Source organism: Solanum lycopersicum, chromosome 3 (genome assembly GCF_036512215.1).
Source record: "Solanum lycopersicum chromosome 3, SLM_r2.1".
Taxonomy (NCBI): domain Eukaryota; kingdom Viridiplantae; phylum Streptophyta; class Magnoliopsida; order Solanales; family Solanaceae; genus Solanum; species Solanum lycopersicum.
Genome location: NC_090802.1, coordinates 5,565,268 through 5,673,877, shown reverse-complemented (window position 1 = coordinate 5,673,877; position 108,610 = coordinate 5,565,268). Strand labels below are relative to the sequence as shown.

At 30.1% G+C, this 108,610-nt stretch overlaps 10 protein-coding genes, 1 long non-coding RNA gene and 3 other non-coding genes across 21 annotated transcripts; 9 read left to right on the top strand and 5 right to left on the bottom strand.

Annotated features, from left to right (window-relative positions):
- Positions 1–7,522: 7,522 nt before the first annotated feature.
- On the top strand, positions 7,523–10,963 carry LOC101259613 (2-methylpropanoate--CoA ligase CCL4). The gene is made up of 3 exons (XM_004234449.5): positions 7,523–8,664; positions 9,275–9,644; positions 10,195–10,963. Exons 1-3 carry the CDS (start codon positions 7,558–7,560, stop codon positions 10,641–10,643), a joined length of 1,926 nt encoding a protein of 641 aa, XP_004234497.2. The 5' UTR covers positions 7,523–7,557; the 3' UTR covers positions 10,644–10,963.
- Positions 10,964–29,795: 18,832 nt separating this feature from the next.
- On the top strand, positions 29,796–36,767 carry LOC101259125 (probable metal-nicotianamine transporter YSL7). Of its 2 annotated transcripts, none has more exons than XM_004234447.5 (6): positions 29,796–30,661; positions 33,944–34,107; positions 34,374–34,471; positions 34,538–34,672; positions 35,073–35,262; positions 35,365–36,767. In XM_004234447.5, exons 1-6 carry the CDS (start codon positions 30,277–30,279, stop codon positions 36,481–36,483), a joined length of 2,091 nt encoding a protein of 696 aa, XP_004234495.2. In that variant the 5' UTR covers positions 29,796–30,276; the 3' UTR covers positions 36,484–36,767. The 2 variants fall into 2 exon arrangements, with proteins under 2 accessions (XP_004234495.2, XP_069152364.1); XM_069296263.1 differs by lacking the exon at positions 29,796–30,661 and adding an exon at positions 33,528–33,816.
- A 1,384-nt stretch (positions 36,768–38,151) lies between these two features.
- LOC101258828 (uncharacterized) lies at positions 38,152–43,835 on the top strand. 2 transcript variants are annotated; one of them, XM_010319369.4, is made up of 11 exons: positions 38,152–38,614; positions 38,734–38,850; positions 39,306–39,887; positions 39,978–41,360; positions 41,449–41,773; positions 41,862–42,123; positions 42,202–42,418; positions 42,510–42,871; positions 42,996–43,142; positions 43,242–43,365; positions 43,503–43,835. In XM_010319369.4, exons 2-10 carry the CDS (start codon positions 38,740–38,742, stop codon positions 43,339–43,341), a joined length of 3,489 nt encoding a protein of 1,162 aa, XP_010317671.1. In that variant the 5' UTR covers positions 38,152–38,614; positions 38,734–38,739; the 3' UTR covers positions 43,342–43,365; positions 43,503–43,835. The 2 variants fall into 2 exon arrangements, with proteins under 2 accessions (XP_010317671.1, XP_025885590.1); XM_026029805.2 differs by having other exon boundaries at positions 38,255–38,614; positions 42,510–42,880.
- Positions 43,836–44,395: 560 nt separating this feature from the next.
- LOC101266197 (uncharacterized) lies at positions 44,396–48,922 on the top strand. Its single transcript, XM_026030264.2, has 6 exons — positions 44,396–44,582; positions 44,887–45,468; positions 45,623–46,981; positions 47,066–47,390; positions 47,477–47,934; positions 48,051–48,922. The coding sequence occupies exons 1-6, from the start codon at positions 44,454–44,456 to the stop codon at positions 48,429–48,431; spliced, it is 3,234 nt and encodes a 1,077-aa protein (XP_025886049.2). The 5' UTR covers positions 44,396–44,453; the 3' UTR covers positions 48,432–48,922.
- Positions 48,923–49,472: 550 nt separating this feature from the next.
- Positions 49,473–49,554, top strand: TRNAS-AGA (transfer RNA serine (anticodon AGA)). The gene has a single exon. It is a non-coding gene; the product is annotated as a tRNA-Ser (tRNA).
- Positions 49,555–58,198: 8,644 nt separating this feature from the next.
- Positions 58,199–58,280, bottom strand: TRNAS-AGA (transfer RNA serine (anticodon AGA)). Its single transcript has one exon. It is a non-coding gene; the product is annotated as a tRNA-Ser (tRNA).
- A 2,605-nt stretch (positions 58,281–60,885) lies between these two features.
- On the top strand, positions 60,886–63,328 carry LOC101258531 (protein OXIDATIVE STRESS 3). Its single transcript, XM_004234445.5, has 2 exons — positions 60,886–61,253; positions 62,732–63,328. The coding sequence occupies exons 1-2, from the start codon at positions 60,982–60,984 to the stop codon at positions 63,075–63,077; spliced, it is 618 nt and encodes a 205-aa protein (XP_004234493.1). The 5' UTR covers positions 60,886–60,981; the 3' UTR covers positions 63,078–63,328.
- Positions 63,329–65,763: 2,435 nt separating this feature from the next.
- On the top strand, positions 65,764–70,681 carry LOC101258232 (probable polyamine oxidase 4). The gene is made up of 10 exons (XM_004234444.5): positions 65,764–65,952; positions 67,041–67,135; positions 67,227–67,315; positions 67,393–67,506; positions 67,985–68,072; positions 68,169–68,254; positions 68,350–68,452; positions 68,825–68,922; positions 69,447–69,876; positions 70,129–70,681. Exons 1-10 carry the CDS (start codon positions 65,928–65,930, stop codon positions 70,435–70,437), a joined length of 1,437 nt encoding a protein of 478 aa, XP_004234492.1. The 5' UTR covers positions 65,764–65,927; the 3' UTR covers positions 70,438–70,681.
- A 4,943-nt stretch (positions 70,682–75,624) lies between these two features.
- LOC101257932 (trans-cinnamate:CoA ligase, peroxisomal-like) lies at positions 75,625–78,328 on the bottom strand. Its single transcript, XM_004234443.5, has 3 exons — positions 78,023–78,328; positions 77,377–77,752; positions 75,625–77,082 (listed from the first exon to the last, which is right to left on the bottom strand). The coding sequence occupies exons 1-3, from the start codon at positions 78,218–78,220 to the stop codon at positions 75,920–75,922; spliced, it is 1,737 nt and encodes a 578-aa protein (XP_004234491.1). The 5' UTR covers positions 78,221–78,328; the 3' UTR covers positions 75,625–75,919.
- A 4,368-nt stretch (positions 78,329–82,696) lies between these two features.
- Psy1 (phytoene synthase 1, chloroplastic) lies at positions 82,697–87,842 on the bottom strand. Of its 5 annotated transcripts, none has more exons than XM_069294841.1 (9): positions 87,768–87,842; positions 87,619–87,683; positions 87,489–87,530; positions 85,891–86,546; positions 85,720–85,770; positions 85,124–85,296; positions 84,575–84,810; positions 83,864–84,056; positions 82,722–83,174 (listed from the first exon to the last, which is right to left on the bottom strand). In XM_069294841.1, the coding sequence occupies exons 4-9, from the start codon at positions 86,300–86,302 to the stop codon at positions 83,001–83,003; spliced, it is 1,239 nt and encodes a 412-aa protein (XP_069150942.1). In that variant the 5' UTR covers positions 86,303–86,546; positions 87,489–87,530; positions 87,619–87,683; positions 87,768–87,842; the 3' UTR covers positions 82,722–83,000.
- An 8,960-nt stretch (positions 87,843–96,802) lies between these two features.
- Positions 96,803–99,108, top strand: LOC101257636 (protein ALTERED XYLOGLUCAN 9). Of its 2 annotated transcripts, none has more exons than XM_010319366.4 (2): positions 96,803–98,233; positions 98,763–99,108. In XM_010319366.4, exon 1 carries the CDS (start codon positions 97,086–97,088, stop codon positions 98,166–98,168), a length of 1,083 nt encoding a protein of 360 aa, XP_010317668.1. In that variant the 5' UTR covers positions 96,803–97,085; the 3' UTR covers positions 98,169–98,233; positions 98,763–99,108. The 2 variants fall into 2 exon arrangements, with proteins under 2 accessions (XP_010317668.1, XP_004234490.1); XM_004234442.5 differs by having other exon boundaries at positions 98,717–99,108.
- Positions 99,109–99,296: 188 nt separating this feature from the next.
- On the bottom strand, positions 99,297–101,957 carry EXPA3 (expansin A3). The gene is made up of 2 exons (NM_001247149.2): positions 101,413–101,957; positions 99,297–99,796 (listed from the first exon to the last, which is right to left on the bottom strand). Exons 1-2 carry the CDS (start codon positions 101,904–101,906, stop codon positions 99,487–99,489), a joined length of 804 nt encoding a protein of 267 aa, NP_001234078.1. The 5' UTR covers positions 101,907–101,957; the 3' UTR covers positions 99,297–99,486.
- A 2,283-nt stretch (positions 101,958–104,240) lies between these two features.
- On the top strand, positions 104,241–104,322 carry TRNAS-AGA (transfer RNA serine (anticodon AGA)). The gene has a single exon. It is a non-coding gene; the product is annotated as a tRNA-Ser (tRNA).
- Positions 104,323–105,196: 874 nt separating this feature from the next.
- LOC101265899 (uncharacterized) lies at positions 105,197–106,821 on the bottom strand. Its single transcript, XR_011220345.1, has 2 exons — positions 106,616–106,821; positions 105,197–106,087 (listed from the first exon to the last, which is right to left on the bottom strand). It is a non-coding gene; the product is annotated as an uncharacterized lncRNA (long non-coding RNA).
- Positions 106,822–108,610: the final 1,789 nt, after the last annotated feature.

Below are 108,610 nucleotides of genomic sequence, written 5' to 3'. Positions count from 1 at the left end.
AAAAGAAATTGTATTTTTTAAAATTTGAAAATCTCATTTATTCGATTCATAATAAAAATTTGATAATTCATTTATACTGAACTAAAAGGCGTAAGTATAATCATTTTTTTTTAGAAAATATAATGAAGACAAATGACAGAATTTTTTTCGAGTCACGAACAAAGTTATTTCAAAATTATAATTTTGTACCTGAAACTATTTTTATTTATTTCTCACGTGAGATAAAATAATATTAATTTTCTTATATATATTATTTTGAAATTATATGTATTTTCAATGAATTAAATGAAAGTAAAATATAATCATAAAATATTCCGAACCATCCCTTAATTGGGTTCAGTTTAATAAGTCATTAATGAGAATTATTAAATGAACAAACTTCCTGATTTTAATATATGTCACACCTCATTCAAAGTTAAATTATTTTTTTCTTTTCAAATTTTATTTTTTATTTCTAATTTATGTATTTTTAATCGTTATCGGTTTAACCGCTAAAATATTGACTATTGATTATTGATTTATCTGTTTTTGATCATTATCGATTTAACCGTTAAGATATTAATTATTGGTTATTGATTTACCGGTATTTGATCATTACCGGTTTAACCGTTAAGAGTTGACACAAAAAAACATTAAAAAACACTTAGAAACAAACTGACAAACCAAATGAACCATACAAATGAGTTCACAAGTTACATCTTGCTATAAGACAAACATTTTTACATTGTAAATAACCAAGTATTTGAGACCACGAGAAATAAAAATGTAGAAAATCAAACTCTAAGTCAAGGACTATATATAAAATGGTGTAAATATAATTATTTAATTTACTATTCGGTTATCGGTTAACCTATTAAGAAAAAATCTCAAACCGTTAATAATTGATAACCCGATAAGAAAAAAATCAAAACTGTTATCAAAACAACTAAACCAGTCTAATAACTTTTTTCGGTTCGATCTTGAACAACCCTAGATGAAATAGAATTATTTGATAGCAATATTTCAAAAAGCGAGGGCGTGAGGTGGGGCCAAGACACGGAGCGTAAGTCCCATGGATCTGCGTATGCTCATGTATATTCAATTTTATAATTTTATTACTATTAGAATAAATAAAAGTAAACCTTTCAATGATTTATGCTTTTTATTTGAGATAACTATTAATAATCAAAAATGGAAAAAAAATATTATCATTACTATTTAAGAAATATCATTACACCAATAGTAAAAATATAGTTTAAATTAAAAATGCCTTGGTGTACATTTTTTACGCCAAGGACTTACATTTTTATGCTTGACGCTTATGCCTCAAATTTTTGGACTTACGTCTTATGGATATACGTATTTCATTTACACGCCGGAGCGTTTTTAGTACATCCCACTCCAAGACTTTTCTTGGGACTCGCCCCAAAAACCTTTTTTAAAGCACTCTATGATAGTGTTTAATTATAACTTTGATGAGATTCTTTTTCGATTTTTGGTTTGTCGGAGCACACATTGGAGCTCCGACTAAACGCACACGGCTGGATTCATTTGAGGGTGATACTTCCAACATGATTTTCTCCATAACCATGACTTGAACTTGAAACCTTTAGTTAAGAGTAAAGTACTTCCATTAGAGCACCACAGCCCGCCCATGTTGGTGATAAGATTTAGTTAATTTTAGAGAAGTAATAGTCTGTCTAATTAATTTTGGAAAAATTTAAAGAAGAAAAAAATATTAAATATATCAAGTTACTCTATATGAGTTAAGAGTTCCATTCTAAGTCACAATTTTATAAAAGAAAGTTTCATGTTAATAACTTAATTTTCTTCTTAATATTTATATTTAATTATTTAAGTTTTTTTTTTAATTTTTAATATCATCATAAAATGTTGTGATGATCATTAAATGTCTAGTTCTCTTGTTCTATTATATTAATTATAAATATAAATAAAATGAAATATAAGGTTGTGTCTTGATTGCTAATTCTCCCCTCAAAAACCCAATCCCCCAAGTGAACTTGAACGGCCTTAACCATTAGATTATATATACCTTTTTACTTTATCAAGGATGTTTAATAATTAGTTTATATTCAAAATAATCGATATTTATTATATATATATATATTCACAAAAAATTTAGATAAAGGATATTTTTTTGATCATTTATAGCTAGGTGTAACTTCATCCCTAAATAATATGATATGATGTATTAAATTTTTGAACAAATAAGTAAATATTGCGATATTTTCTTGAATATGTTGATATTCACATAACTGTTGTTCCAAGTCTCTAATTAATTACTGTTTTTACTAATTCGTTCTATCTCAATTGATTTCCTCCAATTTCATCTCATCATTGAATACAAATTTTATAAATTTAATTATTTATAAGAATAACGGCCTAACTTAAATTGGAGGGTACCCCCACACCAATCCCATAGCCATATGGTGGTTAGAGTGTTTAATTTGATACTTTTGATAAAAAAAAATAATATATATGGTATGTACCAGTAGAATAATACATAATATGATTAAATAATATATTTTGAATATTCCTAACATATTAAGTAATTGTAACCGAATGACTTCACCTTAGTAGAATGAGGTAGTGCTTGTGTGCTCGAATTTCACTATGCCCCTTTGTTTTTTTTATATGTTTTCTTTTCACTTTGCACTTATATTAAGAAGTGATGTAACATTATCCTTATAGCCTTATTTAATTTTTTTGGAACTCAAGTTTTAATCAATGAATATGAATTAATTTATTTTGAGTAATCAATTTAATCGATGAACATGAATCATTTATCGAATTTTTCTAAGTTGGTCAAATATATATTTTCAAAGCTAATAACTTAAACGGTAAAAAAAGAACAATAGAGAAAATTGTATATAACAACAAACTGATAAATCAAATTAATTGCTATAATCACCCTTTGATTTAATTGTGTCCCGTAGCAAACTGTTTGTCAGTCACCACTCTCCCTCAAACTCTCGCTCGCCGCTCGCCACTCTCCTCTCTCGCTCCATCTCTCGCTCGCTTCCTCTCACTTTTATACAAACACGAGTTTCTATTTGTATAAAGTTGAGAAAATTGTATAAAACATATATTTTTGTTCCCCTCTCTCCCCTCTCCCAGACCTCGCTCACAACTCTCTCTAGTCTTGCTTGCCACCCTCGGCTCTCTCGCTTATACAGACAGAAGCGAAATGTATAAATTGTGTTTTTGTTTGTATAAAGCGAGAGAAAATTGTATATACACATGCAAGTACATTTATTTCCGTCCTATACACTTACAATTATACAATAAAAATACTCCTCTGTCCAGTTTCTTTTTCCTTTCTCTCTTTCTCGTTTTATACAAATTCAAATTGTATATAATATCTCTTTTTTTGTTTTATACAATTTGATTCAATTGTATATTCCCTGCCCAAGTCTCTTTTGCCTTTCTCTCTTTTCCATTTTATACAAATTCAAATTATATATAATCGTTCTATACACTTATAATTATACTGTTCGTTTTATACAATTCTCGGCCCAAGTCTCTTTCTCTTTCTCATTTTATATACTTCGTTTCATACAATTCGATTCAATTGTATATGTATAGTGAATTATAAATTTATATGTTTGTTATGGAATGCAATAATGTAAACTTTGCTATAACATACAAATATAAATTTTATATTTGCTACATGTGAGAGTTGCCCTTAATTTTATGAAATGACAGATATTATGAATCAATTATTTATAAAATGAGACAAAACGAAGGGAATTTTTTGATTTTTTTAAAAGAACTTTTATCATACTATTTTTAGATAACCTTTATGAAATTGTAAATTAATTGCTTCCACCAACTTAGGGTTTTGGAGCAACAAGTAGTTGTAGCATTAATTTCTATAATAAATAAATAAGCCAGCTAGGTGACATAGATTTAGCATGCATGCCCATCTCTGCATTGATTAGGATAGTAAATTGTACTTGAGTAGGTTCCTTTCTTTTGTTGAGAAATAGTTATTTCAAAAATTTAATAACGATATTATAATATAAAATAACATATTTAGCGTAATTTTTATAAAATAAAGTTCAAATAGAATAAAATATACGTAAATTTTATATTACCATTTCAGAATAGTAATATTATATAACATTAACTAATAATCGAATTGTGAATAGATTGGGGGGGGGGGGGTGGTTAAAGGGTATATATGTCATTTTGGATTGTCCCATATAAAGTATGATATATAATCAATCCCGAAATAATTTTTTAAATATATAAATAAAAGATAAAAATAATTTCACTAAGTTTTTTTGAGATATTAATCCCCTAATTTATTTATTTCTTGTTAATTATGTTATCTAATTTTACTCTTGCTATTACCAAAAGTCTACCCTTGATTTAAGTGAAATTTCAAACTACCTAAGATGGAATCATGATATAAAATTGCAGTTTTTGTTCATAAATATAAAATTTTCATAAGTTGTAGATTAAAATTAAAATTATCTTAATTTTTTAAATATAATTTTATCAAATAAGCAAAAAAAATCACAACAAAAGTATAATTTACTATCACAAAACTAAACTTTTTTCTAAAAAAACATTATTGATCAAATTACTCTTTAATAAATTGATAGTAACACATAACCCTTAATTTGATTTTAGTTGATAACTATGTCCGTTAACTTTGTCAATACTTTAATTATTTAAAATTAAAATAAATAAACACTCTAATTCTACCTAACAAATTCCGCGAAATACACCCAAATTACGTGTGCTAGAGGAAAAAAAAATTGGAGAAAAAATGTCTACTTGTGATGACAATGGGCCGTACAGGGTGAGGGTCGGATGGGTTTAAGGCTATGCAGGTCGGGGCAAGGTGGGTATAAGATTATATGGGGCAGAGGGTGGGTATATGCGATTTTTATATGTATTCAAGCTTAATTTTAACTATTTTGATGTTATAAGAGTGATAATATCATTTATAGAAAATCTCATCGAGCTACTAAAATTTTTAAAATAGTAAAAGAAAATAGTTCAATAAAAAATAAAATAATTTTTTACTTGTTTTTCAATTGACCTCTAATTTTATTTTTATTTTATGTTACTATCTATTATATTAATACAACTAAATAAAAAAATAAATTTATTTGTATAAATTTTATTTCTAGTATCAAATTTAACTAGAAAAAAAATATTATAAAAATTATGAAGACGGGTCTCATGCAGGGTGGGTTGAAAAGGAAAAAGGTTGTTATGCAGGGTGAGACATACTATAAATATTGTGGGTTAAGCTCAATTTGACCCGCCACGCACCGAAGCATTGCCTTCCTAGTTAAAGCTCTCATAAAATAAGTGTTTTTGTAGTGATTTTAATTAGACATTATGAGTGTGTTTGGTGTGAATGAAAATATTTTCTGAAAATTGTTTTTCAATTTTTTCTCATGTTTGATTGGAACAAAAGTTTTGGAAAATGTTTTCCAAATCAATTTATTTTTCTCAAAATAAGGAAAATGACTTGCCTTCAAAAATTAAGGAAAATATTTTCCAAAACTCTCCTCCAATTTTAAATTATATTTTTTTGGGAAAAACAAAAAAAAAATTATTTTATTTTTTTTACCCGATTCCTGACCCCCACCACGGGCCAGCTCCCCCTCCCCCCCCCCCCCAAAGAAAAAAATAATTTTACTTTTTAAAAATATTTTTAACTTCAAATTTTTATTTCTAAACTCCTACCTCCCTCCCCTGCCGGCCAGCCCCCCACCCACCCCCAACCTCCCAAAAAATAATTTTATTTTTTAAAAATAATATAAAGTTCAAATTTTTATTTTCACTCCTACCCCCTTCCCCACTCCACCTCCGCCCCACTCCCCACCACCACCCCAAATAAAAATTGTTTTTAAAAAATATTTTCAATTTCATAAATTATTTTCTGCTCTAGTAAAAATAAAAGATGTCTCTCAAAAATATTTTTGTTTCATAAATCAAACACTAAAAATTATTTCCTGAAAATATTCTTTACTCACCAACCAAACATGAGAAAATAAGTCCCAAATCTACTTGTTTTCTAGGAAAACATTTTCCTTCATACCAAACACACCCTATATCGAGTCTTTTCATTTGGCGTCAATTAATATCTATGCTCTTCAATTTTGATTTGTATAAGTAGACATTTTAATTTGTTACAAAATTGAACAAATATACGTATGCATTCTATGTGGCGTGCCACATTCCAATTTATGTTGTACATGGAATCTACGTAGGAGCGTTTGTATATCTCGCATATGACCTGCGATATTTGAGTGTTTATTTATTCATTTTTTGAATAATTAAAGTTTCTATTTGTGCATTGACAAAGTTAAATGTCATACTTGGTAACTGAAGTCAAGTTAAAGATTATGTTTACGTATTATTAATTTTATTAATTAAAGATGGTACACTATAGTTCATATTCAAAAATGGATTCGGATAGAGTCTCAACAAAACAAGGATCAAATTTAGTTTCTTCCGAAGGAGTAAAAAGAATTTGTGAGGTGATTTTTCTAATGAGAGAAGATATAAACGTGACCTAATTTGGTGTCAGTGAGTAACTATATGATCTTTAATTTTGAATATGTATTGATAGACATTTAAATTTATGTAAAATTAATCAAATAGACACATTCTTTTTGCAATGTCACCCTACATGACAATTTTGTGTCCTACCTGGAATCTTATGTATATTATATCATGTAGGACATGTGTGTCTACTTGTTCATTTTTATATAAATATAAGTGTCTACTTATGTACACTTAAAATTGGAGGGCATAGTTATCTGCTGAAATCAAGTTAAAGATCATATTTACATATTATTGAACTTATAATTTTAAAAATACTTTAAGTTGATTAGTAGATATTATTCTATTACGTAAGTATATTAGATATGATATATAAATTTGTATTTCAACTTTGCCTTATTTCATATTTATGCTCTTTTCATGAATTTGCAGAAGCATGCAATTAATTAGTACAAAAATAAATAAGTAAATATATGAATCTCATGTAGCATAATACATATAGAATATCATTTGAACATAAATTATCAAATAAAATATCACGTTTAATTAACTAGAAAGAAAAACATATTTTATTAAAAAAATTTATAATTCAAAATTCGAATCTAAGACACACATATTTACCCCTATCAGGTAATCTCATGATAATCATGAGTAATTATTTCACTCCAAACCAAATTAGAATAGAGGGTAGTCTCATGATAATCATGAAAAAAGAATATTTATTTCAGTGTAAAACAGAATAAAGGGACATATAAGAGAGTATTTATCTTACTCCAAATCAGAATAGACAAAAGGTAACCTCATGATAATCATGATGAGACATCACAAATAATCGTGATAAAATAATATGTATTTCTTTATTTTTTTAAAAAAAAGTTTTTAATTTAAATTTTTTAAAAATTTAATTACACTTCAATATAAAATCAGACATGATAGATTAAAAAAAGACATGTTGAAACATCTAATAAAGACAAATTCATAGTGGTACCTACAACATTTAATTTTGATATATGTCCCAACTTCCCCATGACTTGTTATATATATATATATCCATCCATACTAAGGAAGGAGAAAAATAAACAAATTAAGCATACCTACATTATGGATATTTTAACACCAACTAGCTCTACAAAAAACCCATCTCTTCATTCTTGTAACTTATCATCCCTTAGCATATCCAATCCATTAGGTTATCAACTCTTTAAATCAAGAATCCCTTTTGAAGTAAACAAGTTAAAGAAATGTACGATTCGATCTACGCTAGCCTTGAATTCTGTTATTGCTCCTCCTGAAATTTTTAAAGAAAGTGAGAGTGTGACCACTAAAATATCGAAGGGGCCTGCGAATACATGCCCGTTTTCGCCTTTGGACTTCTTAGAGAGGGCTTCTATTGTTTATGGAAATTGCACATCAATTGTTTACAATGACACAAGTTACACTTGGTCACAAACTTACACTAGGTGCAAAAAATTGGCTTCTTCGATTTCATCGCTAGGGATCAAGAAAGGCGATGTCGTTTCCGTGTTATCCCCAAATATTCCGGCGATGTACGAGCTCCAATTCGCCGTGCCAATGTCCGGTGCGATCCTCAACAACATAAATTTCCGCCTCGATCCACGTACCCTCTCCGTTTTGCTCCGGCATAGCGAATCAAAGCTTGTATTTGTGGACTATCAAGCGAGTTCTTTATTACTCGAGGCGATTTCTCTATTCCCTTCTAATTTACAACGTCCTAAATTAGTCCTCATCGAGGATAATTGTGGTGATACTCCTTTAGTATCGAGGAATGAGTTTTATAATAGTTATGAGAATGTTATTGATGAAGGGGACCAGCATTTCAAATGGATCGCTCCAGAGAGCGAATGGGAACCTATGACACTAAACTACACTTCTGGGACTACTTATGCACCGAAAGGTGTGCTTCATAGTCATAGAAGTGCGTTTACGATGAGTGTCATGGGCTTAATTGATTGGTCCGTCCCGAAGCAACCGGTGTTCTTGTGGACCCTACCAATTTTTCATGCCAATGGTTGGGGTTTTTGTTGGGCTATGGCTGCTGTTGGTGGAACCAATGTGTGTCTACGTCGGAGTCATGATGCTGCTTTAATATATGAAGCTATTCAACAACATAAGGTAACGTCTAAAACATTTCATTTAAAAGATTAAGTTTTTAAAAGAATTTTTTTTTAATTACTTAATAATAATAATATCTTCAATATTCCTTACCTATTGTGGGTCCGATTCTACTTTATGAATCTGACACGTGACTTTTTTTATTTATTGTATACATGTGACTCCTTATTTTTTGTCAGCTACTATTCATAATGTTGAATTTTGTGACCGTATTATCTACCAACTTAATTTATTAGAGATAAATATTTATCTATCAAAATTTATATGAGCATCTTTTTTTTTTTGATTTGATACCATGATAAAAAATGTGATATCAAGTTAATTCTTTTATATTTATTCTAATTATTAATTATTATATTATTTATTAAGTGATTTGACTATATAAATATTATTTATTTTTTGTCAGCTACTATTTATAATGTTGAATTTTGTAACCCTATCATCTACCAACTTAATTTATTATGTCCAAATTTATGTGAGCATCTTTTCTTTTGATTTGATATCAGGATAAGAAAAATATAATATCAAGTTAATTCCTTTATATTTATTCAAATTATCAGTTATTTATTAAGTGATTTGATTATAAAAATATTATTTATTTTTGATATAGGTAACTCACATGTGTGGTGCACCAGTAGTACTTAACATGTTATCAACCTATACAAAAAGGAAACCCCTTGATTCCCCTGTCCAAATCCTAACGGCCGGGGCGCCACCCCCGGCCGCAGTTTTGGACAGGACAGAATCATTGGGATTCGTGATAAGTCACGGTTATGGATTGACAGAGACGGGTGGGCCCGCGGTGACATGTGCATGGAAACAAGAATGGAATTCATTGACAAATTCAGAAAGGGCAACACTAAAATCAAGACAAGGTGTGAAGATGGTAGGGTTTACTGATGTTGATGTAGTGGATCCTGAAACTGGCATTAGTATTGAGAGGAATGGAATGGCTGTTGGAGAAATTGTTTTGAAAGGAGGTACATATAATATTCTATTTTCGTTATAATTTAAGTGTCTTACTAAGATAATTATTTCGTTCGAGTATTATAATTTTTTTTGATCTGTTTTAATTGTCATGATTACTTGTTCACTTTGAAATTTTGATCTGTTATGAAATAATAAAAGCTATGCATATTTTAGCATAATAAGTAATATGTTTAGTATTAGGTCTTTAAAAAAAATTATTTAACGATTAAGTAATTAAATTTTAAAGGATAATACATGAGAATAAATTAACCTATTTTTTCTATATTAAAAATTATAAATAGTTTTTTTTTAGAATAATAAATAAATTAATTTATTAAAATTTTTTTATAAAATAATTGTCTTAAAGATGTTTGGACCAACTTAAAGTAGTCTATTAATGTAAAATAAAGATGGTCCCAAGAGTCCATAATAAATTGTAGCAATAATGGATCAAATCATAAATAAAGAAATTATGTTGTTTTACGGTACATTGTTCATTTTAGTTATTGCGTTTATTAAAAAATATATTTATTTTTGAATATTTAATTTTATTCTCAACAGGTAGTGTGATGCTAGGGTACCTTAAAGACCCTGAAGGAACATCAAAATGCATGAAGAATGATGGATGGTTTTACACGGGAGACGTTGGAGTAATGCATTCAGATGGATATTTAGAAGTTAAAGATCGATCGAAAGATGTCATAATTTGTGGTGGCGAGAACATAAGCAGTGTAGAAATTGAGTCGATTTTATACAAACACCCCGCGGTGAATGAAGCAGCTGTAGTTGCACGTCCAGATAATTATTGGGGCGAAACCCCTTGTGTGTTCGTTAGTTTAAAGAATGATGCGCGCAATGTGACCGAGAAGGAGTTGAGAGAATTTTGTAAAGAGAATTTACCTCTTTATATGGTACCAAGGACAGTTGTTATACAAGATGACCTTCCAAAGACTGCTACTGGGAAAATTCAAAAGTACTTACTCAGGGATAAAGCTAAATCACTTATATAAGCGTGAATTCAGATTAATCAGATAAAAGCGTGAGTAGAAAAGAATTACTAAATGCTTGTTTAGTAAATAATAAATCATGAGTTTGTAAGCATTTATTTCTATCAAAATGAAACGAATATGAGCTGTGGTTCTTAGCTATGGGTTTCAAACATAGCTAAGAATTAAAATATTAGTATTTTCTAATATGTGTGATTTCTATATATTTACATGTATAGGAAGAGGAGCCTGAGTTCACGTGTATTTATGCTTCCTTTATTACATGATGTATAATAATAATATTATATATTTAAATAGGTTTGTGTGTGCATTCAAACTCAAAAGAATCCTATGGTGTGATGGTTCATTTGTGCACCTCTACTTGATTGTCCTTTCAAAATCTTCAAATTTAATATATTGAAATTTTTATTCTTCGATTGCTATCGTATAGTTTTATATTAGTAAATTTATAGCAATAGAAGACGTAATGTGTTAAAATAGATAATAATATATTTAGCGTAAAGTAACAATACAAATATAGATATTTACCGAGAATTCAAATAATGAAACTCTCTAAATTTTCTAAAGTGTAAATTAATAGATCTAACAATAAATACATAAAGGCTAAACCTGTCAAATATATTTTAAATTTGCTTATTTATTGTAGTGTACTTATCATGTTAAAATTTTGAATATGTACCATTAGAAGATACGGTTGAACATGAAAAAAAAATAAAAAATGCTACCACATGGTTTCAAAGAAATATTTTGGTGTTATTAAAATTTGTCAGCTTGATAATTGATGCATAGTAGGAGATAGAGGAGTAAATGTAAATAATTATTTGCCAACTTTACATGGTGCCAAAACTAGTGATTATTGAAATTGAGCTTGGGACAAGAATTATGGTGTAATTTTTCATTTTTAAATCGAGCTATTTGATTCGAGTTTTTTAGATATACAATTGCTTTTGTTACGAAAATAATTTACTTTTTAATGTGAGATTTTTCATCATAAATTAACCAAAATTTTACTAAAAGAAAAAAAGTCGAATTCAAGTGATTTCAAATATCAGATAGTTTTGACTCTTAACTACGAGTTCAAAAGCCGCTAAGAACCTTAAATATTAATATTGCTAAGGTGTGGTTTCCATATTTATGTATAATATAAACATGATAAGATATATCTAGGTAAAAATAGAATGTATTTCTCTAACAATTTAAGTTTTTAAAATATATGATCATACATTTTTTAACATGATATCAAAATATATAAGATGTCATATCTTCGAACTTCATCACCATCTGCTATCTTTTCTTCACATGTTTATCTTATCAAAGGAAATCAAACTACCACAAATATAGTGACAAAATTAAAAATCCAATTGTGAATTTGGATACGTATAGACTAATTTCTGTCCATATATATCCTATATGTATACAAAAGAAATCTATTAAATAATTATATTTCATAAATTATAAATTCTGAATCTGTCTCCGTCTGATACGATAGAGAAAAGTGTCATCACATTTAACTCTAAGCACATGACAAAGTTTGTGCAAGTTTGAATTATTTTACTTTCTTAGCATGATGCATGGTGTGTCCCCCCTCCCCCCACCCAACCCATATATATATATATATATATATATATATATATAATGTCATCAATTATCTTACTTGGATCACATAAAGTGTATTGCACCAAATTCAATATTATTTGGATCACACACGCAATAAAGATTTTGCGGTTGGTCATAATATTTAAAGTGAATCATGCATATATTCCTATATATAATAAGAGGCTACAATATCAGTTTAGGATTGTTTTACTTGCTTTGTCCAGCTAATTTGCAGTATGATATTTTATGTAAAAGATCTAAAGATCAAATCTGGTCAATTTAATTTTTAATTCAGTCTTTTTATCATATATTTTCTTTTTTTATTTTTAATTGTTGTGATTTTTTTAAAAAAATTTAACTCCAATTAACATTTTATGATCTATTTTTAAATTATATTGATATGAAAAATTGTAATCGATAATATTTTTCGTGTCGGTTTTGAATATCTAATTTTTTTGTTCAAAATATCGAAATAATGTAAAATAGTAGTAACTGATACAATTACCGACTTCAATTAGTACATACGATCCTAAATGTTTCATATATCAATCTTGTGAATGTCAATCTTTATTTGCTAACAAAAATTTAGTTGTCTCTCCAAATTCTACTGTTCCTCATAAAATGAGACTAAAAAAGTAACATATATTATTTGAAAATGACCTAAAATTACTAAAAATCACAAAAATTACTAACTTAAAATATTTAGAAGACACAAAAAAACACGGTTGAACTCTTGAACACTAACATATGTTATTAAAAACTCAAATAAAAATACTATAAATTAAAATAATTGATATCTTAAAATTCCACTAACATATATTATTTGAAAATGACCTAAAATTACTAAAGATCACAAAAATTAACAATTTAAAATATTTAGAAGACAAAAAAACATGGTTGAACTCTTGAACACTAACATATGTTATTAAAAACTCAAATAAAAATACTATAAATTAAAATAATTGATATCTTAAAATTCCACTAACATATATTATTTGAAAATGACCTAAAATTACTAAAGATCACAAAAATTAACAATTTAAAATATTTAGAAGACAAAAAAAACATGGTTGAACTCTTGAACACTAACATATGTTATTAAAAACTCAAATAAAAATACTATTCATTAAAATAATTGATATCTTAAAATTCCACACAACAAAAAAAAAATGTACTACTTCTGTCACATAAATTAAGATTGAGATAGCTTTAAAATTTTAATTTTGATTATACATTATAAAATAACCGAATAAATTTATTTTTACTTAAATTTAAAAAAAATTATTTCATTTCTATCCTCAATTTCATCACTACCTTTACTTTCTATTTAGTAATAATATAATTTTTATTCATGTAGGGCTCGGACAACGCCATATATATATATAGAAAGTGAAAATCTTGTAAACATTCAACAAATACCGCCTAGATGCAATTAATGTTTCCAAGATTTAATTTTTATAATCATTTTGAAAAGATTAATATATTAGTATAGTAAAAATAATTGAATTTTGAAGTTATTATGTAATTTTGTTTTCCGTTATTAATGTAACACTTTGTTTACGTACTAACAATTCTTATCTTTGAACTAAGATTCACATGGCCTGTCGCCTTGCGATGGGGTAATTTAGTCAACCACATTAATTAATCTATTATTTATGGCCACTAATTAATGTCTTTTTTTAAAATATATTTTTGTGTGTATATATATATATATATATATATATATATATATAAAATGTGTATCTTTAAAATTATAGGTAAAGATAATAAATAAATCGATCCACGGACGGACAACTACATAGAGTCGGGCCCCTGGCATTACTATCTCGCACTTTCATCATATAAAAATTATTATTTATCTACGTCTAAATAATATATCTCTCGCATTTGTTAGGATCGAAAATAATAAGGTGTCATGTGAAAGTTAGCAAAGCAAACCTCGAAAGATCATGAGTAAGAAGACAAACGAGAAATATATCAAAAGAACACAAAAATTTAACGATTTTGCTTTTTCCGGTGGAATAAATCGTTGTTGTTCCAGCGATTTTTCCATTTTGGTTAATATAAAATTTTATATACCATTTTGAAATTTTTGTTAATATTTTATACCATTTAGCTCCGAACTCTTACATTATGAATGACTAAATGTTGATTTAGCCACAAGAAACATACATATATTTATAAAGTCCTAAACTTTTTCTAAAAAAAAAATTATTCAAACAAAAAAAGCCAACATTTTGGATCCTCTACATAATCAATATTCCTTAAACTCATATAATGTACGTATTTATAACTTAAAACTGTTTTTAAATCCTAGCTTTAAAATTGGAGGATACATATTTAGCTTATTAAGTCGATAATTTCACTTTGAAAAAATAAAAATTAATTATTAAAATATACTCATAAAATATACATAATTGCTATATTTATTGAAACTTAAAAGCTATAAGAACTAACTTTTGCTATAAATGGTGATCATCTAAAATATGGCTATCATTCAATTTTTTGCTTTATTAGGAAATTAGCTAACTTTTAAAATTATCCAAATTTGTTTCTTCTTCTTCTTCTTCCCTTTTAAGTCGTCATTAATGACTCGAAATGTTGATAGAATTTTGATATACATACTGTAAATGTGAATCGTTTCAATCGAATTTTATATATATATATATATATTAGAAAAAATATTAGATGTTGAAAGAATTTTATATATAAAATCGAGATTGTTTAAAGGTGATTTTGAGTTGACTGAGATTGAACAGTTTATGCACACTTCATGTATATAGTTATATTATATTAAGCTTTTTAAGTGTATCATAATATATGATCAGTGAATATCTCAATTCTCATGTATAGATAAGTTGTATTGTATAGACATTATATTATATACTTTCTTTTTATAACTATTGAGAAGCTATATTGTATAGTTAATATTTACTTTGATTGCTTTCTATGATTTTCGGCTTCTATTTTTTTTTAAAAAAAAATATGACTATATTTTATTGTATATAATTTCTTTCTCTAGGGATGACAAAATCAAACTCAATTCTCCCGATTCGTATAAATTTGAGCAAATAATTTATTCGCTCAACATTTCAACCCATTAAATTGTGGGTTGATATGTAACCCAAATTGACTCGAGAGACGTTTATCAAATTATTTTTAAAAAACTTTTGTGTTTTTGTATTTTATATATCATATATAGTCATAATAAAAAAAAATTCTCTTAGGTACTAAAAATTGTAAAAGAACAAATATAAGCAAATTTGAATTGGACTGGTATGTAACATGACTCGTTCTATAACCCAGTACCCAACCCGTTTTAATACAAGGATAATTGTATAGAATGACAAACTAATAATATAAAATAAATATAGTAACTACCGTTTGATTTATTTGTGTTCCATTGCAAACTGTTTGTCAGTCTTTCTCTCCCTCATATTCTCGGTCGCCACTCTACCTTTCTCGCTCGCTTCCTGTCGCTCGCCTTTCTCGCTTTAGACAATAGAACTGTATAAATTGTGTTTCTAATTGTATAAAGCGAGAGAAAATTGTATATACACATGCAAATATACACTTATAATTATACAATAAAAGTACTCCCCTGCCCAAGTCTCTTTTGCCTTTCTCTCTTTCTCGTTTTATACAAATTCAAATTATATATAATTTTTCTCTTTTTTGTTTTATACAATTCGATTCAATTGTATATTTCTTGCCCAAGTCTCTTTTGTCTTTCTCTCTTTCTCCTTTTATACAAATTCAAATTGTATATAATCGTCATATACACTTATAATTATACAATTCATTTTATACACTTCATTTTATACAATTTTCTGCTCAAGTCTATTTCTCTTTCTCGTTTTATACGCTTTGTTTTATACAATTCACTTCAATTGTATATGTATAGAGAATTATACATATCAACTTATTGGGCCTCAAAACCATTTTGATCTGAGCCCAAATTAATAATCCAAAAACGAAGTAGGATGTCTGCAAATGATACACTTGCTCTTTTTGAAATGAATTCATTTATGAATATACGTTGTATACAAAAGAAATAGGGCACAAATGAATAATAAATAACTATAACTTGGAATTTTTTTCTTTCTTACATGATTTAATAGCCACAAAAATATGATTACATATATTAAAGGCATAATACATAAACGTATTAACTTAGCATTATTAACATTTATATCCTCTAATTTTGGGTGTATACAAGTAGACAGCTAAGTTTATATGAGATTGATCAAATAATCACATTTGTCCTACATGACAATTTTGTGTTCTACGTGACGTCTCTGTCTACTTATTCAATTTTATACAAGTTTAAGTGTCTACTTGTATACACCTAATATTAAATGGCATAATATCAGCTAAAGCCGAATTAAACGATATATTTACGTATTATGCATATATTTAACTTATAAGTTTCGAAAATCCCTACTTTTTATACGTTCGCATAAAATGAAACATAAGAACAAAATGTCAAGAAAATAATTTGCTTACTTAATACACCATACTTGTGAAGTTGTCATTTATATGAAGTTACAATTTGTAAGTGGAATATTTCAAAGCCAATTCACACAAATAAATTCCACATAAAATAGGCAGTACTATAATTTTATTATATTATAAATTGAAATAAGAAAGAAAGTCTCCTCTTGTGAGACAAAATTTCTGTCATTTTGCTACATGTAGTTTTCGATAGCAAATTTGGCTTTTTGAGATCATAGATTCCAAGAAAATAGTTAACTAAGCAGTTTGAAAAAAACGACTTATAAATTGAATCGAAAGAATGTTATTTGATTTATTATTATTGGATTAATGATTTTATAAAAAAAGAATTATTAAGTTATTAATTTGATATTGATTTTAAATATTACGTATATCGATAATATATTAAGGCGGTAGTAATTTACTTTTTTTTTTATCTATGCATAAATATCAAATTATAATTTCAATATCTTACTAGTTACTATTTTTGCCCTTTAGCTTTTAATTCGTAATTCACAATGACTTTGAGTTCACTATTTCACATTATACAAAACGTCAAAACCTAAAGTAAAAAGTACACCTTGTAGTTCTTTTCATATTAGTTATGATTGTTTCTGTTTTATGACAATTTATAAAGTTACGTTATTGTCTTGTCTTGTCAAATTTGTTAGAAAAGTCATATATTTGTTTAATAAGCCTTTTTTATATGTTAAATTGAAAATCGAACTTTTAAGGACCAAAATCGATAAATCAAAAATCTATTCTGAATATTTCTTCCGTCTATCACTACTTCTCCTCAGATCCACCATATCTAACCTCTTACATTTTCTCACTTGACATCTGAGCATATCTTTTTCACATGATCAAATCACCTAAATCTCGCTTCTCTCATATTTTCTATCACAGAGGACACTCTCACTCAATCTCGAATATCTTCATTTCTAATCAAAACCCCTGTTAGCCTAAACCTCCGTTAATAAGCATTAATATACAACCTTGAAAATAGGTCATATACAACAAAAACTAAAGAAAGATCATAGCTAGTAACACAAAATATATTCTTTCGTTGCCTAATAGTGATTCATCATCATTATTAGTTTCTTTTCCCATTTTGTTGTTCTTCTTCTTTCAGGCCAATCATCTTAATCATAGATTTAGATATTTGCACTAATTTTCTAATTAAAGTAGAAATTTTGTGTGGATAGAAAAGTATATCCTTGAATTTTTGCAATTTGTGATCAACCCTTTCGAAATCACCATCGAAAAGATAAAGAAAATACGTTTTATTTTATAAGATGAATTTGACCGTTAAAAATATACTTGTACCGTATCATGTTTTTACAAGTTTTTTGTATGAACTGTCTGATATGTTTTTTTATCTACCTAAATTATCATCAAATCGCACTTCAGCTATCAGTTATTTCATTTACTATCTGAACGATGATGATTTTATACTTGAAAAATGAACGACTAAAATATATAGCGTATAAAAAATATTTGTTTTAAAATCCAATTATGTAATGACAGCTTTCAAAACGACACTATAATAAAAATAATTTTTAGAGGCATTAAATATTAACATTAATAAAGAGTGCTAAAGTTTTTATCAGCATTAGTTAAGTGTCATCAAAACTAATGTCGCTAAAGACTTTAGAGACATTTATAAAGAGTGATAATTATCGCTAAAAATATATATTCAGCGGTAATTAAAAATTAAATGACAATAATAATTAATTTTATTGTAGTGTGAATAACATGAAGAAGTGATTCATCATAATTGTTTGTAAGATTTTTCTTTTCCAATTTGTTTTTTTCTTTCAGACCATTCATTTCATAGATTTAGATGTTTGCACCATTTTTCCAATTAACGTAGAAATTTTGTGTGGATATGAAAAGGATAAAAAAGGAAGTCTTTATTTGGGTGGGTTAAGTATTAAAAATATTTTTCATTTATTTCTCTTTGATTAAAATATTTTAAAAATTATCTCTTGTGGAAATAATTTTTTTTAAATAAAAGAAAGCATAATATATAAGTATATCCTTTAAATTAACTTCATTTTATATTTAGATTATTTAATTTTGAGTGTGCACAAGTAGACACTTAGGATTTTAGTATTGAACAGTTAGACAGATGAGCCCTATATGACATCGTACATGTAAGATACCCTCATTTTTTGTTCCGTCTTGCCTTCATAATGTTTTGCTATCACATATAAATAATTTTGTAGAATTTTTTCTTAGTTACTTAACAAATACAATAATTTAAGTAAGAAACCTATTTATTTAATAAAAGTACATTTTTTAGGAAAATATTTTCCTTGATACCAAATACACCTTGATAAAGATAGAATTTATGATTAAAACATATTTGAAGTATCATATTTTGTGAGCTTTCCACATGAACTATCTGGTGTTTACTTTTCCTCGCCTAAGTTATCACCATCTATTTATCAAATTACATATCAACTATCATGAGTTGTACTCTTTTTTTTCTATTTGATCAATATTGATATTTTTAGATAAAATAAATAAATAACTGATACTGAATATATGATTTAATAAATAACGGATGATAAGTTCAAATAAAAAAATTAATAAAACATGATAAAATTTAAATATATTTTTAATCACTCAACTCATAAAAATATTATAAATGATATATGTATCCTTTGAAAACTACCATTGACTTGTAGAAGTCTCCGCTCATCAATGGATGATGCACCAATAGCACCATCATTCAAGTTTCAATCACAATAAGGTTGTCTAATTAGACTAGGACTTGTCATTCTATTTCTATCTAATGGTTATTAATTTCCATGTTCAATAATAATTATGTTTTATACTATTTTAAAATGTTTAATAAAATTTATTTATAGAGACAGAGCTAGTTGGGAGTTTATTTAATTTAGATGAACTCAATAACTTTTCCGTAAACCTTATGTATTTATACTAGAAAACTAAATATATGTATGTGTTATGAAACAATATAAATTAAGCAGAAGAACAAAGTACGGAGAAAAAAAAGACTACTTATTCATCTTGAAGTATATTCAGGATTCATAGATCTTCTTTACAATGAAGGAAAACTCTTTATTCATAGGGAAAACTTAACTTTGTCCCCAAGTAGGATTCCTAACCATATCCTAAAAGGACTCCACATAATTATACATTCACTGTAATACAAATTGTTTATAACACCCCCTTGAATGTCGGCAGATTATGTGCCTCGTTAAAAATCTTACTAGATAAAACTTAGGGGGGGAAAAATCTAGTGAAGGAAAAAGAGTACACATATCTAATAATACACATTATGGATGCCTCATTAAAAATCTTACAAGGAAACCCAATGGGAAAAAATCTTGTGAGGGAAAAAGCATACATCGCGTATTAACTCCCCTAATGAGAACATCAATCCACATACTTGAATCTTCGTTCTCCAAACTTGTGCACCATCTTCTTGAAAGTTGTAGTTGGTAGAGACTTAGTGGATAAATCAACTTTATTATTACTTGAACAAAAATGTTGCATGTTGATATCTCCATTCTTGAGAGCTCATGAGTGTAGATTGACGAAATATGCTTACTTCTATCTCCTCCATTCAGGATCAAAGATTTCTGTAAGTTACTTACTATAACATCTTTAAGCAAATAATCTATTGTCTTTTGAAAACTTTTCAAAAGTTTCAATTCTAGTCATTAACTTGCATAATAATACTTGTATATGCTCTATGCATTTTGAATCTATTTTGATCCTTATGAGGATGATAAACAAGTTTTTCAAAACCTTGTTGTAACGACCTGTTTAGTCGTTTTGAGCAGCAGATTTTATTCTGGAAAAACAGGCTGAGGCGACGGACCCAACGACGGACCGTCATGGGCACGACGGACCGTCGCAGGGTCTCGTTTCAAAACACTTAGAAAATCTGAAATTGGGTACTGAAAATCGACTCTCTGAACTTCGTGACGGAATGGCAGGAAGGACCGTCACGGGCGTGACGGACCGTCACGGAGACTTCAGTGAAAATCCACTCTCTGAACTTTGCGACGACCTGCAGGACGGACCGTCGCAAGCACGACGGCCCGTCACAGGTTGCGCAAATCCCAGGCAGAATCAGATTTCCTTACACGTTTTAAGGGACGTTTTTGGACTATTCTTTCCTTAATTATAGATTTCGTGGGTTTATATTAATAACTCAAATTCTTGGGGGTTAAAAGAGGTAACCCTAAGTTAATTAGTGGGGTATTATCGCCATCTTTTATTCTTAATTTTATACTAATTAGGGTAAAAGAAAGAGGGTTTGAATAAGAAAAATAAGAAAGAACAAAAAGAGACAGAAAAAGAAAGAGAACGAGTAGAAAGAGAGAGAAACGAAGAGGATAGCAAGGATTCTGAGAAGATAGCTTGTTGATTTCAATTCTTCGGTGGAGGTAGGTTATGGTTATTTCATGCTATTCGTAGTAAACTCTTAATAGTGAATGATATGTGTTAGTAGTATTGTAAACCCTTCTATACGCTTAATTGTATGCTTGCATGAATGATGTGATTATGTAATTATTAATAAATAAGCATGATGAAGCTATTGAATCCCAAATCTTGAAAAGAAACCCTAATCTACTTTGATAATGATGATGCCTTGGTATGAAAGAAGGCTCGATGAATGAAAGTAGTGAGATTAGGGGATCGGGTGCCACGTTCCGGTACCAGGATAGAATATGGATCGGGTGTCACGTTCCGACACCAGGATAGAATATGGATCGGGTGCCATGTTCCGGTACCAGGATAGAATATGGATCGGGTGTCACGTTCCGACACCAGGATAGAATATATATGGATCGGGTGCCACGTTCTGGTACCAGGATAGTATATGAGGATCGGAGTGTCACGTTCCGACACCAGGATAGAATATGGATCGGGTGCCACGTTTCGGTACCAGGATAGTATATTGAGGAGCGGAGTGTCACGTACCGACACGAGGGGAATAAAGATAATGAATCTTGAAATATGATAATATATCCAATCTAATGAACTAAATTCCCAAATGAGTATGATGAGGAGGTGTGAGTCCTCATTGATGTGCTTGGTGTTGTAACCAAGGGTTATGGTAACTATAAATGCTGCATGTTAAGGATATTAGTTGATTTTATGATATTGCTTAATACATACTGTTCCCTATTTTGAGTTGGCCGATGATATCTACTCAGTACCCGTGGTTTGTACTGACCCCTACTTTTATGTTTTTCTTCTTGTTATTTGTGGAGTGCAGCAAATGTGCCGTCATCTTCGACTCAACAGTAACTCAAGCCAGTCTTCGTCACACCGGATCTTCAGGGTGAGCTAACGCGTCTAGCTTGGACTGGATCTTCTCCTTCATATCTTGATGCCTTGAACCTCCGGCATGGACTAGCTTCTTATGTATTTTTAGCTTTTAGAAACTCTTAGAATTAGTAGTTTAAAGTAGATGTTCTTGTGATGATGACTTCCAGGTTTTGAGAATAATAGATGTTGAATATTGATAGTTATTGAATTGGTTTTTATTAATGAGTTTAAGTCTTCCGGATTTGGGTCGTGACACTTGTATATGCAAAATTTTGAACCAATTGGATATTTTGATATCAGTTTTCAATTGACCACATTCAATATCGGATGTATGACATCTTCTAGTACCTAGATTGCAAGTCAAATAAGCTTTACGCTTACCAAGATGCACCATTCCATTTTTCACTTGATAATTATTTCTACACCAGCATGCTTTAATAGTCTTAGAATTTATACCACTATAATCTTTTACAATATTGCACGCTATTGTATAAAAGATATCGTTAACGATATATCATTTTGTATCGATTCTCAATACGACGTAACTTATTGAGATCTCATCACTTCATTAGTTTTAGTTAGCTACCTCTCTCATGAGGTTTCATAAAGTGTTATGTCGTAGGCTCTCCAAGAGCACATTATCTCCTTATTATGATTATTTTGATTCTTTGATCCTCCCTTTTTTTCAAGGATTATTTTACTCAGATTCGATCAGTCTATCACGCTTCATGCATCTAATAGACTCTATCCTTAAGGATATTTAATTTGAGTATTTACAACACTTGTGTTGCTTCTAATCTCCGCCTTATGTTGGACAAACAAACATATATCTCAATTTTTTTGGAGAATCTATCTTGTGCATTATTGTGTATTCATCGATTATATACTTCATATCAAAACAATCAGATAAAACAATTTGATCCCTGATCATAAATCAATTAAAAGAAATTTGATCATAATTTATTGTTCTAATGCACAGAATTACTTTTGTATGATATCATATTTCAGATCAACACATGAAGCTTTACTTCCACAAGCAATGATTTCTTATTCAAAGTTGTGCTCTTAGCTCAATTAAATTGCACAAACAATTTTGTGAATGTCAAAACTGCAAGTTGACAACTCGCACATGTGATTATATTATAGATGCATCTCTTTATCATATCACATACTAGGTGAACGGGTCCCTATTCAGCTTCTATACTTTTCAGAATTTAGGGATTTAGTCCCAATTTTAGTTGATCCAATCAACTTATCATGAGAACAGGCAACATAAAGAATTCTTAGATAATCTTCTAGTTCTTCAATGTATTTCTATTATTCAGTATGCACATTTTTTAGATGATCAAGATATTCATGCTAACTAATAAAATTATTAGTATTAGTAAACTTCAAATTTACTATATCATGTGCCTTTTGCTTTAGTAAATTTCTTATTTATTACTATTATATGAGAAAATTTCAACTTTAATAATTTGGGAGTAAATTTCAGATTGATTTTTTCTCAATTACTCTACCTCTTCTAAAGGTGAGTCGTGATCCTATCACTGAATAGATTAATCTGATTATTAGAAAATTATGTTTGTAATCATATTATTTATGGCAATACTTTTACAAACATCAATTGCTAAATAACAATATGCACACATGAGACCATTTAGAAGAAATATCTATTAGGACCATAAGTATCTAAACAATCCACTAGGTGGATGAATAGGTCCACACATATCTATATACGTTCCTAGAACGCGGGATTTAATCTCAACTTTCATTTATGATGGTCTCGCAATTAACTTGTCTTGCTAACAAGCAGTACAAGAAAATTCACCATTTGAAAGAATTTTTAGGTTCTTCCATGGATGTCCATTTTAATTTTTCATAATTCGTCTAAACATTATAGACTAATGATGTCCCAGAAACTCATGTCAAATTAAGAAAGTATTGGAATTAGTAAACTTCTTATTTATCATATAATGTGCCTCAATTGCACTAATTCTTATCCAATACAAGCCCGAAGATAAAGTATGAAACTTTTCTATAATACATGTCTTCTAAGAGATATTCTTGGCGATACCACATCATTTACCAAAGGTCGCAATCTTTCTCATGCCTAGCATGATGGCTTACACCTCATCCCCTTCAGAGAATGGATCTATATTTTTAGCAATTATCAAAAGTTCTCATTCTTCATGAATGGAACACAAACATGTGTGCATATCGAATTAAAATAGTTGTACCTCATTCCATATTCACGTGCATTATTCAATCACTTGTTTTCTTTCAGACATAATATGCACGACTATCACATTCACTTTAGGGAATGAAAGCTTTCAATTAAATAGGATTCATGATTACTTTTCATCAAAAGCACACTTTTTGCTTTAATAGTCAAAATATCATCAATATAGTGCATTGAGACTCAAACTCAACGTCTTATCCATATAAAGAGATTTTAGGCCATAAATCATGAGACTTAAACACAATATCTTATTATCATGGTGCATCAGGACTTGAATATGATGTCTTACACTTTTGGTGCGATTGAACGTAAATCCATCGTCTTATTCTTTTGGTGCATTAAAACTTAAATTTATTGTCTTACCCACAATGAGTCTCAACCTCAAGCCTTCAAAATAATTGTAATTTTATCACTTTTGATGATCATTAATATGATCATATATTATAATGCATACAAAATTGGGATTACTTATTTCTTATAATTAACACTAGTAATTAATAGATATAGCTTAATTAGATCACATACCTCATATGAAGATTGAAAACATACCTTTCACGCTACAAAAATGACCATTATCGGCATTTAATTCTTTATTGCCACTAAATATGTATTTTTAACGGCAATTGTCACTCTTTGCATATGTCTTTAAAGCCTTTAGCGACATTGGTTCTAATAACACTTAACTAATGCTGGTAAAAACTTTAGCACTCTTTATTAGTGTCAATATTTAATGCCGCTAAAAGTTATTTTTATTTCCGTGTCACTAAATTATGCTTATTTAATCATTAAAATAAATTAAGGAATTTCCTTTTCGATCGGTTAAAACTAAACGTATAAAAAGTCGACAAGTCTCTTTAAATACTTACTCCATATGGTACCTCCACATCTGTCACGTAATAATTATAACGTAAAGATAAATCATAAATTAATATTGCGACCTTATTACATAACTTATGCAAAATCTCTTTTGCATTTTTCCCGTCTTCTATCATAATTCTTTTAAAAATAGACTGATAACGTGTTAAGTAGAAGAACAAAGTAGGGAGAAGAGAAAAAACTACTTATTCATTTTGAAGTATATTCAGGATTCATAGATCTTCTTTACAATGAAGGAAAATCATTTATTTATAGGGGAAACTTAACTTTGTCCCAGGTAGGATTCCTAACCATATCCTAAAAGGACTCCACTTAATTAGACATTCACTATAATACAAATTGTTTATAACAATATATATATATATATATATATATTAACTCGTATATCTATAATAAAACCGACGCTCGTATTATTCAAGACATTGTATCTATTATATTCAAATGGTAATAGTTCTATTTGTAATTTCTTAAGAAGTGTGCAAAACTAATAATGAACCAGCATTACTGATGAAAAACGAGAGTACTAATTAGAGGACTAAAATTAATTTAATTTAATTTTTAAAATTAGTCAAATTCACTTTCGAAAAATGTAATATAACAATTAAAAGTAGACAGAAATATTTGTTACGGAAACAAGTCTTTAAAAATAATTAAAGAACTTTCTTAACGAAAATTGAAAAAAGGAAAAAGGGTCTGATATACCCCTCAACTTTGTCATTTAGAGCTGATATACCCCTTGTTATGAAAGTGGCTCATATATATCCCTACTTGTAAACAAATGGCTCACATATACCCTTTTCCTCTAACGGAAATGAAAAAAATAATAATTTTAGTCTAAATTTTTATTATTTTTTACTAAAAAATGTAATCTCATATGAGTAAATTCAATCCTCGTCAAACATATTTTTTTGACTTTTCTTTGTTTCAATGACTAATTTATAATTATTATTTTGATAATCAAATTTATTTATGTTTCACTAATATTCTTGTAAAACTTATTGTAGATGACCAAATTTTTTTCTTCGAATACGAAATTAAATAACAATACACAAAAAAAATAGTTTAATTTTTTTCTTTAAACTAAGGAATGAACGAAAATAACAAAATAAGAATAAAAAACTCAAATAATTATAATAAAAGAAGTCAAAAAATAATTTATGTATGAAAAAAATTAAAATATGGCTTGAACTTTGATAGAAGAATCATATATACCCCTAAATAATTTTTAAAAAAAATAGAAGTAATAAATATAAATTTAAAACTAATTTTTTAACTTCCGTTAAATGAGAGGTATATGTGAGCCATTTTGTAACGGCAGGGGTATATGTGAGCCGTTTGTATAACGATAAGGGCATATATGAGCCACTTTTATAACGAGGGGTATTCAATCCCAACCCTTTGACTATCCCCCTAATCCTCATCTCGCCTTCTTAGTGTTTTAATTTGCTGTCACATTTAAATAATATCGGAGAATATTTTTTTGCTTATCTACCAAACACTACAATATAAGTAAAAAAAACATTTATTTTACAGAAATATATTTTTTAGAGAAATATTTTTCTTCATATCAAATACACCTTAATAAAGATGTAGTTTATGATCAAAATTACTTTCAAAGTGTCACATTTTTGTGAATTTTCTACGTTCATGTACTATCTAGTGTTCACTTTTTTTGGTCTAAATTATCATCACCTATTCATCAAATTACACTTCAACAATCATGAGTTTTACTCTTTTTTCCTACTTAAACAATATTAATATTTTTCGGATAGAAAAATGAATAATTAATACTTGATAAATGTCTTAATAAATAATTGATAATAATTCAAATAAAAAACTTAACAATACATAGTAATTTAAATGTATTTGCGATCATTTAACTCGTAGAGATATAATAAAGGATATATGTATCCTTTGAGAAACTATCATTGACTTGAAATAAGTCTCTGCTCATCAATGAATGATGCACCAATAGCACCATCATTCAAGTTTCAATCACAAGTCTAGAAAGATTACGACCTTAGGGGACTTTCTTCTCTTTCTATGTAATTGGTTAATTTCGTCGGTCTAATAATAATTATCGATTATATTATTTTAAGATGTCTAATAATACTTATTTACTGAGGCGGAGTTAGATGAGAGAGATAGTGGGTTCAAACGAACATAATAATTTTTTTTGTAAATTTTATATATTTATACTAAAAAGTTAAATAAATAAAAATTAATTCATAAATCTCTAATAAAACTGATTAATAGCTTAGTAATAAGGAATAGTCATAGAAATACTTTCATACTAGAGTTGTGGGTCTGAATCCCATTATTAACAAAAAAAAATCTCTTTTTTTCAGAACCTCAAAACCCCTAACCCTAGCCCCGACTTTAATTGTTCATTTTATGAAATTAATGAATAATTTTATATTTAATTCTTAATTTACACTATTTTTAATTATAGTAATTTTTCTATTATATTTTTCAAGACATTATATCTATTATATTTAAATAATAATATAATTTTATTTATAATTCCTTAAGAAGTTTGCAAAACTAATAATGAAAAAATATTATTAAACAAAAAGAGAGTACTAATTAGATAACTAAAAGCATAGTATATAACTTAATTAAAGTTAAATATGTAAAAGTCAAATATTACTGAGATAATACAATAACAATGAGGCTAAAAATGATTATATATCCAAAAAAAATGTAATTGTTTATAAGAATAATTTTTCTTGAAAAGTACGTTGTGTTTGGATAACATGCATGATTTGGAATCTGTTTTTTTCGACAGTATGATTAATTTGCAAGTTGGACTGAATAAAAATACAACTTGCCAAAGCCGACTTTAGCCATTTGGATTAATTCATAGTTTACATTATGCTATTTTTTTTATTCGATATTTGATATTTATTTTAAAATTTAATTGATTATCGTTAAATTTCATTTTAAAAGGTAATGCATTCCTTGTTATAGACGGTTTCACAACCAGTGCTTGACTCAAAATTTTTGATTTAAAATAAAAAAATACATAATAATTCATGATTATTTAAATTTTTTAAAAATATTATCGTATGTTTAGATTAAATTTTAGAAAGATTTATATAAATATGATAATATTTTTAAAAAAATCCAAACATGCTATGGTATTACTATCTCTTTTATTAAATCACGACAAAATCTAACATGTCAACTCTCTCACTCTTCACGGAATGTCTTTAGGATTTAAACTTAATAATTTAAAATTTTAGTTTTATTATATATTTTTTAAAAATTAAAAAAATAATATTTAGTTCTTTCAATTAATAAATATTATTTTTAATTACCATGACAAAAGTACTACGTTGTAAAAAGGAATAGGAGGGAGTAATAATAAACCTATAAAATCATGTTTAGATTCATGTCCATATTTGCTAAGAAAGTATTTTTAATATCCAGGGACTGATTATTATATATATAAAGTATAAATTATTAAATTATTTTTACTCAATAAAGGTACATTAACTTTTTTCCTAAAAAATATTGTACATGTACCTTTTAATATTAAGAATATAATCAAACATAATTAACATTTTTAATTTTAAATTCCGAAAACCGATAATTAAGTATTTCAAAATTAATTTTTTTAAAGCTAAAATAATTTGGAACAAAAGGGAGCAATACTCAAATTCATTTGGTACCAGGAATAAAAGATAATTAATTTTTAATATATTTTTCCTATGTTAAAATTATATTATAATTAAAAAATAACTTACCTCAAAATTATAATATTATTTTGTCTTATTGAGAGTATTTAAATAATTAAAAATAACTTCTTTTTCAATTAAAATTTATTTTTAATACACATTTTAATGGTCATACATAGAGGCCAACCCCACACACCCACTTTTTTTAAGTGATAAAGACAACAAGATTATGAGGTCTTGAATTTTATTGAGGTACCCCCACCCACCCCCTCTAAAGTTCGATAATAAATTTAATCGAATTTAATAATTTTTACATAATAATTTAAAATTAATTAAAATTTAAATATTAATATATTGAAAATTACTTTAAAATCTTTAATTCATAAAATTAACATTTTGATTGTCTTCGATATATGCATTTCTAATTGGTTCCTCACTTCAACATAACTATACTTTTCTCTAATAAGAAAAATACATTCAAATATCCAAGAGTGGAGCTATCCTTGATTTTTAAAAAAAGGAATCAACCTATTTTTTTTAATTTATTAAAAAAGTATGTTATTTTCTTATGTAAACTTGTCACAAAAAAATAGTGTGACCATTTGAGGACCTTTAAGAATATTACTATAAAAAATATTATACATCTAATTCACTCGTTTGTTTTATTGTTGTATTAAAATACGTGATTATTTCATTTAAAATTTTTAATTAAAAGAAATTACAGTTTATTTATGTAATTAACATATTGGCAATAATCATCTATCAAAATTTCTGAAGTCAACAAAACTCGTAACGGAAATATCAACTTCATTCCAACTCATTCGAAACTCCTTAATGGAAATTTTGTCACCACACCCCTACCCTAATTTGTCAACTAATAACAACGATGTTTAAAGCTTTTCCATATTTCTTAAACCTCATATACATTAATCAAACTACATTACATAAATTAACAATAGAAAAAAATACTTGATTATCTATCCACAATAATCACCTATAAAAATTACTGAATCCAATCAAACTCAAAACATAAACATTGACTCCACCCCTCCTTGTAAATATTTTCTTAATAAAATTCTGTCTCCGTCATCGCTCTGACCCCATTTTATCTGTGATAACAATAATATTCACTCTTTAGTACACACTATACACAATTAATAAAAATTCTGTCTCCGTCATCGCCCTGACCCATTTTATCTATGATAACAACAGTATTCACCCTTTAATACACACTATACACAATTAATAAAAAATTCTGTCTCCATCATTGCCCCGACCTTTTATCTATGATAACAACAATATTGACCCTTTAGTACACACTATACACAATATGAAATCTTTATCCCCACTAGTACTCCCACTTTCATCAATAAATACCAATTTCCCAAATCCCAACTTCTAATTATTTAGTTTTTTTTCATAAAACACTAGAGCTATGGATAGATCCAATAGTGTTAATAGAAGAGAAATACACACAACAAATAGTACCAAAAGAATTCAAGAAGAGCAAGAAGTACAATCAGTAGAAAGGATATTTGAATCAAAACAAGTGCCATCATGGGAAAGTCAATTAACATTAAGAGCATTTTTTGTGAGCTTATTATTGGGAATTTTATTTACTTTTATTGTTATGAAATTGAATCTTACTACTGGAATTATACCTTCTCTTAATGTCTCTGCTGGACTTTTGGGATTCTTTTTTGTCAAGACTTGGACTAAATTTCTTGACAAATCTGGAGTTTTGAAACAACCATTTACAAGACAAGAAAATACTGTTATTCAGACTTGTGTTGTTGCAACTTCAGGCATAGCCTTCAGCGGTAAGTAATTCTTCATTGTCTCTGTAAAAAAAATTTATCTGTATCGAGTGCTTATGTTATCAAATGAATTAAGATGCACATGTATCTTGTATTTGTAGTTATGTTTTAGTGGTTAAAAAAATTTCCCTCTCTTTTTTTTTAATCTCAACATAAACTTATCTGTATTGAGTGTTTATTTCAAATCGATTGACGCAAGATATATGTTTGTAATTTTGTGTTGCCCGATATGGTTAGTTATTCTTGATTTCCTTCTCCATTTTTATTTCAGTAAAAATTTATTTGCATTGAGTATTTATATGAAATGAATAGTTATAAGACATTGTTTGTTTCTATGTATATTTTTATTTATGTTATTTTGTATTATTTATCGTGTTTCTCTTTTCGAAAGTCAATTTATCCGTGACATGTCTTTTAGTTGTTATAACTAATTCTTTCTGACCAAAACTTTACATTTATTTAATTTAGGTTAGGTGGAATAGAGGCATGATATATGTTTAAATATATAAATGTTTAATTTTTGAACCCATAATGCTTGGCCCATTGTTGTTTGTTCAAGTCTTTATAGAGATGGAGAATCTTTAATTAAGTCATAATTAGATATTTGGAATATTAAGTATTTTTTTTTAAAAAAATTATGATTAAAGAAAATATTTTTTGGTTTATATTTTATTTATTAAAAATACTCAACTATCATAGTAATAAATTAAACTAGTTTGATGTTAATACTAGTTTCACTTATTTTATTTCAACATATTATGAAAAGTTTGTCTTATTCTACATGTTACTAGTTGCACTATTGTTATCTTATATGATTCAACTTATATAGATTAATATTTTTCAGTATTAAATCAGTATTTTCTTTAAAAAAATAAAAAGTTAATTAGAAGAGAATTCAATTTAAATTTGGAGTCTTTTAGTTTAACTTCACAAAAAAGTGTTTGATTTAGCTGATGAGATGTTCCTACTTTAAAATTTAAATCATACTCTTTGTCTTATCTCATTTTATATGGTAGCATTTAATAGAATACGGCTTTTTATAAAAAGCATTTTGATATTCATTTATTTCATTTTATATGATTATTTTTAACGGAAAATGACTTTTTATGAGAAAAATCTGATTTTTTTTTGTATATAACAATAAATATTATCATGCCACACAAAAATATCACTAAAGATTAAAAAAAAAAATTATATAAATTTTTTTTTTTGAAAAAAGTGTTATACATAAAATGAGACTATGAAAATAATTGGATAATATGGAAACAACTTTCCATGAAGGTAGTGTTAATAAAAAAAAAGGGAAAAGTTTGAACTTTATTTTTGTCAAATCATGTGTTTTTTTCTCATTTTGCAATTAAATCGAAAATTAATATTGTTGAAATGTTGGTCTAGATACATTGTGTGTGATATTATTTAGTCCACGGGTATTTGGTGGGTTTGTGGACACCACACTATAATAAAAGAAATATCAATGAATTTTAAAATATTATCTTTAAAATAATTTTAAAAAATATAAAATATATAATCTCAATTTTAAATAATATTTTAGAATTTCTGAAAATAGATTTTGAAATAACAGTAAAGTTATTTCGTGTAATTTCTAAGCTACATAGTTAATTCGTGAAAATAACCACAACCATATATTATATTAAATCATTGATTCATTCTTCAAATTACAAATTTTTCTTAAATTCAATTAATACGAGATATTTTATATGGTGGTTAGTTATAGCTTACTTTATCATTTTGCACGGGCGAAAAGATGTGTTCCACTAAATGTAATTGTCCTTTATTCTATTTAAAATAATATATTGTTTTGATTTTCTTTTTTTTTTTAAATCTTGTGATTCAAATTAAAAGTGTGCATACTATTACATTTTGAATATTATAATTTTAGACTTGTCATTATCATTATTTTTTACTATAATAATTAAGAGATAGTCATTAAAAGGTCAAATGAGAATGTTAGAAGTTTAGACTTTTTTTTTACTAAATATAGGAAGGTTAAGTGACATTCTTTTATTTAGGTACCAAATTAGGAATTGTAACAAACTAAGATGCATGAATCTAAATAATTTTTTTTTATACTAATTACATAAAATCTTTTAAAGAATTCTCAGAAATTCTTGAGTTCTTAAAAAAAACATAATTAATATGTCACTAATATTTGGATTGAAATATAAGTGTGACCTTTTTGTAAATTTCATTAACGCAAAATATTTTATGCACTGACTTGTTATTTTAAGTTTAGTCAATTATAGTGTGTGAATACATGACAAATTAGAAGTCTTTGAAAGACAACTGGAGTGAGACTAGCTATTCATACTTGACTTGCTAGACACTTAAACAAACTGAAAAAATTGTAATACGTTATTTTTCTGTTTCAATTTATATAATATCAATTAAATTTTAAAAATATTAATCATGATTTATTTTATTTTTTCATTGTTAATTTTCATGACTATTGTATTTTTTTTTATGTAGTTTTCATATATGTGAATTATTCTTCATAAGAATTTTTATGATTGAAATTTAAAATATATCATATAAATTGAGACGAAATAAAATAATTCTTATTTTTTTTTTTTAGATAAAGTCTTTGCGTATGAATTATTGTCTCCGTAAGTGGTGGGGATTAATTTATAATAATGTTGACGATCATTTTCCACAAATTAATTGAAATAAAAACTCCATAGGGAAATCATTATGGCTTTAGAATATATTAAAAGTAATTATTTCCTTCATTTCATATTAGTTGTCATGTTTTACTTTTCAAGAGTTAATTTGACTAATTTTCGAAGTATTATATGATAGAATATTTCATATTCCAACACTATACATAAGTACTATAAGTTACAAATTTTATAGTATCAATATGATAAAAAAAATATATATCTTAAAAAAAGCATAATTGTTTTTTTATCTATTGGATTCTGGATTTACAAAAATACAACGTTTGAGCCAAAGCTATTGAAAGTTCCATCGAACCCATCGCTTTAAGGCTAGCTCCGCCCCGAAGTGAATACAAGTGACACTATGAATTGGTTCCCTCTTTAATATGTTGTTCATATCAGCTTGCATGTAACTTTGAGTTAAATGGATCGATGAAAAGAAGTCACCTAGCGTTATTTTAAATTGGTGTCCTCTCTCCTTAGGCAATGCATTATTAATTGTTGCATTTTAAGAATCATTTGGTACCTTATTTATGTGATAAAAGCATATAGTAAAATTCAATATAATAACTCTAATTTCTTCTGTATTTTACCTTTTGATCATGAGTAGGAGGTTTTGGAAGCTATCTTTTTGGCATGAGTGAAGTTATTGCTAAGCAATCAACAGAAGCAAATGCTGCAGATAATGTCAAGAACCCTTCTTTAGGATGGATGATTACTTTCCTCTTGGTTGTTAGCTTTCTTGGGCTTTTCTCTGTTGTCCCTCTTCGTAAGGTAAATTCGACATTTCTAATGCATATGTATCACATATTTTCAAGCGTGACGATATACACTTGTATATAATAGGAAATTAATGAGTCAGTTGTCATGTGAACGAAATTTTGATAGGCAAGTTAAGTTGTTAGGCATATTCTAACATAAGGTCTTCTAGTCAGCTTTGAGGTGCGTTTTGATAAACAATTTGTCAACATTAGTAACCGCGATATATTGATGCTATCATACGAGTTGCATTGTTTGACATAATGTGAATATATTCTCAGATTATGATTATCGACTTCAAGCTGATTTATCCGAGTGGTACTGCAACTGCTCACCTGATCAACAGTTTCCATACTCCACAAGGAGCTAAGCTAGCCAAGTGAGTCTTTTACACCATCAACGATTGCTTCTTATCGATGATAGTACTAATTGCTCGTCGTTGCAGGAAGCAAGTAAAAACTTTGGGAAAGTTTTTCACCTTCAGCTTCTTATGGAGATTCTTCCAGTGGTTTTTTACAGGAGGGGATGGCTGTGGATTCGGGAGCTTTCCCACTTTAGGTCTCAAAGCCTACGAGAACAGGTAAACGTTTGAATTTCCATTAATATCAACTTGTTTGTTTGGACTTATTATGCTATTGATACATTTCGCAATGTGTTTTCAATAACTTACACAATGTAGCTTGCCTAATTAGTTGGACTCGAATAAACGTTGAACTTCTACATCTACTGCAATATGCTCTTATGTTTTTGTATGTATATTGGGAAACAAGGTTATTTGTTTAGCTATGTTGCTCTGGCTCTCCAAGAACGTTGTCACACCCGTGTCAGTTCCTCCAAAAATGCACTACTTTTGGAGTATTTGGTACGCGCCTGGTGACATTTTTGAAGAGCCCGAGCAATATAGATTTTTCTATACTCAATTCTGTAACTTGGAAGCACTACTTTTCAATGTTTTCGACTTATTTTTTCTGATCAACCAGGTTTTATTTTGACTTCTCCGCGACATATGTTGGTGTTGGGATGATATGTCCATATCTAGTCAACGTATCGTTACTAGTTGGAGCAATCCTTTCGTGGGGTATAATGTGGCCTCTTATTGAAGACAGAAAAGGTCATTGGTACCCTGCTGATCAAAGTCCTACCAGCCTTCACGGCATACAAGGTTACAGGGTACGTACTCAATATGACACACGATGTTTTTAAATTAGCTCGATCAGATAAAAACTGAAAAATGAGGCTAATGGATTTTTCCGTGCTGCTCTTGTAATGCAGGTGTTTATAGCAATAGCTATGATCCTTGGTGATGGTCTTTACAACTTCATCAAAGTACTGGGACGAACATTGTATGGTATATATTGCCAATTCCGCGAGAAAAAAGCAGGTTTAGTCCTTCCTGTTGGTGCCCCGCGTGCATCCCCTGCAGAGGCATCTCTGTCTTATGATGATCAGATACGAACCGAGCTTTTCCTCAAGGATCAAATCCCTACGTGGGTTGCTATAGTCGGTTATGTTAGCATTGCCATCATCTCCATGATAACGCTTCCACACATTTTCCATCAACTTAAGTGGTACTACATTGTGGTGATATACATTTTTACACCAGCACTAGCCTTCTGCAATGCTTATGGAACTGGTCTGACTGACTGGTCATTAGCATCAACGTACGGGAAGCTGGCTATCTTCACCATCGGTGCATGGGCTGGGGCTAGTCATGGTGGTGTTCTAGCAGGATTAGCTGCTTGTGGTGTCATGATGAACGTAGTCACAACTGCATCCGACTTAACACAAGACTTCAAGACAGGTTACATGACGCTGGCTTCTCCTAGGTCGATGTTCATAAGCCAGATGATCGGAACAGCAATGGGGTGTGTGATTTCCCCTTGTGTATTTTGGCTATTCTACAAGGCGTTCCACGACTTAGGTATTCCAGGTTCAGAGTACCCTGCTCCTTACGCTCTAGTCTATCGTAACATGTCTATATTGGGAGTGGAAGGCTTCTCAGCTCTACCAAAGAATTGTCTCACATTATGCTACATATTCTTCATTGGAGCTATTGCAATCAACGCGTTAAGAGATGCTCTAGGAAAGAACAAGGCAAAGTACATTCCTCTTCCGATGGCAATGGCTATACCTTTCTATCTAGGATCATACTTCGCCATTGATATGTGTATCGGGAGCCTGATTTTGTTCATCTGGACAAAGATAAACAAGGCTAAGGCCGATGCATTTGGACCAGCTGTCGCGTCTGGACTAATATGTGGAGATGGAATTTGGACCTTGCCTAGTTCAATCTTAGCTTTATCAGGTGTTAATCCACCAATTTGCATGAAGTTTCTATCAAGGAAGGACAATATCAGAGTAGATAAGTTCATGCATCCTAAAGCTCGGTAACGTGTAGGTTCTATCGCGTTCTTATTGTTCTGTTTTTCCTCCGTATGTTCGATGTTTATATTGCTATGAACTTGCTATAAAGATGATAGAAGTAAAATTTACGTAGACAACATATTGAGCTTCATGTGTTAAAGTTGTAAATGTACACTACATAAGTTTACTGTACACTGTCATTGTTCACAGCTTTATATTTTGGTTAGATAATATGTATTTTGTAACCAAGTTTAAACTAAATATTTATGTAAAATTAATTGTCCGATAAAATAAAAATTCAACATTATTTATATATGCTCTATCAAACGAAAACTAATAAAATTTAGTCAGTTAGAAAAAAGAGGTCGGCATGGAAACAAAAGTTGCACATAGTACAATAATAGCTTTTTTAATACGTCATTATAACAAAGTTCACTCTTCTAAGTTTTATAGCAAATGAGAAAACAAAAGTTAATTGAAAATATTTGAATTTTCTTTAATTCCCAACTAAGGAAACGAAACGATCCCCACAAAAAATCATTATCAGAGTATGTATTTATTTTCTACATTTCCCTATACAGGATTTCACTTTTTTCCACACTATTTTTTTTTTTTAATATATTGCACTAAAAGTATATTAGTCTTGGTATAAATAATTTTTACGTTATCGGATCAAGTAAAGCTACCTATTCTTTTAACTATATAGTCTTACCAAGTAAATAAATCTAGATACACAGTAATTTTATATATCATTTTTTTTTTGAAAAATTATATATAATAGAAAACTAATAACCTAAAATAAATGAAATAGCTAAGTTTGATTTAATTGTGCTTCATAGCAAGCGTTAGCTAAAGTTTTCCAGACGTCTCTCTCCCAAAAATCTCGCTCGCCACTCTTCATTCTCGCTCGCCTCTCTCGCTTTATACACAGAAGTGTATAAATTATGTTTCTGTGTTGTATAAAGCGAGAGAAAATTGTATATACACATGCAAAAATATATATCTTCGTGTTATACATATAATTATACAATTTACAAACATTTTACTTTAGATATTGCAGAGAAAAAGGCCAACGAATTATACAATTGCAGTGAAATACAATTTTCTCTTGCTTTATACAACAGAAGTGTATATATTGTGTTTCTTTATTTGTATAAAGCGAGAGAAAAACATATATCTTCTTGCTACACACTTATAATTATGCAACATACATACATTTTAATTCGATTCAATTGAATGCAAAGCAAATTTTTTAAAAATATTGCAGCGAAATAGGCAGCGAATTATACAATTGTGCATTATACAATCGGAGTGAAATAGTATAGCGAATTATACAATTGCAGCGAAATAAGTCAGCGAATTATACAATTTAGGCCAACGAATTATACAATTGTATATGAATATAGAATTATACAGTTTTATGTTTACTATGGAGCGCAATTATGCAAAGTTTGCTATAACATACAAATATGATTTTTTCGATTGCTATATGTGAAAATTGCCTCTCTTTTTTTTTCCATGTGTATATGTTAAATCTTGAATATTTTTAGTGAAACTTTTTATTTCACTATTGATTATATTTATTGCTCTTTAGAGGGTATGATATATTATTACTGAACAAATAAAAATGAACGGAGTACGAATTACTATTCACCCTTTTATATATAATTTAAGACTTCGATTCTAAGTCTTCCTTGTAACTTCTCATCATCTTCCTCTTTCTTCCTTTTAGCCTTTGGAATCTTTGTCACTTTTGGTACAGTATATAAAAACACTAATATTGACATCAACATGTAATATTATTAATATAAATATATAACTTTCTTTTTAAGTTTTAGCAAACAAAAGAAAACGAAAAAAAAACTATATATTATAAGTTTTCCTTGTAACTTCTCTGTTTTTTTCATCTATTTTATTTGTTGACTATTAGTCCACCTTATTGAAGATCTTTATAATCTTTATTCCACACTTTTTCTCCTTTTTTATCCTATGATTGTACGGAATAAATTATTCTTCTAAATTAAAGTTACTTGTCATTTTCGACATTTATTTTTTACTATACTTTCATCATTTTTGTTGAATGCAGCAGTAGAGAATATTTTGTTGCTTCAATATAATATAAAGTTATATTAGTAGCTACAAGATCATAAATATAAAGGTAAATTTTTTTTATTTTTTATTTTAAAAATTTATTTGTTATTGCATGTTGATGATCATGATGTACATGTTGTTGATTTTTTTTAAATTTTTTTTTTGTATAATTTTGATTAATATTAGGGGAAAATGGCTACTACTACAAAGAAGAAAACAGAGAAAACAATTCCTGGATTAGTGGATTTGGTGTTTTCTTGGTCTTTAAAGGATGTGTTGAACAAAGATCTTTACAAAGACAAGGTTTGAATTCATCTTTCTTTTTTTGTTGTTTATGTTGCTCGGACTTTTCGAAAATTTTGATGAGCTTTTGTTTGATTTTTTAAATAGTACAATGTGTTTTTAGAGGACCTGACATAGGTACGATAACATTTTTGAAGAATCTGAGCCTAACAATAGTATGTTATATATGAACACATTTTATTTTGTTTGAGTCAAAATCAATGTGTTTAGTTGGTTGAAAGATAAGTTTCTCCGGCTCATTAAAAATGTTGTTAGCTGGATATCGGATCCTCTAAAAATAGTGTGTGTCTGGATGATCCGACATGGGTCAAAAAACATTTTTGGAGAGTCTGAGCAACGTTACAAGTTGTTATTAGCAATTCATGTCAAATGTAGTATCATGAATTGTACTATAATTTTAGTTTTTGAACTTTTGTGTCAAATTTATTGTAATTTGTTCTGTTTCGATATGTTAGGTGAAAGAAATTCCAGAGACGTTTGTGTCGATTGATCATTATTTGAAGTCATACGTTACTCCACTTCTTGAAGAAACACATGCTGATTTGCTCTCTAATGTGTCTGCTGTTTCGCGGGCACCTGCTCTTGAGGTTGTTGATGTGAAAGTATCGAAAGATTTTAACCCTCCGAAAGGTTTATATTACAATATTTTGTTGAGAAGAAATCAAAATAGAGAGGTGGGAGAGAGTAATGAATCAAAGCATGAATCGAAATATGAACCAGAAGTTGGTGATTTGATTGCACTAACAGATGTGAGACCACGAAGAATGGAGGATTTAAACAGGCCTAAGAGATCATACCTCATTGCTATAGTTCAAGGTATGAATGATGATGGTTATAGAATACCTATCTTGTCTTCACAGCTTATTCCGTTTAAGAAACCGGATAGGGAAACAGGTGAACAAGGGGACAAGCTTTTTGTTGTCTATCTTTCTAATTTGACAACAAACATTCGAATATGGAATGCATTGCACTCAGACCGGGAAAATTCAAACTTTAATATCATTAAGACCGTGATGAGAAGTGATGATTCGGATATTGTAAGTACTTTTTTTCAACTTTACTGTTATAGTGATCATACGTTGAAATTGTATCATTAGTCTAGCATCTAATAAACATTTCGTTTGTAGGGTGATCAAGTAGACTGCTCCCTTTGTTCCGTTAGAGAAGCAGAAACTAATATAGCTATATCGAGTTCAAGAGCCATCGCTCAGTCCTTTGAGCTAGATAGTGCTCAACAAGAAGCTGTTGTAAGTTGTGTTGCTACAAGAGAATGTTCTCACCGGAATATGGTTAAGTTAATTTGGGGTCCTCCGGGAACTGGAAAGACAAAAACAGTTGCTTCTTTACTTTATGTCCTGTTAGAAATGAGGTGCAGGACTTTGACTTGTGCGCCCACGAATGTTGCTGTGTTGGGAGTGACTAAGAAGCTGATGCAGAATGTACAGAGTTGTTTCCAATACGACACGTATGGTTTAGGAGATATTGTCTTGTTTGGTAATGGGGAACGAATGAAGATTGATGATCATGAAGATCTGTTTGATGTCTTTCTTAGTAACCGTGTTGCTGCACTTGCTAGCTGCTCGTCTCCGATTAGTGGGTGGAGAATTGGTATACAGTCCATGACATGTTTGCTCGAGAATCCTGAAAAGGAATATCGCAAGTACTTAGAGAAACTAAAGGACAAGGACCGTGACGGTGATGATAATGCGGAGATAGATGATGAGGAAGAGGGAAAAAAAGGAAGTGTTACTAGTCAAGAATCTAGTTCGAGCAATGATCAAGGACTCAACAAGAACAAGAAGAGTGAGTTGTGGAAGAAATTTGTTGTTGAGACCTTAAAAGAGAACAAGAAGAAAGATAAACAAAAGTCTCGAAGGGATAACAACTCGAAAGAAGGTGAAAAAGCAAACAAGGTCAAGAACAATGGGGAGGCGAGCAACAAAGAAGTAATCGTGTTGACACTTGATGAGTTTGTGAACAAAAGATTCAAATGTATACAGAATCAGTTAACATTTTGCTTAACGAGCTTGTATACGCATCTACCTACTTCTATCATTTCACTAGAAGTAGCTAAGGAGATGATCAGACTACTTGAGATGTTTCAAACTCTTGGAGAATTGTTTGCTACTGTGGAACAATCTGAAGGATTAAAAGAAATTCTACCGGGATTTGCTACAAAGAATAAGACAAGACGTTTAAATATTCGTACAACTAAAACAGAATGCCTAAAAGTGTTGAAATTTCTTAACGAAAGCATCTCTCTTCCCGATTTCATTGAGGACTACCAGATTCGAAGTTTTTGTCTGAAAGGTGCATGTTTGATTTTCTGCACAGCTTCTAGCTCGATAAAGTTGCACACAGAAGGAATGACACCACTCGAGATGGTTGTTATTGATGAAGCTGCTCAGCTGAAAGAATGTGAATCCACTATTCCGTTACTACTCCCTGGTCTCCGCCATGCTATACTCATTGGTGATGAAAAACAACTGCCTGCTATGGTTCAGAGCAAGGTTATTAGTTAATCTCTTTATGACTTTTTTTTTTAAAATTTACTGTGCTGCTCTTTTGTCATTGACAGCTAGTATCTGTTATATACAGATTTGCGAGAAGGCTGAGTTTGGGAGGAGCTTATTTGAGAGGCTGGTAACTTTGGGACACAAGAAGCTTCTTCTTAATGTTCAATACAGGATGCATCCGAAGATAAGTTTGCTCCCTAATAGAGAGTTCTATCAGAAGAAAATCATGGATGGTCCTAATGTGAAATCAGCTGCATATGAAAAGAGATTTCTTACTGGAGATATTTTTGGTTCCTATTCGTTTATAAATGTAAGTGGTGGAAATGAGGAGCACGATGACAAGCACAGCTCAAGAAATAAGACAGAAGCTTTTGTTGTAGCTGAGATAGTTGCCAACCTTCATAAAGGTAATGCACTTATCTTTCAAGGATTTAATTTCTGCGTAAGATGAATGAAACGTGTTGGCATACCTAATAAATATTATCTTACCTACAGAATATATCTCTTCGAAACAAAAGGTCCGTGTTGGATGTATATCTCCTTACAAGGCTCAAGTTTTTGCTATTCAACAAATTCTTGGCAACAAATATAGCACAGATGTTAAGAGTGACTTCTCTGTGAATGTACGTTCTGTTGATGGTTTTCAAGGTGGTGAAGAGGATGTGATAATTATATCCACTGTTCGTTGTAATGGGAGTGGATCGGTTGGTTTCCTCTCGAATCTTCAAAGGGCAAATGTAGCATTGACTCGAGCAAGGTTCTAATTTGGTGAACAACATTACACATAACAGATGGTTTTTGATATTCTTAACTGTCAACTTTGATTCTTATGTAGGTATTGCCTTTGGATATTGGGAAATGGTACAACTTTGGTTAACAGTGGTTCCATATGGAAGAATTTGGTTGTTGACGCCAAGGTTCGCGGTTGTTACTTTGATGTTACTGAAGACAAGCGATTGAGTCAAGCAATTTTGGACGCGACCATTGAACTTAGCCAGCTAGAAACATTACTCAAAACAGATTCACTGATATTTCAATCAGCCAAATGGAAGGTATGTTGCTTCATTTAGCCTATAATATGAATATTTGAGTTCTATTCGCGAACGGAGAAATTACGAGTTTTTTGCTGTTTTAACTCAACAGGTTATATTTAGTGAGGATTTCTCAAAATCCATTGCCAGAATTAAGGATGTTGAGATAAGTAAAGAAGTGATTTCCCTTTTGGTGAAGCTTTCGAGTGGTTGGCGTAAGGCAGAAAAGAAAAACATGTTCAGCAACAAAGGCGGAAATTCTTCTGGATTGTTGGAGGAGTATTTTGTCAAGCACCTAAAATTGATTTGGACCGTAGATATTCAGCAGCAGAACTCTACATACCTTCAAGTACTAAAGATATGGGACATTTTACCAGGATGTCATATACCAAAGTTTGCTAAGAATCTTGACACCCATTTTGGTCAATATACCGTTGATATGATGAATCGATGCAGATACAAACGCGTGGAACGGTACAAAATGTCTTGTATTGTTTCTCTGGTCTACATTTCTGTCAATTCTTACAAGTACATTTTAGGATAATCGAATTAGTACTCCACGAACATGTTTTACTCACAAGTCTTCATTTTTCTGCAGAAACTTTGTATTTCCTATGTCTTGGGTAATTGAAGGAAATGTTGTCTCAACAACAACCTCAGCTCACAGTAACCGGGATGACAACTTGGCACGCCATTTGGCAGCTATGAATTTGAGGGATAAACCAGGATCTTCGAGAAGTTCCAAGTGAGTAGTACTACACGAAAAAAATGAAACAGAACTCAGATGTATGTTTTTTTGGTGTTAGATTAGTCTAGTACTAACTTTACTCAACTGTTATACCAGTAAGTCCAAGAATAAGAGAGGAAAACTATTCCGCGAATCAAAACAGAACCAACTTGCTGAAGATTTCATGGAAAAGTATATGCGCAACAAGTCCAAATAGAAGTGTAAACATCGCGTAATACAGGTAAAACATGAAACAGAAAAGAGTAACACTAAATACATTGTCATATCTACTACGTACTTCCTATGTTTCAATTTAACTGTCTTAGCTTGACTATCTGCGAACTTTCTTAACATTAAATTCTGTTTTTTTCTTGGCAGTTTTTTTGGTGCAATTCACTGCCTTCATCATGTTAATACTGCAACTGATCTGGTGATGTGATCCTATAGTTTTTGAATCCTACGCGTTTGCTGAGATGGTGTCCATGAGTACTGTAATTATTAGTTACGATATTGTTGAAGTGAAATGGCTTGTTAAATGGACATGCTGATCTTTAAAATGTAGAAAAGACCTTATATATAATACAACTACAAGGTCTTAGTATTTGATTGTGCCTACATTGTGAAAATTCCATTCTGTTTTATATTCATACACCATACCATGGTTCCTAGTATTGTAACGGACTTATTCCATCAATGAATTGATGTTATATACTTGGACAATATAACTACTTTTTTGCGTAATTTAACATGTTATAATAACTGTTATTAAGACTATTTGACTCTCTGAGACGCCTATATATATTTCTACAGTGATAGATTAACAGTCAAATTTTATCAGCATTAACTAAGCAAAGCTAAATGGTATATTTCTAAACTCGCTAGTGAATCCATATGCAAAAGTGACAGAGAAAGTGCTAGACAAAGTAAAAATGGACGGACGAAATATTTTTGTAAAATAACATGACGAATCTATGTTTGAATTTACAGTCAAAATTAAAAGATTTGAATGTTAAAATCCGAACAGTGTTACATAATTAATTGAGATATATGGAAGAGTAACATTTAATTAATGTTGTCAATATAGGTAATCCCATCCATGCATGGAAATTGTGTAAAACTCTATAATTCCCAAGGAAGAAAATGAGGAGACTTTTGAAAGAAAGAAAAAAGGAACTCTTAATGTATTTTCCTGTTTTAATTTCCGATTTACTTAGCTAGTAGAAACTCCTAATCTCATAAGAAGAAGAAATAAAAGGTAATTAAACTCCCTTCTTTAATTTTGTTTTTGCTTGTGTAAGGTTAAGATGTTTAATTAATTAATTTATTTTAATGACAATTAGGTGGAAGATCATGTCAACAACAACAAAAGAGAAGAAGAAACCAATTCATGGCTTAGTGAATTTGGTGTTTTCTTGGTCTTTAAGAGATGTACTCAACAAAAATCTTTACAAAGACAAGGTTTGAATTTTTACTTTTCTAGTAAACCAAAACAATTATTGTTGACAAAATGAACGTGCTCAAAGTTCAAAATATGAAGAAGTAAACACAAGAAAATATCCAGTTATTATAACATCTACTATATATATAGTGTAATTTTTTGTCGTAAGGTTCCTCCCCTGGTCATCAAGAGAAGTTAGCTTTTCGTTGTGGTCCAAATCTTGTATTTGTATAAACAACTAATTGAATATGTAATAGTCTCTTGAATCCATAAACTTCAAATTGTCACTATGTATTATTAAGTAAAATACTATGTATGTTGTAGGTGAAAGAAATACCAGAGACATTCGTGTCGATTGATCAGTACTTGAAGTCATACATTACTCCACTAGTTGAAGAAACACATGCTGATTTGCTCTCATGTATCTCCACAGTATCGCTTGCCCCTTCCGTTGAGGTTCTTGATGTTGTAACATCAAGAAAGTTTGAGGCTCCCAAACATCTATATTACGAAATTTTGATTAAGAGAGCTAAAGAGGGAGAGAAAAGTAAAACAGAATACAAACCAGAGAATGGAGATTTGATTGCATTATCAGATGTGAGACCACGAAGAATCGATGATCTGAACAGACCTGAGAGATATTTTCTCATTGCCATAGTTCAAAACATGGATGATGAAGACGATGAAGACGATGAAGACGATGGAGTCTGGATACCTATACTGTCTTCAAATCTTATTCCATTTCAGCGACAAGACAATGAAAAGGGTGAACAAGGGGACAAGCTTTTTGTGGTTTATCTGTCTAATTTGACAACAAATATTCGAATATGGAATGCTTTGCATTTAGATCCTGATAACGCAAATCGAAAGATCATTGGGACTGTGTTGCAAAGTGATGTAGCTAATGTAAGTTATCGGTTATGTGTTTATGTCACAAGTCATTTCCGGGGGAAATATATTCCATGAGAAATGACTTCCGTCGTACTAAACACACTCATCACATTTTTTTCCTTCTTAATCTTGTTATTCTTTTATTCATGTTGATTTTGATCAATGTCAGGGTGAAGTAGACTGCACAGATTGCTCTGACAGAGAAACTAAAACTGATGTTTCTATCATTCAGTCCTTTGGTCTAGATGATGCTCAACGAGAGGCTATTCTAAGTTGTATCGCAACAAGGGAATGTGATCATCGGAATATGGTTAAGCTAATTTGGGGTCCTCCAGGAACCGGGAAGACTAAAACAGTTGCCTCCTTACTATATGTTCTGTTCAAGATGAAATGCAGAACTTTGACATGTGCTCCTACGAACATTGCTGTTTTGGGAGTTGCAAAGAGGTTGATGCAGCATGTACAAGACGGTCTTGAATATGACACGTATGGTTTAGGAGACGTTGTTTTATTTGGAAATGGTGAAAGAATGAAGATCGGTGATCATGAAGATCTGTTTGATGTGTTTCTTGAGTACCGCGTTGATGTTCTTGCCAGCTGCCTGTCATCAAAAGATGGATGGAAAAGTAGTGTACAATCCATGATATGTTTGCTCGAGGATCCTAAAGAGCACTACCGTAAGTACTTAGAAAAAGATGAAAATAAGGAACATGACACAAGTGATGATGAAGAGGAAGTAGAAGGTAACATTACCAATGAACAATCTAGCTTGAGCAACAAAGATGGGAAGATCAATGCTCATGGATTAGTAGATAAGCATACGAAGAATAGGTTGTGGAGTAAATTTGTTCTTGAACCCTTAAAAAAGAACAAGAAGAAGGCTTCAAAAGATAAAAAAAGTTCTCAACGGAGGAACAACTCGAGAGCAGAAGGGGATTCAAGTAACAAAGAAGCCAATGCTTTGACATTTGAGAAGTTTGTTATCAAAGAATCAAAATGGTTCATTAACCATTTATTGTTTTGTCTGCCAAGTTTGTATACACATGTACCTACTTCTGACATGCCACTAGAAACGGCTAATGTAATGTTCAGGCTTCTTAAGAATCTGCAAACTCTTAGAACATTGTTTGCTACTACAGAAACATTTGAAAGATATAAGGAAGTGCTTCTTGGTATCGATACAACAAATAAGGCGAGGCGTTTTGCTAACTTGTATGAAAGTAAAACAGAATGCCTTGAAATGTTGAAATTCCTTAACGAGCATCTCTCTCTTCCAACTTTCAGTAAGAAATTTAAGCCCCCTCTTCAGAGTTTTTGTCTGAAAGGTGCATGCTTGATTTTCTGCACGGCGTCTAGCTCATCAAAACTACTGAACATGCAAGGAATGTCACCACTGGAGATGGTGGTAATTGATGAAGCTGCTCAACTGAAAGAATCTGAATCCACTATTCCGTTACAACTCCCTGGTCTACGTCATGCTATACTCATCGGAGATGAAAAACAATTGCCTGCTATGGTTCAGAGCAAGGTTTTCAAATAGTCTTAATATTGAATGTTCTTTCATTACATTACTGCTCTTTCATAATTTACCATTAGTGTCTGTTGTTGACAGATTTGCCAGAAGGCTGAATTCGGGAGGAGCTTATTCGAGAGGCTGGTAATATTAGGACACAAGAAGCAACTTCTTAATGTTCAATATAGGATGCATCCAAAAATAAGTCTGTTCCCAAACAATGAGTTCTATCATAAGAAAATTATGGATGGTCCTAATGTGAAAGGTGAAAAATATGAGAAGAGATTTCTTACTGGAGATATTTTTGGCTCGTATTCCTTTATCAACGTAAGTAATGGAAATGAAGAGCAAGATGAAAGATACAGCACGAGAAATAAACCAGAAGCTTTTGTTGTAGCTGAGATAGTTTTCAACCTTCATAAAGGTACGTAACACACGACTTATCTTTCAAGGATTATGTTTTTTGTTCTTTGTAGTTGGCATACGTGATAGATATCCTCTTACATACAGAATTCATCTCATCGAAACAAAAAGTTCATGTTGGTTGTATATCTCCTTACAAGGCTCAAGTTTTTGCTATTCAACAAATTCTTGGAAAGAAATATAGTACAGATGTAAAGAGTGACTTCTCTGTGAATGTACGTTCTGTTGATGGTTTTCAAGGCGGTGAAGAGGATGTTATAATTATCTCTACTGTTCGTTGGAATGGCAATGGATCGGTTGGTTTTCTTTCTAATCTTCAGAGAGCAAACGTAGCATTGACACGAGCAAGGTACTGTCTTTGGATATTGGGAAATGGAACAACTTTGGTTAATAGTGGTTCCATATGGAAGAATTTGGTCATTGACGCCAAGACTCGTGGTTGTTACTTTGATGTTACTGATGATAAACGATTGAATCAAGGAACTTTGAACGCGACTAATGAATCGTTGAATGATATGAGACCAAATCAGAACATTAAATGGAAGGTATGATGAATATTTCACTTCTCTTTCACTCTTCCACGTGACATGTTTAAGACCAAAATAGAACACATTCTACATAACGTAGATATAACACGTTCTTTGCTGTTTTAACTCAACAGGTTATATTTAGTGAGAATTTCACTAAATCCATTGCCAGAATCAAGGATGCTGAGATAAGTAAAGAAGTGAATACTCTTGTAGAGAAGCTTTCGAGTGGTTGGCGTAACTCAGAAAAGAACAACAGGTTCAACAACAAGAGAGGAAATTCTTCTGTACTGTTGGAGGTCTACAATGTAAAGCACCTAAAGTTGATTTGGACAATCGATATTGTGAAAGACAACTCGAGATATCTTCAAGTGCTAAAGATATGGGACATTTTACCAGGATATTATATACCAAAGTTGGCAAAGGATCTTGACATCCATTTTGGTCAATATACAGTTGATATGATGAATCGTTGCAAATACAAACGTGTGGAACGGTACATACATGTCTTTTGATCTCATTTTGTCCCTCGATTTAGCTTTTATACACTGACAGAGTAAAAGAATCTCCGATTACCTAATAATAATATAGTACTCCATGAACATGTCGAGTCGTCTCAACGTGTTATTAAGTCGTTGACTTTACAGCTAACTTACACCAGAGTTCATTTTTCTGCAGAAACATTGCATTTCCAATGACTTGGCTAATTGATGGAAGTGTTATCTCAACAAGAAGCTCAGCTAATAGAGATCGAAATGACAACTTGCTACGTCAATTGGAAGCAATGAGTTTGAGGGATGAACCAGGATCTTCAAGACAGTAAACAGTGATACTAAATATAATGTCACATCTACTACTACTTCTTAACGTTTTTAGTTTAACTGTCTTAGTTTGACTAGCTACAACATTTCTTAACGTTGAATTTTGTATCACCATCATGTTAATTTACTATGTAGCTTGGATCCACATATATATATATATACAACTCTAAGATCTTAATATTCAATTTTGCCTTCATTGTGATCTCCATGTTGTCCTATATTCATATAGATTTATAAATTAGGACATGCTTATTCGAATTGTAATGCGTATATATATTCCCTTAATGAATTTCAGTTATATACATAGATAATAAGTAACACGTTGTAATAAAAAATTCGTAACAATCTGTTATAGGTTAACTATCAATGCCATTTACATGAAGTTATTTGCAATTACCTTTAGAGTAATATTTTATTTGTGTAATTACTTTTATACTATCGATACATATAACATAACTTCATCGCAATATGAACATGACTCAACAAAATGGTATTAAGAACCAGAATAGGCACATTTTGTGCCTCAACATAGTCTATTTCTACCATATTTTACGAGTTCGGTAGAACTCAATAATTTTTCCTCAAATTTTCTCTATGTGTTTAAACATTAATTTAATATATCCTATAAATAATTTAAAACCAAATAAGGTGTGTTTTTATAAAATCTTGAACAATAGACTCAAAATCCTAGCTCCACTTTTAATTTAATGTATTATGTATTTCATTTACATCAACGTGGACGTGCCGGAGTGGTTATCGGGCATGACTAGAAATCATGTGGGCTCTGCCCGCGCAGGTTCGAATCCTGCCGTCTACGATTTTGATTGTTAAAGATTTAAATCTGGATGCACATCTAATTACGAGAATAATTTATCGTCTTATTAAAAACTATATTTAAGTTTTTTACTAGAGATAATTTCTCATTTAGGTCTTAATTTTTCCTTATTATTTATTATAGTTATTTTTCAACACATTTTCATAACATTTAATTTATTATATTAATATAGTGAAATAGTCTACGATTTTGATTGTTAAAGATTTAAATCTGGATGCACATCTAATTACGAGAATAATTTATCGTCTTATTAAAAACTATATTTAAGTTTTTTACTAGAGATAATTTCTCATTTAGGTCTTAATTTTTCCTTATTATTTATTATAGTTATTTTTCAACACATTTTCATAACATTTAATTTATTATATTAATATAGTGAAATTGTTGTTCTATTTTTTGAAAAAAATATGTCAAATCAATAATGAACATGTTAAAAATAAAATACTATATGCTTTTAGTGAGTCATTATTTTCGCATTCCAGCCAAGGAAAAAATGAGAAAAGATAATGAAACAAAATATATTAAATACCAACTTTTTCTTTTCTGTTTAATTTCCAATGAAGAAAAGGAAACGACTAGTTTTTTTTAAAAAAAAATAATATATCACTTCACATTATTGTTTAATGTACTACAATACCTATACATAATGAATTATTTTTTAGATGATCCATTTAAGTTCACCTACAAATCTTCTTCAAAATATTTCTGAACTATCATTATGTATGTATTAACACACACTATCATAATGAAATTTACATAAATTAACAATTGATAAATTAATAATCGATAAGTAAATTATCTTAATGGTTTTACAACGATTTAGCATATCGATAACTAATAAATTAAATCGATAAATTTCAAAATCGAAATGAACCAGTAAAAATTAAAGCTTTTTTGGTAAAAAAAAAAAAGATTTTCTTACATAATTAAAAATGTTGTCCTTCAATACTTGTGATAGTTCAAGACGACTAGTTTGTCCTTCACTCTTAATTGAGATGTTAATTATGTGGTAATATCAAAGTTATGATAGTATTAGCTTTGACATCAAATACAATTATATCAAAACATAATAGTAACTCAATTTATTTAGATATTGAACATCGAATTTTTTTTAAAAAAAACAAACTCAACTACTACAACATTAGTTTATTTTTGGGATTTGTTGTGATAAAAAGCAAAACTAAATTAAATTAATTTGTGTTCATCTATAGAAAATTTGAGTTCAAAAGATCATTAAATTTATCAAATTTCGTAAAAAATGTGAAATTTAAAATGATTGACACATAAATAAAAATGGAGGGAATAATAATTTATTATTAAATAGAGATCTAAATTAAGTTGTTCATTGTGTACATGATAAGTTTGTGTTCTCTTGTCATCTCTTTTATTATTTTAATTAGTTGAAGATGAACTTGTGCAAAACTATGATTTGTTAATTTTTTGTTCTTTTTTTGTGTATTAATCTAATGGCTTGAGAAACCAAAATTTACGTTAAAGTACGGTATTCCTAAATTTGGACATAAAAAATTGAAATTACTTTTTAAAAAATAAAAAAAGTACTATACATTACATAGTTAACAAGTTAAAATATCTAAAAGACATGAAAAAGAAACTGATCAAAGAAAAATTTGATTTATTCTTGAAATTTTAATTGTGTTATATAAATTGAGATAAAGTAACATTTTACTGTAAAAGTTCAGTTTCTATAATAATATACTCCCTCCATTTCAGATTAATTAAATTTTTGAGGTGTTTCATAAATTAGGCATAACTTTTCATTTTTATCTTTATTAACTAATGTCAAAATTATAATTAAAATAACTAAAATTAATTAATAAGTAATTTCAATACTAACTTATGAAAGGTAAAATTGAAAGAATGTTCTAAAAGTAATTTTGAAAACTGAACAATTAAGTGAATTTAAAAAATGAAAGATATCTCAACAATTCAATTAATTTGAAATAAAAGAAATATTGTTGACACCCAATTTTTGACCTGCGCAGTATAAATTAATAATCGAGCTTCCTAAATTTTCCGGATAATTTTAATTAATTAATTTTATAAATTTTGTAAAAATTAAATAATATAATACATGAATATTATGTTACCTCGAATACCTCTTGTCATAATTTTAGGTAATATACATATTTACATAATTATGTATATAAGTAGTATATCTTATGATTATTCGAAACATCAAAATATACACCTAAGTGTTTAATAAACTAGCTTAATCTAAATTATAATTACTTTAATCAATTTTTACGATTTTTAATAAATATTTTATTAAATAAAAGCTCGTTGATTAATTAATACAAATTCATTTTTTATTTAAGATATAGCCATTTTATTTTTAAAGTTGGCCAATTTTTAAATCCACCTCTTTTTCCTTTAATCTACTCCCAATATCAGATTTGGGCCCCCTTTCCTTTGTTCCTATTAACCCAAATTAATTCCCCTCAAGCCCAAATCCCTTCCCATGAATCTCTCCCCCCTCTCTCCTCCTCTCTCACGCGAGCTGTGCAACAGCTTTAGAGCCGTTTCCTTCTGAAATTCGTACGCTCGCGCCGGCCTAACAACAAGAAAGGCTACAAACTTTGTCCATGGGTACAAGGATCGTACTAGTGGCAGCTTCAACCTTATCTTCATGGGTTTGAATTTCAAAATGGAGGGTGAAGTCTCGAATTTGCCCCAATCCTTTCCCGAAATTCCCCCGCCCTCCTACCCCAAGAACCCTAAAAATTCTCCCTCTATATAAACTCCCTCCGTTTTCGGAATAGGGGTTGAAAATTTTTAGTTGAAATTTCGTTGTAAGAGTTTGCCGGAGTAAATTTCTTTCTGTTTATCTTTGAAATATCAAGAAAACTTGAGAAAAACATCGCAAATACTTTGAAAACGACTGAGACGGAAGAGTTGCTAGTGTCTCGTGTTTGAATCTAAGTTCTCGACTAGACTTCGTTTCTTCGCCAGGGGTTCGAGTCTTCGTAAGGTGGTGAAGTTATTAGGCTCCTTGCTGTTCCAGTTTGCCGCTTCCGAAGAGGTAATCCCCTGCTTCGTACAACTTTCTTGTTTCTTTCGTTTCGAAATGGCTTCTTCTGATGTTTTGACGACTCGGGTGGTGATGACGATTATGAAATTTGAATACGGATGTATGTTATAACTGACTTGTTAGTTTTCTTATAGAGTCTATTCGCTGAGTGTTCCTTAAGTTGTTTATGCTTTGTATATTTCATGATGCTCCTTTCTTTTTCATTCCCCTTGTCTTAGGTTTGTTAGTAAGTGTTAATTATGGCGTTTGTTCCCCATGTTCTCTTGGTTTCTTGGTGTTTTCAGCTTGGTATGAATAATGTGCAGTGTCATGATTTTTCTCTCATGAGTTAACATGTATAGCTGCACCTGGTGTTCATCAATGTGAATTCGACTGTTCGGACAGTGCATTTTCAGTTTAGCTTATCTCCCTTTCTGTCTTCACTTTAAGTTTTCTTTGTGTCCCCTGAAAAGTTCTCTTACCATTGCTTAATGTGTTGTCCCTTTGGAGTTGCTTGACATGCCCTGTTTTAAGAGTTCTTTCGTCAAATGTTGATTCTATGTGTACTCTAAGCATTAAGCGTGATTCATGTGATGATGGAGGTTGTTGTAACGTTATACATTGGTCGTTATAGGCCTCGGCACGAGTTCGTATTTGTGAGGTTAATTAATGCGTTGTTTGGGGTTGTTGGTGTCCAATGTTTGTCTCTCTTGGTTGGTTCTCTTTAATAAGTTTCTTACGTTGCTTGAGCTTGTCATTCGAACTCAAAAAAAAAAAATTGGTTAGGGGGTTTTGAGGTTTGTTTCAATAAGCCAAGGCACTGTTATTTGCTTTTCTTTTCTTAGGCTTGGGATGATATGTTGGTTTCATGTGGACAACTCTTCTTCTTTTGACTTCTACATCTTAATGAAAGCATGACTTCCCTTTGTTTCAAAGCATACTTTAGTTACAATAGTTTATGTGTTGTTGTCTATTGCTATCTTCGAATTTGCCGAAGGTTTCATACTTATGTATGTCTGAAAGTCTAAAGAACTCGTTCTTGCCTAATGCTTGTTGAGGATCTTGTTTTAATGATAATATTTATGGCTATTGTTAATCCTTTTCTTTTGTTTTTTCATTACATGTGACATCGATTCGAGTCCATTTCGGACTCCACTCCCGCATTCCTCCGAGTTAAAAGATCTTTGAGTCGGCCCATCTCAAGTCTAGGAGGTCTTAAGACCCATTTACAGGTCGAAATCCGGCATTGGAGAGCTACTGGAAGTGGCAGTTTGCAGAATTTGACTGCATGTTTTTTTTGAAGCTGTAAACCAGCTATATACATCTGATATACACTGGTATACATGTCAAAAATGCACAGGAAATCCGAACTCGAAATCTGGGTTTGTGGCAGTGAGGATACGCTTCGGAAAAGGAGTTTCAACTTTCGAAAGTTGAAAATCAGGCTGATATACAGCCTGTATACACTGATATACATAGACGCTATACTAAATATGTGTAAAAATGTGAATTGCAGGTTAACGTACGGGTACTCTTATTTTAATTAAAATTCAGAATTAGGCAAACAATGCGGACGTAGGGTGCAGCCCATATACATTAGTATACATTATCGGGCGACGATATACACTTGTTAAGTAAGTTTTAAAAAAATAATACAGGTACAAATACGCAAGGCAATGCAGGGAAAAGTAACGAAAATATGTATTTAAACAGGTGGAGGACTCAAGAGGTTCAAAAGGGTCAAATATATACTGTATACAGTATGTATACATTTATGTATATCCTTCAGGATCCTTTTTTCAGGAATGGCCCAGGGCCCTTCAACAATTTTTCTAACAGGCCCACGGGGCCTAAATGTTTTTTTTGCAGGATTTTTAGTTTGTTGAAAGGGCCCAAGTTCAATTTTGTTCTCCTCTTTACTTATTATTTGCTTGAATTAATTAATGTGTGGTAGGATTTTAATAATCTCCTAAAGGGTAGCCATTTTTCATTATTTTAAACTTTACTATTTTATTTTATTTACTTTTGTCACAAATTAGTTTTTCCTTAAATTAAATCCCTTTAAATAGCTCCTTTAGAAATAAAAAATAGTAATAATAATAATAATTAAAAAAAATAAAATAATAAATATTAAAATAAATTTTCTTTTTACTTAAAAAAGTCATTTAGTCAAATTGCCGGTCAACCGCAAGTTAGCGGGCATCCCGAGGGCCTAATACCTTCTCGGGATGTACATTGAACTTCGAACCTTTTCAATCGATTTTATCTGTTTTTAAATCTTTTGAAATTTTTTCTTGATTTTATCAAAATCAAGTGGCGACTCCGTAATTCGAAAAGTCGATTTTTCTTAAATAATTAAATTAATTGATTTTTCGAAACCTAGTCAATATTTTCCATTTTAAAAAAAATAAAATAGTTAGTAGTATTTTCTAAAATAAAACAAATATTTATTATAATAACTAAAAAATAATCTTAAAAAATGACATCGTTATTGAGTGATTGATCATATACCAAAAATTAAAAACAATAAGGTCATGCAATCCAATGTGAAGGCTGCATTGAGTTAGCTTTGATTAATTTACAATTGGTCCACTTTGACAACTGCTTAAGTTAATCCAAATTTGGTGTATTTATGAGAAAAGTTATATATTAATTCTTATTTGTATTTGCTCTATAAATAGCTTATATTAAGAGATGATATTATCCTCAAATAAGTAGCAAAAGAAAAAAAAAATACAATGGCCTTTTACAAAGTTGGTATCCTTTTTCTCCTTCTATTGTCTGGTAAAGCTTTTTTGATATATATGTACGGTAGTAGAGTTAGAGTTTTATTTAAGGAATATCAAAATCTAAAAAAATAAAATCGCATAGAAGTTAATATACATTGTGTAGCTAGAACAAAAATAATATATATATATATATATTCAGGTTATATTGATTTTAAAAAGTTATGAAAGTAGAATTAATTAATAAATGGACGGATTAATGACCGAGAAAAAGTTATATAAGCTCAGATGGATTAAATAATGGGTTGATGGCTAATCTGTCAAACTCTTATCAAGTTTCAATTTCTTTAATTTGTTTATATTTTCATAATTTATTTAGCACATAATTTTATTTTTTATTATTATTATTATGTTGATATATAACAGATCAACTTTTTTTTGAAAAAAAAAAAGATTAAGAATATTTTGATGAAATTCTCATAGTACAATTCAAGTTATGTTTTGTTAAATCGATTAAACTTTTTGATGAACAAATTTGTTGAATCATAATGAGTTGAGTTAGTAAATGAGCAGACCAATATATAGATTGTGTTGATCTTTGGAGAGTCTAATGGGTTGTGTTATTAAATAGACCGTTCCATAAATCAAGATAGATTGAGTCAAGATAAGCTAAACAAATGGATAATTATTGATCCGTTCAACTGGTAAATAAGTTTTTTGAAGATATTTCAATAGAATTTCTTACGAGTCGATTTAATCTACATGTTTAGTCAAATTAGATAAGCTAAGGAATCACGCCAGTCATATATATTTTCATGAGCTAATCTTTAAGTTTAGTAATTTCGATGTGTTTGCACACATATCAAACTTTCAAACTAAATATGTAATTTTTTTTGTAGGTATATTTTTGTTGGTAATTCAAGTGGAATATACAAATGCCAAGTCATGTCTTCAATATTGTGATGATGAAGTGGCCTACATGACTTGTCCTTCTTCAGGAGATGAACAAATTAGTCAAGTTTGTGTCAATTGTTGCACAGCAGATGAAGGTTGTAAATTGTTTAAAACTGATGGATCATTAATTTGTACTGGAATTAAAGATTAATTTAATCAATCCATCCTTAATTATCAAAATGTATTATGATAAAAAAAAAATTTATATATATCTTTAAGTATTTGTATGATTGTACACGCGTGTAATAAGGCTTGAGTTATTTACTCTGGCGATGAATGATGTGTAATTCTACTATTCGTATAAAATTAAATGTTTTCAACGATTTATACAAAATCAAAAGTTCCATAGTAAATATAAAATTTGTTATGAAGTATAATTATACAAATTATAGTTATAATATACAAATATGATTTTTATGTTTGTTATATGTGAAAGTATATGTGTTAGTGGAACCCTATTAGCGTGTAATGTGACATTTACATGTCATTTAACAACTTTCGTTAATAAGGAGGACATTGTTAACCCAATAGTCTAACAAAAAGAATAGCTTTGAGTCGAAATATATAGTTAAAGGGTAAATATGAGCTATTTCAGATAGTTTAAGGTTATTTTCGATAATTTTTCGTTTTATAAAATTTATGCATAAGTTATCATATTTTACCTATTATACCCTTGATAGAATAGTTCATTAATCTTGTCATTTATTAATAAAGTTGACTTAAGAAAACTTTAAATAAGGGTAGAAGGGTAAAGTTACATCATTTCTTAGTTCAGGTGCAAAATAAAAAAGAGACATATAAAATGAGACGGAAGAGTAGCAAATAGATAAGTTGAATCGTCTAAAGTCATTGTGCACCATCTATTTGGGGCTTACTTATTCAAATATTTAGATCTTAATATTTAAAGGGCAACTTTCACATGTAGCACATAAAAAATTTATATTTGTATGTTATAGCAAAGTTTGCATAATTTTGCTCCATAGCAAACACAGAAACTGTATATTTCGCTATACATATATAGTTAAAGCAAATTGTATAAAACGAAGTGTATAAAACAAGAAAGAGAAAGACACTTGGGCAGAGAACTGTATAAAAACGAAGTGTATAAAACAAGAAAGAGAAAGACACTTGGGCAGAGAACTGTATAAAAACGAAGTGTATAAAACAATTATATACAATTTGAATTTGTATAAAATGAGAAAAGAGAGAAAAACAAAAGAGACTTGACAAGGAATATACAATTGAATCGAATTGTATAAAACGAGAAAGAGAGAAAGACAAAAGAAACTGGGCAGAGGAGTATTTTTATTGTATAATTATAAGTGTATAGGACGAAAATATGTATTTGCATGTGAATATACAGTTTTCTCACGCTTTATACAAACAGAAACGCAATTTATACATTTCGCTTCTGTTTGTATAAGTGAGAAAGGCGAGGGTGGCAAGCGAGATTTGGGAGAGTGGCAAGCGAGATCTAGAAGAGGGGAGAGAGGGGAACAAAAATATATGTATTTATACAATTTTATCTGCTTTATACAATTAGAAACAATTTTTATACACTTGTATTTGTATAAAAAAGTGAGGAAGCGAGCGAGATATTTGGGAGAGAGGCGCCTGACAATCTTTTGCAAACGTTTGCTATGGAGCACAATTAAATCAAACCTTAGCTACTCCATTTATTTTAGGTTATTAGTTTGCTATTATATACATTTTTTCCATATTTAAATGTTCATTAAAATATAAACGTATTAATCTTAACGAAAACAAATCATTTGTTCGTGAAACAAAAATAAAAGGGGCTTATTTATTCAGATCTTAATACACATCTTAATATTTAAGTGTGCAATCAAATTTAAACGTTCTAATCTTAATAAAAACAAATTATTTGTTCAGGAAACGAAATAATAAAACAACAAAACGTGGACGGCAGGATTCGAACCTGCGCGGGCAAAGCCCACATGATTTCTAGTCATGCCCGATAACCACTCCGGCACGTCCACTTGGTGAAAGCTAATTCCATGTTATTTGCTCTTAATTAAGTAATTTCTCAAAATATTTATCTCAAATCAATTAATATTTATTATTTTATCCTTTAGAATAATTGTTCTCACTAATTACAAGCACTTCAGTAGCGTAATAATTTTAGAAAGAAAAAATTATATTGTTAAGACACTAATGATAGAGAAGTGGTAAAAAAAAAATTAATTATGTATTCTAAAAGAGAAATATATAACAAATAAATCGAGACGGAGCCACGGAGAAAATAGTTGAACAATAAAAAAATATACTTTTTAAAATTATAATTTTTCAACACTTTTTAAATATTTTAAATCGTTAACTATAGTTGACTTCTAATAATTTTTTTTATATAATCTATAAAATCTATTTCAAATAAACTAAATATATTAAATTTATATCAAACATTATTTAGTTTGAATAATATATTTCAAATCAATCAAACTAATTCAAACAGTAGAATATTTCACTTGATAGTTGAAAATTGAATAATTTAACATTGTATGGCCTTGGATTAAAGTTTCAACATAGTACCATTTTTATATTTGAAAATATAACTTTTAAATTGAATTTATCAAATATCATATTTTAAATATTAAAATATATATATATGAATAAACGTGTCCTCTTATGTGGATGGATAACTATTGGAAGAGAGAAGTGGTGGAGGATAAAGACTTGGGTACAAGTTTAATTAATGAATTAAGTAAGGTAGTGATTACCTCCTAATTTTGTAATTAGTTACCATATTAATTTGTTTGTCTTACGTATTATTAAAAAATAATAATTTATTATAGCTTTATAATTTTAGTTTTCCCTTTAAATATTTGGTATTATGAATCTACAAATATTTTAATTTATTTTTAATTTATAATTATAAATACAAATTATTATTTTTTATATTTTATGTCAAATTAAAATAGAATAAACAAATTAAAACGAAAACGATATGATTTACCAAATTCCAACTGTCCCCAACTCCATGGCCAAACGGAATTTAGGTCCACAATACTTCACATCTAATAAATTTTTTTTGAATAATTAAAAGTCATCATAATTTTTTTTTAAATAATTATTCTAGAATGTACGGTATTTGATAAAGTTTTAAAGGGGAAATAAGTATTTTAAGCAGCATAAGTTGATTTTCAAATATTAATTTGTTTTTTCTAAAAGCATTTTTTTAAAATACAAATTTAAATACTAATGGTTGCTCAAAATATTTTTAAAATTTATTAGTGAACCAATAATCTTTTTTATTGACAAATAAATTTAGAAAAATTACTTAAATATTATGATTTTTCTTAAATACTTTGTAAACAAGTTATGAGAAGAAATAATAATGGATAATATTATTGGGAATCCGTGAATAATATTTCAATGTCCTCAAAAAATGTAATTATATTTAAAACAATAAGAAAAATAAAAATAAATCCACGTCAAAAGTTTCAAGTAAATATCTCTTTTGGAAAAAGCAAAAAGAGCATAGATATTAGTTTTTATTTTTTATTTTTTAATTTTAGGGACGGTGGAAATTAATAATGAATAATAATAAGAAAAAAAATAAAAACAAGGAGCGCCGTAGGAAAACAAAAAGGGAAAAAAGAGAAAATAAACAAGTAGCGGTAAAGTAATAAGTTGGAGTGGAGAGCCTTATCCATTATTCCACATTTTCAAACACTCAACTCGCCCACATCTAAGGTGCATAACACACACAAAAATAAAAATTAAAAATTTAATGTAGATATCAGAGCTCGATTAATCTGAATTTGAGAAATTTAAATATATGTGAGCCCCATTTCATATACATTGAATAAGAAATATATTTATCAAAAAAAATCATTATTCTTATTAACAATAGATTTTGTGAAACAGATTAGTGAGTTTACAAAGATCGAAAATAACATTTATATCATGTATCTATACGATCTTCTCGATGTGTGTGTTTGGGTGGGGAAATGATAAAGATAGAGAGTAAAAGAATATCATAAAGGTTCTTCAAATTTTCTAATGAACGTCTTTTTATAAATCATAAAATCTGAATATTTATTTCATATAAAACGGTGCCATGGTAAAAGAACTATCTTACGGCATGTTAATATGTTTTGACGCTTCATTCAAAGCTAATTAGAGAAGGTGAAATATGTCACGTAACTCAAATTATTGTAAATTGTTATGAGTATTTATAACTATATAACAATCAAATTTATACGAGCAGATATTCAAAACTCTTAGTAATAAACCGAAGGATAGTCTCTCTCATTCTCCTCAACTTGCTATAAACTTTTCTTCGTATTTACGTGATTCAACTTTTCTTTTTTACTAAATTTAATTTTATCGAGTTAAGGATAGAAGATGGAATAAATAAATAACACGAAAGTGGTGTGCATGCGCCAAAGGATGAATGCAGTTTGGTTCAAACACTTTTTCTTTCCATTTATAGTACTGTTTGGGACAAGTGGGGTCAATTTGGTTGGGTTGGCACTAAGATAGAAAATGGATAACGCCGAATCTTTTAAAAATATTTTGATATCACATAACATTAATATTAAAAATTTAAAAAACTATAGTATAAATATTTATATTTATACACCTTTTTTCCTTATCTTGTTACACCTATTCATTCAATCGAAAAAATTACATTTTTTTTTTGTAAGAGCTGTATGGTGGATTTTGTTTATTTAGATTATGAATGTGAAAATGAGATTAGTTTCTTTGGACCAACAAAACAACCATGGGATCATGGATGAGGATATTAATCATGATTCTGATTCTTCTGAAATATTGAGTAATTTCTCTTCATCTGATTCGGAGTTGTTTGACGAAGAAGGAGGAGGAGAAGGGGATTCTTCGGATCCAACTTCTCCGAATTCTTCTTGTAGTGATTCAATAAGTCATGATGAACACACAAAAGGAGCTTTGCAAAATATGTCCACTCTTCTACAAGAACTTCCCTTCAAGTAACAACTACTTTTCCTCTGTTTTCTTTATGTTTTTTTTTTAATGTTATGTGTTTATATTAAAGTTGGATTAAATTTGAATTGACGAAAAGTTTCTAATTTCATATGTGACATAGAAGCTTTAGTTGTTGTTCGAATCTCAAGAAATAAGAAAAATATAATTTAGGGAGATAATAATTATTAGTTGAGTAATGATTTGAGAAATTAACTTTTGAAAATGGTTTAGGTAGCTTATTTGGACAGAAGACCCTTTACGTGTGATTTGAAAGAGACATTTATCAAGTGACGAAATCAGAATTAAGAGTTTTTAGAGAATTTTAAATTTTAGAATAGAAGAATAATGGTGGTTGTGAATCTACAATACCAGTGTGATTAACATTTTCATGGCTTCTTTTTTACTGCAGTTAATTAATTTTGTTGGGGATTTATTAGTTAATATATATAAAAAAGTTTTAATAGAAATATATGATCTACGAAAAAGTTAGTGGATTTGTCTAGATTTCCAAACTCTACCTAGCTTTGTCCGAATGAAATCGCTCATGACTTGAAGAGATTTTAATTCTGATTAAAACTGAGTAAATATTCGTCATTTATCGACTATAAGGTCACTTAAGAGATTGTAAGTGTGAAATATTTGATGGGTCGCGCGCCCGGCACACATGTTTTGACCTCGTGTGTCCATAACTCAAAATAGGTGACCTAACGGCCGCCGCCCGACTAAACATACCAACACTAAGGGAGTTGGTAATTTAAAAATACTTGAAATAAGGCTAGAAGTTTGATACAACTACTTTGAAAGATCAACAAGGTAATTTCTTTTTGGTGATTATATACAAGTTTAAAATTTGTTTGGCTTATACTTGAATCGAAAGTAGGTCTAAACAGGCCTTTGATATCAATTGTTACAAGGCGTTTAAAGAATACTTACTATATTATTTTGCTTCCATATTCGAGCATTGTTGAATAAGATTTATTCGATATATGTATTGTACTTAAAAATAGTTAGATTACGCGCAAGTAAGTTCAAACCATAAAAATCACTTGTCAATTGTATTAAAAATAAGTAATTGCTCGTTTGGATCGAATTACTAAAGTTGATAATAAGCAAAAGTTAGAGAGATGTCTTTTGATTTGGTTTTAACTTAAAAACACTCGATTTTAAGTAATTATTAGGATAGGATTCATCTCAATTCTTGTTTCTTTTCATATTAATTTGTTTATACTACTTCATAAATGTCCAGCATTAGACGTAAGATAGGTATTGAAGAGTTCCACATCAGATTAAACTATGGTGACTCTTTATACGTTCTCAGAAATACTTTCACACCCTAATCTAGCTTTTGAGATTAAATAAGATTTGAGATCCATATCTTTTTATTTGTTTTTATCTAAACACCCTCTAAATCTTTCTTCAACAATTTTTCATATTATTTCATTATGATGCTAATTAATTGTCCTTTTTTTTGGGGGGTTAATAGGAGAGGTTTGTCAAAACATTACAATGGGAAATCACAATCATTCACCTCTCTATCAAATGTGAGGAGCTTAGAGGACATGGCTAAGCCAGAAAATCCATACAACAAGAAGCTAAAATCATGCAAGAGTTATGGAGTTTTCTTAGAAGGTTTCAAATCAAATAACTTGAATCCTCCTATTAGAAGCAATAGTTCTTCAAGATTAAGCTCAAAGAGAGGCTCATGTTCATCATTAAGAGCAAAGAGAAATGGAAGCTTTCTTGGGAATAATAATAGTAGACCTCCTGTTCCTCCACATACATCAACTAGTGCAACTAGTTTTACAACTCAAACCCCTTTGTTTGCTTGATGGTTCTATATCAAAAGGATTTACTAAATGTATTTACTTCGTTGTTGTTACTGTTTCTTTTTTTAGAATGCTATGTGATACTTTTTGTAGTACTTGTTATATTTATTTTTTATGTTCTTTTATATGTGTTACTTGAGTCGGGTAGAGGCATACTTTTGTCCTCTCTCGATTTCATCATGTGAGACTTCATTAAGTATATTGTGTGTTCAAAGTTTTGATACATTAATTGAATCTTTTTATGGTATTTGAAATTGGTTTGGTTATCAAAAGATGACTAAATCTATTATTATTATTATTATTATAATTATGATGATGATGATTTTTTTCTATTAAAAAAAATAAAGGCGTGAAATTTGAGAGTTGGAAATAAATGGTATGGGTATGAGCTTCGTATTAAAAATGGTTGAAGTCATTAAAAATGTCAGAATATTAATATATATATGATTGAACTTCATTTAGGGGCATACACATGTTTGAATTGGTCTGGTTTGGATATTATAAAGACATAATACATAAATATGTCCTTTAACTTGATTTTAAATCATATTTATGCTCTTTAACTTTGGATGTGCACAGATATACACTTAAACTTATATCAAGTTGAACAAATAGACACATTTTTTGTCATATGTGGTATCCAACGTGTATTGTGGTCATGTAGAACTCATGTGTTTATTTATTTAAAAGTTGGATAGTTAAAATGTCTGTTTGTGCATTATGAATGTTGGAGGTCGAAGTTAAAATTTGAAGTCAAGTTTAGAGTTCAATACATGTATTATTGCCTATTTTAAGTATAAAACTTAATTTCTACTTCTATTTGTGTCGAATTCTTAAATTTCAAAATCATATCAAATAATAAAAAATGGATTTTGCAATTTTGCAATTTTGTTTTCACAAAGTTTTTAATATAGTTTTTAACTTTTTATCATATGAATATATAATTAACTTGTGCTTTAAATATTTATTTTATTCTTATTTAAGAAAAAATATGATATGAGCCACGATTCTAGCAAAATACTAGGATTTAAAAGTAGTGCTAAACACACTTTCTCTTCGTTTCCTTTTGAGTCCAACTTTTCCTTTAAGCTTCTTTTCACTTTCTATTAAAAAAATATAATAAATAATTTTGCATATCGAACTCCATTGATCATAATTCATAAATAAATCTGAAACATGAAAAATTTCATAAATTTGAGCATAAATATATACTAATAAAATTATAAGTACGTAAGTAAACAACTCTAATTAAATAATATAATAACAATTTATCAATTAAATAATTTATAATTATTAATAATAAATTTCAAAAATCTAAAATATCTCGATTTACACGTACACGCAAAGTGCATTTAGTGGAAATTGTGAGGTTGTTAGTTTAGGATATCATCAATACTTGCGCCATGACTAAAAAAAAGAAGAAATGTATTTTTGAATATTTGATGCTACTCTATTTAGGTGAACCAACTTATATGACAATTAGTTGTAAGCATTATGACATTTTTTTGTGATTTTTAAAAATAAACTTTAGTAACTATTTATAATAACAATGAAACACAACATAATGAATTTTGGATCAGAAATTTAAATTTATATAAAATTAAATAAGTAGATTTTCCTATTTTAGTGATCTAATACACATATAATATCATATAAGACGTGAACTGTCTTGTGTGATACTACGTAGGATTTATGTTTCTACTTATCCAACTTTATATAGGTTTGTACAGAGAAAAGACTCAAAATAGTCTCTCATCTTTACGTTAAGACTCAAAGTGATTCCTAAGTTTTCACATGGAGTTCTAATAATTCCTCATGTTTGTATTTTTGGTGCACTTTTGGTCCTAACTTAAAATTTTGCCTATTTTTTAACGTTAATTTTGTCCAGAATTTTATATAAGGAAGGTTCAATCGTCTTTTTATATATTTAGTAGAAATAAAAAAACTCTGTTTGGGAAAAGGTGATAAGAAAAATACTTTGTTCTATTTACTAGAAATATTACTGCAGCTAAATTAAGAACATCTTAACATATGACTTTGCAGGAAAAGAAAAAATTGTACTATTGCACGTGAAATTATCGTAATGAACCTCTCGACTTTACCTGCAATACGATTTCTACTAAACAAAACAAAGTCTTTTTCTTCTTAACATTCTTTCATATGAAGTTTTTATTTCTACTAATATAAAAAATGACGATTGCACACCCCATACATAGGTTATGAATAAAATCAATGCTAATATTGCAAACATAAGAGACTATTTGTACTCCATTTGAAAACTGAAGGATCACTTTAAGCTTTAACCTAAAGAAGATGGACTATTTTAATCCTTTTCTCGGTTTGTACACGTCGAAAGTTGAATGACATAAATATCAAAGTTACACGTTTATATATTTTACCTAAAAATAATGAACAACTAATATGAATTGGAGAATATAAAATATGAGATGGTACCACCAAAAATAAAAAAAAATGACAAAAATAACCCTGACCAAACACAATATCATGAAAAAACGGTTGGCTTTAGCTTCTTGTTAAAACTGTTATTATTCTTCATTCATTATATATGAAAACACTCATTTGCCGTTGCCTAACAACTGTTCGACGAATTGCCTCAAAGAAAAGAAAAAACGAAATTTGTGATCGAACGATTTGTTTATTAGAGGATTTTATGATTATGAGTGGATTTGATCAGTTACAGTGTTGTTACAATTTAAGCCGCATCATTGCTGGCCTTCTTCTCTTCATGCTTTATCATTCTTTCCAATTTCTTGCTTCCTATACACCCTTAACAACATTCTCCACACACCCTTTTCTATTCTTGATTGATTTCTTACGAACCATTGTTGAATCATGGAGCTCAAAGGGAATGATTCTGGTTAGTTTGTTAATTGTATCGAATTCTTGTTCATGTACTTTTCTCTTGATTATTATGGAAATACATCCTTGTTATGTATAATGTGTTATCAACCTTGAGTAAAGTGTTTATGATTTATATGCAAATATGGTGCAGATCAAACTTGTGATTGTAAAGTGGTGTTGAAACAAATGGTTGACAATGCGAGCTTCATTCAACTAGATGATTTAATTTATATTTAGACATTAGAATATCAACGAGATGGTTCCTTTTTCTAACGTGCATTTGCCTTTGGTGGTGATCTTGTTGTTTTCGAATCTTGGGTCTGCATCTGTCCATGAAAAGAATTGTTACTTATTAGTCCAATTTAGTTTCAAAGATGAGTCAAAATTGTTAAGTGCTACATAAATTGGGATGGATGGAGTAATGTGTTTGTGTTTTGGGAAATTACTCTATCCGTTTAACTGTGACTGATTACTGGGATTGCTATGATTTTACTGAAATAATAGATGAAAAGCGGTAAGGTTGTTAGCTTGGGTTATGTGTGTGGGCTTATATTTGTTTAACTCAGAGCTATGATTTTTATGATTGGGCAAAATGTGGATTGAATAAGCGAAGGATCCTTTCATAGTTCATTTACGTGCTCATATCATTTAATAATATGAATAATTGAGGGGAATCAAGTGATTTGTCTTTTTAGGAACAATACTCTCTTATATTATAAGCTTTCGATACCCCTAGAACATAGGTAATGTGGAAGGCAAACATTAGTAGTGTGAGCCCTGACGATGAAAAAATCTTGGTGTTTAAGGGGAGAGGAGTAGAATGGTGTGTTTATATTCTGAGTTTCAACTTATACCCAACTATGGTTGACCAGTTAACCAAACAGGGGACTTTGTCTGATATCAAAAAAATGTTATAAGCTTAGCACCTGTTCTACGAATTATTTGTTTACAAGTTGTGCCATTGGTTTTGACATGCTTTATTGGAAACATATTGCATCTATGAATTCTTGGAAATAACAGAAATATGTTATTCACACACACACACACATATATATTATGGCCATGAAACTATTGGTTAACTAGGCACTTTACTACCTTGCTTAGGGAGGCGACATGGTTCATCTCCGTCGGTCATTGTAATTGGTGGAGGTATCTCAGGGGTAGCTGCTGCATGTTTCCTTCACAATGCTTATTTCAAGGTGAGGTCACTCATGACTTTAAACCCCTTTCACATGTAGTGACTTTTATGCTATTTTTTTCTTGCTAATAAGCTGGTCTATTTTTATCCAGGTGCTCTTACTGGAGTCACGAGATAGACTTGGTGGTCGCATACACACTGACAACTCGTTTGGTTGTCCAGTTGATATGGGAGCTTCATGGTGAGTAACACTAACCTTTTCCTTTCTAATTCATCCAGAACTGGATGCTTATTCATGTTCTTCAAATTGCATCTCAGGCTCCATGGAGTGTGCAATGAAAATCCTTTAGCTCCATTGATACGTCGGCTGGGGCTCACACTGTATCGAACTAGTGGTGATGACTCAGTTCTGTATGACCATGATTTGGAAAGGTAAATTGGGTTTTTCACATTTAATTTCAAAATGATTTTATCATGTTTACTGGACATGCTTCCTTTTGTTAAAACACCCTGTCTCGCTCTCTATCTGTCTAAATGGAGGGGGTGGCTATCTTAGTTACACTTCAGATTTTTGGTTTCAGATTTCTAAGTCATGGTCTGTTTCCATTCTGATGTAGCCACCGAAAATTCGGGGCAAAAATCTGCTAGCTTGTTCTTAAGTTGTCTCAGTAGTTTTTCTGCAGGAAAGTATCTTGCAGTGTATTGTAATCTGATTCATAATGAAAAATAAAGCACACTTATAGTTCGTCAAGAATTGTTGCCTCTGTTCTTTTTGTTTTCTCAGTGCGCTCATATTGAAGCATGCTGTATCTGCTAGATTTTAGCTCATATTCTTTTTGTTTTGTGTAAATTAACTAGAGATGTTATTTCATCATTCAGGATCTTGCTTATGTTTTCTTTCTTTTTAAAGCTGCATGCTGTTTGACATGGATGGCCATCAAGTTCCTCATAAAATAGTTGCTGAAGTAGGAGATGTATTCAAGAAAATCCTCGATGAGGTTGGCTTTGCTCTGTATTTATTTAACACCAAGTGCCATACCTTTTGAGGTTTTATAAAGACGCAAGTGAATAATTATGTGTATTGGCAAATGCAGACTGAGAAAGTGAGAAATGAGAATAGTAATGACATATCGGTTCTTCAAGCAATATCTATTGTACTGGACAGGCATCCTGAGCTGAGGTATGCGAAAAAGTTCTTCTCTTATAACCAACTTATGTTTGTTTCTTTTAAATGTGTAATCTAGTTACATCCACTGATCTTACATGTTGCGGCAGGCAAGAAGGAGTCTCTCATGAAGTACTGCAGTGGTACATATGCAGAATGGAGGCATGGTTTTCTGCCGATGCAGACACGATCTCCTTGAAAACTTGGGATCAGGCAAGTTCTTTTACTTGTTATTCTAAGTTTTTTCTAAAAGAGTAATTTTATGTGCATCTCTTTAAAAAGTATGTGCATTTAAAAGATTTTATTACTATTCCCAATCCCCAAAGACAATATTCCTCATCCGAATGGCAAGGCTCTAACTGCCTGGTTCAGTAATGCTATAAGTAAGAAAACTATCAAGTATGTCAGAAGTTAAAGGCACAATTCGTGTTATTATAGCTATCATTTTCAGATATCTACATACTTCCAGATAGGAAATTTTGGCGTTCCATTTTACATTAGATGCTTTAAATTATCGCCATTAGGATATGTTTAATGAGTAGTTTCCTAAATATGTAATATTAATGTTGTTTACTTTGTGTGCAGGAGCAAGTTCTTACGGGTGGCCATGGACTAATGGTGCAGGGTTATCACCCGGTGATTGAGGCATTGTCAAAAGATATTGATATTCGTTTGAATCACAGGTATGTTTGGGGTTTTCTGTGAAATGTGAAGTTTGACATCTTGTTTGTTGTTTCTTTAGCTTGTTACGCTGTTGGCTTTTTCACTTTAGGATCTGAAAACTAATGCTGCACTTACGATAGACGGACCAACTTGTGGACTTCGATTGAATCTTCTTGTCACAAGATTTTCTATAGGAAAGTTAAGAAACAAAATGCAATTCATTTCCTCCACAGTGATTCCATTTTCTTTTTAAGTCACACCACTTCCAGGCATAGACATCTCTCCTCTCTCCTAATCCCCATGCCTGAAAAAGGGCAGGCCACTGAAATAATGGGAGAAAATGCCCCAGAAGGGTTTCATCTGCTGGAAATAATGCTTTCTTATTTGTATTTTACCTTCATTTCAATCACTTCATAATCTATGATGGATTACCTGTCTGCATCAGAGTTGAATTTTTTCCAAGTAATTTCTTATCTTGATTTACCTATACTTTAGCCTCCATGCTTGTCTGCAATTCTAATTTTCCATCGATCTGAATTACTAGAGTGAAGGCGATTACGGATGGGTATAACAAAGTGATGGTTACACTTGAGGATGGGAGGAATTTTGTTGCGGATGCTGCTATAATAACTGTACCTATTGGGGTCCTCAAAGCCAACTTAATTGAGTTCAAACCCGAATTGCCAGATTGGAAGCTTTCTGCAATAGCAGATCTTGGTGTGGGCAACGAAAACAAGATTGCATTACGATTTGATACTGTATTTTGGCCAAACGTTGAATTGTTAGGCATTGTTGCACCTACCTCTTATGCTTGTGGGTATTTTCTTAACCTCCACAAGGCAACAGGGCATCAAGTCCTTGTCTATATGGCTGCCGGAAGACTTGCTTATGACGTAGAGAAATTATCAGACAAAGAGGCGGCTAATTTTGTTATGCGTCAGCTGAAAAAAATGTTTCCTGATGCACCTGAACCTGTGAGTAATACCTGGTCCTACATAATTCTATTACAGTTATTACTGATGCATGCATTATTTAACTATGCTGCTTGGACTCACCCAATGTGTCGCAACACACATGTCGGATTCGCCACAAATGCACTACGACATCTTTAAAGAGTCTGATCAACATATATTGTTAGTAACTAATAGATTATTTGGAAGTGAAATAAGGAAAGCATGTGTAATAACCATTGAGCTGATAGCTATATATGTTGATACTATTTGCAGGTTCAGTATCTCGTATCACGCTGGGGAACAGATCCGGATTCCCTAGGATGCTATTCATATGATCTGGTTGGAAAGCCAACAGATATATATGATAAGCTTCGAGCACCTTTAGGTAATCTATTCTTTGGTGGCGAAGCTGTGTGTATGGATGACCATCAAGGGTCTGTGCACGGTGCATATTCAGCTGGAATCATAGCTGCTGAAGATTGCTGCCAGCATCTCATTAAGAGACTTGGAAGTGTTCAACTTGTTTCCTCCAGGGAAGAAATTCTCAAATCCATTGTTCCTCTCAAGATTTCCAGGATGTGATCGATCATCTTCCAACAAAATCATAACTAGGTTTAGTTTCCCTTTTTTTCCCCTCTGCTTAACAGGTAATGTGCTCCGATTCATCTTGAACGTTGTTTAGTTTCCCTTTTTTCCCCTTGCTTAACAAGTAATGTGCTCTGATTCATCGTCATTCGATTGAATTTCTGTAATGATATGAATGAAGTTGTAGCATCAGGCTGCCATTGTTGATTTCAATGAGAAGTATGTTTGTTTGTTTGGATTATTTCCTTGGAAGTCTTTTACTGTTACACAATTAATGTCTGTCCAATGCTGCTAATTTCTTTCAAAGTGTATATTTTACAGATTCATCTGAAGTAGTAACTTTAGTCCAGCTTATTATGTATTTTCATTAAGAAATTCATTGAACATGTTTTGGTAATTCTTTAATTTAATTTTTTCAATTGAGGAGATAGTTATGCATTTTTCACATTATTAAGCCATTAATCTATGAAGAAGTCAACGAAAGTAGTCGATCTTATGTAAACAAAATGTTTTTCTGTATCAGAAAATGAACTACTTTACTCAATTAGGACAAGGGGATTAATTTAATATTATATGTTAAAAATTGAGACAAAGAGAGAGGTGTTACTAAGGAGAAATCCAATTATAGAATAATCTTTGTTCATGGCTCCAAAGATATTGATTTTCTTGCACCCCAGGTTGCTATATCTCCTCCATACTATACTTTATAGCGTGTAGTGCGCAGAGCGAAAAATATTTTTTTGACAACAGCCTTATAACATCAGGTTCATTTTAATCTTTCGACGTGGAGTATAAACATGTGTACAAATTCACTAACATTACAATAATTAGTATGCACGTTGGAACCGGGGGAAGGGGATATGACTTTATTTTATCGAGTACATCTAAACTCAATAACGTTAAAAATATACGAGCTTACTATTAAAAACGTTAAAGGTTTTATATTATAATGGATTTTAAGAATGTTTTAATTTGTTCGTTGAAATTGTGAACAGGAAATGTTGAAAAAAATGGGGATATATTTAGTTCAAGTATTTATACTAAGTCCTCCATCTTAGTTATATGGGATAATGCACAAGTATTTATGTTCGAATTTTAGAGACACGCTTATACTATACAAAGGTCCTATTACCTTCTGAACTTATTTTATTAATAATTTTCTACCTTTTTTAGGCCTACGTGGCACTATCTTGCGGGACCAACCTTGGTTGACTTTATTTTTTCAAGCTAGTGTCACGTAGGCCAAAACGGGGTAGAAAATTACTTATAAAATAAGTTTAGGGAGTAATAGGACCTTAGTATAATATAAAATTATGTTTGATAAGTTTATGTATTTGTATTCCCTCATTTTATATTATAATGGATTTTAAGAATGTTTTAATTTGTTTGTTGAAATTGTGATTAGGAAATGTTGAAAATAATGGGGATATATTTAGTTCAATATGATAGAGCTGGATATGGGGAAAGTGACCCAAACCATAAAAGAACCCAAAGGAGTGAAGCATGTGATATTGAAGAATTGGCTGATCACTTACAATTACAATCAAAATTCTATATTATTAGTAACTCCATGGGATCTTACCAAAATTGGAGTTGCATCAAGCACATTTCCCAAAGGCAAGATCCACTATTTATTGGTCTTTAATTTGCTCGGTGAGATTTAGATTTTAAAATTTATAAATTTTTACTGATCAATTGGACTAATATATTAATAATAACTAGATTCATAATTAAATACTTATAATTTATTACATAGATACTAATAGTTTCATAGATCAACTGTTAGTATCTATGTATTAAAATTAAAACATAAAGATGTTGAGTAGATGGTTATAGTTCAGATAAGGAAAGATAACAACTGATAGTTGACCTAGTTAGTTTTGAGGTATGTTTTAATACATAGATGGTGATTAGTGATAGTTCAGATAGGAAAAGAGAAAAACTAATAGTTGAGAAGTGTACTTGACCATTAATTTTTGTACGAATCTTGTATTTGGTTTGAATCCCGTAATTATATTTAAGAGGTCCACTTAATAAGTGTATAGAAGGGGAGCCTTGGCGTCATTGATAAAGTTGTTATCATATCTCAGAATGTTGGGGTATTAAATCATGGAAACAACTTGTTGCAGAAATGCAGAGTAAGGTTGTGTATATTAGACCTTTGTGATGCGTTCCATTTCCAAAAATCTGCATATAGCAAGAGCTTAATACACCAAGATGGTTTTTTTTCTTCTTTTTACTTGATATGTATGTATAATTTATCAAAATCCTATATCTACCTTTGTTTAGTGTCAAATTTAAAGGGGTTGTCGATGTATTCCACTATTTTGTTTATTATGATTTTGATCTTGTAGTATTTATATATATAGTGTTTAATGTTTTGTATATGCTTATTCCTATATGCCTCAAATTGTCATTTAGTTTGTGACCTAAATTCATGTATAATCTTGTATTCGCTTAAAAATATCTCAATACCTCATGCTTTTTATATATTTTATGGATCATTATACAAAATTTTGGCCGGATTAATTGTTTAATTTTCTTAGTCAATATACAGGTTATACACATATTATACGTGAATCGTATACCTTAAACAACTATTTTAAGTTTAAGCAGTTGAGTGGATGGCTATTTATGTTTACCTTGGATTCAATATCATGAAGTTCATAACGGTGGACATGTATTGATTGGAGAAGTATCAATTAAATAAGGATACGTGATCAGTATTTGATGTCTTTAATATTGTACCAATAGCATGGACATGTAATTTATACATATTTTAAATAAGATTTCACATAATTATAGATCAGGAATGAAATTACTTATTCGTATTTGAAAGTCAGCTAACTTCAGACATGAGATTAACCAATAACGAAAAATCATAATTTGATTAAATTTATTTTTAAAAAAAAATTTAGTGATTTCAAAAATTAATTAGATCATATAAATAAGAAAGAGAAAATTAAACATCCTACACGGATCAATTTTAGATAATGTTTGTTGTAAAGTCATTTTAATTATGAGGAACTAATAAAATCATTCTAATTAATTCCCACATCGCTTGAAGAAAAGAAATATATGCAATTTATTAAGTTGAGAGTTTAAGGATTGCATGCCGAGTTCAGTAACGTGAACTTATAACCTGAGTGGGGGCTTTAAAGTGATGGAACATTGGATTAGTCCAAATGGTAGGGTTTAGGCCAATATTATATTGGACCGCCCTCTCCAAGCGAGGAGTTGGCCCATGTGACCTAGGCGAAGGCCTAGGTTTCATGGATTCTAGAGTGGAGGGGACTGCATCAGGCTGGCTTCACAGAGCAACGATTACCTCCCGCTCTTTGCAGTGGAAGGATTACGGACCGGTGCTGCCCAAGCCCATCAAATGCCAGATGGACTTGTCTAAATTGGACCATCGCTTTTTCTTCATTCTAGTCTTCAGAACGTGCGTTGCACGTTTATTTTAAACTATTTAATATAAATTTTATACTACAATCAATAATTTGTAAATAGTACATATATTGTTGGATTTGCTATATGTCATAACTTACAAAAATAAAATATACATAAAAAAGTAAACATCATGTAATTCATAAGCTAATGTTAGTAAATCTTTCGAATCGATACATATATTGAATTGTAAATGAGTATTTAAAAGTAAGAAAAGAGGGGGGATAAGAAGTACATGAAACAGATACTAATTTATGAGATAATGAAGTAATTATAAATGCATGCATATTCAGTCAACATATTTGTCAAATATTTCAAATTATCTATTTAAAACACAAATAATTTGACATATAATAAAATATCTAATATATCATTGAGACAATTTTAAATTTGATTTGGAAATAAGAAATATAGTATTGTACATGTTCTACACCAATAATTATATAAAGTCTAAATAAGTAACATCTATTTAATTATTTAAACATAAACTTCTTTATATAAATAGAGAACATATTTAACTTAAAATGAATAAGAAGAGAAACATTATAAAAGAACATTTAAAACAATTATGAAAATAACTTACAAATGGTCATAGCTATAATCACTTTACATAATATAGTACAAACATTCATTATTTTGTTATAATTCATATAACGTGATAAAGAAATATTATTTTCTTTTAAACATTCTTTATAATTAATCAATCAATTAATCATAATATCTTCGATCCGAATACAACAATAATGTTATTGCCCTTAACAATTGATGACAACTTTTCTTCATCAGTATATGACTATGATCAGAAAGGAAATTAAAAAGGAAAAAAGAGATGATATATCAAAAATGAAAAAATGGATCTTAATTTATAAGAGAGAATTGACATATTAACATACTTTAGTCAGAAGATCAGATGAGATTTATAAGTTAATTTTCATTTCTAGGTGACTTTAAATAGGAAAATTTTAGGTGAAGGGAGATGAAAGGAAAAAAATAAAAGAGACCTATGAGTTTCCTAATTAATTTTGTAACCTTTAGTCTTTACCTTTAATTCATTGAACAATATCATTAGAAGTCTTTTTGTCTTCTTGATAATAATTGTTTCTAACAATTTAATATTAATTAACCATCAACATAAATAAATTGTAACCGGAAGAATTTGATAAATTTGATATTGCTTAATGTGTAATCCTCCCTTGTAGTAATTAAAATTTACTATTTAATATTCAGTTAGCAATTTATTAGACGATTAATATTTATATATGATATAGGGACAAAATGTAATCTAATTTTTGCCTAATATTCCTTCCACGTTTAGTATATTATTATTATTTTTTATTATTATTATGATTATATGATATGATGGAGATTAAATTAAATATACATATATATAATAAATGATAAGTATTATTAAATTAGATATTTTAATTAGAAATTAATCTAAGGAAGTGCAAAAGTTATTAATATTTTTATTATTAAAATGAGACAATTTAATATTTAAATTAACTAATCAAATTTCAATTTAGTATAAGGTCAAAATGGTAATTCAAGTTTTCACTTTTAGAGCTTCCCACTTATAATAATATATAATTTTTGTTAAAAGTTATCCCACTTTTAAAGAAAGTTTAGTAATTTTTGGAATACAAAAATAGAATTGAATAATTCTTTACTCTTTTTATATTAATTAAACATAGGCTGATTTCAATCTTAATAATCGAAAAGTATAAATTGTCACATAAATTTAGATTGAAAAAATTATTGAAATATATATTTGATAATGTAAGCAAGACAATCATCACTAGTATTCCAATTAAAGATGTCCCCAAAAGTTACATGATTAATTAATTACTTTTTGGTAAAACACACACACACAAAAAAAAAACACAGCAGCAAAAAAAAAGTACAACAATACTATTTAAACACTTGATTTTTATAATAATAAACCCTTACGGTTCGGAAATATCTCATCTATCTTTAAGATAGAGATCCTCTTTAGTTTTCATTTTGTGAAATTACATTAAATGTGTTGTTGCTCTTATAAACGAGACAAAGCAAGAATTTGCTCATAATATCTTGGCTTTTCTTTGTTGACTTGACTTGTAATATTTTTGCTTTTTTGATGATTTGACTTCTCTGTGACAACAACAAATGTTTTAGCAATTGTTCTCAAATGATTTTTTTGCACTTTTCCTGTTCCAGTCTTGGGTAATTCTTCAACAAATTTCACCTTTTTTGGTACCATAAATCCTGGTAAATTTAATCTACAATGTCCAATAATATCCATTTCTTTAATTTGTGAGTTTTTAGTCAAAATCACAAATGCACATGGACTTTCACCCCATTTTGGATGTGGCATAGCCACAACAGATGCCTCTACAACATTTTTATGTTTCATTATAACATTTTCAACTTCAATACTACTAATATTTTCTCCACCAGAAATTATAACATCTTTACTCCTATCTTTAATTTCCAAATATCCATCTTGGTGAATTACACCAACATCACCGGTAAAAAACCAACCATCTTTAAAGACCTCGTAATTCGCTTTATCGTTCTTATAATACCCTTTCATAATACTGCTCCCACGCAAGCACACTTCTCCGATTGATTTTCCGTCACGTGGCATGCTAACCATGTTATCGATATTTTTCACGTCGACATCGGCTAGGGTTAGTATACTAACCCCTTGTCTCGATTTCAACTTAGCTTGATTTTCACTAGGTAATTCGTTCCATTTATCTTGCCATTCGCACAAGAGGGCCGGGCCGGTTGCCTCTGTGAGCCCGTAAGCATGGACCACGTGGAATCCGAGCTTCTCGATTTTCTCAAGAAGAGGTGCGGCCGGCGGTGCGCCGCCCGTGAGGATTTGGACACGTGTGGTTAAGGGTTTGGAGTACTCATGTGAGTTGGCTTCAAGTAAGATGTTGAAAACAATAGGTGCACAACACATGTGTGTAACATTATGTAACACAATGTTTGTGTACATTTCTTTGGCAGTTGTGTTTCTAATACAAATATTTGTACCACCACGTGCTGCTACACCCCATGTGAATGTCCATCCATTGCAATGAAACATTGGTAAAGACCATAAGTACACTGGCTCAGTACCCATTTCCCAACCTAATAATAGGCTCAAAGTACTCAAAAATGCCCCTCTATGACTATACACAACCCCCTTAGGCTCCGAAGTTGTACCTGTTGAAAACATAATTAAATAAATAAAAATATATATTCTTTTCGTCTCAACTCATGTGATGGTATTCGGTATTCCCCAAGGATAAAAGAACCACTTTTGAAACTTATGTTAGTTATATTTGTGGTCATAAATCATTAAGGGTAAAATAGGATATTTTAAGCTAAATTCTATGAAATATAAAAGTTGTCATTCTTTTTAGGATAGGCTAATAAATTGAGATTAGAGGGGGGTTTACCAATTTTATAAATAAATTAAATTTCTTAGATGAGATGATCAGACGTTTTCAACATTACCTGATGTATAATTCAAGCTGATAGGATCCCATTCATCGGTGATTTCTTCGGGGACGTAACTAGGATTTCCTTGGTGTACGAGTTGCTCGTACTCGAGCTCACCTAGTTGGATTCCGGTAGGGGAGTCGATGTCATCGATGACAACGACGAGGGGTATTCTTGTCATTTTGGATGTTGATAGTAGTTCAAGGGACTTTTTAGCAATTTCAAGGTACTCATAATCAACAAAAAATACTTTGGCTTCAGAGTGTTTAAGAATAATTGCAATATTCTTAGCATCTAGCCTTGTATTTATTGTATTCAATACAGCCCCTGCCATTGGCACAGCAAAATGCATCTCATATATTGCTGGAACATTTGGTGCCAACACTGAAACCTACAAAAAAGACACGTCGTTAATCTATCGTCAAATATAATAGCTCTTAGCTAACATGATATTTTTTTTATAATTAGTCTACGGTAAAAAGAATGACATTTTTTTATATTACAAGTAAATCTCTATAACAAGTATTTGTAACTAACTAATGTGACATAACATATTGTTAAACTACATATCGATATAGTGTTTGGTCTTTTACACATTTAACATATACATAACATAAATTCATCGCGTTTAAATTATAACTGATTGATATTTTGTACTTACAACGTCGTTCTTGACAATGTTAAGGGATCGAAGAGAGGAAGCAACGCGACAACAACGCTCGTAGGTTTGGCTCCATGTGAAACGTACATTGCCATAGATGATAGAGGTCCTATTGGCATAACATTTTGAGGCTCTTGTTAAGAAGGTAAGAGGAGTTAAAGACACATAATTTGCTCCACATTTTGGTAAATTATCCATAGGATTATTAAAGTAAAAAGTTGTGTTTTTTTTAAAAAGAAGTATAAGGTATTAAAATTTGTTGGAGAGGAAAATATAGTGAGGTAACTTAGAATTTGTATGCAAAAGATGCAAACTAAGATGGAAAATTTATAGTGAAAAAACTAAGTGTGGAGTCAAGACTAATGTGGCCCATTATGGGTCCCTAAATGGTTGTTTAGGTGGAAATCATAGTGAAGTTGCAATGACTATGTATAGTCATGTCGTAATTTACATGGCATAATTAAATTTTGAGATATAAATTTTTAAATTTTGATGGTAAATTATAATAGTTAACAATTTTAAATAGGTAAATGATATATATAAAAAGAGTAATAAAAAGAATTTAATTGATTCTCATAATAATGTGTCATGTAAAATAAAACGGAAGAAATAATAATAGTAAATTCCACCATATTTCACAGTTCAATTCCAACTAATAAGACCACTGACCCTTGAAAATGGAGAGTAATAATTAATTGAATTATTAATTATTAATTATTAATAACTTTTGGCTGCTTTGACCTTACCACTTCATCCTGGGCTGCCCTAACCAAACTCTCCCTCGCTGAATTAAATTTAAATTTTTAGCGGTAATTGAGTTAATATAATTGAATTTTATTGGAAAGAAAATTTAATATTATTTATATGAAGTGTTGGTTATAAATATTTATGTTTATTTGCTGCTAAATATAATATAGCGATGTTGCTAATAATTTATCGTAAAATTTTTTATTTGTTTGTGTACATAAATATTCAAACATAGGGCGTATGTAGGTCATTTCGGCTCGGTTTTGTATATTATTAATATGATTTATCGATTTTTTATTTTTAAATATGTTAAATTAATAAAACACTTTATCGATTTTTGATTTATTGAATTTGACTTTTAATTCGTTTTCGGTTTAATCAATAAGAAAATACTTATAATTCAAATATATGACTTCTCCAATAATTTGACGCGATAAGACAATAATGTAACTCTACAGATCGCTCGTCAAATGAAAACAATGACAACTAGGATGAAAACACTATAAAGTACAAGACAAAGAAAACTTAAGAGGAATGATGCTCTTACTTTTGATTTTGACATGTTGTATGGTATAAAATTGTGAATTCAAAATTATTATAAAGTATGAATTGAACCGTAAAAAAAATGATAGTAACTGGTAAAGTTCTGAAGTTAATATTTAAGATTTATATAGGGATAAAGTAGTACACTACTATCAATTTAATCAATTATCGATCTACCTAGTAGTCTAACATTAAATATCAAAATCAAATCGATAATCGAATAATTCTTTTTTACAAGCATACCTAGAGTCAAAATCTTTTCTTATACGTCTGTATTATCAACATCCAAACATTTTCTCGAAGAACATAAATTTTTTTTTCTTCATTTGGTAGTTAAGCCATATATATATATATATATATATATATATATATATATATATATATATATATATATTGGAAGTTAATTTACTATAACTCAAGCCGATAAATTTTCATATTTCACGTTTTTCTTTTTGACCAAATTAGAAATCCCCAAAAACTAATTTTTTTTTTCTTTCAACGGTCTTTCTTTTTTATATAAATTGAGAAAAAAGCATGTTCAAGTAACGTAAAACACGTTGAAATAATATTTATCACAATCACATGCTAATTTATTTTTGATAAAATGCATTACTAAAACTTTTCTAAGAAGGGAGAAAAAATTGTTGTAAATTTTTCAGCTTATACCAAATTAAATTAGAACAAATCGATGACCATATATACGTGTATAATGTGAGAAGTGTGCTTGTGCCTATATTTCGATCCACGTATGATAGCATAGTCAAAATTTTCATTAACAAAATTTAAAATATGAAGAAGTTAAAGGAATTTAATATATACTCTATATATACATTAAAGTAATTTTATCGTCGAATATAAAATATAGTTTTTCACGAAATTCTACATTTCATCCACTATTATTTACGCTTTGATTCGATATAGAACTTTTGAAAGTTATGCTTTTTTTCGATTTATTTGATACTATATATAAATTTTAATTAATATTTTTGTATTCAATTTTACCTATTCATTATTTAAACATAGATTTTTAGTTTTATTTGTTATTTTTAACATATCAAGAAGATATAATTAATATTATTTTTTATATTTATTTCCTGCCCCATTAGCATCTATGATTCTAAATAAGGAATTAGTTCGTTAGGTCTTTTCGATCAGGAGTCGACTGGTAATGGATCTACTTATTTTATTTGTAGATCTACGGTGGAGCGAACCCTTGTTCTATTGATTTGCTAGTTGCTATTTTATCATTCATTAATTACTTATTCGCCAAATTATTTTTAAAATCTAATGTAAAAAGTATGATAAAATAGTTATATCATCATTATTTTCTTTATATATAGATATATCGCGATAAATTTTTTTTAAAAAAAGACAGCAGCCATTTCAGTCATTTCGAAGACTACCTTTTTGGGATTTTTTTTGTTTTTCTTCACCATTTGACTTGACTTTTACTTATGCTCTCAATATTCTTTAAATTTTAACCACCCAAATATTATGGATCATACTTTGTTAGCATTTTACACGATTTTCTTTTCATATTTTTATTATTTTTTCTTTATAGAAAAGTTAAAGCATTACTATAATTTATTTTACTTTTTTCGGAAAGAAAAAAATAAATCACTTTCACATTTTGGTTATTTTTTCTATAGAGAAAAGTCGGAATATTTTGTATTTTCATAGAATTATATAATAGCATCCACGGGGTAGACGTTCAAAATTTTATTTATGAGGAGATTATTCTTCCAATAGAGTTTATGATTTTAAATATTATGTAAGTCTCTTGACAAAATCATATTAATAATATATTTTCGTACATATTTTTATTGTCAACAACCATATGCTTTGCAATGGTAAACTTTCCCGTGACGCCCTAATCACTTTCGAATCGAACAACATGTTGGCTACAAAAGTAATCATGACGTCATGTGAAAACTAATATAAATAGCATAAAATATTGGGAGAATAATCTCTCATAAACAAAACTCTTTAATAAACGGTTATTATTGTATTTTTTGGCATGAGAAGATAGGTCTACAATTTATAAAATTTCAAATATTTCCTCTAAGAAAGGAATAAATCAAATATGAAATAAAAAAATACTTTATTTTAAAAAAAATCAAAACATTTATGATAATATTTTATTTTTCTTTCTTAAAAAAATAAACAAGAAAATCAGACAAAACCCTTACAAAAATCCATAGAACCAATATATTATACACATTTACTATTTTTATGAAATTTTAGGAAAAGCGAATCAATACAATTTTGAATAAAATAGAGTGCCATAGATAAAATGTATTTTTTTTAAAAAAAATCATTATTTCAAATAAATATAGAGCACATATTTTCGATGTGAAAGGTAACTTTCCCTTTTATTTTTCTTACCATAAATAAATAAGAAAAAAAAAACTTTCCCACCTAGTTTTTGGTCAAATTAATGTCGGTTTCACACCTAATGAAGTAAGTCCTATGTTGGTGGACTAGCAAACATACTTGGCCCCCATCGACTCATCCATTGGTTAGGGTTTTTTTGGGTTCGTGGATAAGAATAATAATCACGAAATATTTTATGAGATTATTTTTTAAAACTTATATAAATTAGATTTATTACGTAAAGTATTTATTCAAATTGAACTTAACTTAATTTATTTGTTTTGATTGAGCCTACGGCCCAAACTATTTGTTTTACTGTTGTCCTTTTGATCTATTCATTGAATCACTACTTCTTTATCCTTGATACCACATCTGAATAATATTATATCTTCTATTGATATTTATACAATATGATAATATGAAACAATATTCGACCAGTATTTTCATTGAAATATTGTATGTTACGTTCCTCCTTGATGCCCAGGTGTGTGTATACATATATAAAAAAAAGTAATTGAATAATATTTTTATTAAGTTTTCTTAAAATAAAATCATAATCCGTAAATAAATATACAAGATAGAGTTGCTCATACCTTAAATGATCTTGTTTGTTTTGGCCCAAACCACCAATACTTAATAAAGTATGTTGCGTTACAATTTATATGTCTAATTTTGTTGATATAAAGTTTTAAAAAGGTGAAAAGACTATTAAGATAGGTAGAAATATGTATCAAGATCGATTCGAAGCAACTTGTATCATACAACTCGAATTTAGATTACAAATTCAACTATAAAATATTGTGATTTTTCCCTTCTACAAACCGAATCGACAAAAAAACCGAATTATGTTTGCACTGTTAAAAAATACTACTCAATAATCTGCGTATAGATGGCTAGACCAATGTGTCTCTTAACTCTCTTGTTGGATATTGGTGTATGGATTGAATCGAATTTGGATAACAACTTTAGAAAATTGAAATGTAAAATCGTCATATCTGAGATAATTCCTTTCCCCCCAAAAAAATGTAATAACAAATTTTTCGATAGAATCAAAACTGAATTTGGTATATCAATTATCATGCCCACAGTAAAATTCTGAGTAACCAAGTGCAAAGCAGATAACTACGGAAAGTTCTCTCAAAGGAGTTGAGATAAAGTGAAGATACAACAACTACAAGAGATAATTATATTGAATGTTACTACAACCTAATATTTATGATATACATTTATATCAATACAACAACATTTCTTCTTCCTTTTTTTCTTCTAATGTATATTGCTATATATATATATATATATATCTTCATTTCATGCTTTATCTTTGAAGAGAGGCAGTTTTTGTAGGAGGCACAAGAGATTTTGCATATGCAATAGGTAATGCAATCAACTTCTTTGATTTGCTCACATATGCTCTCTTTGTGAAGTTGTTGTAGTCATTGGCTTCAATCTCATCTAGTATTTTGCGGTACAAGACCAAAGATGCCCATACCTGGAAAACACCGAGTAACGAGTGAGGTTATTTTGCCAGAATAGTAGACAAAGGTGATAAATAAGAGAACACTAAAGATACGAGGTATGGGATATTGTAACTCCAACCCAGGGTACTTGTAGGGTCAAATGTAGTTATTCGATATCTAGTACTAATAAAATGGTTTTGCCATATCCAGAATAATAGCAATCCAAGCCATTTCAGGATCCACACGACGTAATGTTAGTGCAAATACTGAGAACGACAAGCTCAATACAAGGTTATCCGTTGGTTTGTAGGTCGTTCAGAGAAAACTAAAGATCTGAGCTATAGAATTTCTCATTTACAACACGGCGTGCTTCTTAGATCTAATGTATCTATTCGATGTAATAGAATGATTTTTCCATATAATCTAAGACATTTCATGATCCGCACAATGTCATGCCAAAGCAAATATTCATAACTACGAGCTCTATGCGAGGTTCATTTCTTGGTTGGTAGGGTGAACATGAGGTTAAAATTCTAGCCCTTCCGGTCAACTACCTAAGATTAGGTAGCAGATAACATGGCACCCCGTAAAAGTCGTTAAAACTTAAAAACCCTTGTCTCAACTTCATCGACCTAGAAATACTCAACACAAGCAACCATATTCATCTAATAACGCGAAAAAAGAATCATTTCATAAAACTAAAGAGTTTACGAATGCTTACAGGGAATCTACTAGCTGAGCTCAATTCTGTCACGCCTTTCTCTGCCTCATCAAAGAACTTTCTTGCCCTATGTATTTGTTTCTTCATAAAGATTCTCCATTTATCGGTCACCCTTCCAGCAAATATATCTTCATCGGATAGACCTGCCTGTGCTAATTCATCTTGAGGCAAGTAGACTCTTCCTCTTCTGGCACTGCAGGGAAAGCAATATATAAGAACAACGGAAGCCTAAATACGGCACTTCCAAAGAAAGAATAAAGGAAAGAAATTGATCATGGCTCGTCACTGTCTAGAGCTGATATCATGTTTCAAAGTTCAATATGTCAAAGAAATGTGATAAACGCCGACTAGACAGGTATAGTGACTTTCAAAAGGCATCCGTCATAAATTTGTTCAGGTGTTTTTGCCAAATGTACCAATAATGAAAATATCACAACTTTAAGGTGGAATAAAGATGGACAACGAAGAATTTCTTCGTCTCTAACGACTAACTAATGAGCTTTAAGCTCTCAAAACAAGCAGGATTTCACAACACGGCTAAATTGAGTTCTGCAATTTTATTCCCAGAACGACTGATACTAATTACTTTATACTATTATGTTGACATAAAAAAAATATAAACCGGATAACCGAAGAGCTCATTTTCCTATATTTTGATATGTAAATATTAGCAAAAAAAATTATGTGCGTAAAACACAGCTTTGTACTTACTCTTCTCCAACATCTCTGAGTATGTTAGTTAATTGATTTGCGATCCCCAGAGCCAAAGCAGCATTATATACGCTCTCTGTTGTTGCCTTTGATTCAGGGGCGATACCCATAATTGGAACACTCATCAACCCAACCGTACCAGCAACATAATAACAATAAAGGTATAGTTCGTCGAAGTTTTTGTATCTCGATTTTCTCAAGTCCATACGCATTCCTTCAATCATATCTCTGAATGGCTGCAACATATATTGGAAGGTTAGACAATTACGCTATTGAAGAAAGCAAATGAAATCATGTGAACTAATAATGATTCTGTTCCAAATATATGATTCACATACAAAACAACACCAAAAGACGAATAAAATGTTAAAACAGAAATGAAGTATGTGTAGTATCTAGGACGAGAGAAACAGATATAGGAGACAGAACTAGAGATTCAACTACAAACATTTCCGCTAGGCTGAAGTAAGCTATTAGAAAAGCCCTCAGCAAAAGTGACATCAAACGCAAATTGAACAAATATAAAGACCATAGAATTGGTAGACTAACCTGAATATCAACTGGAAAGTTAGAAACTGTATCGGACAAAGCACCATCGAGCATGTCAAATGGCCGCCCATTGAAAACATCTTCTAGCCTATTTTCCCACCTATCTAAGGCTGCCGGGGTAATATATGATGCGTTTGGGCCATCAACAAGTTCATCTGTTCTTCTGCACCATACTGTTTAAACAGATCATAATGAGAAACTATTCAACTCAAGAAGTTCGTTTATATATGCAATCATTAAAAGGAGTTTCCCCTTTCAACACTACAGTAAAGCTTGAAGTGGAGAAAAAGGGAGGAATGATATATTTTATTAACATCGAATATGAAGTATAACAAATCACAAAAACCAGTTCCATAGGTAAAAATGTGAACAGCAACGCAAATGAAAATATTAGTATGTAAATATAATCAAGTTCTTTTTCAGTGTTTTGGTTAGTATTGAGCATGATATGACAATAAACATCTCAAGCTAGTCAAGCTCGGATTTACCTATTACATATGACCCTCAAAACTCAAACTTCATTTCTTTTTTTCTCGTCCCCGATTAATCATATGTGTTTGTGCGCGTAACTGTTATTAAATGGCTAGAAACCTCACCATATATTGCCCAGATAGCCCTTCTTCTCTCGGGAGTCATTAGCATAGTTCCTGAATAAACAAACAAAGATCAAATTTTGTCTTCATCAATAACATGAACATATATATATTCATAATTAGTGCTTACCAAATAATATTTGGTAAACGAATGAATAGATTGAAGAAGCTAACCTAAGTTAAACGTCTTTGCATACTCTGCACATACTTCACCACACCTATCATATGCTTCACTCAACAAGCCCAAATTCCCCGGAATAGGTATATCCGGCTTCACTTCTAACTCATTGGTAGATCTCAGTTGCCTCTTCACCAAGGCTGCCTGCCTCAAAACCACATCATAGACCATCTGTTCCGATGTCATCGTCCGTTCTCCAGATGGAGTAGCCAAAATAGCAGACCGTACAGAAAATTTCCGTCCATTATTAGTTTGCTTTCCACCACCTCTATTGATTCTCTCATTGGACACCAAATTCCTATGCCTCGATGAATCAAAAAAACGGTTTCCCTCCCGGACTGATTCCATGAAACTTGTCCCATTTGAGACGTCACAAGGAGAAACAACCCATAACAAGGCAACAGACATTCTGAGCAAGAAAACCTTGGTTGTCTAAAACAATTCCAAGATTTTTGTCTTTCTTTTTGTCACCTTCCAAACTTTACTTAGTTTATAGAAAATAAATTACTCCTAGTAGATTCCCACTAGAGAATATTTCCACTCTCAAACAAAATTACCCACTTTCTCTTCTGTAGAAAAAGATTATAAAAAGACCACAGACAGGCAAACCAACTTTTCCTCACTCAAACAGGAGTAACCTGTTTCTTGACTTCTGCAAAATGAGATAAACCAAACACCACATTTGAGATACAGTTATGACAAAAAAAGTATAACCAGACATTGATTCAAAATTAGAAGTTTTTGAGCTCCTATAGTGACCTCAAGTTAATATTACAATATAGTGAAATCCTACAAGAGGGATCTGGGGAGGGTAGAGTGGACACAGACCATAGCTCTACCTCACGGAGGTAAAGAGGTTGTTCCCCGATGACCCTCGTTCGAGTACAACATATCAAAATAGGTATAAAAGAGGGAAAACAACAGTGTAGAAACAAAGCAACTAACAAGGATACAGTTACAGCCACAGAATAATGTGATAATCTAAACACAATCAACTACAAGTGATGCTGAAATCAAAAGCAAGACACCGCAAGAACACTGAGTGGATTTCTTAGTATCTACAATAATTATTGAGTTCACGTAAAACCATAACCTGCATTATAGACAACCCCCACCCCTACCCTCCAGTATAAATAATTTGAAACTTTATAACCCCAAAACTACAACAAAATCAGCAATATTACCTACCATGTGTCACAAAGAAAGGATCTTTGTAAAACTACTCTACATTATTGAAAGCACAAATAAAATGAAATAAAAAAAACCTCCTATGACAGTGGAATCACACTTTTTGGGGGTAATGGATGCATTCTATATTTAGTCAACAAGATTATAATAATCGCCTGATTTTCTAATTTTGGTACACATAGAAGCTATATACAAAAGCCAAGTGCTCAATTCCTATTATTATATAGTCGCTAGTCGTATGCGGAGCCAAAATTTGAAGTTTAAAGTTTACACATTCTCTATTCCGCATAGGGTTTAAACTAAAGCTACTGAATTTAACCGAACCTAGCAAACCTATAGAAAGTGAACAAAGAATGTTAAAGATTGCAACTTTATATATCAAGAACTGAAAGGAAACAAAACTTACACAAATTCCACCCTCTCTTTCAACAATGGCCACTCTGAATTTCTGTAATTGTATAGTCACACAAAGCGAAGTCAAAATTTAAAATTTAAAGTTTATGAATTCTGAAAATTTCTAATATATTTTAACTTACTAAATTATTACGAAGTTTGACTAAAGTTACGACTAAATGCGTAACTTACCCTCTAACTCCACCCCCTGTATATAACAAAAACACTAGCAAAGCAATAGAAAGTTATAAAGATTGCAACTTTACATATCAAGAAGTGAAGGGAAACAAACCTTTGTTTCAAGAAATCAAGAATGGCCACTTCCAAGAATGGAGAATGCAATTTGTTGGTTTTTTCTGCACTTTTTGCTCCACACATTTTGGTCATTTTATAGCATTTATTATTATTTTTTAAATTTTATTTTATTTTATTTTATTTTATTTTTGCTGATTGGAATTGAGTGATTCAGAATCCATATCCTCATTTTTACATTTTTTCAGTAAATATTAATTCTTTGGTGTTATATTAAGACACGTAGATTTTCAAGTTGAAAAATGACAAAAATGGTCCCTTTATATTTGGCACTAGGTTCAAATTAGCTTCTTAAATATATTCTTCCACTGTTTTAGTCCTTCAAATAATTTATTAAAAGTGAATTTTTTGTTTCCGTCAAATATTTAATATTTTAGATTTTAGGGAAATTATGAAAAAATTTTGACCAAAAATTTAGGAATGTGTGTCAGTCCATTTCGTTTTCGTATTAAATATTATTAGTTAGATTTATTGGTTTTTTATTTTTAAATATGTTAAACCAATAAGATATTTGTTATTAATTTTTGATCTTTAACGATTCAATTTTCGATTTAGCCAATAAAAGAATGTTTTCAAAACAAATATATGACTTGTCCAATAATTTAGGGCGAAATAAAAAATAAATAAATCAAGTTACTCATTGAGTGCAAAAATTCTGCCTAATATAGTAAAAGTATAGTTAATACTCACAATTCACAACTCTAATTGTTGCCTAATCCTTGTTATCGTCGTTGCAAACCTTACTCCTCGTCGTTTTTAGTTGTTTAGATTTTGACATTGTGAACCTAAGACTAAAGTAACTTTTTATAAATGCAAAGAATAGAGTTAAATAGTGTTAATTGTGTAGGCTCCTTATAGTTATCATCTAATATAGCGATCATATTAATATTTTTGTTTGATATTTACGTATAATTAAAAATTAAAATAGTTAACAATTATATTCTTAATGTATTACAAATATTTCAATAATCCAATATTAAATGAGTCATGTTGAGTATCTGAATAATTGGGTCTACATGCAAATCCAACGAACTTAGTGATGTCAACTTATATGATTTTAATATGAAATATATTTATACGTAAAAATCAATAATAACATACTTAATATAATTCTATAAATAAAATTTAGATAAAATAGAGCGTGCGATTTTATTTTAACAATAAAATGTTGAAATATATGAAGGTGGGAAGATACCGTTATCAAGAATTTGAAGTGCCGTCATTGGTTGAGTGTACACGTGTAACCACCTTAGTGGATATTCTATATTTTATTTAGTTTTGGGAAAATTGGGTACTAAATTATATATATTGATAAGAAAATCAACCAATTTTCTCTACACCAATAGTAAGTTTTTGTTAAGGCAAAATAATTTGCTAGTTCTTACCCCTTGTGATGGTGAAAAGTGGGTGTAAAAGTATTTGGATAAAAATTGACCCACATTGAAAAATTAAATTAAGTTGATTAAATCGTTTAATTTTATTTGGTTTAGTTTGTTCTAAGATTCTTAAGAATTGATAGTCTTTGATTTTATTTAAAAAGTTGAAGAAATAATCGAACCGATAAATTTTATATATATATATTTTATTTTATTTTAAATATCTTATATATGTTTATCATAATTTATTTATGAACCGTCCTGAAGAGAACATTTATCATATTGGTTTCATGTATATGAGTATTCTTGACAATTCTTGGTGGAAATGTTTTTCTCTCTTACTTCTAGGCTAAAATGGTGAATTTAAAAGTTTTATTCACAGTAAATTTAGTAATAAAAAGTTTTATAAATTCGGCTATTTTAAGTATTTTTCATTTTGAATGAGTTCTTGCCTCTTTTGTTCCTCTTTAAAATGAATTGTTTCTTTTATTTCTGTATGATTGATAATCGAATAATTGAATCAAATCAAATCGAAATTCGAACAACCAAACCAATAAATGTATAGTATATTTGATTTGGTTTGATTGGTAAAATTAATTAAATTGATTTGATTTTGATCTATAACCGACCTAAATCGATCCGTAAACAGGGGCGAATCTACTACGATTTATGGGGTGCCACGCCACCCACGAGCTTCGATCGAAACGTGATATACATATAGGTGTATATATGTACAATGTTTATAAATAAGCAAATGACACCCACAGAACCAAAAGGTGTAGTTTCATTTGCTTTGTGTAATTCGCTTGCCAATTTAAATCTCCGAAGCTTTAAATAGACGAGGAATTATACTTCAACAAAGCATATTTTGAAGATTATATTTCCTTTTTTCTATTTAATTCTAGTTGGCTTGGTTTTAATAACTAATTATAGTTCATTAATTTAATTTATTAATCTTTGATTTTTTAATAATTTGTTATTAATTATTTATTTGATGGAAAAGTGTTAAAAATAGCTTAAAATTATGTCACATTGAATAAAGATATTTTGTATAAATAATTTGTACTAAAAATATCTCCATTCTCCACTATTAATTGTTTGACCCTAAAAGTATTCGTGTTATTACTTTATTATTTTGAAAATTCACTTTTTCTAACGAATATTATTAATTTTTTATATATATTTCTAATAAAATTATTATTTTTAAAAAATCTCTTTCTTGTTACTTTTTTTTTTTTGAAATCCTTTTAGCTAAAAAAATGGAAATAGTTATACTTTTCTTAATCTCATTTTGTAATTTAAATAGAATAATGTCATTTACTTTTTAAATAATATCATAGTAACTTCATCTTTAATTTATATTTAGATATGATAAAATCCTCTTTTCTTAATAAAATAAAAAATATTTCTATTACTTAATCTTTTTAAAATTGATTAAGTAAATATTTTTCTGGTAGCAATCGCAATTGTGAAATTATCATTTTCTTTGGTGAAGTAGATAAAAAAATAAAATATAAATAAGAGTGATGAGTGATATTCAAATGATTTGTTTAGTTTGTTACGTAGTAAGTGATACATTTACAAATATAAGTAATGATGTTCTAATTGACAGTTTTGAAAATATGTAAACTCGTCGAGAACTATTATAAATGAATAATATATGTTTATAATATTAGTAAAATTATTTTTAAAAAGGTTATGTTTTATAGATTTTGTGCGGAATTGAAACCTAAAGTTGATTTAGTAATCTAAGCAATGTGTATACTTGACACCATGAAGTTCAAATCTTGGATTCGTCTCTGTCCGTAAACACCTCTAGTGTAAAGTGACACTCGTACCTGATAAATAATATTTTTTTCGTCTCAATTTATATAACATAACATAATTACATAATTATGTACATTGTTTAAATATATGAAAAGGCTTTGCAATGTTCTAAAATTATACCTAAAATTAATGATTTTAGATTAGAAAAGTACACCACCTTTAACCAAATAAGTGAAATCTAACGAGGATAAAATGTTAATAATGTCATTAAATATTTGTCAAATAAAAAGTGTGTCATTCTGTTTAAGATGGATTAATAAGAAAGTGTGGCATATAAATTAAAACAAGAAAAAGAATAATCTTAAAAATAATGGTGGCTAATTTTATGCACAAATGTAGTATGGCTATAATTAGGACACGTAGCACTTTGCACTTTTGTGCACTTTTTTTTTATTGTGGGGTTATCTGAATGGTCCAAAAACATGAATAAATTCCAATTTTCTATAATTATGTAAATAAATTATTAGTTTTTTTTTTGGGTTGGCAAAAAAAAAAAACAAAAATGGAATAGTTGTAATTTTATGCTTTCAGTCTGCGTCTATGATAATTGCCGTTAACGCATTTTATAATTCAGTGATATGAAGTAACAATATCAAGATGAAAATAATAATATCAAATAGTGAGCTCGATTGATTTTTATTTTTTTAATTTTTATGTTAAAATTAATCATCCAGTTTAATAAATTTTTCTTTTAATTTTTTTCTTAAAAAAAAAAAGAAGATGGGATCAAATCGTTAGTCATGTCACTTTTCTTTTGGTTTAAAAATCAAATGAAATTTTATTTTTATTATGTTTTTTGTAGCGATTTTTTCAAGTAATCGCCATCAATTTCTAAGTCAATTCTGTTAATTGGACTAATATAAAGTGCCCCACTTAACATTACAAACTTAAAGAAAACTCAACCTTATATTAAAGGGATAAAAATACATCCACTTTCATAAATAAAGGATAATTTTGGCTTTAAAGTCGAAAAAATAAAAAAAATGAATTTTTTAAAGTACAAAATAAGGTTGCTCCAAAACAATTTATAAAAAGTTTAGTTTAATCGGTTATAAAAAGTAGAATATATTATTTCGGTCATCATTTTACATAAATAAATAAAACATTTTTAAAACCAATATATTATATAATAAGTATTATGTATGAATTCCAAACATTTCGATATATACTATTTAAATTAGTTTACAGACATGTATTATATTTGTTTGTAGAATAATAACCATCAAATTTATAGCAATTCTTAATATTGAATTTGAATTGTATTATAATTATCGTTTGTATTTATACAATTTAAATATAACTCTCATATTTTTAAAGTTTCAGCTATATCTTTTTATAGTTATCACCACCAAATCATCGATGATTTATATTTTTCAAACTGCAAGTTAGGTATAAAATCCATTTCTCACTACTTTACACCTTTTTCTTTCCTTCACGTAACAAAATTAAAGATTACCATATATTGGATATTTAATTAGGACCTTTAACTTTTTGAAAAATTAATTTAAATAGTTGTCCACTTGTGTGTTTAATGTTAAAATGACAATTAAAACAAACTTTCAGGGCCAACGCCCACATATTTGGCCTAAAACAAAAAGATAATTCCTTTTATGATTGAAAATGTACCATATTTTATAAAGTTGTGTGTCTCTTTGGATGTTTTATATTGCATTATATTTGCATGTTATGATGTATTAGTTTAGATTACGATTGATCGTATGATGAAGATGGAATGTTAGAAAGCAGACTTCGAATTTAAATTTTATTAGTTCAATATTTAAAGTAAAAAATACGTAGAATGTATTAAAACGTCATTTCATCTTATAATCTTAAACATATAATATGAAAAAAAAATTGAAATTAAAGAACTATCGATAAAAATTTAGAACAAAAAGAATAGTATTTTATTACGATTTTTATAAACTTTTACGTATAAATTAAAGTTTATGATTAAATCCAGATAAATTCGATATTAATACATTGAATAATCCACACTTGGTTAAAGCAACATGTTTCTCGTCGATATACTATGAACCGCACACATTTTTTTTGTCATCATTCTAAAAAGACAAAGTATTACGTATCTTTCCTCTTATGATGAAATTTCTCGATAATCAATTTTAATATAGATATCAAATGAAATTTTTTGTAAAAAAATTAGATTTAATCAATTTTAATTTAGATATTTAACAATGAATAAAAAGCAAAAACAAAAATGGCCATCTCTTTCTAGTCCATTCTTTTCTTTTTTAACGTAACAAAAATTATTGGCACACTACACAATAATAGTAATGGGACCAAATTCTTTATTTAACAAATTTAAATATAAAAAGTTCAATACATATTAAATAAATAAAATTAAATTTACGATATAATGTTTTGTCAAAGACCTCTTGGTCTTACTTGGCTCCAATGTTAACCACAAGGAATGAAGTTTTGCATTGTTTTGCTGGTCTTTTTTTTGTCATCGACATCCCCTTTATATCATTTTCGAAAAAGTTCATGTGATTGTCACATTTTTGTTTTATTATATTAGAAAGTCCAATTCTTTATCCTAATATTCTCATTTTGATTCCATCTTCATAGGTTAATTAATTTTCCATCACATGATTATGATTTATCATAGACTAAAGTCACATAATTATATTCTCTATTCAAAGAATTGTAAAAACTTTTACCTAAATATTATATAAAATTCATTATAAATGGAGAAATCACTAATTTTACATAATTATAATATTTGTATTGAGAATTATTTTAATAATATCTACGAAATTTGTATTAAAAAAAACTTAATAATAAAGTACAAATGAAACTCACTTTGACTTTGTTGCCCACTTGGGTAACGATTAGAAATTTAGAATCTCCTTGAACACTTATGTTGACACCCAATTTTTGACCCACATTGGTATAACTTAATTATCGAGCTTCGTGAGTTTTTCAAATTATTTAAGTTAACTAGTTTTATAAAGCTTGCGAAAATTAAAATATCTATATACATGTATATCTTAAGTTTAGAAAGTATTCTATTAAACTAGTTTACTTTAAATCACAATTATATTTTGAATCATTATTTTATAATTTAAATAATAATGTTACTAAACAAATAGGCTCGTTAATAAATTTATACCTAATTCGTTTTTGAATCGATTGACTATTATTTAAATTGAACTCTTTTTCCATTTAATTTGGAAGAGCCAAATTTGGGCCCCTCACCTTATTCCTAATTCCCAGGCCCAAGTTTCCCTTTCCAAACCCAAATATTCAGCAGCCCATCTTAAAATCCCAACCCATTTATTCTCAGGCGACCCAATACACACTAAGTTAAATCCAGGCCCCAACATCCCCAGGCCCAATTACCCATCAGCAGCCCACTTCCTTTCCAACCCAATACCTGAAAAAACCCGACCCATCTCCCCTCTTTCTCCTTCCCCCTTCCCCTACACCATTCCGAGAACCCAGAGAAAAAAAAACAGAACCCCCAGATACAAATGTGTTTATGTCGTATATCAACTGAAGTATGGATTGAACAACTTAGCTGCTTATTTTCACTTAGTATTGTGATTCTGTATTTGCCATTTTGTCCCCTTGCTTAAGTAGATTATCATGTGGTAAATGGCGTGATTTGAATTATTAAGTTTCTTTAGAATTTGTCTCCCTATATTAATTGTCCATGTCTTAAGTTATTTGTGTTATAATTATTTGGGATATTGTCTTGACTTACCTTGTATTTATTTCAGTTTCGATCATGTGAGGTTCTAATCATGGTTTCCATCTTTATGCATGTAAAACCGTCCGAGTTTATTAAACTCTTGTCCTCTTTATTCCGAGGGAGCCATAAAGGCTCTAAATGTCTTTCATCGAGTCAATTCGTGAAAACCGGCGTATGAAGTTAAATTTCGAGTTCTACGAAGATCGAAAGCCGAGGGAGCACGGGATTAGAAGACCCTTTTTATTTATTTTTGCATTTTTTAATGGGCATAAGCCCTAGTTGTTTTCCTCGTTTTCTTTGTTTATTTCTATTTTATCTTGTATGCTTAGATTAGGACAGGTACAAAATAGGTTAAAAACCCAACGACAGGTGGGTCCAAAATTCGGTCAAGGCGAACAGAACCCGAATTTGGACCCAAAATCTCTCTCTCTATCTCTCCTTTAGTTGCTTTTGTGTTTCGTTTTGAGTGCCGTTAGCTTAGGATTAGAAAACTCCAAAGCCCCTTTCGAAACGCCGTTCTATTTTATCAAGTTAAAACTAAGTCTTAAAATAATAAATATTCAAAACTTGAAAATTTGCCTAAGGGAATGTTTTGAAAGTTCAACTTAAGGCTTTGTAAAAATTTGAAAACAAAAATAGTCAAATATTGTTAATCGTTGGAAAACCGTAGTTAGCGGAGAGTCTTAGGTGCCTTAAACACCTTCCTAAGATGCTAATAGGAATCCCGAACCCCTTTAATATTTTCAATTGATTTTTTTGGTAAGTGTTTTGAAAATTAAAGTTTTCTTTATTTTCCTTAAAAATTAAGTGGCGACTCCTAAAAAGTCTAAAATAAAACAAACTCTTTTCGAAAATAATTTTTTGATAAAACAACTTATAAAATATTATATATATTCTGAATTTTATTAATACTCATTTCATATGAAATATTGAAATAGAATCACATTTGCTGCAAAAAAAATTAGGATAATATATTTCACGTCCTATTTTGATATATATGATAATATTATATTAGATGTTGTATTGTAGTTTTTGCTTTTAATAATATATTTTAGTATTTTGTTGTCTTATGGTAAATTTTGCATTGTCTTCTTATTACATATTATATTTATTTATTTTTCAATATTTCCTTGTCTTTGTACATAAAAATTGCCATACTTCAGCTAGGTTTTTATGAAAACGATCTATCTATCTCTATGATATAGTGATAAAGTTTGCGTACATTTTACTTTTTTCGGACCTTATTTATGATATTTCATTGATATGTTATTTATGTGTAATCTTATAAACAAGTGCTTCTTCTATTCAACAATAATTGTTTATTATTGACTTGAAACACCTATTTAGAAACTATAAATAAAAGGATAATTTTATTATATCACCCTTTGAATGTAATAAATATAATATGCTGAAAAATGTTATAGAAAAAAAAAGACTATATATTAATGATAAGGGTAAAATGGAAATTACCTGTAAAATCATCCATGAATTATAAAGTGAACAAATGTTGTTGGACATCTATTTTTAGTATAGTGAACAACTCTTATTGAGCGGAGGGAGTACAGTATACTTAGTATAATTATACTAATGAAGCTTTAGAAACGTAAAGTGTATGCAAAAACCATTATCTTAAAAATATAAATGCTATTTCCAACAGATCCAAGAAAAATACAACCAAAGTGATATAGGGAAAGAAGTAACATAATAGAAGAATTAGTGTAGATTTCATCCTAAACAATACTTAAAACAAGATAAAACAATAATCAAAAGTGTATATAAATTCAAAGCGAAACGACGATCAACTGTCGAATTAACCATCCTATCTAAATTCATATCCTCCCTAACCTCTTATCTAAAATCATATTTTTAGTAACCAGAAATCATATCACGTCTTATCTAATAAGTCCTTTTCAATATTTTTTCGACCTATCTCTACCTTTTTTGAAACCATCAATAGCCCACTTCTCTTACTTACGCAGATTAACTTTTTCAAAAAAAATATTTTTTTTCATATCGAACGCATACCCATGAGTCATAACTCATGGAAATGTTCTAGGCCCAATTTGGCCCAATATCACAAGGTTCGTTCATCCTTGACCCGATTCAGAATTTCGACATTGTTCTCCTTCTCTCTTTCTCACAGTTGCTCCATAGCCATCACCTCTTTTACAAATTTTGCTTCATTCATAATCTTCACAATCTCAACTACCCCTTTTACACTTCCCCACAACAACAAAAAACAAAAAGATCGAATCTTTTTCCTTAAGTTCCAAAAAATCATCAATTTGTTGAAGATCCCACCAAAAAAATCATCATTTCAAGTCAAAATTTTCAAATTTTCAGATTCCACACCTCTATGGGTGTGATTTAAGATCAAGAAATCATGTTGGGTGCTGTCCAATTAGGACTTTTTGCAGCAGGGGTTGTACTTTTTGTCCCTATGGGTATGGCAGGTTGGCATTTGAGCCGTAACAAGATGCTCTTTTTCAGTTGTGCCCTTTTCATCACTCTTGCTGTTGGTGTTCATCTTGTTCCATATTTCCCTTCTGTTACATCTTTTCTTTCATCAGGTTCAGATTCTTTATCATCTGTTATTGTAAATCGTGATTCTTGTTTTTCTTTACTTCACCAAGTAGCATTTGATTTTCAAGAATTGAGTAATAATAGTAAAAGGGGTTCTTGGAAATGGGTCGAGTCTGAAAATGTTGTAGATTGTGATTTCCAGAAGTTGACTATGAATGATGCTTCAGATTTGTTAAATGGGTCATGGGTTGTTGTTGCTGGAGATTCACAAGCTAGGTTAATGGTGGTTTCACTTTTGGAGTTGTTATTGGGAGATAGTAAGATGGAGTTGATAAAGAAGGATCTTTTCTTGAGGCATAGTGATTATAACATATTTGTTGATGAGATTGGGATGAAGCTGGACTTTATATGGGCACCTTATATGAGTAATTTGACTGATTTGATAATGAGGTTCAAAGAAAAAAAGAGTTATCCTGATGTATTTGTGATGGGGGCAGGGTTATGGGATATGTTACATGTAAATAACGCTTCGGACTATGGTGTTTCGTTAAAGTCTTTGAAGGATTCAGTAGTGTTGTTGTTACCAGTTTCTTCAGCGTTTGCTAACAGTGATGGTTCTGGGACAAATATTGTGGTTCCAGTTCGGTCGCCCAACTTGTTTTGGTTGGGGATGCCTAAGTTGATAAGCTCAATGTTGAAAACAGATGAGAAGAGGGAGAAGATGAATGATGTAATGTGGGAAGCTTATAATGATGAACTTTACAGAAGTAAGCTTCTTCAACAATCTGGTGGACCATTGTTTTTGCTGGACGTGCATTCGTTGAGTAATAAATGTGGAGCTGATTGTACGTCCGATGGGATGCATTATGAGGGGGCTGTCTATGAAGCTGCTGTACATATCATGTTAAATGGATTGCTGATAGAATCTAACCAGAAGCTATGATGGAGCGATTATGGTTAACGATATGACACCCTTCCGCAATGGGAAAGGGAAATAGAATCACTTTGGTAATTGCTTGAACTCATACTTCAATAACGTCGGTGAATATTTTTTTTCCAAGTATTCATTTGGCAACTGATATGTTTAGCAAGAATTCTTTGATGGTAGTTCATATTCTTTTCCCCCTTGTTCATTTGTATGATTACTGATACTTACACGAATTGTATTCTAGAGCAGGAGAAACTCCTCATATCTCATATGTAGAACAATCGACGTTTCTGAAATATGTACAATATTTTGAGTATCCAGTTACATGATTGCATCTCTATATGGTATTCTACTTGCTTTTATGTCAAGTTGACGATATCTCTCTTGAACCTACTTAGATTTGATACCATAATAGACCTTGTCTTTTCCTGCTTCTCTAGTTAAATTTCAAAGGTTGATGAATTGAATGCTTGCTGTTTTGTGTGTTTCTTGGTAGTTTTAAGGTCTAACTTGAGTTCATATATGACTCTTTTGTATGTTTGATGCTCTTGCATTGGAATTAGAACTTCGTCTCCAAAAAGCTTCTTAACTCTCCTTGTATGTTTGAAGCTCCGTTGGGTACATGTTGGATCCTCCAAAAGTAATGCATTTTTGAGGACCCAACACTGGTGTGTGGCAACACTTTTGGAGGGTTCGAGCATCATGGCTTTCTAGCCATATCAAGATGATTTTCTGATTGTGTTGTAATGTTGCAAGGTGAGGAAATTTACCTCTTCTTCCCTCTCCAACCACTGGAATTTTTGCTATAACTGTAGATGAAGTTTGGCTTTAATTGCATTTTTGATCTTATTTAGATATATAGTTATTTGTTATGTTGCTCGCACTCTCTGAAAATGTTTGTTGTACATCCTCCAAAATGCACGTGTGAATTCGAGCAACATAGGTTATTTGTTCACTCTCTAAGGTGCTAGAGATTTACCTTTTTCAGCCCTTATAAATGGAGAATGGACCATAATTCTTGTAGAAACAACGACATACTTACTTAGTGTAATCATGCCTCCTGATTCGGATCTTTAGGCGTTTATCGCCTGAACATGGAATTCATCTGCTGGAGTGAAAATTATCTACAGTGACACCGGCTGTATGTGCAACATTATTCTTCATATAGCAACCAACACAATACAATACACAACACATGTATAAACAATGAAACATACTAATACATTCAAGTGATCTTACAACTTTGCACTCCAAAATCTACATCTGGTAGTTCCCCATCAGAAACAAGCACAACTCAATCTTGATGAATACCTCAAGGAAGGTCCAGAACAGCCTACGATTCGAACTGCTTACCTTGAAAAGTCTGTCCAAAATTCCAGATCTTCGGAGCAACATTGTAAGATGTTAAGGTGACTCCATCACTGCTTGTTATCTCGAAAGAAAGTGGTTGATTCTTCAAATCCGCACTTATATGCCAGTTTTGGCCCCAAATCCTACCCATGGGAAGCCATCCTGTTCTTGAACCCTTAACTTTTGCTGCCACTATATCACCCGCGCCTGCAACGTTACTGATTAAAACAGACAAGAATATTCCAGCACCATTGATCGTGAATCGAACTCCTCCTTCCTTTCTGCACTTAATTCTGTTGGAAATTGTGAAAAAAAGGCACACTGTAAATTCTCCATCAACTGTAGATTCAGAACAGAAGAGCTAACAAAAACTTGAATATTTAGATAAATACTATACATGTACTTGCTAATAATCAAGATACAAAACTATACTGTATCTGGAGTTCAGAGGGACTTTTGCAAGGCTCATGAAGAAGACAACAACACACCAACTAGAGAAGCTGTTTTCGAAAGACCCTCACTGAGCAAACAATGAAAAAGACACAATAGTAACAAATAAAAAGAACAAGAAGATAATAAGATATTGAAACAACCCCTAGTGATAGAAATCTATCAATAACAGAAAGAAAAGAATTATACTGATCTCTGGGAAAGGAAACAAATTCTAATCCTCGACCTCTACATCCTCTATGAAGGGTCATGTCCTCGGTGAACTGGAGATGCACCATATATTGTATCTGGATTTCAAAGGAACTTTTGCAAGACTTACAAAGAAGGTGAATAGTAGGTGAATGTTCAAGTGCAACATAGTGACACCTGAAGGTGGTGAAAGCAATGAATACTAAATTCAGTGTAGATCGGTGAATGGTTTTATTAGAAGGGAAACAGAAGGACTTCCCTTATAAAATGTTGGTGCCCGGGAAATCCACAGATTTTGAGGCTTGATCTATTTTATATGAGCAAGGTAATGCCAAGCACACTAAAGGAGCTGTGCTTGAAGATATGGTGGTGAAGGGCAGGGAGGAATAAGGAAGCAGCTGCTCTGTAAGCTTTAATACATACTATGATGAAAATCAACGTAAAATACTGTAACTCTGGTGATTATCGATATAGAAGGTTCACATGGTTGACCACAACTAGTTTCGATTTGAGGCATAGTTGATTCATTAGTTCAAGATTGGAATTATGTTCAGCTTTGCCACAAATAGACGACCCTATATGAACCAAGGTTTAGGCAGATGGGAAGAGTTCATCTGCTCGCTCTCTACTAGAATCCGAGCCTTGATACCCTTGGTTGTCATTCCAACCCTTCAACCACCACGCTATCCTTAGGGGAGTATGATGCACATTACTATGAAGGGAAAATAGTTTAATCCTCCATGAACAACATTGAATTAGAGAATCACAAATGAAATTATGTGAATAGTTTCATGAGAGCCCTTTACGAGACATTTAAATTGTTACGGACCCCAAAATTCTAAAATTTTCCTAAGAAATTTGACCAAAATTACTAAAATTTCCAACCTTTGAACCATCTAATGCTCTTCTTATAACAACAACTACACCTTTGATCCCAAATAAGCTGAGATTGGCTATATGAATCCTCGATGACCATTTTTCTCCTTTAATCAGATCAGAATTATTCGTGAAACAAATGGAGTAATGAATTCTCCCAGTAAAGCATCTAAAAACAACAACAACAATACCCAATGTCCCACAAAATGGAATCCCAAGAGGGTAGAGTGTAGGCAAATCTTACTTCCAAGGTTGTTTCCGATAGATCATCAACATAAGAAATAGCAAAATAGCAGATAGTAGCAGAACAATAACTATGACAAAATAATATGATAATCGAAATATAAGAAACATCAAATAATAACAGAAATTAAAGGACAAGAAACTATACTACCTTCGATACTGAACAGGCATATTCGAAGCTTTCCAAATAGCAATTTTCTCAAAAGCTTCAATCGGCAGAACAAAATGTGCATTTGGAGGGTTACAATGTCCACCGCCATCAGGTTCAAATCCATAATTCGGAGCACAAAAATTCGTTGCAGTAACAATAATCGAAGTACCCGGAATACACCATCGGAGTTCCTCAACACATCGAACTTCAAAGCAAGCTCCGCAAATCTGACCCTTTTCGAATAGCACAGTGCTTAATCCAGCTGTTGATTTACCATAACCACTTCTCTCTAAATCACCGTACCCACACGCGCCACCTACTACATCCCGTGGATCTGCTGGAGCATAGTAGGTTGCCCGTCCCGGGCGCCACTCCGATGGGTGAGCGGCGGCGGCGGCGACGGTGGAGGAGGAAGACGGTGACCAATTGTAGTGGGAGTGAGCTAGTGAGAATGTGCTACACAGTGTGAGTGTTAGTAATAATTGTAGCAACATTTTCGATAGTACTGAGAATTTTGGGAATTTGGGAAATTTTATTACTTCTCCATTGATACTACTATAGTTTTTCTTTTAAAATATAACTGATTAATTTAAATTCGTATTTTTTAAAATTCATTTGAGTAGATTATTTTTTACTCAGGAATTGAATTCGAAATATATAATTATAATAGTTTTTTTTGTTTTTATTTGGGAAATACCCAAGTACTCCTCAACTTATGCCCGAAATCCCAGAGACATACTTATACTATAATAAGGTCCTATTATCCCTGAACTTATTTTATATGTAATTTTCTACCCCTTTTTAGCCTACGTGGCACTAGTTCGAAAAAAAGTCGACCATCGTTGGGCCCACAAGATAGTGCCACGTAAGCTAAAAAGGGGTAAAAAATTATTAATAAAATAATTTCAGGGGATAATAGGATCTTAGTATAGTATAAGTGTGTCTCTGAGATTTCGGGCATAGGTTGAAGGGGTACTTAGGCATTATCCCTTTTTATTTTGATATTGGATATTTTTATTGATACCGACATAAATTGAAATCGTCACTTAAAGACTCCTTTTAAAGGATAAATATTTCACAGTATGATCCTTTTTTTTTCATTGGTAGAGCATAAATACGAAGCATCTAATTAAAAGTGATGAAATTTATTCCTAATACGGAAAAGACTCAAAAATATCTCTAAACTAATCGAAATAGATCATATATATTCTTAAACTTTATTTCGGCTCATAACTACCCTTCCCGTCATACTATTGGGTCAAAATTACCCTTCTAATTAACGGAAGTTATTAAATGTCACGTGGATGCCATATGGATGTCACATTGCATGCCAATAGGATTCCACTGTCACGTAGATTAAATAGAAAAGATCAAAAATACCCTTAAACTATTCGAAATAGCTCATATTTACCCTTAAACTATATTTCGGCTCAAAACTACCCTTCCCGTCAAACTATTGAATCAAAAGTACCCTTCTTATCAACAAAAATTATTAAATGTCGTGTGGATGCCACATTGCATGCTAATAAGGTTCCACTACCACATAGATTAAATCCCTAAATCCTAATTACTTCCCCCCTCATTTCATTATTTCAGAAATGATATATTCACCTGTTCTCCCTCATTTCGCGGCTAGGGTTTCATATTTTCTTTTCGTGGCTGGGTTTCAAAGTGGATATTCATGCTTGTAGGCTAGTAAATATTTTTTCTTATTTTATTATGTTTACAATTTCAAAGTATAATAGTTAGGATTTCACAAATTTCCCCTAATTTCACAGCTAAGACATCGTAGCTTTCTTCGGGGCTGAGTTTCAAAGTGGATATTCATGGTTATGGGTTAGTAAATATTTTTTCTTATTTTATTACGTTTACGATTTCAAAGTATGATAGTTAGAATTTCACAACTTTCCCGTCATTTCGCGGCCAAGGTTCCATAACTTTCTTCAGAGCTGAGTTCAAAGTGGATTTTCGTGGTTGTTAACAAAATAAAATAAGAAAAAAATTTACTAACCTATAACCACGAATATCAACTTTGAAACCTAGTGACGAAGAAAACTGTGAAACCTTAGCCACGAAATGAGGGAGAAGGGGTAAAATCATTTCCGAGAAATAATGAAATGAGTATTTAAGATTTAGGGATTTAGTCAATGTGACACATGTGACATTTAACAATTTCCGCCAATAATAAAGTCACTTTTGATCCAATAGTTTGACGGGAAGGATAGTTTTGAGTGAAAATATAGTTTAAGTGTATATCTGAGCTATTTCAGATAGTTTAAGGGAATTTTTTGATCCTTTTTCCGTTCCTAATAAGATACTTTCTTAATAAACTTTTTATACGTAAAATTTAAATTCAAAACATCTAATCATGAGTGACGAAATTTTATTCATTTCACTACTATGCGGGATGGCTACGTCTACTATTAGTGTTTGGAGTGAAGGACAATAGCATTGGCTTTCATTTTTGAACTTGAAAAGTTGTCAGTTGTTCAATACTGGGCTGGGACAAAGCTGAATGCTTCGTAACTCGACCCCGAGTTTCTTCGTATCAAAAACAAATACAAAATTTAAGACGAAACTATTAAATTTTAGCTACGTTAGCACCACATGCAAGTAATTGCAAGCTAGTAGATTATTCAGAACATAAATTATATGTCAATTAAAATTAATATACATATATATATAACTGTATCGAATTGAAATATAAAGCGTTACGTAAAAGTTAATAATTATAAATTTTAACGAGGAATGCAGAAGTGACTGTAACAAACCGAAGTACAGTGAAAAAACAATTTTTGTTACAAAGCTAGCCTCTAAGATTAACACAAGTGGACGTGCCGGAGTGGTTATCGGGCATGACTAGAAATCATGTGGGCTCTGCCCGCGCAGGTTCGAATCCTGCCGTCCACGATTTTGATGTTTTTCTTTTTTATAAATCTGTTTGATTGATATTTTTCGATCGTTAAGATTAAAATTTGGTTTTGAAATGAACCCATACACCTTTCACTATTTTTGGGCAAAGAATCTTTCGCCTAGCTTTGATATATTTTTCTCTACACAATTCATAAATTTTTTTAAATAAATTTCTTAATTGATATATTCGTCCATTTAACACCAGCATAAAACTGAATTTCTCTGTCTTGATGAATCTAAATTATAGTTAGGATAGACCATGCCTTTTCTTTTCATTCTTATTTTACACCATAAACAAATGAAACTAGTCATTTCTATTATTGTTCTACTATTACTTTTAGAGTTCAGAAGATTCTTATATTAATAATAAATTGAAAACAACTTTTTACTTTAAATTTTTTTTTTCTTTCATCTTTCTTTTTTTTTTCCCTCCAAAACAAATTACAAGCCAAACTAAAAGAAAAGATAAAAAGATGTTACGTCTTTGTGATAATCACTAGAAACTTCTAACTTTCACTACATTTCACATTCTTCAAATCAAATTTTCCTCCCGCTTCACCCTAATCTTCTTTTCGTATCCTATTGAAACACGATTAAATTTAAAGTCTCGTAACAAAATTTTATATCGAGTAATACTATAGCATACCTAGCAGCGATGGAGCTAGAATTTTGTTTAAGGAATGTCAAAATATAAAGAAATAAAATCGTATAAAAGTCAAGGAGTGTCAATATGTAATATATGTACATACATAAAAAAGAAATATTTTCACACTAGCTACATAATATAATTATACGCCATCTATACCTAGGGCTCAAACTTAAAATGTCTAATTAAGAATAAAAATGAAGTACTTATCACTTAGTCACTAAATTTTTCGACGATAGTAATTCCATTTCCCTAACATTCATGAAAATAGTACTATTTACATTGTACATACAAGTATATATTATATGACAAATCTGAAATCAGCATAACCAAAACATTGGATTCTTCTTAGTAAATGTCGAGAATTTCAAGAATGGATCTATTACAAAGTGGACAACAACCTCGATTTACCCAAAGCTCTCTTGAACACACTCTACAAAATGTGTGACCACATGGTATAAATGCTGCTCCTTTTTTTCTTCTCATACACACACAACACACACTATCACTCCCCACCCCCTCTTCTCCTTTCTCAATCAATAATTCTCCTTCATACACTTCTGTTTCCTCTAACAACCTCATCAACGACATTCTCGTTGGCGTCCCCGGAATATTTCCCGAGACACCTCCATCGGTCCTCGGTAGGCCCGAAACTGAGTTCGGGCCGGGCCTAAGCCGTCGGCCCGAATGAATGTTGACTTCATTGTCGTCATAAGTTGGTACATTCGTTGGGCTGCTTTCATCGGGTCTCAATGGGCCCGAGTTTGAGTTTGGGCCGGGCCTTGAACCCGAAAGGGTATTGAATTCATTATTATCCGCTCTGAAGTGGCGTTCGGCGGCCAATGCAGCCGCCAAATTCATTCCGGAACTTCCTCCTCCGGCCACCGCCAGACACGGTGTTTGTGGCGGTGTGTGGATATGATGACTCATCACTTCTACGTTGTCGTTTTCGTCTTCATCGTCAACAACATCAAACGTTGTTGCTGGCATGATACCCCAAGTGGACCCGCAACATCCGATTCTCTTTAATCCTAGCCGTTCAGTTAGACTCTTTCGTCGTCTTAGAACTCGATCACCACCGTTCATTTTCTATATCTTTAATTACTTTGAATTTTCCTGCGAAATTAAAACCCAAAATTTCATCTATATAGCAATTTATAGATGAAAAAATTGAAATATAATACAAAAAAAAAATATGTGTCTATATAGATTTTCAACATCCAATATTACAAAATAGACAAACAGTACATGTATATTCAAATTTTTAACGCGTTCAATTGAATTCAATATTTTCTTAATAGAATCAACCAGAACAACAAATATCTTCACTGTAATCTTACAAGTAGAAAATGAGAGGGCGGTGCATATATAATCCTTAACTTATCTTCGTAAAAACATTGTTCTAGATAAACTTAGATTAAAGTAATGCAATATCAAAATCAATATAAAAAGGAAATACTTACAACATCACAAGTAACACAAAAATCGAATCAAAGGAAACAACAAATAATCATATTAAAAATAAAAGATTTTCCAACACACAATACGTATATGAACAATCATAATTTTGAATATAATGTATATAAACATGTCTATATGAATTATTAAAAGGAAAAACAAGAGAATTACTCAATATATACTTACCAATAATCAAAAATGAAATTAATCTTCCATGATCATTACACAACTAACAACTTTTTTTTTTCTTTTGATTCAATTTAATTAGCATAAATTGAAGAAAAATAAAAAAGAGAAGAAGGAAGAAAAATGAAGTATTTTGGTAAGAGAAAATGGGAAGTCAATGAAATGTGGTGGCTTTGAAGAAGAAAGATAATAGAGGACTAGTAGGTATATATGTCACTATTTTTCTTCAATTATAAATTTATAATTGATGCTTTGAATTAGAAAACAAACAAAAAGACAGATTGGAATGAAGAAAAAAGCAACAAAAGGAGAATAATTGATCTGGTCTTTCTTCTTGGTATTTTTTCTTTCTTTCGATATTTAATATTCGTATTAAAATTTAATAATATTCGAATCTGAATTATTTAAACACAACATTCTCAACAGGCTTTTAATTACTTTACTTTATTTGATTTGAAAGCCAAAATATTTTGTTTATTAAATTTTGAATCAATTATCTATATATATTTGGTAAAAAAAGTTTAAACATAAATTCATAATTTGAGTTAAAGTAATATACCTCCGCCAACTCTTTAACACCAGAGATTAATTATAATTGTAGGTATTTGAAAAAGAAAGTTGAAAGATGATATTTGAAAGTCAATGTCATATTAAGATAAATAATTTTTGTGAGTAGAAAAGTGAAACAATTCATTTAAAATAAATAAATATTGTGAGTTAGAAATCTTATTTCACTTGAGAAACTCATTTTCAAAAACTAATCAAAACATTAATTCAATTAATAATCGATTATTTTAAAAAGAGGAGATAAATTCTCTTTCCAAATGGCCCCTATACTCCTAAGATTACTTTATTTGGCTTGAAATTAAAACTAAACGAACAAAGATTAATTATTGTTTAGTTTTCTAATCAAACTTTTGAGTCTTTGACGAGAATTTCTATTTTTTAAAAAATTATTTTTTGAATGAACATTCAAGAAAATTGCGTGTTCGTATAAGGTTTTACTTCCTGCGTCCTTTAGTTGTCACGAATTCATTTTTTAGAGTTAAACGATAAAAATTTTGATTAATATTTTATAATATAATTTTATTATATTGATATGTTAAAAATATTATAATTTATAATATTTTTTGTATAATTTTAAATATCTAACTTTTTATTTAAAGTATCAAATTTGTATAATATAATTTAATTTTAAAAATCAATTAAATTTACTTTAAAAAAACGGATGATAATTAAAAGTGAACGAAGAATACATAAAACAAAGTCAAACGCCATCGACGCAATTAGGCTCACGGATCAAGATTTCTCATGTGGCCTTTGCCTTTGCCTTTAGGATATCTTTCCCTTTTGAAAAAATCAATTGTTTATTAATTCATCCGTTTTAATTTGCTTATTCGATTTAATATACGTTTAATGTACTAATATTTTTTTTAGTGATATGTTCTTAAATATATTGAAAAGTTGCTAAAAAGGAAAATATATATACTTTTTGAATGAATTATTAAGGAAAATAGGTCAAATAAATTAAAAAATGAGAGAATAATATTTATTACTTTACTTGTTTTAACTTGCTTGTCTTGTTTTAATTTGACATCATATCTAAAAAAGATATAAAAAGACTTTTGAATTTTATAGTTTTAAATATGTCATTTTATTTTATAATTACGTAAAATAACAGAAAAAAATATAGATACATCAATATATTAAAACGAAGGAAGTATTTATTATTAACGTATCCTTTCATACTCCTTTATACGAAAAAGGCTCAAAAATACCCTAAACTATTCGAAATAGCTCATATATACCCTTAAACTTTATTTTGGCTCAAAACTATCCTTCCTGTCATACTATTGGGTCAAAAATACTCTTCTTATTAACGGAAGTTGTTAAATGTCACGTGGATGCCACATTGCATGCCAATAGGATTTTACTGCCACGTAGACTAAATAGAAAGGGTAAAAAAATACCCTTAAACTATTCAAAATATCTCAT

Coding starts and splice junctions, on each gene's coding strand:
- LOC101257636 (XM_010319366.4), top strand. CDS start 97,086: ATGTTGGGTGCTGTCCAATTAGGACTTTTTGCAGCAGGGGTTGTACTT.
- LOC101258828 (XM_026029805.2), top strand. CDS start 38,740: ATGGCTACTACTACAAAGAAGAAAACAGAGAAAACAATTCCTGGATTA. Junction 41,361..41,448: donor CTGCTATGGTTCAGAGCAAG/GTTATTAGTTAA, acceptor TGTTATATACAG/ATTTGCGAGAAGGCTGAGTT. Junction 41,774..41,861: donor AGTTGCCAACCTTCATAAAG/GTAATGCACTTA, acceptor TCTTACCTACAG/AATATATCTCTTCGAAACAA.
- Psy1 (XM_069294841.1), bottom strand. CDS start 86,302: ATGTCTGTTGCCTTGTTATGGGTTGTTTCTCCTTGTGACGTCTCAAAT. Junction 85,297..85,719: donor GGCTATCTGGGCAATATATG/GTGAGGTTTCTA, acceptor CTGTTTAAACAG/TATGGTGCAGAAGAACAGAT. Junction 83,175..83,863: donor GCTCAGCTAGTAGATTCCCT/GTAAGCATTCGT, acceptor GGTGTTTTCCAG/GTATGGGCATCTTTGGTCTT.
- LOC101266197 (XM_026030264.2), top strand. CDS start 44,454: ATGACAATTAGGTGGAAGATCATGTCAACAACAACAAAAGAGAAGAAG. Junction 46,982..47,065: donor CTGCTATGGTTCAGAGCAAG/GTTTTCAAATAG, acceptor TGTTGTTGACAG/ATTTGCCAGAAGGCTGAATT. Junction 47,935..48,050: donor ATCAGAACATTAAATGGAAG/GTATGATGAATA, acceptor TTAACTCAACAG/GTTATATTTAGTGAGAATTT.
- EXPA3 (NM_001247149.2), bottom strand. CDS start 101,906: ATGTTGCTACAATTATTACTAACACTCACACTGTGTAGCACATTCTCA. Junction 99,797..101,412: donor ATGCCTGTTCAGTATCGAAG/GTAGTATAGTTT, acceptor AATTTCCAACAG/AATTAAGTGCAGAAAGGAAG.
- LOC101259613 (XM_004234449.5), top strand. CDS start 7,558: ATGACTTGTTATATATATATATATCCATCCATACTAAGGAAGGAGAAA. Junction 8,665..9,274: donor AAGCTATTCAACAACATAAG/GTAACGTCTAAA, acceptor TTTTTGATATAG/GTAACTCACATGTGTGGTGC. Junction 9,645..10,194: donor AGAAATTGTTTTGAAAGGAG/GTACATATAATA, acceptor TATTCTCAACAG/GTAGTGTGATGCTAGGGTAC.
- LOC101258531 (XM_004234445.5), top strand. CDS start 60,982: ATGAATGTGAAAATGAGATTAGTTTCTTTGGACCAACAAAACAACCAT. Junction 61,254..62,731: donor CTACAAGAACTTCCCTTCAA/GTAACAACTACT, acceptor GGGGGTTAATAG/GAGAGGTTTGTCAAAACATT.
- LOC101259125 (XM_004234447.5), top strand. CDS start 30,277: ATGGATAGATCCAATAGTGTTAATAGAAGAGAAATACACACAACAAAT. Junction 30,662..33,943: donor TTCAGGCATAGCCTTCAGCG/GTAAGTAATTCT, acceptor GATCATGAGTAG/GAGGTTTTGGAAGCTATCTT. Junction 34,673..35,072: donor CTCAAAGCCTACGAGAACAG/GTAAACGTTTGA, acceptor CTGATCAACCAG/GTTTTATTTTGACTTCTCCG.
- LOC101257932 (XM_004234443.5), bottom strand. CDS start 78,220: ATGGATAATTTACCAAAATGTGGAGCAAATTATGTGTCTTTAACTCCT. Junction 77,753..78,022: donor ACATTGTCAAGAACGACGTT/GTAAGTACAAAA, acceptor TCTTTTTTGTAG/GTTTCAGTGTTGGCACCAAA. Junction 77,083..77,376: donor CAGCTTGAATTATACATCAG/GTAATGTTGAAA, acceptor TGTTTTCAACAG/GTACAACTTCGGAGCCTAAG.
- LOC101258232 (XM_004234444.5), top strand. CDS start 65,928: ATGGAGCTCAAAGGGAATGATTCTG. Junction 67,136..67,226: donor TTCACAATGCTTATTTCAAG/GTGAGGTCACTC, acceptor ATTTTTATCCAG/GTGCTCTTACTGGAGTCACG. Junction 68,073..68,168: donor TCAAGAAAATCCTCGATGAG/GTTGGCTTTGCT, acceptor TGGCAAATGCAG/ACTGAGAAAGTGAGAAATGA.